General features: G+C 45.0%; 6 protein-coding genes and 2 long non-coding RNA genes across 8 annotated transcripts; 7 read left to right on the top strand and 1 right to left on the bottom strand.

Moving 5' to 3' along the window:
• The first annotated feature begins 2575 nt into the window (after positions 1–2575).
• LOC114794202 (uncharacterized) lies at positions 2576–3343 on the top strand. The gene is made up of 4 exons (XR_003750319.1): positions 2576–2705; positions 2792–2894; positions 3024–3058; positions 3135–3343. It is a non-coding gene; the product is annotated as an uncharacterized LOC114794202 (long non-coding RNA).
• A 31312-nt stretch (positions 3344–34655) lies between these two features.
• LOC114786613 (uncharacterized) lies at positions 34656–36355 on the top strand. The gene is made up of 7 exons (XM_028973890.1): positions 34656–34731; positions 34804–34865; positions 34945–35289; positions 35367–35711; positions 35786–35902; positions 36104–36150; positions 36248–36355. Exons 2-7 carry the CDS (start codon positions 34817–34819, stop codon positions 36353–36355), a joined length of 1011 nt encoding a protein of 336 aa, XP_028829723.1. The 5' UTR covers positions 34656–34731; positions 34804–34816.
• A 2676-nt stretch (positions 36356–39031) lies between these two features.
• Positions 39032–41187, top strand: LOC114786538 (uncharacterized). The gene is made up of 5 exons (XM_028973767.1): positions 39032–39077; positions 39200–39544; positions 40506–40622; positions 40762–40808; positions 40915–41187. Exons 1-5 carry the CDS (start codon positions 39032–39034, stop codon positions 41020–41022), a joined length of 663 nt encoding a protein of 220 aa, XP_028829600.1. The 3' UTR covers positions 41023–41187.
• Positions 41188–49948: 8761 nt separating this feature from the next.
• Positions 49949–50767, top strand: LOC114794226 (uncharacterized). Its single transcript, XR_003750324.1, has 3 exons — positions 49949–50177; positions 50269–50306; positions 50573–50767. It is a non-coding gene; the product is annotated as an uncharacterized LOC114794226 (long non-coding RNA).
• Positions 50768–53597: 2830 nt separating this feature from the next.
• On the top strand, positions 53598–55550 carry LOC114786461 (uncharacterized). Its single transcript, XM_028973643.1, has 6 exons — positions 53598–53704; positions 53794–54105; positions 54623–54943; positions 55037–55150; positions 55283–55317; positions 55395–55550. The coding sequence occupies exons 1-6, from the start codon at positions 53665–53667 to the stop codon at positions 55548–55550; spliced, it is 978 nt and encodes a 325-aa protein (XP_028829476.1). The 5' UTR covers positions 53598–53664.
• Positions 55551–68655: 13105 nt separating this feature from the next.
• pde5ab (phosphodiesterase 5A, cGMP-specific, b) lies at positions 68656–89994 on the top strand. Its single transcript, XM_028984964.1, is given in 22 exon segments — positions 68656–68852; positions 71285–71858; positions 74401–74490; positions 74567–74597; positions 74600–74637; positions 74773–74862; positions 75178–75315; positions 78271–78338; positions 80230–80338; positions 80415–80487; positions 81846–82021; positions 82437–82496; positions 83512–83658; positions 84253–84378; positions 85180–85274; positions 85354–85441; positions 85779–85879; positions 86044–86121; positions 86210–86273; positions 88412–88486; positions 88578–88661; positions 88963–89994. Coding segments are annotated over 22 exon segments (2523 nt in total). The 5' UTR covers positions 68656–68757; the 3' UTR covers positions 89086–89994.
• A 1239-nt stretch (positions 89995–91233) lies between these two features.
• Positions 91234–95440, bottom strand: mad2l1 (MAD2 mitotic arrest deficient-like 1 (yeast)). The gene is made up of 5 exons (XM_028986302.1): positions 95314–95440; positions 94609–94755; positions 93264–93384; positions 93075–93178; positions 91234–91710 (listed from the first exon to the last, which is right to left on the bottom strand). Exons 1-5 carry the CDS (start codon positions 95375–95377, stop codon positions 91538–91540), a joined length of 609 nt encoding a protein of 202 aa, XP_028842135.1. The 5' UTR covers positions 95378–95440; the 3' UTR covers positions 91234–91537.
• A 3541-nt stretch (positions 95441–98981) lies between these two features.
• LOC114793792 (uncharacterized) lies at positions 98982–100999 on the top strand. The gene is made up of 3 exons (XM_028985926.1): positions 98982–99156; positions 99413–99496; positions 99591–100999. Exons 1-3 carry the CDS (start codon positions 98986–98988, stop codon positions 100416–100418), a joined length of 1083 nt encoding a protein of 360 aa, XP_028841759.1. The 5' UTR covers positions 98982–98985; the 3' UTR covers positions 100419–100999.
• The last annotated feature ends 5363 nt before the right edge of the window (positions 101000–106362 follow it).

The following is a 106362-nucleotide window of genomic DNA, read 5'->3' as shown; positions in this document are numbered from 1 at the left end:
GATAAATCAGATACTGAGACTTTAAATCCCAGGAAACCTTCTGGCCTAAGGAAGCGGCCCCATAATCAGAAGGCTGCCAGTTTGAATCCCTATCCGCCAAGGTGCTACTTAGCAAAGCACCGTCCCCACACACTGCACCCCAGGCGCCTGTCATTGCTGCCCACTGCTCACCAAGGGTGATGATTCAACACCCCCTTTTCCATATCTTTTCCACGGGGGCAGGACAAGACAGAAACAACACATTCTTATTGGTCTGTGACAACTTCCTGTAGGCCAAATGTATAAAGGAATGTTCACTTGTGGTCAGGGACTTTCACTTTTCTTTTCTTTCGGAAGCTGAGGGAAATTTTCCCATCAGCAACTGAGTCTTTCCTATTTTACCTATTTTTCTCATGGCTTCTCTCTCTGTCCCTTTACTCTTTCTTTTCATCTTGGTTTTCTCTGTAACATTGGTACTTTTTTTACATACAATATTTACATGTAACTGTTATATTATTAACTGGTGTTAATAAATCAGAGACTGTTCATCCTTTTAACCTCTATCGCGCCATGCCTCTTTCTGCCAGGTAACATCAAGTTGGAGTGGTTTGAATTCAGTGCTTTTGTGTGTAGAGAGAGAGACGTTTTTACTCTACTCTCCCCGTTTTTTACAACACATATCACTGTGTCACTGTCTGGCCAAGGGGGGTAGTAGCCTAGTGGGTAATACACTCAGCTATGAACCAGAATACCAGGTTCAAATCTCACTTTCTACTATCGTGTCCCTGAGCAAGACACTCAACCTAAGTTGCTCCAGAAATGTGTGCTGTTTTACTTCACTTTCACTTCAAATGCCTTTTCTGAAAATTGGAATGAGAGCGTAAAATACTACTACTTGCTACTAGCTTGCTAACCAATTAGCCAATTAACAAATTACTAACAAAAAAAGTCTTGCAAATTCTGCAAATTACCACAGAATAATAAAAAATATGCATTTCTTTTAACTTGACAGACTTGACACGTCTGCAGCAAACATGCACCTGAAAGAGGTATTACAAATGAGGATGGGTTGCTGCTAGCTGATTAGCATGCTAACTATGTTCAGGTACGAGGAGAGTATCAGGGACCAAGGGATTCCCGTTTGTCACGATGGCTGGACATGGCGAGGAAGGAGGACGCATTCGCACAACATCATGAGACAGGGATTTAACACATAGTAGACAGGACAGGGGAAACATCACCACACAATGACCCGGCGGCGAACAGACACAAACAGGGCAGCTTTATACACTCAAATAATTATACAACAGGTGAACACGATCAGGAAATATTACACAGGACCAAAATGAAACTCCGGACCTGGAGTAACCCCCGCCGGACCGGATCATGACAGCGTTAGATAATAACCATCACTTCTCCTCTTTATGCTTTTTTTTCTCTTAGAAATGCAGTTGTCCTCCCCATTAATCTGTGAACACAGTTGAAGCTGAGTCCTCTGCTGGCCAGAGGAAGCTGGGTAGATGGCCTCTGTGGCGTATCTGTGCCATTACTCTTTTGTTCATGTGGGTTTTCCACTCTATGGTTGATTTTTTTATTTCCTGTTTTCGGTTGGTTCATATGTGGCCGTTTTTGCCGCCCCTCGCTTGTCGTCGCCTGCCCCCTATTTCTTCTCTTATATATACACCATTGTCGTCCCCTCCTTAAAAAAGATCTGCTTTTTTCTGGTTTTCTGTTTCTCGTGCTTTTTTCCCCTATTCTGAATCCCTCCTGTTTAATTTCATCTTTTTATTTGAATAAAAACTTCTGTTCTAATCCGTAAATTGAAAAGTGTATGTTACTTATAATTGTTCTTCTGCACTAGATTGTCAGAAGATGATGTCTCTTTTCCGAATAATTCTGATTGGACACTTATCATGTAAGTGCGGTTTACCGGGATCTTGTCTTCGATGCAGTTGTTCATACAGCGTTATGGTGCGTTTCAGGTGTAATGTCCAGCAGGAGGGTTTACCAGGGGCAGCGGTCGGTCTCCTCTCGTCTGGGTGGCTCTGCTACTCTAACATGCTTCTCAAATGAAGATTCACTGGCTCTCTGGATTTGGCACAAGCAGACGCCTGGACAGCCGATGAAACCTGTTTCAGCGTTCTCTAATCTTGAAGCATTTGAAGACGGGGTAGACAAAGATCATTATGAGGTCCAATCAAGTAAAAAGAGTTTTAATTTGACCATAAAGAACATTGCAGCTGCTGATGAAGGATTGTATTACTGTGGATTGTTCTTCTTGAATCATATTTCATATGGAGATGGAGTCTTTCTCTTTATTATTGGTAAGTTAACCGACCCATAATACTTTTAGTATTTACTATTGTTATTGTTATTATAAATCTAATTTCCTTTCAGACTCTCCCACAGTTCAGGTTCAGCAGCATTATCTACTAGATCCAGCGTCTGAAGGACACGACGTGACTCTAAACTGCACAGTCGTCTCTGGAGGCTGTGCAGGAGAACACAGTGTGTACTGGTTCAGACACGGAACATCAGGATCCCATCCTGGAATCATCTAAACCCATGGAGGCAGTAGTGCTGGGTGTGAGAAGAACTCTGAGGCTGGTTCTTCTACCATCTCCCCAAGAGGAACCTCAGCACCACCGACACTGGAACCTACTACTGTGCCGTGGCGGCGTGTGGACAAATAGCGATCGGCAATGGAACTAAACTGGAAATATCAAGTAAGAAAAATTTATTAATTAAGTAAGACTAATTAGTTTACATTTTGGCTTGGAAAAACATTAATTAATGTTCTTTATTAAAATAGGTTCTAAAGGTTACAGCATGACGTTACGCAATTCCTGCCCTGGTCATTGTCATCATCATCTCTGTAGCAGCAAACATTTTTTTGCTTATGTGGAGAAAGGCAGGTAAAGAAAATAACACTCATTATATCATAATATCATTATATAATCATTTGAAATGCCTCAAAATACCTCAATTAATTTAATTTTGTGCAAATCTGAAAAATTTGTTTCTTGATTTACTCTTTTACAAAGAATATATTCAAGTCCCCACTGAGTCAAGTCCACACGTAAGTTTTCTCTTTTAGACTAAATGTGCTCATTTTTCCATACAGTGAACGTTTTTAATCTCAGTGTCGCTTACAGAGCTCCAGAGGAAAAGGCAGCATCGATTCCACGTTGTACTCTGAGGTCGTGTACCAGCATCTGAAGGGAGTTTACTGACATCACGCTACCTGCATGGGACTCTATTAATACTGCAGCGAGAATAGAATTAAACTCACATGGTCTCTGTGTTGCTTTTGTAGGAATTGTGAGCTTTTTATGGCTTTGAATATAAATGGGATTTATGGAAAGGAAGGTTGAGACAAAAAAAGATGTTAAATTCTATTTGAAGCCAGGATGTTCCACATTTATTTGTCTAGTAAGAAATATATGTTTGTTTACAACTGTATAAAATCATGATTCCTGGATTTTGTGCATGATTTTTGTACATCTTGTCTGGTGAGATTTTATTATCACTTTCCCATGAAATCTGTACCTGAAATAATAATCTGTTTTCAGTAAACCTGACTTCATGTTGTCAAGTTCTGACTGTCAATTTTGCTTTTTCAAATAAAAAAAATACTGGATACAGATATAAAAGAAATGCCCGAACATCACTGGTAAGAAAATACAATGCAGCATAGAGTCCAGTAATTATAGAGTAATAGGCACAGTAGTTCATTGATAATAATGAAAACCATGACTTCTTGTCCAATTTAAATAGTTTGTAGTGAGCCATGGCAGCGGTAGCTGTGGTGGCCTTCATAGGCCACGCTCTCTGGAGGATCCTGCCCCCGAACTATAAAAGATGTTTGCGGGGCCAGTGAGGTCACTTCCTGTAGAGCGGCAGGCAGCAGAGAACATCTTTGTTCCGAGTGAAGCCTGATGGCTTGAAGCTTTTGAACTTGTTAGATTAAATGATTATGAGTTCTGTATATCGTATCTATTTATACTGACTGGACACGTGTACGCTGCTCAGTGATGATCTATATGACTTGATCAGAAAACGTGGAACGGTGTCTGTTTTATCACTAGTATTCACCACTACGTTTTAACGAATGAAAACTAATTTGAAAGGAAGAATAATAACTCGAAGAAAGGAAAGAAGGAAGGAAGAAAAAGAAGGTGAGAAAAAGAATACATTATCGGTTAAAAGTTTCTGTTTGCAAAGACAAGAATGTTCAAGAATATAGTCCTTCAGGATAATTACTGGACCCAAAGGTAGCGAAGTGTACAAGCATGTAGACTTCATGCACCTTGAAGGGACCACTGCAGTGAAAAGCAGAAGAAAGTATAAGAAGGTAACTCATATTAATTTATCAGCTGCTTCTGCCTGGTTCTGGCCCATCACCTTCTCCTGATTGGTAAGGAGTAATTAATTCATCCACAATAGAGATACAAAGATCAGCCATCACATAATGAAGGTGATATATTAGACTTTTTTGTTACAGTGGGTGAGGTATATGAGACATCAACCGTACATTTTGCTGAAAGCCGATCTTCTCAACTTCAGCCAGGTAAAATTGAATTGCTAGACAGCATCTCCTTGTGGATTAGTCCTGGTCTGGAGCAGTCAGGACACACTGTGGAACTAGAGACAGGCTCATGGGTGGCCAAGGCTCATTGATAAATGTGGGGACTGGTGGCTTGGCACCACCATTCCTTCTAGTGGTCTAGTGGAGCCCAGTTCTCAGTGGGTCAGGGTTACTTTAGTTGCAAATGAAGGACGTAATCAATATTAGACATAATGTTATGGATGCTGTGTGTTTGCAGCAATCATCCAAAACTCTCTCAAACATTACAACAAAGTGTTAAATTGATGGATTTGTCTGTACTTGCTTCTTCTCTGATAGCACCGCTTCTGAAGGCCACATGACCTTGATGTATCATCGCCAAGATGACTGCAGAGACCTTAAACATGTTTTCTTCAATAGTGTCACATCCCGGGCGTTAGAGGCGGGACTTCGTGGTAAAATGGACTTATTAAACCTGGCAAGATGGCTGAAAAAGGAATCAGAACATGCAAAAGGTGTGTGTCAATCTGACAGAAAAGGAAACAAACAGAAGGTAAGAAGTCCACATGCACATTAATGCAGCCACCAGGTTCTGTGGCTGCTTTGCTCTTTTTATGAAGCCCTGGTCAGCCGGACTGATCTCAGCTTTGACTGATCAGGGTCCCAAGCAGCGTCCAGCCTTCACACACAGCAAGAGATTAGAAGGTTAATTTCAGTGACCAATGTGCATGAAATGCAGCAGGCAGTGACTAAAAGGAAGATTAAGTGGATTTTTTTATGAAGTTTCAGTATTAACATATTCCCAGCCTGTTTCCCAATTTCATCTACTGTAAAATATAACCCAGACATGTTCTCAATGCTAATTGAAATTTTTTTTTTATTTATTTTTCCCTTAAATAAAAAACCTGATCCGGACAACCCCCTGTCTCATAATTAAAACATATTTAAAGTACAACGAAAAGCTGCTGTAATACATGCATGTAGCACATCATTCTGAGCATTTGCTGTCTGGTGCCCCTCATGGGTGTAGAAGCTGTCTGACCAATCAGGTTGACTTCTTGCTGAGTGTTGGAGATGAAAGTTCAGCCTTTCTGGTTCACAGTCAGACTATCAAGCTCAGCGGCAGAGATGATCTTCCTGGTTGGACTGATTCTGATCTGGCAATCATCATGTAAGTGTGATTTAAATGTAAAGATATTAAATAAAAATATATGTTTTGACAATTTATTCCTGATCAGCACACGGTCTTTACTGCATTTCAGACATCTCGTCTGATACCAGGGTCCATCAGGGGCAGCGTACTGTTTCCTCTCTTCTAGGAGGTTCTGTTACTCTGCCGTGCTACTTCAACTTGAAGTCGCCATTGAGAATGTTTTGGTTCAAACACGTCCCGGGACATGAGATTAAACTTATTGTCTCATCATTCTACAATCGAGTCTCATTTGAAGAAGAAGTCAACAAATCCAAACTGGATGCTGAAACAAGTGACAAGAGCTTTAATTTGACCTTAAAGAGCATTGAAGCTTCTGATGAAGGATCATATCTCTGTGGTGTCAACTGGAACAGCAAGTATTACTTTGGAAATGGAGTCTTCCTCTTTATCAAAGGTCAGTAAAATCTGTAGTAACAGACATTTACTGATCCAGCTTCACTGAAGATCTCCTTCCCCTTTTTTAGACTCCTGCACAGTTCAGGTTCAGCAGCATTATCTTCTAGATCCAGCGTCTGAAGGACACAACGTGACTCTAAACTGCACAGTCGTCTGTGGAGGCTGTGCAGGAGAACACAGTGTGTACTGGTTCAGACACGGAACACCAGGATCCCATCCTGGAATCATCTACACCCATGGAGACAGGAGTGCTGGGTGTGAGAAGAACCCTGAGGCTGGTTCTTCTACCCAGAGCTGCGTCTACCATCTCCCCAAGAGGAACCTCAGCACCACCGACGCTGGAACCTACCACTGTGCCGTGGCGGCATGCGGACAAATAACGATCGGCAATGGAACTAAACTGGAAATATCAAGTAAGAAGTTATAAATGTCTCAATAAATAACATGGAGTGCTGAGATCCATATGGGTAAGTGACATTTTGGGTGATCTAAAGATCAAAAGGATATGAAGAAATCCTTAATTATTTTTCCTTAAGAAAATATTAATAATTTGTCCCTCACGCACGTATGGTTCTCACTTCTTGACATATTCTTTGCATCAATAAATAAAATGAAGCCTTTAAACTAGTAAACGAGTAATCCTGATTCTGTATTATAACAGGTTCTAATGGCAGCGGCGTCACGGCTCTCATCGTTACTGTTATCATCTCGGTCACTGCAAACATCGCTCTTGTGCTTCTGTGGAGAAAAGCCCTGCGAGCAGGTTTACACTTTATCTTATTTTTGGACGATTTGCTTCAAATGTTCTCACACTTCACTAAAGAGAAACAGATTATTAGTAGAATCTGTGATGAACAGACCTGCTGGGTTTTCACTTTTCTCCATTTTATATATATTTTTTAAGATAAAAGTTCAAACACCCACGTGCCCACTGCAACAAACCAGCAAGTAAGTTGTAACACATTTTCCGAGTTCTTGTAAAAGTTGGTACGGTGCTTCAGCTTTGAATGAGGAAGTGAACCTCTTTTTCATCTGTTTTTCAGTGTGGTGACGCAGACTCATTAAATTACGCCGCCCTGAGCTTCACATCTCACAAAAAAGCAAAGGGAAAGAGAAGGAAAAGAGAGGAGCCCGACGTTCTCTACGCACGTGTTGGATGCAGCACCGTGAAATAATAAGAACCTGCTCAGAACACAACGTTACTCAGACTCCACTTTTAGAGAATTTAAAATACCCAAAATGTGGTTTTCCCTTTCTAATAAATGCTTGGCTTGTTAATCTGTTAAATGTTGCATCAGGAACATTTTATTAAGGCTGAGAATTACAGTAATACTGTAAAATCTGTGTACAATTAGCTCTGGAACCTTCTGGAAAAAAACAGCTTTCTGCTCAAAATCTTAAGAACCTCTTTAATATCAATTTGTTAAATGAATCCAGTTTTTAATAAATTTGACCTTCTTGCTCCTGTGCTGGAATCTGTGCACATACTCTAAAATCAGTATAAAACGGGCAGTTGTAAAATATATGTTCGTGATTAGTGTACGTATCACAATCAATAACTGTTATAAGTACAAAAGCTTTCCCTGCAGATACTGTACAGTTTTCATGTAATAATAACTTAACACACATATATAGCGTGGTATTTACAGTTTCATTCCATACACTTAACAACGCAGTATACAGCAATTTTTGCAAATGATTGCTGTTAGGCTCTTTACTATCCTTATGTGGCAAGCTTTTATGTTCAAAATGGAGTTTGTGCACGGCAATCATTTCAGTTGGGACAGATGCCTTATATTTAGAGCCTGGTGGGTGGAGTCAACAGACCTGCACACCCACTCTGGTTTACTAAACCGCCTATGTACACTAATCTGTGTTTAACTACCATGTAACACACAGCTGAACATGCAACTACTAACATCCAACCCGCTAATTTACTTTCCCTTTTAGTCTAGCACTTGCAGTGCACGCAAAACACGCTGGTACTATTATTACGGTAGTGCATTGAATAAATTATGCATGAATGATATTTTAAGGATTGTAAAATTCCAAATGGTAATATAACTGGTATAAAACTGTTTACCAAATTAACGTTTTTTGAGTAAGTTATACAATATAATACGTGTAAATAATTTAAGGTTTTGTTACTGTAGATTGTTTTAGATTCTTTTACTGCATGTGCAACAGCCTCATTCTGTAAGTAATATGTAGACTTACCATTTAGCAAATAACGGTAATTTCACGACCGGTGCGGGGAAGGAAGGATTTGAACCGGCAACTTTCTGATTGCGGGTTTGCTTCATTAATTGCTAGGCTACCACTGCTCCTTATGGTACTCACGAAGGACACAGAACATCGGGATAACCTGACCCGGAGCACCAGGCTCAGTCCGGGCCATAACAAGAAATGTTTGCAGTGGTTCAGAACATGTTTTTACTGCACAAGAGGTTATCGATGCACAGATTAATTTTTTTTTCATTGTGTTTTCACCATCACATAGAAGTGAAACAAATCTAATAATAAAATAAAAAAGGCCAATAGCCATTAAAATACCTTTCAAGTACAATTGTAGTGAAGTGATTGTCACTGTGATACAAGCTGTCACGTTGGCGAGCTAACAAGGGAAGAAAGTGTAGAGACGGAACATCCTGGAAACAATGATTTATTTAAACAATAAAGAAACACGGCGCGATGGCTGAAAACAGGGGAAATAAAAAGGGGAGAACTGAAACTACCCCGCAGGCGTGTGACGATTGCCAAAACTCAATACACGACACACATAAATGTTAGGGTGCACAAACAGCTCAACAGCGCCTTTTAACTGCACCCTGATTGGGCATAGATGATGTCTTCAGCTACAGCCAATCCTGGTGGACTCGGTCCCTCCAACCTACACACAACGTCCCTGGTGCCAGTGTAGGAGCTTCTCCAGACCAACCGGCCAGTCCCTTCTGCATCTGTTGGGACAAGCAGGCCCTCTTCCTACCTGTCCCAGCTGGGTACTCATGCCTTCCAGGGGGCTATGTGGCGGTCCGCCCCTCTGGAGGCGGATGCAGGCCCATGCCTGGCCCGCCCTACCTAACCGGCTACCGGAGGACCCAGGTCCGTCGCTTCCCCACCCACACTCCCCTCAGGAGGACCCACTGACCTGAACTGCACCCCCTCAAAGGCGGTTCCTTGGGGCTCATCCACCTCATCCAGGACCAGCGCAGTCGGGTCAGGAACTTCCTCCCTGGGGTTCGACTCCGCTGCTGGGTCACCATCTGGTTGACACAAAGAGGTGAAGTGGGGGCAACATATGGACACAAGAGACACGCACACACACACAGACAGAGACAGAGAGAAGACAGGGTCATCTGGTTCCCTCTATTGGCTCTCCGGGACCTCCTCAGGGGGCACAGCCAGGATCACGGGAGGTGCGACCCTCTCACCGCTCGCCAGCGCTGGGTCTTCTTGCACAGGATCCTGATAGGAAATGGGTGTGGTGGTGGGACAGGGTTCAATCGAACTTCGCCATCATTCTCTCCAGGAAGTCCTGAATACGCATTCTGTCTGTCTCTCCCCGCTGTCTCTGCGCCCCATGCTGACCCAATCAGACACGTGAGGATGATGGTGACCTTGTCCGCATCTGAGAGGGAGGAAGACCAGCAAAGTACACGCAACATGATGTTAAAAAGGGCGGCATCGCCGTCTTCCTCCTCGCTGTCCGGGTCCGACATGGGTCATCACGGACCTTGCGACGATCGCGGACAGGCGCAGTGGGCGGAGCCATCCCAGGCCCCGATTGCCCACCAATACACGTCATAATTGCTCTCGTCCTCGTCCGTGTCCTCCCACCACCGGAAGTGACGTGGGTCCCCGACGGACCTTGTGACGATTGTGGACGGGCATGATGGGTGGAGCCATCCCAGCACCGACTGCCAAACTCGCGTCTCTGTCACTCTCGTTGACGTCCAGGTCTTACCAGTCCACCTTCCTCTTTAGAGAATATTTAGATTAACTTGTAACCTTCTTATTGTCTGATTTAAGTATAGAAACTACAACATAGTTGGGGGTCCTAATGAACCAGAATTGATGGTAACCGATGGTAACGTGAAAGCACTTTGTAAGTCGCTCTGGATAAAGGCGTCTGCCAAATGCCTTAAATGTAAATGAAATATTGATATTATATATTTATGTTGCCTGTGTGGTTCATCTTGGTTTTAAATACATCAAAACTGATTAACCAGTTATCAGCCCAGTCTCGTCTCCAGGTAATGTTGTGTCATGCCGCTCGGGGTAACGGAAGAGACACGGTATCGCAACATCATGAATGACGAATGGTTTTAATAAATGAATATTAAGATGGCTCAATGGCCAGAAACACACATGAACAAAACTAAAGACACACAGTATAACATACAATGCATGACATGGGGTGTGGGAGAGACAATTATATGAAGGATTAAAGGCAAAATCTGGGGGTGATTAGGAACGAGCACAAATGTGAATGGGCAGCATCAAGTTATCTTAATCTCAACAACAAAGCTTTCGTTCAAATATATAATGGTCCTAGAATTGTGCCCTGAGATACCCTACTAAGCACACATGGCTATCAGGAAATTGATTACATGTTAACTCCCTGTTGCTTTCTGTCTGATAACCAGTATTACAAACCATAACCACTGGTTCAAATTTAAACAAGATGAATTATTGTGGGACAACATTAAATGTACTTTTTACATTTTTACATTTATCAGATGCCCTTATCCAGAGGGCCTAACAATCAGTAGTTATAATGACAGTCCCCCTGGTGACACTTGAGTGTCTTGCTCAGGTACACAATGGTACTAAGTGGGGTTGGAACCAGTGGTTCATAGGTGAGTGTTCTAACCACTAGGATATTACCATCCTAATTACAGTACAGGCTCTTTGATTCCTGTCCCCTGTGGACCCTTCATCAGAAAGAAGGTACCTCTCCTTAACTCATGTTGGCTGTGCCCTCAGACTGTCATTATTGTTCAGATATGTTTTTTTTTGTAATGGCTGTTAGATTTGCATGTTCCAGGTTCCAGGAGGAGACCATACATGCAGACAGAAGTTTTTTAAACAGATAAAATCAGTCTGTACATAATGTTCCTCATCATCTTTAAAGCTGCAGGTAAGATGTCATCAAGGCCATGAGTATGAACTGTACAGTATTGGAAAAAATTACTGAATTCAAAAATGACAGGAAAACCAGTGACTTTCTTATGACAAAAAAATTAAACTGATTAGTTGTCACAAGTGCCACAGAATAGAACAGCACTCAGTGCACACAGTGAAATGTGGTTTCTGCATCTAACTCAACTCCACCTAGGGAGCACTGTGTGGGGACGGTGCTTTGCTCAGTGGCGCTTTGGTTGTTCAGGATTCAAACCTGCAACCTTCTGATTACAGGACTGTTTTCTTACCCACTAGGCCACCACTGCCTCAACAACAGTCCGCCACATAAATATATGCATTTGGTTATTGCAATCCACTTTCATGCATATTTTGGTAAACTTCAAACTTGTAAGCATCAACAACACAGAGACTTAATAAATAATAAATAAAAAAATTCTATATTTCTTGAGAAATATAACCTATGAGCTAGCAAATAAACTCCATAGTGGAATAAATTTCAGGAGTTGAGTATTTTATGACAACTCTATTTTTCAAAATATCATATGTGATTTACAGTCAGACAGGATCTACAAACAGAATAAAAGACCAACATTTTAAAGAAGGACACTAATCGACATTTACACCACACTTAACCACACACTGCCTCTTGCTGGTGGGGGGCGGAATAGGAGTCCTATTTAGAGGCTAAATAAACCATCCTGTAGTAGCTACAGGAGCATGGACGAGAACTTGCGACTTATCAATGGCATCACCCATTTGACAAAATGCGAAGCTGTGCCAATGAAAACATTGCTGCTTTTACCAAAAAATAGTGACTTTATGAAACGCCAAAGTAGATTTACTGTCACAGGAAATGTTATCAACCTGAAAATTTTTTTTTTAACTGTACAATCAAACATGTCTTTTTTAAAGTACAGCCATGAAGACTTAAACGTTGTTTAAAAGAACATGGACACACGTGTTGGCAGATGTGTGATTGGATACGACGCCCATTCTAGACGGGCGGAAAAAAAGTCTCAACACGAATACCAACAAGTCCAACACAGCAACAACAGTCACTGCGATACAGTTAGTCAGTTGTAGTCCAGGTCTGTGTCTCTGGGTTTAGTGTCATGGCTGATTGGTTGATTTCTGGGTACAGACGCCGCCTGCTTCTATCTAAGGGAGTTGACTCTTGTCCACCAAAGAGCAGCCAATCAGAGAGAATGTTACGCTTTTCCTGCTTGCTGCTTCTTGGAAAGAACCTTTCTGCTTCACGGTCAGAGGTTGAAGTGGAGCTATGAAGATGTTTACTCTGCTCGGGCTGATTATGACCTGTCGTATATCATGTAAGTGTCCTTCTATATGATCTTTCCAGTAAATCCAGCAGTAACAATATGAAATAATTGACATTTTAGCAAAGAAACATCCAAACACAAGTGTGTTCATGTATTTCAGATGTTACAGCCGACTTCACAGTGGACCAAGGAGAGAGATTTGTTTCTTCTCAACTGCATGGTTCTGTTACTCTGCCATGCAGTTATTCCTTAACTTCAGTGGAGAGCTGGGTTTGGCTCAAATACGCCCCTGGACAAGGACTCCAGCCAATCATGTCATCATACTACCAAGATGTACAACACAGAAAAGGCATCGACAAAAGCCGCTTTAGTTACCAAAAAACTGAAACCACTTTTAATCTTATCATAAATCAGATTGAAGCCTCTGATGAAGGTTCATATTATTGTGCTGTCTACACGTTCCGCACATTGTGGTTTGGAGACGGAGTCTTTCTTTATGTCAACGGTAAGAAAATTACAGCATTTACTTTCACAAATGTAACATCACACAAAATCGAATTTCTCTCCTTTCAGACTCTCCCATGGTTCAGGTTCAGCAGCATTTTCTTCTAGATCCAGCGTCTGAAGGAGACGACGTGACTCTAAACTGCACAGTCGTCTCTGGAGGCTGTGCAGGAGAACACAGTGTGTACTGGTTCAGACACGGAACACCAGGATCCCCTCCAGGTATCATCTACTCCCATGGAGACAGGAGTGCTGGGTGTGAGAAGAACCCTGAGGCTGGTTCATCTACCCAGAGCTGCATCTACCATCTCCCCAAGAGGAGCCTCAGCACCACTGAAGCTGGAACCTACTACTGTGCCGTGGCGGCATGTGGACGGATTGTGTTTGGCAATGGAACTAAACTGGAAATTTCTAGTAAGTTTTATTAATAAAATTTCAGAGTGTAAGTTTCCTGCATTAGGCAAGTTCTAGACTAAAAATATATTTAAATGTTCATCTTCTGTGAATTTTTCTTTTAATTTAGATCAATGCATGAATGTGAAACTGAGTCTATAAAAGTCATTTTGTGTTTGATATATATCTTTTAAATCCTATAAATCAATTAAAAATAAAAATGTAATAAAGAATGTATTAAAAGTATGTCTTTATATGATTTTTTTTAGGACATAACTCTTTCATACTGAGAGTTTATGCTGCTGCCACGTCTCCTGTTTTAATCATGTCTCTAACAATAAATGTTGTCTTTGTGATTCTGTGGAAAAAAAGGCTTTATGCAGGTATTTATTTATTTAAACATTTTTTAATTAAATGTACTAGAAACTGTCTTTAAATCATGACTTTATCTTTCAGATCGTAACAAAAACAAGACAAACACACCCACTGAGCAAGTACGCATTGCATGTTTTACCATTTATTACCATATGGATGATTGTTGTGCCATTATTATTTATTTATTTATTTATTTATTTTTACATATGAATATAAACTAACATAAAATTTGTATGAAAAACAAATGTAAATTTTTGCTAGTTACACCAGAAAAGATTACGGTTCATTTTCACTTTTTTTCACTTCGTTCACTTCACTTAATTTCTTGTTCGTTCTAGCCTGACGACTCATTAAATTACGCTGCTCTGAGCTTCACGTCCCATGAGAAGCAGAAGCGAAAGAGAAGAAGGAGAGACGAGCACCATGTCCTCTACACAACTGTTGCTCAGTCTCAGCGAACGTGACCAGGAACTCGGTGCCGGCGGCATGGAGTTCATTCGTCCGGCATTGCAGATGCTTCTCAGGTGTTTACAGCCAGATATGGTCTCACATGCCCTGATGTCAGAGTTTACTGGCATCATGTCTCCTGCTTACATTTTAACATTCTGGTTGCTGCCATGTTGGTGACTTTGTTTTACGAATTTCTGAAGTTTGGTGTAGAAATATGATATTGAGGAAGAAAATAAACAATATTTGTTGATCCAAAATCATGCAATTGTAATTATTTCAGAATTTTGTGTACTCTGTTGTACATTAAATTACATGAACTGGTGAGATTTCCTGCTGTTTTACTGGTTTCGTTGGACGTGTGAAAACATCACACTTGTACTGTAATGCCCCCCATGCTGTGGTAACTACAAGGTAGCTCTGGTGTAGGAGGAGCCGCTCCACTTCCTGTGGAGTGACTGACAGAAGATAGCGGCTGAGCGATGAGTGAACCACAGGCCTCAGATGATCAGAAAACTGTGTCAATATGACAGCCTAACACTGAGAAGATGAAAACAGACAATAGCCCTGAAGGCTTGGACACTACTTGACCTCTGAAGGTATGTTACCAGAATATCCCACAGATGATAGACACCAAGTTATGGACAGCAAGTCAACACTTCAAACACGTCGATGTGTTCCTCAAACACTTCTTCAACATTTTTTGCAGTATTTCAGATACTATCATTCGGGCAAAATGTGTCTTCCTCTTACAAACAAACCACCTGCCTGTCTTCTCTCACCATATCCATAAATCTTCTGCTAGGCCTTTTCTCTTTTTGATTGGAATCTCCATCTTTACAATCCTTCTCCCAACATGCACAGCGTAGAGCAAATAACTAACAAATAAAGTCAAAGTGAATAAGTTTAAAGCTGCCGTGAGAATGGAGAAGCAGATAAATCAGACATTTTTTTTTACATCCCAGGAAACCTTCTGGCCTAGCGGTTAAAGAAGGCGGCCCTGTAATCTGAAGGTTGCCGGTTCGAATCCTGATTCGCCAAAGTGCCACTGAGCAAAGCACCGTCCCCACACACTGCTCCTCGGGCGCCTGTCATGGTGCCCACTGCTCATCAAGGGTGATGGTTAAAAGCAGAGGACACATATCACCGTGTCACCGTCTGGCACAAGGGGGGTAGTAGCCTAGTGGGTAACACACTCAGCTATAAACCAGAAGACCCAGGTTCAAATCCCACTTAGCGTGTCCCTGAGCAAGACACTCAACTTAAGTTGCTCCAGAAATGTGTGCTGTTTTACTTCACTTTCACTTCAAATGCCTTTTCAGAAAATTGAAATGAGGAAGTAGAAACCTGCAGCTACTAGCTTGCTAGCCAATTAACAAATTACTAACGAAAAAAGGTCATGCTTTTGCAAATTACCACAGAATAATAAAAAATATGCATTTCTTTCAACTGGACAGACTTGACACGACTGCAGCAAACATGCACCTGAAAGAGGTATTACAAGACAGGATGGGTTTCTGCTAGCTGGGTAGCATGCTAACTATGTTCAGGTACGAGGAGAGTATCAGGGACCAAGGGAATCCCGTTTGTCACGATGGCTGGACATGGCGAGGAAGGAGGACGCATACGCCGATGTCATATGTCATGAGACAGGAGGAGACATAGTAGACAGGACAGGGGAAACATCACCAGACAACGACCCGGCGGCGAACAGACACAAACTGGGCAGCTTTATACACTCAAATAATTATACAACAGGTGAACACGATCAGGAAATATTACACAGGACCAAAATGAAACTCCGGACCTGGAGTAACCCCCGCCGGACCGGATCATGACAGCGTTAGATAATAACCATCACTTCTCCTCTTTATGCTGTTTTTTCTATTGTTAAAGTAGAAATGCAGTTGTCCTCCCCATTAATCTGTGAACACAGTTGAAGCTGAGTCCTCTGCTGGCCAGAGGAAGCTGGGTAGATGGCCTCTGTGGCGTATCTGTGCCATTACTCTTTTGCTTGTGTGGTTGATTTTTTTATTTTCTGTTTTAGGTTGGTTCATATGTGGCCGTTTTTGCCGCCCCTCGCTTGTCGTCGCCTGGCCCCTGTTTCTTCTCTTATATATAAACCAAAAGTTCAGTTTTATTCTGGTTTTCTGTTTCTCGCTGCTTTTTTTCGCTTTTTGACTCCCTCCTGTTTAATTTCACCTTTTTATTTGAATGAAATTTTGCATTTCAGTCATTTTAGAATTTCTTCTCTCAGATGCCAGAGTCTTCGGTAAGAAACGTACTCCTGTTCCAATCCGTAAATTGAAAAGTGTATGTTACTTATAATTGTTCTTCTGCACTAGATTATCAGAGGGGATGAAGATGATGTCCCTTTTCTGAATAATTCTGACTGGACACTTATCATGTAAGGGCGGTTTACCGGGAACTTGTCTTCGATGCAGTTGTTCTACCAGCAGTTCATACAGCGTTATGGTGTGTTTCAGGTGTAATGTCCAGCAGGAGGGTTTACCAGGGGCAGCGGTCGGTCTCCTCTCGTCTGGGTGGCTCTGCTACTCTAACATGCTTCTCGAATGAAGATTCACTGGCTCTCTGGATTTGGAACAAGCAGACGCCTGGACAGCCGATGAAACCTGTTGTTTCAGCGTTCTCTAATCGTGCCACATTTGAAGACGGGGTAGACAAAGATCATTATGAGGTCGAATCAAGTAAAAAGAGTTTTAATTTGACCATAAAGAACATTGCAGCTGCTGATGAAGGCTTGAATTACTGTGGATTGTTCTTCTTGAATCATATTTCATATGGAGATGGAGTCTTTCTCTTTATTATTGGTAAGTTAACCGACCCATAATACTTTTAGTATTTACTATTGATATTGTTAATATTTACTATTGTTATTGTTATTATAAATCAAATTTCCTTTCAGACTCTCCCACGGTTCAGGTTCAGCAGCATTATCTACTAGATCCAGCGTCTGAAGGACACGACGTGACTCTAAACTGTACAGTCGTCTCTGGAGGCTGTGCAGGAGAACACAGTGTGTACTGGTTCAGACACGGAACACCAGGATCATGTCATCATCATCTCTGTAGCAGCAAACATTTTTTTGCTTATGTGGAGAAAGGCGGGTAAAGAAATTAACACTCATATTAATATCATTATATAATCATTTGCCTCAAAATGCCCCAATCAATTTAATTTTGTACAAATCTGGAAAAATGTTAAAAAATTTGACTTACTTACTTTACTTTACTGACAGATTTGTGATACTTGGAACTAGAAAAAATGAAAAACTGATTTCTTGATTTATTATTTTATCAGTTGTCTACAAAGAATATATTCAAGTCCCCACTGAGTCAAGTCTGCACGTAAGTTTTCTCTTTTAAACTAAATGTGTTCATTTTTCCAGACAGTGAACGTTTTTTTATCTCAGTGTCGCTTACAGAGCTCCAGAGGAAAAGGCAGCATCGATTCCACGTTGTACTCTGAGGTCGTGTACCAGCATCTGAAGGGAGTTTACTGACATCACGCTACCTGCATGGGACTCTATTAATACTGCAGCAAGAATAGAATTAAACTCACATGGTCTCCGTGTTGCTTTTGTAAGAATTTTGAGCTTTCTATGGCTTTTAATAGAAATGGGATTTATGGAAATGCAGGTTGAGCCATTCTGAGATAAAAGCATGTTAAAGTCTATTTGAACCCCAGTGTGCCAGGATGTTGCACATTTATTTGTCTAGTAACAAATATGTTTGTTTACAACTGTATAAAATCATGATTCCTGGATTTTGTGCATGATTTTCAAACATCTAGTCTGCGTGATGTTTACTGGTGAGATTTTATTATCACTTTCCCATGAAATCTGTACCTGAAATAATAATCTGTTTTTAAAGGTTTTCAGTAAACCTGTCTTCATGTTGTCAAGTTCTGACACTCAATTTTGCTTTTTCAAATAAAAAAATATATATTGGATACAGATATAAAAGAAATGCCCGAACATCACTGGTAAGAAAATACAATGCAGCATAGAGTCCAGTAATTATACAGTATTGATAATTGATAATCACAGTAGTTCATTGATAATAATGAAAACCATGACTTCTTGTCCAATTTAAATAGTTTGTAGTGAGCCATGGCAGCGGCAGATGTGGTGGCCTTCATAGGCCACGTTCTCTGGAGGATCCTGACCCCGAACTATAAAAGATGTTGCCGGGGCCAGTGAGGTCACTTCCTGTAGAGCGGCAGGCAGCAGAGAACATCTTTGTTCTGAGTGAAGCCTGATGGCTTGAAGCTTTTGAACTTGTTAGATTAAATGATTATGAGTTCTGTATATCGTATCTATTTATACTGACTGGACACGTGTACGCTGCTCAGTGATGATCTATATGACTTGATCAGAAAACGTGGAACGGTGTCTGTTTTCTCACTAGTATTCACCACTACGTTTTAACAAATGAAAACTAATTTGAAAGGAAGAATAATAACTCGAAGAAAGGAAAGAAGGAAGGAAGAAAAAGAAGGTGAGAAAAAGAATACATTATCGGTTAATAAGAACATTTCTGTTTGCAAAGACAAGAATGTACAAGAACGTAGTCCTTCAGGATAATTACTGGACCCAAAGGTAGCGAAGTGTCAGGATTGCCTGCAGCTGGGCTCCACACCGGAATCCAATCCTGACGCCCCATAAATGCCGGAAGTTTCCGCCCGTTCGGGGTCGCTGGCATTTTCGTGAACTTCAGTTGGTAACACTGTTTGTAATTTGAGTTCTGGCAATCGCCACACGCCTACGGGTTAGTTTTAGTTTATCTGTATTTAAGTTAAATCGTTTTCGGCCACCGCGCCATTGTTTATTTGTAGTTCTTTATTGTTTGTTATAATAAAAACCCGTTCCCAGTATGTCAGACCTCTGCGCTTCCTTCCCCCGTAAGTCCGTAGTCGTGACAGAATGCCAGAGACCCCCCCAAAAGCGCAGAGGTGGAAAGCAGAGGAGAAGAAACGCCGCGAAGGACACAGCGCGGCGCGGCGAACGCGGACGGCAGGGGAGAGACGCGCCACCCGTTCTGGTGGAGCGTTTTCTCCCCGAGAAGCCGTGGTACGCGGCGCCGCGTGATGACGTCACCCCCGGGAAACGCCGCGAAACCCGGAAGCGACAACGTCGGCGGGTGAGTGGGCGGAGCGAGGACGTTGGCGTCGGCAGCAGCGAGGAAGTGACGTGGGCAGCGAGCGCAGAAGATGCGACCCCCACGATCTTCGCCATGTCGAGCCAAGAACTCTGCGCTCTGCTGGCAAGGCTCCCCGTGGACTGGGACGACACTGACGGCGACGAGAGCACGGGAGACGAGAGTTGGACTCCGCCCATCGCGCCAGTCTGCGATCGTCGCAAGGTCCGTGGGGACCCACGTCACTTCCAGGGGGGTGAGAAGCGGCAACAACAACGGCGCCGTTCCTCCAGCGAGGAGGTGGGCAGCCTCCAGCCCGAATGGCCGGAGTACTGCCCATGGGAGCTTATCGCGCCATGGGTCCAGGATGTCCGCAGGGTGGACGACCCTTGGAGTCACCGGTGGGAGGACACGGATGACGAAAGCGATGATGACGTGGATTTTCGGTGGGCGGTCGGTGCCGGGATGGCTCCGCCCAGCGTGCGCGTCCGAGATCATCGTGGCGTCCGTGATGACCCATGTGACTTCCGGGGGTACGAGGTGGACACGGACGACGACCAGGATGACGCCGTTTGGGCAGTCGTTGCCGGGATGGCTCCGCCCATCGCGCCCATCCAGGATCGTCACGAGGTCCGTGGAGACCCACGTCCCTCCCAGCAGTGTGAGGAAAGCTGGTGGAAGAGGGCGACGGGAGGTCGCCAGCCAGCAACTGCGCTGCCGGGACTGCCTCGCAGGGAATCCTCCATTCCTGCTCCAGTCGCCGACCCGCCTTCCCTCTGCCCGGACGTTCCCCAGCGAAATGGCAGCGCAGCACCAGCGTCCACACCTGCTGGAGAAGACGTCCACCCCCCTCCACACCACACACCTACCACCATCTCCAGCGACGTGCCCAGCCCCGTGTGGGACAGCCCAATTGTCCCGGGACCCTTCAGTGGGGCAGCAGACACAGACGAGATCACTACCATCCTCACGTGTCTGACTGGATCAGCATGGGGCTGGAGCACAACCCTCTGGCAGCAGGGAGAGACAGACAGGAGTTTTCGGGACTTCCAACAGAGACTGAGGGCGGAGTTTGATCGGCCTGAGCCAGGGATCGAACTCTGCCTCTCCACCACATCCAGTGCCAGTCAGGATCCGGGGCAAGAAGACCCAGCACTGGTGGGCGACGAGAAGGTCGCTCCTCCCGAGATCCTGGCTGTGCCCCCTGAGGAGGTCCCGGAGAGCCCAGAGAGGGAGCCAGACGACCTGTCTGTCTCTGTCTGTGTGTGTCTGTGTGGCATATGTGTCCGTATGTCGCCCCCACTTCCCCTCTTTGTGTCCACCAGATGGCGACCCAGCCGCGGAGCCGAACCCCAGGGAGGAGGTTCCTGACCCGAATGTGCTGGTCCAAGGCGAGGTGGACAAGCCCCAAGGTACCCCTAAGTCCAGCCGGGGGGGGTGCTCCCCCAAAGAATTTTTTGGGGGGGTGCAGTTCGGGTTGGGGACTCCTCCTGAGGGGAGGGGAGGTGGGGAAGCGATGGAGCTGGGTCCTCCGGTAGCCAGTGAGGAGGGCGGGCCAGGCATGGGCCTGCGTCTGCCTCCAGAGGGGTGGAGCGCCATAGAGCCCCCGGGTAGGCATGAGGACCCAGCTGGGACAGGCAGGAAGAGGGCCTGCTTGTCCCAACGGACGCAGAAGAGGCTAGCCGGATGGTCTGGCAATGCCCCCCCCTTGGCACCAGGGCCGTGCAGCGAGAGGGGCTGCATAGTCCCAGAAGGCACCAGCCTGGGGTGCCTGGAACAGTCGCCGGAGGCTCTGGGACAATCTCCCTGCGCGGTGCAGGGGGTGACACAAGACGTGTCAGAGGGGACATGTGGAGACAGGGCCCACACGTACCCAGATGGATCGGCCCTGATTATTGTGTGCAGGTACGGGAGTCCGGGGCCGCCATGCGGGACCACGCCGGGGAGCCAGGCCGAGGGTCCGGGGCCGCCATGCGGGACCACGCCGGGGAGCCAGGCCGAGGGTCCGGGGCCGCCAAGCGGGACCACGCCGGGGAGCCAGGCCGAGGGTCCGGGGCCGCCAAGCGGGACCCACGCCGGGGAGCCAGGCCGAGGGTCCGGGGCCGCCAAGCGGGACCACGCCGGGGAGCCAGGCCGAGGGTCCGGGGCCGCCAAGCGGGACCACGCCGGGGAGCCAGGCCGAGGGTCCGGGGCCGCCAAGCGGGACCACGCCGGGGAGCCAGGCCGAGGGTCCGGGGCCGCCACGCCTGACCACGCCGGGGAGCCAGGCCGAGGGTCCGGGGCCGCCAAGCGGGACCACGCCGGGGAGCCAGGCCGAGGGTCCGGGGCCGCCACGCCTGACCACGCCGGGGAGCCAGCCCGAGGGACCGGGGCCGCCACGCCTGACCACGCCGGGGAGCCAGCCCGAGGGACCGGGGCCGCCACGCCTGACCACGCCGGGGAGCCAGCCCGAGGGACCGGGGCCGCCACGCCTGACCACGCCGGGGAGCCAGCCCGAGGGACCGGGGCCGCCACGCCTGACCACGCCGGGGAGCCAGCCCGAGGGACCGGGGCCGCCACGCCGGGGAGCCAGCCCGAGGGACCGGGTCCTCCAAGGGGAGGATGCAGCAGGGCAGGAGCCCTGTGGTTGCCGCCGTCCGCCCCGCCGCGTCCACTGATGGTACTGTTGGGGCTCCGAGGACGTAGCCCTTGGAGGAGGGGCTCTGTCAGGATTGCCTGCAGCTGGGCTCCACACCGGAATCCAATCCTGACGCCCCATAAATGCCGGAAGTTTCCGCCCGTTCGGGGTCGCTGGCATTTTCGTGAACTTCAGTTGGTAACACTGTTTGTAATTTGAGTTCTGGCAATCGCCACACGCCTACGGGTTAGTTTTAGTTTATCTGTATTTAAGTTAAATCGTTTTCGGCCACCGTGCCATTGTTTATTTGTATTTTTTTGGTTATTGTATAATAAAACCCCCTTCCCAGTATGTCAGACCTCTGCGCTTCCTTCCCCCGTAAGTCCATAGTCGTGACACGAAGTGTACAAGCATGTAGACTTCATGCACCTTGAAGGGACCACTGCAGTGAAAAGCAGAAGAAAGTATAAGAAGGTAACTCATATTAATTTATTAGCTGCTTCTGCCTGGTTCTGGCCCATCACCTTCTCCTGATTGGTAATGAGTAATTAATTCATCCACAATAGAGATACAAAGATCAGCCATCACATAATGAAGGTGATATATTAGACTTTTTTTATTACAGTGGGTGAGGTATATGTGATGACATCAACCGTACATTTTGCTGAAAGCCGATCTTCTCAACTTCAGCCAGGTAAAATTGAATTGCTAGACAGCATCTCCTTGTGGATTAGTCCTGGTCTGGAGCAGTCAGGACACACTGTGGAACTAGAGACAGGCTCATGGGTGGCCAAGGCTCATTGATAAATGTGGGGAGGAAACACCAACTTGGGACTGGTGGCTTGGCACCACCATTCCTTCTAGTGGTCTAGTGGAGCCCAGTTCTCAGTGGGTCAGGGTTACTTTGCTTGCAAATGAAGGACGTAATCAATATTAGACATAATGTTATGGATGCTGTGTGTTTGCAGCAATCATCCAAAACTCTCTCAAACATTACAACAAAGTGTTAAATTGATGGATTTGTCTGTACTTGCTTCTTCTCTGATAGCACCGCTTCTGAAGACCACATGACCTTGATGTATCATCGCCAAGATGACTGCAGAGACCTTAAACATGTTTTCTTCAATAGTGTCACATCCCGGGCGTTAGAGGCGGGACATCGTGGTAAAATGGACTTATTAAACCTGGCAAGATGGCTGAAAAAATGATCAGAACATGCAAAAGGCGTGTGTCAATCTGACAGAAAAGGAAACAAACAGAAGGTAAGAAGTCCACATGCACATTAATGCAGCCGCCAGGTTCTGTGGCTGCTTTGCTCTTTTATGAAGCCCTCGTCAGCCGGACTGATCTCAGCTTTGACTGATCAGGGTCCCAAGCAGCGTCCAGCCTTCACACACAGCAAGAGATTAGAAGGTTAATTTCAGTGACCAAGTTTCAGTATTAACATATTCCCAGCCTGTTTCCCAATTTCATCTACTGTAAAATATAACCCAGACATGTTCTCAATGCTAATTGAAATTTTTTTTTTATTTATTTTTCCCTTAAATAAAAAACCTGATCCGGACAACCCCCTGTCTCATAATTAAAACATATTTAAAGTACAACGAAAAGCTGCTGTAATACATGCATGTAGCACATCATTCTGAGCATTTGCTGTCTGGTGCCCCTCATGGGTGTAGAAGCTGTCTGACCAATCAGGTTGAAGTGAACTTTTTCCTTCTTGCTGAGTGTTGGAAATGAAAGTTCAGCCTTTCTGGTTCGCAGTCAGACTATCAAGTGCAGCTGCAGAGATGATCTTCCTGGTTGGACTGATTCTGATCTGGCAATCGTCATGTAAGTGTGATTTAAATGTAACGATATTAAATAAAAATATATGTTTTGACACTTTATTCCTGATCAGCACACGGTCTTTACTGCATTTCAGACATCTCCTCTGATACCAGGGTCCATCAGGGGCAGCGTACTGTTTCCTCTCTTCTAGGAGGTTCTGTTACTCTGCCGTGCTACTTTAACATGGAGTCACCGTTGAGAATGTTTTGGTTCAAACACGTCCCGGGACATGAGATTAAACCTATTGTCTCATCATACTACAATCAAGTCTCATTTGAAGAAGAAGTCAACAAATCCAAACTGGATGCTGAAACAAGTGACAAGAGCTTTAATTTGACCTTAAAGAGCATTGAAGCTTCTGATGAAGGATCTTATCTCTGTGGTGTCAACTGGTACAGCAAATTTTACTTTGGAAATGGAGTCTTCCTCTTTATCAAAGGTCAGTAAAATCTGTAGTAACAGAAATTTACTGATCCAGCTTCACTGAAGATCTCCTTCCCCTTTTTTAGACTCCTGCACAGTTCAGATTCAGCAGCATTATCTACTAGATCCAGCGTCTGAAGGTCACGACTTGACTCTAAACTGCACAGTCGTCTCTGGAGGCTGTGCAGGAGAACACAGTGTGTACTGGTTCAGACACGGAACACCAGGATCCCATCCTGGAATCATCTACACCCATGGAGACAGGAGTGCTGGGTGTGAGAAGAACCCTGAGGCTGGTTCTTCTACCCAGAGCTGCGTCTACCATCTCCCCAAGAGGAACCTCAGCACCACCGACGCTGGAACCTACTATTGTGCCGTGGTGGCGTGTGGACAAATAACGATCGGCAATGGAACTAAACTGGAAATATCAAGTAAGAAGTTATAAATGTCGCAATAAATAACATGGAGTGCTGAGACCCAAATGGGTAAGTGACATTTTGGGTGATCTAAAGATCAAAAGGATATGAAGAAATCCTTAAAAGTTATTTAACCAAATTTTAATAATTTGTTCCTCACGCCCGTATGGTTCTCACTCCTTGACATATTTTATGCATCAATAAATAAAATGAAGCCTTTAAACTAGTAAACGAGTAATCCTGATTCTGTATTATAACAGGTTCTAATGGCAGCGGCGCCACGGCTCTCATCGTTACTGTTATCATCTCGGTCACTGCAAACATCGCTCTTGTGCTTCTGTGGAGAAAAGCCCTGCGAGCAGGTTTACACTTTATCTTATTTTTGGACGATTTGCTTCAAATGTTCTCACACTTCACTAAAAAGAAACAGATTATTAGTAGAATCTGTGATGAACAGACCTGCTGGTTTTGACTTTTCCATTTTATATATTTTTTAAGATAAAAGTTCCAACACCCACGTGCCCACTGCAACAAACCAGCAAGTAAGTTTTAACACATTTTCCGAGTTCTTGTACGAGTGGTACGGTGCTTCAGCGTTTCCATCCTCTTTTTTAACCTCTTTTTCATCTGTTTTTCAGTGTGGCGACGCAGACTCGTTAAATTACGCCGCCCTGAGCTTCACATCTCACCAAAAGCCAAAGGCAAAGAGAAGGGAAAGAGAGGAGCCCGACGTTCTCTACGCACGTGTTGGATGCAGCACCGTGAAATAATAAGAACCTGCTCAGAACACGACGTTACCCAGACTCAACTTTTAAAGAATTTAAAATACCCAAAATGTGGTTTTCTCTTTCTAATAAATGCTTGGCTTGTTAATCTGTTAAATGTTGCATCAGGAACATTTTATTAAGGCTGAAAATTACAGTAATACTGTAAAAACTGTGTACAATTAGCTCTGGAACCTTCTGGAAAAAAACAGCTTTCTGCTCAAAATCTTAAGAACCTCTTTAATATCAATTTGTTAAATTACTCCAGTTTTTAATAAATTTGGCCTTCTTGCTCCTGTGCTGGAATCTGTGCACATACAAGTTTTGATGGATGGAAAAAATGAACATTGTAAAATACGCGGTGAGGAATATAATCGGTTAAAGGTTTATTTTACAGTATAAAACCGGCAGTTGTAAAATATATGTTCGTGATTAGTGTACGTATCACAATCAATAACTGTTATAAGTACAAAAGCTTTCCCTGCAGATACTGTACAGTTTTCATGTAATAATAACTTAACACACATATATAGCGTGGTATTTACAGTTTCATTCCATACACCTAACAACGCAGTATACAGCAATTTTTGCAAATGATTGCTGTTAGGCTCTTTACTGTCCTTATGTGGCAAGCTTTTACGTTCAAAATGGAGTTTGTGCACGGCAGCCATTACAGTTGGGACAGATGCCTTATATTTAGAGCCTGGTGGGTGGAGTCAGCAGACCTGCACACCCACTCTGGTTTACTAAACCGCCTATGTACACTAATCTGTGTTTAACTACCATGTAACACACAGCTGAACATGCAACTACTAACATCCAACCCGCTAATTTACTTTCCCTTTTAGTCTAGCACTTGCAGTGCACGCAAAACATGCTGGTACTATTATTACGGTAGTGCAATGAATAAATTATGCATGAATGATATTTTAAGGATTGTAAAATTCCAAATGTTAATATTTATACACGGTATAATACTGTTTACCAAATTAATGTTTTTTGAGTAAGTTATACAATATAATACGTGTAAATAATTTAAGGTTTTGTTACTGTAGATTGTTTTAGATTCTTTTACTGCATGTGCAACAGCCTCGTTCTGTAAGTAATATGTAGACTTACCATTTAGCAAATAACGGTAATTTCACGACCGGTGCGGGGAAGGAAGGATTTGAACCGGCAACTTTCTGATTGCGGGTTTGCTTCATTAATCGCTAGGCTACCACTGCTCCTTATGGTACTCACGAAGGACACAGAACATCGGGATAACCTGACCCGGAGCACCAGGCTCAGTCCGGGCCATAACAAGTAATGTTTGCAGTGGTTCAGAACATGTTTTTACTGCACAGGAGGTTTTCGATGCACAGATTACATTTTTTTTTCATTGTGTTTTCACCATCACATAGAAGTGAAACAAATCTAATAATAAAATAAAAAAGGCCAATAGCCATTAAAATACCTTTCAAGTACAATTGTAGTGAAGTGATTGTCACTGTGATACAAGTTGTCACGTTGGCGAGCTAATAAGGGAAGAAAGTGTAGACACGGGACATCCTGGAAACAATGATTTATTTAAACAATAAAGAAACACGGCGCGATGGCCGAAAACAGGGGAGATAAAAAGGGGAGAACTGAAACTACCCCGCAGGCGTGTGCCGATTGCCAAAACTCAATACACGACACACATAAATGTTAGGGTGCACAAACAGCTCAACAGCGCCTTTTAACTGCACCCTGATTGGGCACAGATGATGTCTTCAGCTACAGCCAATCCTGGTGGACTCGGTCCCTCCAACCTACACACAACGTCCCTGGTGCCAGTGTAGGGGCTTCTCCAGACCAACCGGCCAGTCCCTTCTGCATCTGTTGGGACAAGCAGGCCCTCTTCCTACCTGTCCCAGCTGGGTACTCATGCCTTCCAGGGGGCTATGTGGCGGTCTGCCCCTCTGGAGGCGGATGCAGGCCCATGCCTGGCCAGCCCTACCTAACCGGCTAACGGAGGACCCTGGTCCGTCGCTTCCCCACCCACACTCCCCTCAGGAGGACCCACTGACCTGAACTGCACACCCTCAAAAGAGGTTCCTTGGGGCTCATCCACCTCATCCAGGACCAGCGCAGTCGGGTCAGGAACTTCCTCCCTGGGGTTCGACTCCGCTGCTGGGTCACCATCTGGTTGACACAAAGAGGTGAAGTGGGGGCAACATATGGACACAAGAGACACGCACACACAGACAGAGACAGAGAGAAGACAGGGTCATCTGGTTCCCTCTATTGGCTCTCCGGGACCTCCTCAGGGGGCACAGCCAGGATCACGGGAGGTGCGACCCTCTCACCGCTCGCCAGCGCTGGGTCTTCTTGCACAGGATCCTGATAGGAAATGGGTGTGGTGGTGGGACAGGGTTCAATCGAACTTCGCCATCATTCTCTCCAGGAAGTCCTGAATACGCATTCTGTCTGTCTCTCCCCGCTGTCTCTGCGCCCCATGCTGACCTAATCAGACACGTGAGGATGATGGTGATCTTGTCCGCGTCTGAGACGGAGGGAAGACCAGCAAAGTACACGCAACATGATGTTAAAAAGGGCGGCATCGCCGTCTTCCTCCTCGCTGTCCGGGTCCGACATGGGTCATCACGGACCTTGCGACGATCGCGGACAGGCGCAGTGGGCGGAGCCATCCCAGGCCCCGATTGCCCACCAATACACGTCATAATTGCTCTCGTCCTCGTCCGTGTCCTCCCACCACCGGAAGTGACGTGGGTCCCCGACGGACCTTGTGACGATTGTGGACGGGCATGATGGGTGGAGCCATCCTGGCACCGACTGCCAAACTCGCGTCTCTGTCACTCTCGTCGTCGTCCGGGTCTTCCCAGTCCACCTTCCTCTTTATAGAATATTTAGATTAACTTGTAACCTTCTTATTGTCTGATTTAAGGATAGAAACTACAACATAGTTGGGGGTCCTAATGAACCAGAATTGATGGTAACCGATGGTAACGTGAAAGCACTTTGTAAGTCGCTCTGGATAAAGGCGTCTGCCAAATGCCTTAAATGTAAATGAAATATTGATATTATATATTTATGTTGCCTGTGTGGTTCATCTTGGTTTTAAATACATCAAAACTGATTAACCAGTTATCAGCCCAGTCTCGTCTCCCAGTTATGTTGTGTCAGTCCGCTCGGGGTAACGGAAGAGACACAGTATCGCAACATCATGAATGACGAATGGTTTTAATAAATGAATATTAAGATGGCTCGATGGCCAGAAACACACATGAACAAAACTAAAGACACACAGTATAACATACAATGCATGACATGGGGTGTGGGAGAGACAATTATATGAAGGATTAAAGGCAAAATCTGGGGGTGATTAGGAACGAGCACAAATGTGAATGGGCAGCAAGTTATCTTAGTCTCAACGACAAAGCTTTCGTTCAAATATATAATGGTCCTAGAATTGTGCCCTGAGTTACCCTACTATACACACATGGCTATCAGGAAATTGATTACATGTTAACTCCCTGTTGCTTTCTGTCTGATAAACAGTATTACAAACCATAACCACTGGTTCAAATTTAAACAAGATGAATTATTGTGGGACAACATTAAATGTACTTTTTATATTTTTACAATTATCAGATGCCCTTATCCAACAGTCAGTAGTTACAATGACAGTCCCCCTGGTGACACTTGAGTGTCTTGCTCAGGTACACAATGGTACTAAGTGGGGTTGGAACCAGTGGTTCATAGGTGAGTGTTCTAACCACTAGGATATTACCATCCTAATTACAACACATGCTCTTTGATTCCTGTCCCCTGTGGACCCTTCATCAGAAAAAAAGTACCTCTCCTTAACTCATGTTGGCTGTGCCCTCAGACTGTCATTATTGTTCAGATTTTTTATTTTTTTTGTAATGGCTGTTAGATTTGCATGTTCCAGGTTCCAGGAGGAGACCATACATGCAGACAGAAGTTTTTTAAACAGATAAAATCAGTCTGTACATAATGTTCTTCATCATCTTTAAAGCTGCAGGTAAGATGTCATCAAGGCCATGAGTATGAACTGTACAGTATTGGAAAAAATTACTGAATTCAAAAATGACAGGAAAACCAGTGACTTTCTTATGACAAAAAAATTTAACTGATTAGTTGTCACAAGTGCCACAGAATAGAACAGCACTCAGTGCACACAGTGAAATGTGGTTTCTGCATCTAACTAAACTCCTAACTCAAACCTGCAACCTTCTGATTACAGGACTGTTTTCTTACCCACTAGGCCACCACTGCCTCAACAACAGTCCGCCACATAAATATATGCATTTGGTTATTGCAATCCACTTTCATGCATATTTTGGTAAACTTCAAACTTGTAAGCATCAACAACACAGAGAAATTAAAAAAATTCTATATTTCTTGAGAAATATAACCTATGAGCTAGCAAATAAACTCCATAGTGGAATAAATTTCAGGAGTTGAGTATTTTATGACAACTCTATTTTTCAAAATATCATATGTGATTTACAGTCAAGTCAGACAGGATCTACAAACAGAATAAAAGACCAACATTTTAAAGAAGGTCACTAATCCACGCTTACACCACACTTAACCACACACTGCCTCTTGCTGGTGGGGAGCGGAATATCAGTCCTATTTAGAGGCTAAATAAACCATCCTGTATTAGCTACATCAGAGCATGGATGAGAACTTACGACTTATCAATGGCATCACCCATTTGACAAAATGCGATGCTGTGCCAATGAAAACTTTGGTGCTTTTACCAAAAAATAGTGACTTTATGAAACGCCAAAGTAGGTTCACTGTCACAGGAAATTTTATCAACCTGAAAAAAAAAAATTTAACTGTACAATCAAACATGTCTTTTAAAGTACAGCCATGAAGACTTAAACGTTGTTTAAAAGAACATGGACACACGTGTTGGCAGATGTGTGATTTGGTACGACGCCCATTCTAGGCGGGCGGAAAAAAAGTCAACGCGAATACCAACAAGTCCAACACAGCAACAACAGTCACTGCGATACAGTTAGTCAGTTGTAGTCCAGGTCTTTGTCTCTGGGTTTAGTGTCATGGCTGATTGGTTGATTTCTGGGTACAGACGCCGCCTGCTTCTATCTAAGGGAGTTGACTCTTGTCCACCAAAGAGCAGCCAATCAGAGAGAATGTTACGCTTTTCCTGCTTGCTGCTTCTTGGAAAGAACCTTTCTGCTTCACGGTCAGAGGTTGAAGTGGAGCTATGAAGATGTTTACTCTGCTCGGGCTGATTATGACCTGCCGAATATCATGTAAGTGTCCTTCTGTGTGATCTTTCCAGTAAATCCAGCAGCAACAATATGAAATAATTGACATTTTAGCAAAGAAACATCCAAACACAAGTGTCTTCATGTATTTCAGATGTTACAGCCGACTTCACAGTGGACCAAGGAGAGAGATTTGTTTCTTCTCATCTGCATGGTTCTGTTACTCTGCCATGCAGTTATTCCTTAACTTCAGTGGAGAGCTGGGTTTGGCTCAAATACGCCCCTGGACAAGGACTCCAGCCAATCATGTCATCATACTACCAAGATGTAGAACACAGAAAAGGCACCGACAAAAGCCGCTTTAGTTACCAAAAAACTGAAACCACTTTTAATCTGCACATTGACTTTTGGAGACGGAGTCTTTCTTTATGTCAATGGTAAGAAAATTACGGCATTTACTTTCACTAATTTAACATCACACAAAATCTAATTTCTCTCCTTTCAGACTCTCCCACAATTCAGGTTCAGCAGCATTATCTTCTAGATCCAGCGTCTGAAGGACACAACGTGACTCTAAACTGTACAGTCATCTCTGGAGGCTGTGCAGGAGAACACAGTGTGTACTGGTTCAGACACGGAGCACCAGGATCCCATCCTGGAATCATCTACACCCATGGAGACAGGAGTGCTGGGTGTGAGAAGAACCCTGAGGCTGGTTCTTCCACCCAGAGCTGCGTCTACCATCTCCCCAAGAGGAACCTCAGCACCACTGAAGCTGGAACCTACTACTGTGCCGTGGCGGCATGTGGACGGATCGTGTTTGGCAATGGAACTAAACTGGAAATTTCTAGTAAGTTTTATTAATAAAATTTCAGAGTGTAAGTTTCCTGCATTAGGCAAGTTCTAGACTAAAAATATATTTAAATGTTCATCTTCTGTGAATTTTTCTTTTAATTTAGATCAATGCATGAATGTGAAACTGAGTCTATAAAAGTCATTTTGTGTTTGATATATTTCTTTTAAATCCTATATATCAATTAAAAATAAAAAATGTAATAAAGAATGTCTTTATATGATTTTTTTAAGGACATAACTCTTTCATACTGAGAGTTTATGCTGCTGCCACGTCTCCTGTTTTAATCATGTCTCTAACAATAAATGTGGTCTTTGTGATTCTGTGGAAAAAAAGGCTTTATACAGGTATTTATTTATTTAAATTTTTTTTAATTAAATGTTCGACTGTAAAGATGCTAGAAACTGTCTTTAAATCATGACTCCATCTTTCAGATCGTAACAAAAACAAGACAAACACACCCACTGAGCAAGTACGCATTGCATGTTTTACCATTTATCACCATACGAATGATTGTTGTGCCATTATTTTATTATTTTTTTTTTAGAAATAAATATAAACTTACATAAAATCTGTATAAAATACACATGTACATTTTTGCTAGTTACATTAGAAAAGATTACGGTTCTTTTTCACATCTCCATTTTTTCTTCTTGGTTCTAGCCTGACGACTCATTAAATTACGCTGCTCTGGGCTTCACGTCCCATCAGAAGCAGAAGCGAAAGAGAAGAAGGAGAGACGAGCACCATGTCCTCTACACAACTGTTGCTCAGTCTCAGCGAACGTGACCAGGAACTCGGTGCCGGCGGCATGGAGTTCATTCGTCCGGCATTGCAGATGCTTCTCAGGTGTTTACAGCCAGATATGGTCTCACATGCCCTGATGTCAGAGTTTACTGGCATCATGTCTCCTGCTTACATTTTAACATTCTGGTTGCTGCCATGTTGGTTATCCGGGAGTTTGTTTTACGAATTTCCGAAGATTGGTGTAGAAATATGAAATTGAGGAAGAAAATAAACAATATTTGTTGATCCAAAATCATGCAATTGTAATTATTTCAGAATTTTGTCTACTCTGTTGTAAACCAAATGACATGAACTGGTGAGTTTTCCTGCTACTTTACTGGTTTTGTTGGACGTGTGAAAACATCACACTTGTACTGTAATGCCACCCATGCTGTGGTAACTACAAGGTAGTTCTGGTGTAGGAGGAGCCGCTCCACTTCCTGTGGAGTGACTGACAGAAGATAGCGGCTGTGTGATGAGTGACCCACAGGCCTCAGATGATCAGATAACTGTTGGTTTAGAGCATCAGAAAACCATGTCACTATGACAGCCTAACACTGAGAAGATGAAAACAGTTCTTACCAGAAAACAGTTCTTACCATGTTACCAGAACATCCCACATATGATGGTCACCAAGTTATGGACGGCAAGTCAACACTTCAAACTCGTCGATGTGTTCCTCAAACACTTCTTCAACATTTTTTGCAGTATCTCAGATACTATAATTTGGGCAAAATGTCTCCTATTAAAATTTTGAAGCGTCCACCCTGTGTTGAGTCATCCTTTGAATTACTTGAATATTCCTAATTGTTCATTGTTCAAACCTGACGTGGTGCTCCGCAGAGGATCTACTGTCTCCATCCCTTTTCTTTTTGATTGGAATCTCCATCCTTAGGATCCTTCTCCCAACATGCACAGCGTAGAGCAAATTACTAACATAAAAAGTCAAAGTGAATACATTTAAGGCTGCCGTGAGAATGGAGAAGCAGATGAATCCCTGATCATTTACATCCCAGAAAACCTTCTGGCCTGACGGTTAAGGAAGCGGCCCCATAATCAGATGGTTGCCGGTTTGAATCCTGATCCGCCGAGGTGCCTCTGAGCAAAGCACCGTCCCCACACACTGCTCCTCGGGTGCCTGTCATGGTGCCCACTGCTCACCAAGGGTGATGGGTAAATACAGAGGACACGTTTCATTGTGTCACCATGTGACACAAGGGGGGTAGTAGCCTAGTGGGTAACACACTCGCCTGTGAACCAGAAGAGCCAGGTTCAAATCCCACTTACTACCATTGTGTCCCTGAGCAAGACACTTTACCCTGAGTGTGTCCAGGGGGGGACTGTCCCTGTAAATGTGTGCTGTGCTGCAGTGTTTCATTTCACTTGCAGCTACTAGTTTGCTAGCCAATTAGCAAATGACTAACCAAAAAAAGTCATGCTTCTGCAAATTAACATAGAATAATAAAAATATGCATTTCTTTCAACTTGATAGACTTGACACGTCTGCAGAAAACATGCACCTGAAAGAGGTATTACGAGACAGGACTGGTCACTGCTAGCTGGTTAGCATGCTAACTATGTTCAGGTACGAGGAGAGTATCAGGGACCAATGGATTCCCGTTTGTCACGATGGCTGGAAGGAGGAAGGAGGACGCATACGCATGACGTCACAAGACAGGGGTTTAAGACATAGTAGACAGGACAGGGGAGACATCACCAGACAACGACCCAACAGCGAACAGACACAAACAGGGCAGCTTTATACACTCAAATAATTATACAACAGGTGAACACGATCAGGAAATATTACACAGGACCAAAATGAAACTCCGGACCTGGAGTAACCCCTGCCGGACCGGATCATGACAGCGTTAGATAATAACCATCACTTCTCCTCTTTATGCTGTTTTTTCTCTTGTTAAAGTAGAAATGCAGTTGTCCTCCCCATTAATCTGTGGACACAGTTGAAGCGGAGTCCTCTGCTGGCCAGAGGAAGCTGGGTAGATGGCCTCTGTGGCGTATCTGTGGCAGTACTCTTTTGTTCGTGTGGGTTTTCCACTCCATGGTTAATTTTTTTTATTTCCTGTTTTCAGTTGGTTCATATGTGGCCATTTTTGCCGCCCCTCGCTTGTCGTCGCCTGCCCCGTTTCTTCTCTTATATATAAAGCATTTTTGTCCCCTCCTTATAAAAGTTCAGCTTTTTTCTGGTTTTCTGTTTCTCGCTGCTTTTTTTTCCCTTTTTGACTCCCTCCTGTTTAATTTCACCCTTTTATTTGAATAAAATTTTGCATTTCAGTAATTTTAGAAGTTCTTCTCTCAGATGCCAGAGTCTTCGGTAAGAAACGTACTCCTGTTCCAATCCGTAAATTGTAAAAAGTATATTACTTATATTGTTCTTCTGCACTAGATTGTCAGAGGGGATGAAGATGATGTCCCTTTTCCGAATAATTCTGACTGGACACTTATCATGTAAGGGCGGTTTACCGGGATCTTGTCTTCGATGCAGTTGTTCTACCAGCAGTTCATACAGCGTTATGGTGCGTTTCAGGTGTAATGTCCAGCAGGAGGGTTTACCAGGGGCAGCGGTCGGTCTCCTCTCGTCTGGGTGGCTCTGTTACTCTAACATGCTTCTCGAATGAAGATTCACTGGCTCTCTGGATTTGGCACAAGCAGACGCCTGGACAGCCGATGAAACCTGTTGTTTCAGCGTTCTCTAATCGTGCCACATTTGAAGACGGGGTAGACAAAGATCATTATGAGGTTGAATCAAGTAAAAAGAGTTTTAATTTGACCATAAAGGACATTGTAGCTGCTGATGAAGGATTGTATTACTGTGGAATGTCCTCACTGACTCGTATTTCATATGGAGATGGAGTCTTTCTCTTTATTATTGGTAAGTTAACCGACCCATAATACTTAAGTTTAATATTTAATATTGCTTTTGTTATTATAAATCAAATTTCCTTTCAGACTCTCCCACGGTTCAAGTTAAGCAGCATTATCTTCTAGATCCAGCATCTGAAGGAGACGACGTGACTCTAAACTGTACAGTCATCTCTGGAGGCTGTGCAGGAGAACACAGTGTGTACTGGTTCAGACACGGAACACCAGGATCCCATCCTGGAATCATCTACACCCATGGAGACAGGAGTGCTGGGTGTGAGAAGAACCCTGAGGCTGGTTCTTCTACCCAGAGCTGCGTCTACCATCTCCCCAAGAGGAACCTCAGCACCACCGACGCTGGAACCTACTACTGTGCCGTTGCAGCATGCGGACAAATAATGATCGGCATTGGAACTAAACTGGATGTCGTTGGTATGAAATTTAACTCTCTAAATCCTGTCCAAAAATAAATAAATAATTAAAGAATCTAACATGTATTTTTGTAGGTTCCGACCCTCCCTGCATGATGGGATACACAGTCGCTGCCCTGACTGTTGCTGTTATCCTCTCTGTCACCGCAAATGCGGTTCTTCTGCTTCTGTTGAACAGAACACATCGAGCAGGTAAAAAAAATGTGCAAAAACTAGTGATAATAAAACAGAATGACATCCTTTAATTGTTTTTAACTCGTGCACATGGCATGAACAGAATCTGAATTTGTTTTTCAGAATGTGTAAAATGATTTGTTATTACGGTCGGTGGGATCTTGTAGGTTTTATAGCTTTTAGCTGTTTGTATGCTGATTACATTTTTTTATTGTTAAGCGCCCGACAACGCAAGGACACGTGATTCCACTGAGACGCATTCAAACGTATGTTTTACAGTTTTAAATCCGTGGACCGTTTTTTTACGAAGCTTATTAAATTGAAGATTTGCCGATTAACATCTCCAACACTTGTCTCTTGCAGCATGACGATGCATTAAACTACGCCGCTCTGAGCTTTTCATCGAACAAGAGGCGCAAGATGAAGAAAAGGGAAGAAACCAGTGTTGTCTACTCTGGTCTCGTTTCATAACCGAGGCATAATTAACTAGCCGATAAATGTCTCCACGCAATCGCAGAGGACAACATCCATTTCACCTCCTCAGCGGCCATTTTTTTTACATCTCTCTTGCGATAATTAAAACGCCTGATCAACTGATGACTATGGCCGAGAATTGTGTAAAAAGCGTGGTGGGTGTAAAAAAGAGTGTAAAACAACTCCTTCTCCCTCCACACAAAAGCACTGCATTCAAACCACTCCAACTTGTTGTTACCTGGCAGAAGGAGGCATGGCACAATAGAGGTTAACAGTTGAACAGTTTCTAATTTATTAACACCGGTAATTAATTATTGCAGTTACATGTGAATATTGTAAAAAGGTACCAATGTTACAGAGAAAACAAAATGGAGAAGAAAGAGTAAAGAGAGAGAGAGAGAGAGAGAGAGAGAGAGAAGAGAAAGAGACTCGGAAGCCAGAAGGTTTCCGATGGAAAACCCCTTAGCAAGGAAGCCCAGTCCCTTTTCCACATGTGAAGAGATCTTTTAAACCCCTGGCCGACAGGAAGTTGTCACAGACCAATCAGAACCTGTTGTTTCTGACGTCACGCCCCCGGTGCCTCCCATCTGGGGAAGACAAAGAGAATGGGTGGTCCCAACGGCCGACACCTCACACGTTTGGCTCGGGAGCCTCCCGTCTGGGCAAGACAAAGAGGGTAGGCGGTCCCGACGGCCGGCAGCTCACACGTTTGGCTCGGGGGAGGCAAATGTTGCACTGCCGTCCCACAAAAGACATGTAAAACCGAGGTGTTGAATCTTCATGCACAACAAAGGCACAGGAATGTCACATTTCTTCTTACAGACGGCCGCTATGCAACAACAAAAGCATGGTCCTGCGACGCCCCATCTTACAATTGCAAAATTGTAATTTAATTGTGACATGTTAATAGTACATTTTTACAAATGTAAAAATATAGAAAAGACTTTTACCAATAACCGAGACAATTTTACGAGCAGCGGACAATTTTACGAGATAGGTACTTTAGACCGGAAGTTGGTGTCTGCTGACCGCGTATTTACTGCGACTCGACCCGGGCCCGACTACATTGACAGAAATCTGGGTTCAGGTCAAGGTCTACGGGTCTAGCCTCTGCTCTCCTGCCTGACCGCCATCTCATACCCCAGATGTTTTCCTCATGTCCTTCAAACTGTGTTAATTTGTGTTTTGTTGTGTTTAAGCTTCCTTTTTGTTCTCCTTTTTCCTTCAAAGTTGTCCTTCATTTATTTAAATTCAGTATTCAGTTTTGTTTTTAGAATAAAAAACTGTATATAATGTTGCTTCATTTTTTGACACAATGAATTCTGAGTTTGAGTTTTTTTTCTCCAAATTCTCAAAATTTCTCCAGTACAACTGCAGTTAAAATCATACAAATACATCCTGGAAAATGTACAGATCACAATTTATCAATTAGATACCAACACTATACTAGGTCAGTATAAGACATGATAAAAATCATGAAAATGACCACTGAGCAGCTAACCCTCACGTCAGGAAGAATGGAAGAAAGTGTCCTGGTCTGATGAATCTTTTCTTTCTTTAGATTACGTGAATGGCTGCGTAAATGTGTGTCACTTAGGGGATGACATGGCACTAGGATGTGACAAGCAGGGACAGGGTCTGCGAGTTCCCCAGTCTGCCAGAAAGGACAAGGGCCAACATGTGTGCTGGGTCCAAATTCGAATCCGAATCCGCCAAGGTGCCACTGAGCAAAGCACCGTCCCCACACACTGCTCCCCGGGCGCCTGTCATGGTTGCCCACTGCTCACCAAGGGTGATGGTTAAATACAGAGGGCACGTTTCACCGGTGCTGTGCTGTAGTGTCTCACAATGACAATCGCGTCACTTTCACTTTTTGTTTCTGACCCATTTTGGTTATTAAAACTTTCACAACATGTCGAGTGCCTGTGCTTCACCTAACTTCTCTCTCTAAATGTAAATCATGGTTAAAATTGCTTAAATTATCTTAAATAAAACTGTAAACTGTCACATATGCAACTATGAGGGAGAAGCTTTTTTACTCTAACATTTTATTAACATAAACACTTAATAATTTAATGGAAAAAGAAAAGGTTAGAATGCTATTTACAACTAAGACCATTTTGCACCATAACTTCACAGAAATTGTGATGGCCGTTTATGTCTTATGGTTTAGAAAACCTCGTCTGGATCTGAAGTCTCATAAAGAGGAAGTGGAAAGAGCTGACAGTGAACAGCTGACAGTTCAACCTTCATGCTTCTACTGTCAGATGTTTCACGAGGACCTGCAAGAATGATCTTCTCCTTTCAATTAATTTTAATTTGCCATTTTTCATGTAAGTGAAAACAACCAGAATAAAAAAATTTACAGGACTGAAATTTGCGAAAGTTTAATTTGGACTCGTAATTTTGCAGGTTTTAGCTCTGGCAGCCGGGTTTACCAGGGTCAGGGTTCTGTTTCTTCTCGTCTGGGAGGTTCTGTTACTCTGCCGTGTCTCTCCGCTGAGAGTGGGGTGGTGATCTGGGTTTGGTACAAGCAGGTCCCAGGGCAGCAGCTGCAACCTGTGGTATCATCATTCGCCGCTGATGTTAAATACGGAGAAGGAATCGAAGAAAGAAGAAAAACCCAATTCAAGGTCAATCAAACTGACAGAAGCATTAATCTGACCATAAACAATGTTGAAGCTTCTGATGAAGGATTATATCACTGTGGTATTTTCTGGTACCGTCAGTTCTATTTTGGAGACGGTGTCTTTCTCTACATTAATGGTGAGTTAAAGACAATTTTAGATATCAGATTTTTTCAAAAAAATGTTAATGAAGACCTGTTTCTTCTCGTTTCAGATGCTCCTACGGTTCAAGTTAAGCAGCATTATCTACTAGATCCAGCGTCTGAAGGAGACGACGTGACTCTAAACTGCACAGTCGTCTCTGGAGGCTGTGCAGGAGAACACAGTGTGTACTGGTTCAGACACGGAACACCAGGATCCCATCCTGGAATCATCTACACCCATGGAGACAGGAGTGCTGGGTGTGAGAAGGACCCTGAGGCTGGTTCTTCTACCCAGAGCTGCGTCCACCATCTCCCCAAGAGGAACCTCAGCACCACCGACGCTGGAACCTACTACTGTGCCGTGGCGGCATGTGGACAGATAGTTTTCGGGAATGGAAATAAACTGGACGTTGTTGGTGAGACATTTAACATTTTTTATTTAACAAGTGAAAAGTACGTTCAGAAAAACATTACAGTACGGCTAATGCAACCCAGATTTTTTTGTGTAGCTTGTTCAGTCACTTCTTTTCATCTTGATTAGCTGATGGTGTCATATTAAATGTGTAACAAATGTCGCAGCAGTATTTAAGCTAGTATTCAAAAGTTTAGGATAATTTTAAAAATAGTTTTCCATGAAGGACAGAAAATATTACAGATTGAAATTGACAATGTAAAGGCCGGGAGTGGCTGACTTTCTGCGTTACTGACAGTTGTGAAGCGCACGGGGCTGAGATCATTAGAGTACAAGAAAACTGAATTTTTACGCCGTCCTTGGTAATAAAAAAAAAGAGTTCATTACTGCGCTTTCACACAAAATTCTGTGGGGCAGGGCACATGGTTTAATTTCCTATATCAGCAGCCACTGTGCTCATTTGTGAGTTAAGACAAATTATATGATTTATGCTTGCTATAAAATGAAGAAAATGCAGGAATTTTGCACCAATTGTTTGGATACTTTTCTGATTTTTGCTTTATTTTCTCTTTTTATTTGTAATGTTTGAGTTGGACAATATAATACAGGAGCGCAAATGTATTTTTAGTTCCATCACACGAGACTTCCTGTCTGTGCCAAGCATTGTGGTCTGTGCCTCCTCGTCCCGCCTCTCTCCTCCTCATTAGCATTTAAAGCTACAGACAGTGAAACGGCGCGTCCTGCGAAAATCTCAATGTGGGACTGGATTAAAGTGGCTGTAATTCTGCACCAAGGCTGAATTTCAGAAAGAGACTTCAAATGCAGCATTAGCACTATATAAGACTTTTATAAAAGCAAAAAAAAAATTATACCGTCGTCGGACCTGATAACCACCGTATTCTTAACTTATTAGTTACAGTCCTGTTTATTTAATTTTTTTTTATTTTTTACATGTATTTTTGTAGGTACCAACCCTCCCTGCGTGATGGGATACACAGTCGCTGCCCTGACCGTTACTGTCATCATCTCTGTAACCGCAAATGCGGTTCTTCTGCTTCTGTTGAATAGAGCACATCGAGCAGGTAAAATCCTTAAATTGTCTTTCACTCAGACACATGGACTAAATTTGAAGCAGATTTTCTTTCAGAATGTGTTAAATGCTTTGTTGTTTTTTGTTGGTTTTATAGTTTTTTTAATAGATTTTTTTTTATCATTGTGAAGGGCCTGACAACGCAAAGACACGTGATTCCACTGAGCCACATTCAAACGTATGTTTCATGTTCTCTATGCAATTTCAGATCTGTGGACCATTTCTTTGAAACAGAGTTAACTGAGGATTTTCCGATTAACATCTTCAACACTTGTCTCTTGCAGCATGACGACTCATTAAATTATGCTGCTCTGAACTTTTCATCAAGAACGAAACACAAGATTAGGAGAAGGGAAGAAACTGGTGTTGTCTATTCTGGTTTGGCTTCATAACTGAGGCATAATTAACTAAGTGATGTCATAAATGTCTTCTCACTGTGTCTATCAGTATAGGTAGAGGCAACCACCACAAACCTTTTTAGAGCCCTTCATTGCGTCACAGACTCCACTGTCCTGTCCGACCTCCATCCTTTACTCCAGGCCAGGTTTTTGGAATGAGCCCATTGAGACATATTTAAGCCCATTGAGACATATTGTATGTGATTATGGGCTACAGAAGAAATATGTGTTGTTGTTGTTGTTTAGTTCCTTGTGGTCCTCTTCAGTTGTCTGTAAATGCTGAACTCCTGTCAGGTTTGCTGCACTTTTATTAAGTTTATGGTTGAATCACTGTGCTGTGCATTCACATTTGTTTTTAGAATAAATATATAATGTCGCCATGATTTTCTGCCTTGCCTCATGTTTTGGACACAATGCGCTGAGTTTGAGTTGTTTTTTTATTGATAAGTTATAGATCAGTATTTAATCAACAGATGCCAAGACTGTACGAGGTCAGTATAAGACATAAGAAGAATCATGGAAATGATCATTGAGCGGTAAACCAACTCAGGAAGAATGTGTAACGCCAAACGCCACTGTGGATGCTCCAAATGGGCAAGCATGGTCTAGGGGGGTGTGAATGAGGACGCCATAATGCGGGAGCTGGTGACATAGACCCTTCCACAACCTGATCCCACTAGTCATCTTCATTGGAATCATTCTCCTCCTCCAATCTCTGCCATGGTCTTCTTCCTTGTCCTCATCCGACCAGCTGAGTTGTTCTTCCTCACCTCGCTGATGAAAAAGTGAAGTGAAAGTGAAGGGATTGTCATTGTGATACATTGCAGGACAGCACACGGTGACACAACGAAATGTGTCCTCTGCTTTGTACCATCACCCTTGGTGAGCAGTGGGTGGCCATGACAGGCACCCGGGGAGCAGCGTGTGAGGATGGTGCCTGGCTCAGTGGCACCTCAGTGGCACCTTGGCGGGATCCACTTCTTTACCCGCTAGGCCACCACTGTCCCCTACTGATTGACTTTCCCCAGGTAACAAAACCATAAAGCCAAGGAGCGGCAAACCTCGTCTTACCTGTCGCTCTCAGTCTCGCCCAACGAATCTGGTCGAGTATGGGTCATAGGGTGCAGAAGTAGTGGGGAGGGCCAGTGGTGGCCTAGTGGTTAAGGAAGCGGCCCCGTAATCAGAAGGTTGCTGGTTCGAATCACGATCCGCCAAGGTGCCACTGAGGTGCCACCGAGCAAAGCACCGTCCCCACACACTGCTCCCCGGGCGCCTGTCATGGCTGCCCACCGCTTACTCAGGGTGATGGGTTAAATGGAGAGGACAAATTTCACTGTGTGCACCGTGTGCTGTGCTGCTGTGCATCACATATGACAATCAGTTCACTTTAGTCGGTACAAGAGAAGATGCAGGTCTGGAGTCTCATTCCTCCAGACTTACCTGAAAGCCTGGGAGGTATAAAACATCTACCGAGTCGCTTCCAGGTGACTAAAGAATACACACAAGAATATTTGTATTCGAAATTGGGAAAGTTTCTATCTCATCTGTCCTTGCGTCCACATGGAGACGCCATTTAAGGGGACCCAGAATGGTTATTTTGTGAAATGGGTTCCAGAGTGAATTTCTCTTTTCCCGTCGTGTCCGTTTGGATGGCGAAGCGGCTTTTCTTGTGAAAACGTTGATGTAAAAGCCCAACCTCCAACCTGACCTATAACCTCAAATGCATCAGACATGCATGCAATGGTGGATAACACATTCATGGTTGTGCCACAGCAGCTGCAGAACCTCACGAAGTCCTCTCTATGGTGCATGTTTCTAATGAAACGTCGAGGCTGGAGAACAACAAGGTGTTTAACTCACCGCAGAGGAGAACTAGATACCCAAACTTTGGGTGAGAGAAGGGAAGTTACAGCGCCACTTACAGGTGTGGCGGGCGGTTAAAACAGAAAGGCGGGGCCTAAGTAAGGTTGTGCATTCTGTTAGAAATGAAGGTTGGAACGCAATCGCTCGACACAATAACAAAACCTGAACATGACAATAGCGCGATGGTCCGGATGAACAGAAAATGCACAGCAGAGAAGTTGGACTATTCACACAAAGAACAAACAGTACCAAGCGTAAGGGTTTTAAAAGGTCCTATTCACCCGCACCAAACGAGCAGCAAATGTGAGTGAAGTGATGAAAGTGAAGAGATTGTCACTTGTGATACACAGCAGCACAGCACACGGTGCACACAGTGAAATTTGTCCTCTGTATTTAACCCATGAGCAGTGGGCAGCCATGACAGGCGCCCGGGGAGCAGTGTGTGGGGACGTCGCTTTGCTCAGTGGCACTTCAGCACTGTGGGTGTTTATGACCCAATGGGTGTCAGCTGAGTAGTCCAGTGATACCCTAGCATCACAGAATGGAAGAAGGTGTCCTGGCATGATGAATCTTTTTCAGTGGACGGCGGGGTGCATGTGCGTCACTGAGTTGGCAAGGACATGGCACTAGGATGCACTACGGCAAAACGGCAGGCCGGCGGAGGCAGTTTGATGCCTTGAACCTTGAGTTCTGTGTTCATGTGGACTTTGCTTTGACACGTACCCCCTGCCTAAATATTGTTGCTACAAGTACACTACAAGTTCACAGGAATGGTGTTCCATGATGGCAGTGTCCTCTTTCAGCAGGATCATGCAAAACGAAAAAACCCAAGGTGCTGCCTTGTCGTCCTAAATTTTTAGGTCTGTGGGATGTGCTGGAAAAACCAGGACAATCTGCACCTGTCGCTTTAACACCAGAGAGAAACAGTGCCTGTGCTTCACCTTACTTCAGCCGTGGCACAACAAAAGGTGCCTAAATCTAACTCATGGTAAAAATCACCTAAATTATGTGTTAATATGTTTTGCAGCTTTGACAGGAAAGACAAATTATGACAGGAAAGACCATTTTACACCATCATTTCAAAGCAACTGTTTAGTAAGCAACTTGTGGCTTTTGGCTTTGAAAAACCTCGTCTGGATTTGAAGTCTCATAAAGAGGAAGTAGAATCGAAAAAAAAGGAGCCGAGACTTAAAGCGTGACGGCTCAGTGAAATGTTACCGACCATGATTTACTGTTTAATATGCATGTTTACAGAAATTGATAAATACTGACACCGTCATGTGGGCTCAATAGGCGTCAACCTGTTGCCACCCATCAACCAATCGGAGAGGACTGCGCGCTGGCCCCTTTCCTGAGCTTTGGAGCTGACAGTTCAGAACTTCATGCTTCTCTGTCAGATGTTCAGGAGGACCTGCAAGAATGAACCTCTCCTTTCAAATCATTGTAATTTGCCATTTTTCCTGTAAGTGAACACAGCCTCTGCTTTCGGAAATGAAAACGTATTTTTTGATCATTTTTGCATAAGTTTATTTTGGACTCGTGATCTTTCAGATGTTTCCTCTGGCAGCCGGGTTTACCAGGGTCAGGGTTCTGCTTCTACTCGTCTGGGAGGTTCTGTTACTCTGCCGTGTCTCTCTGCTGAGAGTGGGGTGGTGATCTGGGTTTGGTACAAGCAGGTCCCGGGGCAGCAGCTGCAACCTGTGGTATCATCATTCTACACTGATGTTAAACACGGAGAAGGAATCGAAGAAAGAAGAAAAGCGCAATTCACAGTCGACAAAAGTGACACAAGTTTTAATCTGACCATAAACAAGGTGGAAGCTTCTGATGAAGGATTATATCACTGTGGGATTTTCTGGTTCAGTCAGTTCTATTTCGGAGACGGAGTCTTTCTCTACATTAATGGTGAGTTATAGACCATCACTGCGTTTATTTGGATATCAGATTCTTTGATATCTGCTCTCAGAGAAAATCTCTTTCTTCTCGTTTCAGACTCTGCCACGGTTCAGGTTCAGCAGCATTATCTACTAGATCCAGCGTCTGAAGGACACAACGTGACTCTAAACTGCACAGTCGTCTCTGGAGGCTGTGCAGGAGAACACAGTGTGTACTGGTTCAGACACGGAACACCAGGATCCCATCCTGGAATCATCTACGCCCATGGAGACAGGAGTGCTGGGTGTGAGAAGAACCCTGAGGCTGGTTCTTCTACCCAGAGCTGCGTCTACCATCTCCCCAAGAGGAACCTCAGCACCACCGACGCTGGAACCTACTACTGTGCCGCGGCGGCATGCGGACAAATAACGATCGGCAATGGAACTAAACTGGAAATATCAAGTAAGAAATTCTGCCACTAATCAATGTGTTATCAATACTTAATTTAAATCCGTGCAATATGGATTCAAATATATAATGAAAAAGCGTTCAACAGATTTTGTAACATCTAAAAGTATGATTCTGGTTGTGACAAAAATATATATAAATATGCATAATTGTTCCTAATTTTTAGGTGTTCACAACGCTGACATGTTAGTATACACCGTTGCAGCTCTCGGCTTTATTACTATCATCACCATAATGGTGGTCGTGGTGCTTCTTTGGAGGAAATGCTGTCACACTGGTAAGGAAACCTTTTTGGTTTCTTAAAAAAACTCTGGAAAATGCCAGTTTTGTTGTATTTGAATATATATTTTAAAAAGATGCAGATGTATTTTTTGAATGTTGCAGTGCACTCACAGACTTGAATTTACTCGTATGCCGCACCATTCTAAAGATTCAATTATATTAGAAACTGACCTGTGATCATGATTCCATTTTTGTTTTGAAGGATCTGATTCCAGAAGTCTTGGGACCAATGAGCCACATTCATACGTACGTTTTACTCTTTACATCCCATTTATTAAGAAGTAAAGTCAGTTGCCACCTCAGGACATAAGGGTGGACCAAACACTGACTGTAGACGGGCTGTAGGCAGCATCTTACATCTTCTTTTCATTTGTTTCTGGAGCTGCTGAGAACTTTGCAGGCCATTTTGTAACCCAAATACTTACAACCACCAACACCTATGAATCTGGAAGCTGCTATTGCTGATAAACATGATATCTACACATTGTGCAAAGTAATAAACTTTTGTTCAGTTCTTCTTCTGAATTTAATTATATACAGTAATGATATACAGTATACAGTGTGTGTTTGGACACAGCTTCTCATTCAATTAGTTTTCTTTATCTTCATGACCATTTACGTTGGTAGATTCTCACTGAAGGCATCAAAACTATGAATGAACACATGTGGAGTTATGTACTTAACAAAAAGTGGAGACCTGACCTCCACAGTCACCGGACCTGAACCCAATCCAGATGGTTTGGGGTGAGCTGGACGAACAAGTGCTAAACACCTCTGGGAACTCCTTCAAGACTGTTGGAGAACCATTTCAGGTGACGACCTCTTGAAGCTCATGGAGAGAATGCCAAGAGTGTGCAAAGCAGTAATCAGAGCAAAGAAACTAGAATATAAAACATGTTTTCACTTATTTCACCTTTTTTCCACGTGTGTTCATTCATAGTTTTGATGCCTTCAGTGAGAATCTACCAACGTAAATGGTCATGAAAATAAAGAAATGGCCTGTACTGTGTGTGTGCGTGTGTGTATGTGTGTGTGTGTGTGTGTGTGTGTGTGTGTGTGTATTTATTTGTTTGTTTGTTTGTTTATTTCAGTGCGACGACCAGACCTCCTTAAACTATGCCGCTCTAAACCTCAAATCAGCCAGAAAAATACCGCAGGGAAGAAGAAAATGGAGAGAGGAAGCCAACGTGGTCTACACAAGAGTTGCTTCAAATGCACAAATAAAATAATCCTACGTCTATGAAAGCATCATTTTTGGGGATGCCAGCAAGGGAAAATGTTCCTTAATCCAAGAACCGTTGAAATTTTTAGAATTTTAGAATTTGTTACACAAAACACAAGCACCGATTAGATTTAAATCTTCCATTACTCTGTAGACTCTGTAGAAGATGTTCAAATTTCCACCAAACACAGTGGCTTGAAAAAAAAAAGTTATTATTTTACACCGGGCGCGTTTTTTTTTTTACATTTACATTTACAGTGTTTACCAGACGCCCTTATCCAGAGCGACTTACAATCAAGGTTACGTGTCTTGCTCAAGATTTGAACCTGGGTTTTCTGGTTCATAGGCGAGTGTGTTACCCACTACGCTACTACCGCCCTTTTTTTCACTAGATTGATGGAAGAAAAGACGACACTTGTTCAATGAAGAAAAAAACGATCCTGTCCATACGTCATGTCAACCAAGGATCCAGAATGTTTTGGTTGTTAAGATACTCGGTTCGACTGTCCACACTTGAATCGTGAGATCTCATAACGTTCCAGGGAAATGCTTGCATACTCCACTTTTTGTGAATGCGCTTCCATTTGTTCAACCTGTCCAGCCTCTCATGGGACAAGTCTGCTCATTTGTCACTAGAACCTCTTGCGTACGTGACAACAGAAGTGGTTTGGTTGTGTACCAGTGCCGGGCTGCTTTGTAGATCTGATAAGCGCTACAAGAAGACCACATGAGGGTCTTAGCTCGCACCTTTACGGCTTTAAACTTCCTGTTGACCACATTTGTTTAGCTCGTCTCTCTTTTTTTTTATGTCTGTTCAGGCTTATTTCCAGGAAATGTAAAATGTGGATTTTGGAATAAATGTATGATTATGTTGCACTTCTCGTCTCCTCACATTCCCAACTTCCAGAGACGGGAACGTCTCACAGGTCCAGCACCTCACGTCCTCCTGATGTTTCCTTTAACATGCCGAGGGCATCTAACAGACCCAGGCATGACGGGGAGGGACTGAAGCAGCATGGTAATGGTGTGCAGGTACCGCGGCCTGGGTAAGTTTCCCCTGAGCCTTCGTGTGCAGAAACCACCAGCACAGAAATAGACTTGCAGGGCAGACTGCCGCCCGACCCCCGGCCAACGCACAGTTCACACCTCCTGAGAATGAAAACCGCCGACCCCGGCAACCAGCCGCCCCGTTCCGGTCTCTTCACGGGGTGAGAGAGGACAGCGCGTCAACACGTCAAGTGAGAGGTAGTGCACTATCAGTCTAATCATCAGCAAGTGAACTGCTGGAGGTTCTGACACTTCCCTTGTGGGACCTGACGACGACCTCACATTGCCTCCTACTGGTGGCTGTGGAAAATGCGGCCCAGGGACTACTGTGTGCCAGCAGAGGCCTTAGCCGTACCGTACTGCGCGTTAACAAAGTTGCCGGGGGAGGTAACAAAAATGAGATAAAAATTAAGTGTAGAAAAAAGCAGATTGCACTCTTGCATCGTGAGAATCAGAGTGGGGAAGTATCATGTGACAAAATGTCAGTGGATCTGAGAAGGTCGCCGGTAGATAAAGTTTTACCGAAAACCGCTGTGACATTTTAACCCCTCCAGCACATCTCCAGCGATCAGCACCACAGACAGCTCCTCTCATTATTCACCCATCGCTTGATGAACAGCAACGGCGCGTGAACAACGTTCAACTGGAGGACGGCTCCACCCCGAGCCTGGACTTTCTCAGGCTGAATGTACAGCAGCGTAGTGATAAAACCATCGGAAAAGAATCTCTGGGGACCATGCAAAAAAATTCAATGCTCCCTCTCAATTGGTCTGATCGCTCAGTGTCACAACCATGCTGGCGTGACTAGGTAGGTGAACAGAGGTGATGACTAGGAGGTGATGAGAAGACGAGGAAGGAAGGACAGGTCAACGTGGAACATAACTTCAAAGCACTGACGGCGAACAGAAACAAACAGGGCAGCTTTATACATTAGACACAGGTGAACACGACTAGGGAACATTTCACAGGACAACAGTGAAACTCCGGTCCGGACCCTGGACCGGAGTAACCCCTTTCGGACCGGATCATGACACTCAGGGTTAAAACTGTCAATTGGAAAAGAAACAGCAGGAATCCGTGGTACACGAATGTTAAATACGTGATTCTAGCATGAAAGTGTGGCACATCCAGTTATAAAATTTGGGGGGTCAAATGCATGTTGTGTTCACTCGGCTACTCTCTCTAGCATTGAAACGTGTTTGATGATGTCAAACGTTCATGTGTTGACAGCATGACAAAAAAACGAGAATCAAGAATTCACAGAATGCCGAATGTCTACTTTCCGTTCACAGAGGACACCTGCGTAATCTTCCAGACCCATCAGCCCTTGTGCTACTTAACTTCACAGCCTGCGTTCGTCCGTCGGGGTCATACGACCTGATTCGGTTCTAAGGCTCTGAAGGGCCTTTGGGGAGATGCAACGATGATGAACACAGCCAAGCGATGTCCTACTTGTCACCAGTCAAGAGGCAGCAGAAGAACATCCTGCAGAACGCTCCTCCTCTCCATCTCAGAAGACCTCAACACCTCCTCAGCCCGCGCACATCAATTCCTCACCAGGTTCTGAAAGGTGAACATGACGGGACTCTTCTTCCTGTTGCTTGTCTCATGTGAGTAGTTCGACTCCGGAAGCATCTTTGGTCTACAGACACGAGCCGCGATGTTTAGAGTGCGTGTTGTTTTGCTGTCCCTTTTTATGAAGGTGTGTCCCTGTTAGGAGGCGTCATGCAGCCGTCGTCTTCTTTGACAGTTCGTCCCGGCCAGCCGGCCACAATGGTGTGCCACGGTTCTAACGAGGGGATGTACGAAATGATGTGGCTCCGGTTCGCCTCCAGAGGCGTCCCTGTGTGCGTAGTGACCGCTTCGTCCAACCTGGAACGTCCCCGGTTGTGCGGAGACTTTTCCGGCCGCCCCAGCATGAACGCGTCGTGGGAGGAACTCGCGCTCCGCATCTCCTTCTCTGCCGTGCGGCAGTCGGACGCCGCGAGGTACTACTGTGCCGTGTACATCTTCAAGGCGCTCACCTTTCTGAAAGAAGTGGAGCTGGTTGTCATGGAGACGACCAACGGTAAGCACACAAAAAAACATCGTAAAAATCCGAACAGAACATGGCGCGTCGTTGCATCTAATGTCTGACTGCAGGCTCTGGGCCTGCCGAGGAAGACCACAAAACAGACAGAAAAGGTACCATCTCCCTCCGCCGCACTCGCATCTCCGCAGAACCAACGTGCACGAGGTTGTCGGATGGAACAGGAACCCGTTGCGCTTTTTTCCGCTGACAAAGGTCGCGAGCCGCCGCCTGGATACCTTGTGCCCACGTTGGCTGCCACGAATGCGGCGACCATCCTGGCCGCCGTGCTACTCTGCTGCAAAACCAGAAGGAACGTAGCCGGTGAGCATCTGATTGCAATCTTACAACTATTCCACATCAGCGTTGCCGCCACGTCTAGTTTGTGTTAACACTTCATCATCGCACCTTGAAGGTCGTGGTGAGGCTTCAGCAGAGGTGAAGGATGACCAGGTCAGTACAAATGTGGATTATAAACTGACGCGTTACATCAGAGTAATTCTGCTGAAAGGCCTTCAAAATCTACATTTAAACACAGAACTTAAAACTTAAATTGCTTGGATAGTATTCGTTTAGATTCAGGGCTAAATGGTAGGTTGATATTGGTGAATATGTTGATCAATATTTGTAATTTATTGTAACTTTTTATTGAGAAACTAAAAGCTGATTTATGGCCAAAAATATTGCATTAATTCAAACTCTACATTTTTCTTGAACAGAATATGGATGAAATGAGCTATGCCACGCTACATTTTAAGCAGAAAAAGCCCAGAGCCCGAGCCAAAGACCAAGATTTACACAAGTCTGTCGTATATGGAGCTGTCAGGCATCAACAGAATGAATAAAAATGGCATGTTTCTTAGTAACCTGAAGTCTGTTTTGATAGAAACGTATTATTTTAAATATACACCCATCGTAACATTATGACTAGCCGCATGATTTGGGGGGGTAGCTCCCCCTTTCACCAAAAAAAAATTATCCATGCATGGACTCCACTAGACCTCTGAAGATATCTGCTGGAGTGCCTTAAAGTCCTTTAGAGATCCTTAAAGTCCTGTAAATATGTGAGGTTTGGTTGGACGGAGATCTGGAGGCCATGGCCACGTCTCGAATTTCTTTTTTTTTTTTATTCCTCAAACACATTTTATTGTTAGCATTGATGAACAGCGTTTATAAAATGTATATAAAATCTACAGTGACAAATAGAGCAAAAGTGTGTTTCTTGGGACCCTTTCAGCAGTTATCACTTCCTGTCTTAACAGGTTAGATGGGGAAAGTGTGACTTGGAAACGAAACCAACTTTATTCGGTTCAGAATCTGAACGTTGGTTTTTTTCTACACTACCAGGCTGGACTTGTGTGCAATAGAACATTTCCGAAAATTAATCAGCTTTGAAACTAGGCCTGACGTGCAGGTATATATTTAATCTGGAAATCACTGGTAAGCGAGTGACCAGGCCACTGATGTCTAATGCCAGCGCCAGTTTGTTCACCTTCACCGCACATCTGGGTTCTTTCTACCTCAGCTTTGTCGGCCGTGGCTTCGACCTGTTTTTGCTATATAAGGTAAGAAAGACGGGAGCCCTGGCGAAGGAGGAGTCGACGAGTTCAGCATCACTTCCTGTGAGGTGAGTGACAGCGTGACAGCAGCTCAGTGCTGAGCGAGATTTGGTGAGGTGAACAACCACGGGCCATCGCTCGTAAAGTTGCTCGTTCTCAACCGCTAACAATGTAAAATGCTCACATTAAAATAAAAATTTTAATTTATATATATTATAAAATTATATATATATATATATATGTGTCTGTGTGTGTGTGTGTGTGTGTGTGTGTGTGTGTATATATAACTATTTATATATGTATATTTATTATAAAATAACTATAAATGCATTTACTATTCATAAACCTGTACAATATGTAAATAATATTTGTGGTTCGCTTCAAATGTTTCATCCATGTCTGCTAACAAATCATATAAAAAATATAGAAATATATATATTTTTTTTTTTTACTTAATGTTGTTGAGTTTGTGAACTAATAAAGTTCCCTGCGGCCTGACTAGGGCAGCCATGCAAGTCAGGGGCCTGAACATTATTTAGTAGGGTTGGTGGTCATTGTGGCCCACACCAGCACTTTCATCCCATCCACCTAATCCATAATCTGCTCATGAGAAGCGTTCTCAGATGTTGGCTGAAGTTGCTTTTCTGGAGTCGTGGCGGCCGACCTCGCGTGTTGTTAAAGGCGCGGCTCTGCAGGCGCAGACCACGCTTCTGCATCGGCTTGCAGGCGCAGGAAGACCTTCCCACAGCCACGCCTCTCACACCTTCAGCAGCGCTGAAACCACACGAAACCATCTCGCAGCCAGCAGGCCAGCAGGCCCCACTTTCATCTTGTTCCATGACGCCACGTGTGGCCGGTGCTGCTTGTTTTGTTGGTGTTATGGGGCGGGCAGCGTTGTTTTCCGTGTCAGACACGGTAAAAACTGTCTGGAACCTGGTGGCTGTTTGAGGGACGAGAGTACAGCCCAATCAGATATTTCCTACTGAATAATATATGAAGTGATGAAAGACAAGATCAGCCATTAATAAAATATTTAGCTATGCGTCTGGATATGGGAGCACGTGCATAGAAAATTGAATATAAAAGGTGTCATGTGTGAACCCAACTCTCAAAAACTCTTATTGTCACCGCTGTCCCATCAGGGTCTTTTTCAGGGGGTTTGGTGTCCTCATTAGTGAAGGAACGTACAAAGATAATTACATTTATGTTTACAGAATTTATCAGACCCCCTTATTAAGAGTGACTTACAATCAGTAGTAACCGAAGGGTTGCGGGTTCCAAGGGTTGCGGGCAGTGGTGGCCTAGCGGTTAAGGAAGCGGCCCTGTAATCAGAAGGTTGCCGGTTCGAATCCCGATCTGCCAAGGTACCACTGAGGTGCCACTGAGGTGCCACTGAGCAAAAGCACCGTCCCCACACACTGCTCCCCGGGCGCCTGTCATGGCTGCCCACTGCTCACTCAGGGTGATGGGTTAAATGCAGAGGACAAATTTCACTGTGTGCATTGTGTGCTGACAATCTTGTTGACGCAATAATGGACTTTTACTGGATTGCCATCCAAAATGGACACTTATTTAAATGATTGATGAACACGAGCTCATACTCACCCACCCACACACTTTCCATAACCACGTAGTACTACTCAGGGTCAGGGCATGCATGCATACATACATACATGTGTGTGTCTGTGTGTGTCTGTGTGTGTCTGTGTGTGTGTGTGTGTGTGTGTGTATATATATATATATATATAATAATTCTGTATAATATATATAGAATAATTCTGTAACAAAAAAATGTGTAAAAATTTAACGCGCTGTGAATACTTTCCGGGTGCGCTGGACATGTGCGTCTGTGCTAATGCTCAGCTAATATGTGTTTATGGACAGTAGGACTATGGGCAGGGTGTGACATGCACACACGCAGCCCATGTCCCTCACCTTGCCCTCCACCCTCCACGTGGATTCAAAAGATTGGGTGCAGACGTAGATGCTGTCCTTTTCATTCCTTCTCAAGATTAACACGCAGAACCTTTATATAAAACGCACTGCCTTGGTAGTCACGTACTAATTAGGTTCTGTGTCACCCGTCTGGCTCAAACAAAAGGCTGCTGAGAAGGAAGGGTGGGGCCAATCACGTTAAGTCTCCTGCTAAATTTCTGTGCAGCGAATCAGAACCGTAGAGCGCAGGAAAGAACAAAAAAAAAGTCTACCCATAACCCTGCTAGTGAGCAGGGGATGGTAGTGTCGGTGAAACCATGATGAGATATCTGCTGCTTGTTCTTCTGCTGAAAACAGGTAGGACTTTTTTTTTTCAAAAAATAACCATACTTTTGAAACAGTGACCTGGACTCATTTTCTTGTGCCGCCTTTTTACGCCCCTCTAGTCCAGAATGAGCTCTTGAAGACCTTCACTCCAGGACATGTTGCGTCCTTGCGCTGCGTCCTTTCACCGGGTCCGGAGAACTACCTGTTCTGGTTCAAACACACAAGCGGACATGCGCCGGTGTGCATCGTCTCGTACTATCCCAGCACCAACCAGTTCTTTGCTGAGGAACGTTTTAATGCGACGAAGGAAAGAGAGGACTTCATCCTGACCATCTCCAACGCGACGCCGTCTGACGCTGGCTGGTATTACTGCGGGTTTCGTCACAGCGACCTCATTGCGTTCAGTCACGGAGTTTATCTGTCAGAAGAACGTGAGTTGAAGTGTATAATACACGTTTAAGTAAGGGTATTTATTAAGTTAAGGGTATTTATGGGTCATGTAGGGTGGCAGTAGCCAAGTGGGTAACACACTCGCCTGTGAACCAGAAGACCCAGGTTCAAACCCCATTTACTACCATCGTGTCCCTGAGCAAGACACTTAACCCTGAGTGTCTCCAGGGGGGGACTGTCCCTGTAACTACTGATTGTAAGTCGCTCTGGATAAGGCCGCCTGGTAAATGATGTAAATGTAAATGTCCTGGACCTCATTAATAACATTTGAAAATTGAGTTGAGTACTTAAGTTTGACGGTGCTGTGAAAGTGAAGCGATTGTCATTGTGAAACACACGGTGACACAACGATATGTGTCCTCTGCATTTAACCATCACCCTTGGTGAGCAGTGGGCAGCCATGACGGAGCGTGTGGGGACGGTTTGGGATTCGAACCGGCCACCTTCTCATTACGGAGCCGCTTCCTTAACCGCCAGGCCACATCTGCCTGTGCACAGGAGCAGAAATGGTGAGCCGGTATGAGGTGAAGCAGACGATGGAGGATTCTGAGACCAGCCTGCCGCTGCGGTGCACCCAGCCAGGAGGCTGCGATGGAGAGCGCGGGGTGCACTGGTTCAGGCCCGGGTCGGCCGGATCCCGCCCGGGATTCCTCTACAGCCGGTGCGGGAGAGGCCCGGAGGCCGTCTCCGGTCCTCCGTCTGGCAGCTGCGCCTTCCACCTCCCCCGGAGGAACCTCTCCACCTCCCGGCGCGAGCTCTGCGCCGTGGCCGCGTGTGGGGAGATCCTCATTAAACAGGACCCGGCGCCAAATGCTACAGGTTACTTTCGTAACCATTAAAATAACATATTTTCAACGTTTTTTGCTTAATGTTAAACTCTATTGACATAAAAATGTTTAATTTAATCGACAGATTCCTTCGAGTTCAACAAAGAGTTGGTTGCCTTGACAACATCTAATATTTTGTGCTTTATAATCGCTGTCTCCCTCTTCTGCACGAGGAGAAGGAATAAACCTCCTCTGTCCGGTGAGCCACAGAGTGCGTTTACTCCACATTTACACACATGAAAGTTATCATTTACAAAACAATAAGCTGCTTCATGAGTTACGCGCCCTGTATTTCCTCCGCCCATTCAATTTTCCTTCATTTCATTCTTAGATGGACCCCCACTATCTCCTCAGCTTCATAACGAGGTACGCCACTGGCCATGTTAAGGCTGCTCACGTTCGGTTTGTTACTTTAGATGTTTTCCTGCTTCTGTTGGACTCAGGAGCTGAATTACGCAACTATGAGCTTCTCCAAGAGGAGGACGAAGAGAAGGGGAGCGAAAAGCGAGGCGGACCAGCGTGTCATTTATTCCTCCGTACAAAGGCACGGGCAAAGAGGGGCCATCTCCAGCACCTCTGGAACGGGGCACTTAACCTAAATTCTGCACAGTGCTTTTAAAACTTGGAAAGCACAAATTCTATAGGAAAATATAATATAAAAAACCAAGTGGTTTCCAATTCATCTGCAAAAAAGGTAAATCTCAGGTTTTTCAAAAAAGGAATTTATTTTAATTATGATATATCATGATCAGTTTCTCTGAAGAGCAGGCACATTTCTGATGCTTTGTTTCCATCTGCTGGTGCATTTCAGGTTTGAAAGACACTATTAATATTCATTAGTTAAAAAAACTGGAAATATTTGTTTATGATAAATGTATTCAACTTAAAAAAAAAAGAACAGAACATTACAGGATTATAATGAAGTTCTTCTTTAATTCCGAGCACTTCAACAGACCAGTGTAATGACAGTCCTGGCCAGAGGAGGGCAGAAGAAAAGCAAATCACGGCCCTTCAGATGATTCATTCTTTCTCGTCACCTCTATAATCCTTTTTTATAAAGGGTTGAGATTCACTGCACAGAACATAAATGTTGTTAATAATGATGACGAGGCCTAAAATGATTGTTGTGAACCCATATTTAGCTATTTGAATAAGCAATTTAAGATTAGAATCAAGCCTTTGTCTTGCCTTAGGTAAGTATCTCTCAATCATGTTCCCATACTAGGCCTTCCCAGAATGTTTTCACCTTGCGCCAATTAATATTTATTGTTAAAAAATGAAGGTTCTGAGATGGTTCCTTCAGGATCAATGATTTAACATTGCTACGTTTGGTAGTTATATAACATATGGTTTATTTAGGTATATCTGGATCATCATCAAATTTCTCCGTCTTTCACTGCGTGGTACTGACATGAGACCACCAAATATATCACACAGAATGCAGAATTCAGAACTAACAGTAGTTATCTGACTTGCATGCTATGCAATGGTCAGCTAATGATCTGAAGGGATGTGACATTCGAAACAAATAGCTTTTTTGCTACAGAGGCTTCTGCACTTGAACATTTTAAATGCATTTTAAAACATTCAATTTTATAATGCATTTAGTTACACCATGCTGCCCATATAGTAACAAAACATAATTTGTTCTAACATCTATACGTCGCAGCAGAGCATCAGCCTGCATTTCACACACTTCGCTGGGGATTTTAATGCCCTGTGGCACTGTGGTGATCATGGATTCTATTTTTGCGTTTCGCCCCATTGTCGCTGATTGCTGAATTATATAACGTAAGATCAGCAGACAGCAATCAGGTCCAGTCTCCACAGAAGAAGTGCATTATGGGGCCTCTCTGTTGACGCTGGGCGAGGAAGCCATGGGGCGCTAGCTGTCCTGGGCCTTGGCCAGTGTTTGCTTTGGCTCCCTGACTTGAGCCGTTAGAATGTCTTGCAGGAAATGCAAGACACTTTTCTTTCGCTAGTCACAGGCCATTTATTCAGTCCTCAAAAAGGAAACTGATTGTATATTTTATCAATATTTTCATACCTGTTATAGGTCCTATTCAAATGCCTTGCAGAGTTCATTGAACTCAACATATAATGCAGTAGTACAAAGTAAATAAAGAAGTCACGTTGAGCAGTAATAAGTGAAAGTGAAGTGATTGTGAAACACAGCAGCACAGCACACGGTGACATGGTGAAATTTGTCCTCTGCATTTAACCCATCACCCTTGGTGAGCAGTGGGCAGCCATGACAGGTGCCCGGGGAGCAGTGTGTGGGGACGGTTCATTGCTCTGTGGCACCTCATTAGCACCTTGGGGGTTTGGTATTCAAACCGGCAACCTTCTGATTATGGGGCCGCTTCCTTCAGGCCTCTTCTGACCCACCATAAACATTGCAAGCACAGAAATAACCTTACCTGCAGGCAACTCATAAGAGTGACAATATTATAAACAGACGCATGAACACACATCTCCCACATCTACAACATAAATGAATAAATTCAATCACGATAAGGTCGACAGAAGCTGATAGTAACACAATCATCCATGAACAAAGGCGGCAGGAAACAGAAAATTGCTACTGCTGTAGTGAGCGTACATACAAAACTATATCTTGAGAAGAGCGGCCAGTACGTAAGTCTATCAAAAACTATATGAAGAACCTGAAAAAAAAAAAAATAATAATAATTCATAGCAACCCTGAAAGTGCTAGCATAACTACATAACATTTAGAACATTACTCAAGTTGACATGAGAAACAGCTTTGCTAATCTAATGCCATTTGACTAAGATTATAAGGTTAATGGCACATTTTTTCCAACCCTCCCTCTGTATACTGATTTCTGGATGGCTTAATGCTAATGTTAATGCTGGTGTATAAAACCCCTTCAAACAATTTACTTTGCTAATGCTAATCTCAGATATCAAACATTATAAAATATCTGTGGAAAAAAGTAACAGCACTAGCTGACTAACACAGTTACACTCACTCTTGCCAATAATGTCCTACAGGATGTAACCCAACTTTACCTAGAAATTCAGGCAGCGGTCACGTTCTGTCATGCCGCTTATTCATGCCGCTTTCACTATGTCACGTCCATGCGGGCATGACGCGGCGGGTGAACAGAGAGGAGGACGAAGAGTGACGAGGAATGAAGGACGCTTTCACCTGACATCACGAAACCGGGGTTTAATTGGTGAAGCACAAGACAGGGGAGACATCCGAGACGTAGACACTGGTGAACACGGAACATAACGTTAAAGACCTGACAGCGGACAGAAACGAACAAGGCAGCTTTATACAATTAACACAGGTGAAAACGATTAGGGAACATTACACGGGACAACAATGAAACACCGGATCGTGACACACTAGGTTATTCGCTACATGCTAATAGGTTTCTGAAACGTTGCTAAATCTCGCGACAAAGTCACTACCTTGGTGGTTACAACTAGTGGTCAACTACGGCGCGTGTTAAACTAGCTAACTAATCGCATTTCCTAGCTAACCAGGTATTTTGTAGACTAGAAAATTGCAGTGCAGTGACATGAAAAGCCACTTACATAACGGAAATTCTTAATACATTCCATTTTACGTTTACCAGACGCCCTTATCCAGAGCGACTGACAATCAGTAGTTACAGGGACAGTCCAACCCTGGAGACACTCAGGGTAAAGTGTCTTGCACAGGGACACGATGGCAGTAAGTGGGATTTGAACCTGGGTCTTCTGGTTCACAGGCGAGTGTGTTACCCCACTAGGCTACTACTACCACCCCTACTACCTAATGCCAGGCTTTCATTTTGAAAGTAGTTACATACAGACGACTACATTCACTTGTTGCATCATTATCCACAAAACTATTGTTGCAATACCAATAAAGCATGCATATACTGGATTGTTAAAAACATCTCATCAAGCAGCATATCTGAGGACTACGGGAACTGAGACAGGTCCTATCTCCGGGACGGATGTACAGATGATTTGTTATGTAGACACGTCACTTGGTATTAAGCAGTGCCAGGGCCGGCTCCTTCCGCAGGAACTGAGTTCCCTCGGCTCTAATGTTTGCTTAAAATAAGGCCCCTACTACCCGGGAACAGGACTGTCCTCTCGACAGACTAATCCCCTCGGCCGGCCGGCCTCACGAGTCTTGTTAGCGAACGAGTGGACCTATTTAGTTCAGATGTAAACGTGCAGCGGTTCGAGCGTAAACATCCACGCACAAATATGTACGTGCATTAGAGCTCGCTTCCTGAACTGGGATTACGTCCTGCACCCGTGTCGAAAGCCTCCACCCAATCCCGTAAATATCTCCACTCGATGCTGACGGTGGTGAAAAGGACCGCAATGCAAGCGCACATCGGACACAAAAGTGGAACATGAACCCTACCCTCTGTCCTGCACCCACTGGGACTGTGGAGGTTGGGGGGGGTGATTACGGTGGGCCACCGCACAATTATGAAACCCTGCAGATCTCCCAAAAAAGGCTTGACATACCGCCGGCCCGCCAGGAGCCAGCGTCAAGCATCGGGCCATGTTTAAAGAGGACACCGAGGGTGGGGAAGAAAAGCGAGGGGGGGGGGGGGGGGGGACGAAAGGAGTCGTAGAGGGGCGAGGAGGGAGAGGACGGCGGGAGACGACACTCGGTCCCGTGCCTGGAGATACGGTGCACCGTTCCTCCGTCATGGGGTAAGTACCTGTGAGGCGTGTTGCTGTTACTGTCGGGTGGGGTCCGTTGGGTTCTTTCGAGGCGCCTCTTCCGTCCCGCTGTCGCAGGTCACAATGCGGCAAAGCCAAAAAGGTGCGGGAGGGAATGATTAATCACCGCACGTGTGGCCGAGTAGACGCGTTACTAGAATGCGGTGCTAGAACGTTCGCATAGCTCTGGATACGGAACCGCCGGCCGGCCGAGGCACGTGTCCTCGTAAAAAGTCTCTCAGTGCAACAACGTGAGGGAGGAGGCCGAAGGCCGTGGGAGCCTTGCAGACTGACCCCTCTCTCCCTCCGAACAGACGGCCCATTAGCTCTCTCTGGATGACCTGTCAGGCTACTTCAGCGCAGTGGCGCGCCTGCTTACCGTCAGCCGCCACTGATGCTTTAATACGCTGGTCCCCGTAATCCCGCTTTCCCTAAATGTGTGTGTGTGTGTGTGAGCACCATCTTTCCCTGATGGTTCCTCTGAGCCCTTGTAGATAACTTTTGGCACGGTTGGCCGGGCTAAATCTTCCGTCTGGATGTGTTCTTACTTTTGTATTTTTTCCCTGCCGTGTGGGTGGATGAATTGCTCACATTTTTGCGATTATTGCCTCCACCGGCAGGCTTTTCTCCGGCTTAACTGTGATGTCGGCGCGTCCACTCCGAGTCCCGGCCTCCAGAATTACCTGGTTTGATATGACCATATATGGATTTTTCATCTTGGGCAGTTTAAAGGAGCATTCCAGTCAGAATCCCCTCCCTGAAAACCGATCGCAAACCGTCGAAATACGAACGGCCTAGGCCTCGAACCTACTTGTCACATGACCAACCGAAGAAAGACGGCAGGTTCCCATACAGAAATTTATCAGCATCGAATCAATAAATGAAGGTCTTAAAAATGGACGCCTGTATTCACACTCATTCATGCAAGACTTTGTGGTTTCCTTATTAGCCCTATAATTTTGGTCCATCAGCTCGGTGTGAAGGCATCTGTAACACAGCTTTTACCACGGTATAATGCATGATTAAAATAAACAACCACAACAACAGCAGAAGTAGGCTTTAGACTTTCCCAGTAGCGAAAGTTTGGAACCCATTCAAGAGGAATATTTCTACTTGGAAGCTTAAAAAAAAAAAGAATCTCAACATGGTTTACAGTAATTTAGGCAAAGGAACACGGTCGTGTTTACTTTACTTTACTTTACTTTACTTTACTTTACTTTACTAGTCAGACACTTGTATCCAAAGCGACTTACAAGAGGAAGACACCAGCAATTCTCATTCGGTTTCTATGTATTTTGAGTTACAAAACGAAGAGCCCTGATAAGGCCGAACTTGTCAGGAATAGAACATGCTGGGAAATTGTTAAGACAAATGTTATTTTTTATTTTGTGTGTGTGTGTAAGTGTTAGATTTGTCTGAAACTTTTTAAACAAGTGGGTTTTCAGCTGCTTCTTAAAGGTGGTAGTAGTCTCGGCTAGTCGAATGGAGCCAGGCAAGTTGTCCCACCAGCCAGGGACAACATAGGAGACCAGAGTGGATTGGGATTGGAGACCCCGTGAAGAGGGGATTTTTAGTCTCGTGTTTCCCGTCACCGGACAGCGGAGACGAGGCGGGATGGCTGTTATCTCCCGGAGGCGGCCAGACCAAGGCTTTCCTGTCCATGTGGGGGCTGCTGGGCATTTTACGACTTCTCGTTTCGTTTTGCTTAGAGCTTTTACAAGCCATTAATTTCCTCGCGGGGGAATGCTAACAGGGCCAAGTTCTCATTGTGTCTTGGTCTTAAATTTCCATTTCAGGACTCGAGTTATTCCTGGTTGTCCGCTGCTAAGAATAACCGAAGCGCTGCGCCAAGTTGTGTGCGAGTGGCAAGCCTCGGCCGCGGCGGGCTTTAATCGCCTTTAATCGCTCATCTCATAATGGTTTAGATTCAGACGCGAGTGCGTCTGCAGAGCGCCGGCGGTCTCTGATGTCCAATGCGGCCTCCGTTCATCAACGCAACCCCGGGCTTGGCAGGCCGACGCGGTGATGCTGCCGATTACTGCGTATCTGCAGGATAACCTCTCACGTGGCTTCACCCAACCACCCGAATCGAAGCAGCAATAATCTGCACGTTTGTGCGTGGTTCTGAAATGTCCGAATGGCACGAGGGAGAGGGGGCACAATGTCTGGTGTGAAGAAGCAGGGTACTTTCATTAAGAGTGTAAATTCCTGGGACGTAACAATGTACACGAATCAGCTTCTTTTTTTTTTTTTAATTTGTACCTTTGGTTTGGACATTTTCTGCAGAAAGTTAACTAATGCATGAAAAGTTAAACTTTGAATAGTTTTACATTTCATTAAATCCAGCTATCTTTTTTTATACAGCTGCAATAAACTGCAAAATGATCCACATCTGTCATCCAGACTTGGCTGTAGTTAGGCTCTTGTTGTTCTGAACGTATCTACCAATGGCTGTGCCTGATGTTTTAACTCTGTGCAAGATGTTTAAATCCATAGACCTGAAATGAAGTTGTTCCTGTGAAGTTTTGAACACATATACAGTACAGGCCGAAAGTATGGACACACCTTCTCATTCAATGTGTTGTCTTTATTTTCATGACCATTTACCTTGGTAGATTCACACTGAAGGCATCAAAACTATGAATGAACACATGTGGAGTTATGTACATGTTTTATATTCTAGTTTCTTTGCTCTGATTACTTAACAAAAAGTGGAGACCTGACCTCCACAGTCACCGGACCTGAACCATCTGGATTGGGTTCAGGTTCGGTGACTGTGGAGGTCAGGTCTCCACTTTTTGTTAAGTACATAACTCCACATGTGTTCATTCATAGTTTTGATGCCTTCAGTGAGAATCTACCAACGTAAATGGTCATGAAAATAAAGAAAAAAACATTGAATAATAAGGTGTGTCCAAACCTTTGTCCTGTACTGTATATCCTCATTATTAACAACTTTTTTAATTCTCTTTGGTTTACAATCCATGAAAATTAGACGTTAACGTGTTTTATGTGTGTTAAAAATACACTGAAAGCATCTCTTGCCACTGTCACGTGCCGCATACAAAGTCTCTCCAATTGAAAGGTCTTGTCACCTTCCCGCTGTTGCCAGGTAACAAAACAACTTTACAATTTATAACTCACCCATCCAGCGCTTTGGAGGTGGAACACATGTTACCGCCTTAAAAGCTCTGTTTGGGCCAGGTCGTAAAAAGACTATTAAATGCCCCGTGGCGCAATATTTATTGATACTCTTTTTTTGTGACAAGAACGGAAAGGAGGCAACCGGAGACAGTGATCAACGTTTAGCCTAGATTCCGGCCAAAAAAACCTGGATTTTACTGGCCGACTTGCTTATCTGACAGCCACTTTTTACCATTTCGCTTCTGTATCTGTATGTGTGTGTGAGTAAGGACGTCCTCCAGCACGTCACATCGTTCCGAGCGATGTTTCGTGCCACATGCGGACTCGCCCGGGCAGCCTTCCGCCCTTAATTGGACGAAAACAGGTTGCGAAAGTCACTGGGGAAATTAAAGATCGGTGTTCCGTGCTCAAATCAGCACCCATGAGACCTGGTGTGGAGGATGACTGGGCAAAGAATCGCCAGTGGACTCTCAGCCAAGCCATGAGACGCTTTTAGATGTTTTTTTTTTCTCCAAATGCCATGATAGACAATGCACGGACAATTATCTTTTTGTGAATGAATATTGAACGAAACTTGATGAAAAGTACAGAGGACATGGACCGCGGTGGAATTGAAAGCCCCGCAACCGTACGGCCACGGTTGTAACACTTTAGGGGCAGTGTTGGACAAGCGGGTACAAAGTTGGAAGCCAAACACTGCTCCCCGGGCGCCTGTCATGGCCGCCCACTGTTCACCAAGGGTGATGGTTAAAAGCAGAGGACACGTTTCATTGTGTCACCGACTCGTTGACAGTCGTCTTTCTTTAGTCCTGAAAGTAGTCCCTCCGAAAAGATGTCCAATAATAGCAAAAATTGGTCCCAGTTCCGCGTCCAAAGTGGAACGGTTCTGCCAACGGTTATAGGGACTGTGAAACATTGCTGTTGCCTAGCAACATACCAGCGAACACCGTGAGGTGCATTTTACCGTTTACCGCTGCTTACCACTTTGACCTGTCTGGTTTTATGTCACTCTGTGACCTTTTGATTGTGACACTAGACACGACATCTGCTTTCTCCGCACTGGATAGGGCCTTCTCCGGCTGTCCCCGGTCCCGGTTAACTCGGAGGTAGAAACACCTCGCCGAGCGGCCCGGGGTTCAGGCGGAGGTGACTGATAACGCGCGCGGTAAAAATATCCAGATATATATCGCCGCGGGGCCCAACAGAGGAATTCCAGGTGGATGTTCGCGAGTTACGCCGGCACCGCGACTGCGGACGCAGCCGTAAATCCGTCGCTGATGTGGATTTTGACAAGCATGTTTCACGAGAGACAAACGTCTCGCGCCACAAACCGGACCGTGTTCCCGGACGCGGCCCGTCCATAAACCAAAGTCCATGTCGCTTGGCAAACAGTAGCGCCTGAATCGCTTGTACAACCCGCACACAGGCCAAGGGTCCTCCTCACCCTGCCATGCGTCCCGGGGCAACGCGCTTTACCAGAATTATGCATTCATATTTACGGCATTTACCAGACGCCCTTATCCAGAGCGACTTACAATCAGTAGTTACAGGGACAGTCCCCCCCCTGGAGACACTCAGGGTTAAGTGTCTTGCTCAGGGACACGATGGCAGTAAGTGGGATTCGAACCTGGGACTTCTGGTTTATAGGCGAGTGTGTTACCCACTAGGCTACTACCACCCACACCACCTCTTGTCTCTTACATTTGCATTCACATTTACCAGGCGTCCTTATCCAGAGCGACTTACAATCAGTAGTTACAGGGACAGTCCCCCCCCTGGAGACACTCAGGGTTAAGTGTCCTGCTCAGGGACACGTTGGTAGTAAGTGGGATTCGAACCTGGAACTTCTGGTTTATAGGCGAGTGTGTTACCCACTAGGCCACCACCACCCACACCACCTCTTGTCTCTTACATTTGCATTCACATTTACCAGGCGTCCTTATCCAGAGCGACTTACAATCAGTAGTTACAGGGACAGTCCCCCCCCTGGAGACACTCAGGGTTAAGTGTCCTGCTCAGGGACACGTTGGTAGTAAGTGGGATTCGAACCTGGAACTTCTGGTTTATAGGCGAGTGTGTTACCCACTAGGCTACTACCACCCACACCACCTCTTGTCTCTTACATTTGCATTCACATTTACCAGGCGTCCTTATCCAGAGCGACTTACAATCAGTAGTTACAGGGACAGTCCCCCCCCTGGAGACACTCAGGGTTAAGTGTCCTGCTCAGGGACACGTTGGTAGTAAGTGGGATTCGAACCTGGAACTTCTGGTTTATAGGCGAGTGTGTTACCCACTAGGCCACCACCACCCACACCACCTCTTGTCTCTTACATTTGCATTCACATTTACCAGGCGTCCTTATCCAGAGCGACTTACAATCAGTAGTTACAGGGACAGTCCCCCCCTGGAGACACTCAGGGTTAAGTGTCCTGCGATGGTAGTAAGTGGGATTCGAACCCGGGTCTTCAGGTTCACAGGCGAGTGTGTTGCCCACTAGGCTACCGCCACCTCATATTATGCATTCCGTTGGCGGGATGTCGCACTTCCATCACCGTCTCGGCACTTTCGTATTCGTGCCGGCATCGCTGCGCTCTTCGCGTGCCCACGAGGCGCATTTGCATGAAAGAGAAATGCTGCAGGGACGGAAGGACAACTTCAAACGAGCCGGCCGCATTACCATAACGCTTCGCCGGAGATGCAAATGCATTGAAATTGGCCCCCAACGCTTTTAAAATGAACGGAGGGGGACATGCGAAGAGGCTCGAAAACGATCAAACACATCGGCGAGGGACGAGGGGACCCGGCCTCCGTCTTTATTTCGGCGAGCGCAGAGCGGGAGTCGCCAGGGCAACGGCGACCTCCCGACCCCCCCGGTGCTGTAAACACGCGACTCGGCCCGCTGAAACGTGAATAATGGCCCGGCCCTCGTCCCCTCTCGTCCCCTCTCCCCTCTCCAGATCTGTATTTATTCCAGCCCGTCCCGCGGCCCGTCCTGACATTCCGCAGGAGCGCGCCTGCCTTCGCTCAAGGGAGGGGAGACGGACGGACGGAGGGGCAGGCAGGGGGACGCCGTGCCCGTCCCCGGTGCGCGGTCCCCGATGCGCGGCTGAAGGTAACGCGTCCCCGCTCACCGCTCACGTCCAACTTCCGTGCGTGAGACACAGCGCGTGTTAGGCTCCGTTTTTTAAAACTTTTTCGCAGATACGGACCAAAAACTACGTTAATTTTCATGCTCGGTTTCAGTTCAGCCGAGAAAAGCTAGAGGGCGGCCGGAAAAGGTCAGAGGTCAGCTGTTGTAGCCACGCCGCCTTCTTCTGGTCTGTTTCGGGGCCGTATGAGCACGTTTAAAGATGGCCAGTGCACGTGCCACACACACTTACACACACACACACACACACACACACGCGCGCACATTGGTGGGTCCTGTTCTTGCCCGGGCGGAGAGGCCGAGGGTTTACATACACCGCGCTGTATAATCGGCCCGAGGAGTCATGCTGAGGAATGGAGTGTTGTTTGACGTCTGACCGACGTGGCCCCGCCCACCTCCTCTTTGTCTGGACAGTGTGTGTGTGTGTGTGTGTGTGTGTGTGTGTGTGACAGAGAGAAATTGAGACGGCAGGACTGGGAAATGTACTGGGGGAAAGAAACTCAGTTTATTACATGACATGCGGAATTAAATGGGTTTATGTGTGTAAAAATACAATATAAATAAAAAATTACAATCATTAAAATAACAATAGAATTACTATTAACATCGAAGTAAGCATGGTTACATATATACAACTATTTATATGTATAGATTTGAATATATATAAAGTTCTGATATTTAAAATGAAGGATTTATTTATGTAAATAATAATAAATTGACCATGTTAACGTCTGTATAAAGTATTCCACGCGATCATCGGCCCTTGGAATGTTCTCACATCGCGCTGAAAGAAACTAGTAGTTCAGCGAGGTCAGGGGTCAACGTGTTCACACGCATCATGGGAAACGGCGTGGACCGATGGGCTCCGATATACATTCGATCGGATTTATGAATACAGTTTGCATTTTTACGGCGGTCTGCGATCAGCAGGTCAACTGGAACTTGTTGTTTACATTGAGAGATGAACGGATTTATGTCAGAAAAGTGAGAAGCAATCCGACGTGTTCCAGGGTATTGACCACTATTCAGTCACGTGACCAGAAGCCCGGTGGGTCGGGGTGCGCGGGGGGGTGATCTGTCCCCTCAGGCCGCCCTCAGACCGCAGATGTCTCCGGCGGGGTCTTTTTTTTTCCTCAGGAGAGCACCAGGCACCATCTGCTGGTAAGGTTACACCGCGGCATGGGAGCCCCGCGCTGGAGGAGGGGCGGGGGGGACCACCTCCGTGATTCGCCAAAAATTCCTCCTCGGATCCAGGGCGCACGCTCCAGGCTTATTCATTTTATTCCTTTTATCCTTTATAAATAAACAAGTGAATGTCCCAGTTATGAATGATCATGTGAGTGACTTACTTGAGTGACATACATAAAAATAGGTCAGATGCATCAGTGTGTGACGGTCCATGTTGGTCCGGGCCTTTTTCACTCTTGCTCCCCACCTGGGTTCTGGGGTTCATATTAAGGTGGGTCTGATTTGGAGCACTTCTCTGGTACCTGTGTACCACCCATATGGGCTTGTTACCTGGGAAGGGGCGGAGTCACTGTCATTTTAAACCAATTAGTGTCAGTTATACAAATTGTAACTCTGAAATGGATTGAGGGTACAAATTCTCTAAGGCTACATAGAAATAAACAATTTATTCCACAACAATTAAATCAGAAAAAAATATGTTTACATGCAAAACAAAGCTGCAAAAGCAAAATTTATAATAAAAAGAGAAAAGCCGGCGAGGTCCACGTTGGTCCGAGTATTTTTCGTGATGGTGGGTAAATCAGGGGCGACTCTCGCTCTCCATCTGGATTCTGGGGGTTCACATTAACATGGGGCTGATATGGACCACCTGTCTGGTATTTCTAGGCATAAGGATAAAAGTTCAGTTTATATCTGTCTGGTTACACATTTATAACGCAATTGTTACATAGACACTACCCTCAGTGACCACAACGGGGCAAATAAAACTGTGTGTGAGAGACAGGGAGAGAGAGTTAGTGATTTTGTGTGAATGAGAGCAAGTGTGTATGTGCGAGAGAGAGTTTGTGTGTGTATGAGAGTGTGTGTTTGTGTGAGAAAGTGAAAGTGAAGTGATTGTTATTATTAGACACAGCAGCACAGCACATGGTGACACTACAAAACGTGCCCTCTGCTTTTAACCCATGTGAGCAGTGGGCAGCCATAACCACTCGGCCACCACTGTGTGCGTGTGTGTATGAGAGTGTGTGTGTGTGTGTGTGTGTGTGACAGAGAGGGAGAGAGAGATAAAGAGTTAGTGATTGTGTGTGTTTGAGTGAGAGAGAGAGTGTGTGTGAGAGATGGAGCGAGAGAGTTAGTGATTGTGTGTGTGTGTGTGTGTGTGTGTGTGTGTGTGTGTGTGTGTGTGAATGTGTGTTTTGTGTGTGTGTGTGTGAGGAAGAGAGAGAGGTAGAGAGTTAGTGATTGTGTGTGTTTTAGAGTGTCTGTGAGAGAAAGAGAGAGTGTGTGCGTTTGTGTGAGAGAAGGAGAGAGAGTGTGTGTGTGTGTGTGTGTGTGTGTGAGAGAGAGTGTGTTTGTGTGTGAGAGAGAGAGAGTGTGTGTGTGTGAGAGAGAGAGGGTTTGTGCGTGTGAGAGAGAGAGTGTGTGTGAGAGAGAGAGTGTTTGTGTGTGTGTGTGTGTGTGTGTGTGTGTGTGTGAGAGAGAGAGAGAGAGTGTGTGTTTGTGTGAGAGAGAGAGAGAGAGAGAAGGGGAGAGAGAGCAGTAGTTAGAACGCTCCTCAGTACAGACCGCCGCTCCTCCGTCCGCGCTGCACCGCGCCGGTGTCCGTGTGTCGCCGCAGCATGGAGGGCGACCCCCTCGAGCACGACAGGATGGAGTCGTGGCTCGACGACCACCCGGACTTCGCCCATCACTACTTCGTCCGCAGGGCGACTAGGTGAGTCGCCTTATAACCAGAGCCAGGTACGCGGCGCTCCGCGTTCAAACAAACCGCTCGTCTCTTATAATTATGTCTTTAGATTCATTAAAAGTCATTAATTGAGGGTCTCAAAAACCGCGACTGGACCGCAAAACAGACTGAAACGAGCGATTTGTGGAAGAGCGCAGCGCTGCGTGATATTGGCGTGATGTGGCAACCCGGGCGTAGAGTCGTACGGAGACGGGGCACCCAGAGTTAACTAGTACCATAACCAGGACTAGTACCCTCCGGTATAATGTGCTGCGCGCGGTGTTAATTATCTTATCCACGCCGAAGTCGGAGTTAAATTGAACATTTTCGGTGTGAAGTCCGTAAAAAGTGACAATCTTTACTGTTAAATGACGGTGACTCCGCCCCTTCCCAGGTAACACGCCCACATGGGTGGTACGCAGGTACCAGACCCACCTTAATATGAACCCCAGAACCCAGAGTCGCCCCTGATTTACCCGACGTCATGAAGAAGTCTCGGACCAACATGGACCTCGCCGGCTTTCCACTGGTTATATTGAAGTTGTGTGTTGGTGTGTCTGTTCTGCTTGTAGGAACATTGTCCTGTCTGGAGTTGGACCAACTCTTACTGACTCTCCTTTTACTTCTTCCTGAAGCGGCTGGAGACCGTATGTTGAACTCAGCCCTCTTAAAGTGTTAAAGTTTGACGCTGTGAATGACGGAGTAGGATGCGAAACGCTACAAAAAGACCGTCGTGGTAGTCCGTTCTCTAACTCGAGCCCTAAAAGTAAGAGTAACAAGGAACCATTTTCAGTTCAGGTCATGAGGATAAAACCGATAAACCAGCTTTACATCTTAAAACAGGTGACCTGTGTTACCTGGGAAGGGGCGGAGTCACTGTTGTTTAACACTACTTTACTTTACTTTACTTTACTTTATTTTGCAGACGCTTTTATCCAAAGCGACTTACAAGAGGAAGACGGCAGCAATTCTCGTTCGATTTGTATAGATTTTGAGTTACAAAACTAAGAGCCCTGATAAGGCCCAACTTGTCAGGAAAGGGCAGTGGTGGCCTAGCGGTTAAGGAAGTGGCCCCGTAATCAGAAGGTTGCCGGTTCGAATCCCGATCTGCCACTGAGCAAAGCACCGTCCCCACACACTGCTCCCCGGGCACCTGTCATGGCTGCCCACTGCTCACCAAGGGTGATGGGTTAAATGCAGAGGACGCATTTCACTGTGTGCACCGTGTGCTGTGTTGCTGTGTATCACATGTGACAATCACTTCACTTTAAGGAAAAGAACATGCTGGGGAACTGTTAAGAGTTTCTTTATTTTTGTGATTTTGAGTGTGTGTGTGTCTGTGTGTGTGTGTGTGTGTGTGTTAGTAATACTTTTTAAACGAGTGGTCAGTTAGCGTCAGTTTTACAGACTTCACACCGGAAGTGTTAAATTGAACGCTGACTTTGGCAGTGCTGTTTCGCTGTGCCTGTTCCACGAAAAGAAAAGTACCGAGTTTCATTACGATTCCAGACATTGATTGGATTATTGATTATTTCCATGCAGCCAGGCCATCCGATCCGCACGGAATTGATTGTAAAGATCTGGACGTTCTGAAAACCGCATGGCAGTAAACTGTATGTGAAGAACAACAGCCGGGAGGTGCATCAGCCCCGCCTTGCGTGGGAATCTGCACCAGCTTGTCTGGCCCCGTACCGGAAAAGCGGATCCCGGCAGGAGTGGACGTCGGAGTGGACGAACGCTGCATCTGCGTTGACGCCACGCGGCATCGTTCGCTCGAACCGTCGGCTCGCCGGGGTCATTCGGGCCGGCGGCGGCCTGGCGGTTAAAGAAGCGGTTCAAATCCCGAGGCGCCACTGAGCCTGTCATGGCCGCCCACTGCTCACCCAGGGTGATGGTTAAATGCAGAGGACGCATTTCACTGTGTGCACCGTGTGCTTTTTTAAACCGGCGGCCAATGTGAGTGTTCTCGGAGGGTGGTAGTAGCCTAGTGGGGTAACACACTCGCCTATGAACCAGAAGACCCGGGTTCAAACCCCACTTACTACCATTGTGTCCCTGAGCAAGACACTTAACCCTGGGTGTCTCCAGGGGGGACTGTCCCTGTAAGTCGCTCTGGATAAGGGCGCCCGGTAAATGCGGGTAAGTAACTCGAGGGGAGTAACAGGCCGGCCCGCCCCGCGTTAAGTTTGTGGCCTCTCGCCCGGATCCGCCGAAACGCCTTTTACGGCCTGCGGGCTCGGCGGCGGCTTTTCATGGGCCTCTCCGAGCTCGTAACCTGCCGTTTTAATGCCCGGCGATGCGCGGCCTGCCCTGTTATTCCGGTTTCATGCGGACCGGGGGCCTCGTTTGATGTGGACGCTTGCGCAACGCCCTCCGGCTGCCGCGGTGACCGGCGCTCACTTGTCGTCTGCTGTTCGCAGGGAGATGGTAAACGGCTGGTTCGCTGAGCGCGTTCACTCCATCCAGCGACCCCCGATCGACCCCTGCCCCGACGCGCCCTGCCCCAGCCCGGCGCCCGGCACGCCCACGCGGAAGATCTCGGCGTCGGAGTTCGACCGGCCGCTGCGGCCCATCGTGGTGAAGGACGCCGAGGGCTCGCTGACGTTCCTCAGCGACTCCGGGCCGGTGCAGATGCCTCGGGCCTCCCTGCGGGGGGACGAGGGGGTGGACGGGGCGGGCCGGGGGGACGGGGACCGGTGCGCGCGGCTGCTGGAGCTGGTGCGCGACGTCTCCAGCCACCTGGACCTCACCACGCTCTGCCACCGCATCTTCCTGCACATCAACGAGCTGATCGCCGCCGACCGCTACTCGCTGTTCCTGGTGGGCGAGGACAGCTCCAACCAGAAGTTCCTGGTCAGCCGCCTCTTCGACGTGGCCGAGGGCTCCACGCTGGAGGAGGTGTCCAGCCGGTGCATACGGCTGGAGTGGAACAAGGGCATCGTGGGACACGTGGCCGCCACGGGCCAGCCGCTGAACATCAGGAGCGCCTACCAGGTGAGTCTTCATCTTTCTCCAGTTGTCTGTACGCCTTCTGGGCCGACGTACGGTACGGAACTTTAAGAACGTTCGATCTACCCGCAGCTCCCCCTGCTGGTCGGTGGCGGTAGAGACACAGTTCAGACACAGCAAGTACGGATCGTACGGGGATTCTGTATCGAACGAGTCGCTGATTAAAGCGTTTACATCCCGTGGGCGATTGAAGCCCGTAACTCAGCATGACGACGCCCTGTTTACGATGAAGTGATAACTTTGTGGGCTTTTAAAAAAAAGGATGTATTTATAGCAGGTAATTGGAAGTTCTTTCCATCGCGTCTAGAGGGAGACGAACCGAGGTGAGCGCCGTCTTCCTTCTGGAGGGACACCTGCGTCTAATTAGCAAGATCATCTGGGAGTCTAGAAGTTTCCATAACAGGGAAAAGCCCTACTGAGTATAGCATATACTCCAGAGATTGTTCTAGTTAATATCAATATAGCCTTATATATAAAACAGTAGACAAAAAAAATCTAATTAATAATGTTTATCGGTTTTTATCAATTAATGTCGGTAAATCTAGACGCTCATCTGGACTCTTCTCCGTCTTGGCCCCTCGGTGGTGGAATGAACTTCCCCTCGAGGTCAGAACAGCTCAGTCACTGAGTTTTGTCAAACAGCAGCTCAAGACCTTCCTCTTTAGAGAATATTTAGATGAACTTGTAACCTTCTTATTGTCTGACTTCTGTATAGAAACTATATCAGAGTGAATAAAAAGATTGTATTCATAGTGATCACTGATCACTTCATCGATGGTACGTTGGACGTCGCTCTGGATAAGGGCGTCTGCCAAATGCCGTAAAATGTAAATGCAAACGGTTATGAATCGTTTTTGCCTTTAATTATTGTCTGGAAACGCCTAGTCAGTAATGTCTCGAATTTGTCTGCAACGTTTACATGCATTTTATGCTTTTATAAAAAACTGCCTGTGGATTGAAGGCGTAAGTGAGGGGTGTTTTATGTGGTAACATCTAACCTGGACCGGCCGTTTGGTGGCGCATCTGTGGTGGTGGGCTGACTCCACCCTCACGTTTTCTTACTCATTTCTTTCTCATTTTATTAAAATTCCGTAATGAAGGGGCCGATGCATTTCTCATGCTGGTTTTCCGGGATCCCTCAGATCTGCAGTCATTGTGACAGAGGGTCGGCCTGTGCGCGCAGCGGGGTAATTAATTCTCCCCTCGATAGCCGTCAAGGGGTGGCGCGCCAGGAGAAAAGCATACGGGCAAAAAAGGAAAATCAGGCGCGGAGATGCCGTTTGCCGACGCGTTGAAATATGAGCGGACAGACGTGCGTCAGTGGGTCGGCCTTTGCTTATTTTGCACCTTTCCGGCACTGATCAGAGGCTTTTTTATGTCAAGTATGGCCAAAAACGGCTTCGTAATAAGCATCATTTATACCAAAAGAAAACACACGTACTACACACCATCAAACGTGCTGAAAAAAGCAGGACACTCCATTCATATCACATATCAATATTACATCTTCTTTCAGTTCATATGTCTAGATTTAGATCAATAGGCGATTTTAATTGATTTATTACTCTATGCAGGAACATGAAGCTAATTTACGTAATTTAACAAAATAAAAACTTAGATGCGGTTTCCCAGAGGGACAATGGGAACATTCATTAATATTTAAAAAGCCTGAGATGATATTCAGGCGCAAATGAGCTTGTCGGCGTCACGATACAGGAAGTTGGAGGACCTGCCTGGACTCTACCTGGGGACAGGGGACTTGGAGACAGAGAAACACACAAACAGTACATACGACTCCACCCAAGACCATGACCAGATCTAAGACTAGTTTCAAAATAGCCAAAGGACGTCTAATGCTGCAGGAAAGCCCTAAATAGGAGGGGCTTCAGGTGTGTGGAATCACGGGGGCGTGGCCTGCAACCTGTGTTCCGGGGAAGCCTCGCGGGATTCGTCGTGACAGTCATGGTAAACGATCTTGAGTTGTAAAGAGATGGGGTGTCACCGTACCGAGATCCGAAGGGATCACTGGGGACCCGCAGGAAGAACACTGTAGATGCTGATGAGTCTGGGAAGAAATATGAAAGGACCTCAGGAGGGTTTGGAATCAGCCATTTCACTCTCTGGAGAATAATTAACAAACAGAGAATGGTCAGAACAGTCTTTGCTTGCAAGTTAAACGCAAGAGCAAATCCTAAAATCCACCACAGGCCATACAGGAAGGTTGGGAAGGTTGATGACAAAGAATATACACGTACCAAGGAAAAAGTTTGGGTCAAAGCCTGGATCTGAACCATGTTGAAATGCTGTGGGGCAACTTTAAACTCAATTTCCTCTGATAAATGATTGTAGGAAACATCCCATTGAGGTTATTTCCACCAAAGATGGAAAATCGAGCTATTGGGGACAGCTTCCCTGCCATTCCCAGCGCCCCGGGGCATGCTGGGAAATGCTAACGAGCGGAGGAGGAGAAGAACCCAGATCTTGTTCTGAGGCCTGACTTGCCGCTTTGCTATGTCTGTGTCCACAGGACCCCAGATTCAACGCCGAGGTCGATCACATCACAGGATACAAGACCCAGAGCATCCTGTGCATGCCCATCAAAAACCAGAGGGACGAGGTGAGGCCCGGGAATCTCGCCAGGTCCGCGCGGCTCCGTCGGCCTTCACGTTGCCTTCTGTGATCTCTCTGTCCAGGTAGTTGGGGTGGCACAAGCCATTAATAAAAGTGTGGAGAGAACAGTGCCTTCACAGAGCAGGATGAAAAGGTAAGGAGAAAATAATAAAAATAATATTTATGACTGCAGAAGCTAAAATCGGGAGAATTAACATAATGTAGCTGAAGACCACGTGAGGTTGGGCTACGCTGCTCTGCAAATGTCGGTTTCTCCTGCCTCTGACAGGACTTTTCAGCCTACTTGGCCTTTTCCGGAATCGTCTTGCACAACGCTCAGCTGTACGAGACATCACAGTTGGAGAACCGGAGGAATCAGGTAGGCACTCGACCTTTTTGTCCTCGTGAAGTTGGTTCGGGGGGAAAAAAGCCATCACGGGAACGCAATGTCTCCCACGGGGATCAGTCAAACGTCACCGAGGTCTCCTGGATTCTTCTGGGCCGATGAATTTTACCAAAAAAAACCAGCAATTTGTTCCTTTTCCTTTTGAGTTGTTCTATCCCCTGCTGACCTGGCATCATTAGTTCCGGTGGGAACTGTATTTCTGGGTTGAGACAGATGATGGTGTCCCCAATCAGCTCGTATAAAGTCCTGAACGTCGCTCATCCTGTCTGTCTGTCCATCTATGATTAGGTGCTGCTTGACCTGGCTAGTTTGATCTTCGAGGAGCAGCAGTCTTTGGAGGTCTTGTTGAGGAAGATCGCCGCCACCGTCCTCTCCTTCATGCAGGCCCAGTGCTGCACCATCTTCATCGCTGATGAGGAGTCCATGGTGAGCTGGTCTTGGAAGTGGAAGTCTGCACTCCTGTGCACGAAACACGACCTGGGGCTGTGCAGCTGTGGCTAGACCGCAGAGGACTCGACACCAAGTCTGTGGTCGGAAGGCCTGAGTGAGGTTCAGAGCGAGTCGCGTTTGGCTCTAGACAACGGAGCCTTCATGATCTGAGAAGAACAATATGTCATGTGTGGCCTTCTGGTTGTGGTCGTAGCCTAGTGGGTAATACACTATGAACCTATGAAACAGATGACCCAGGTTCAAACCCCACTTACTACCATCATGTCCCTGAGCAAGACACTTGTCCCTGAGTGTCTCCAGGGGGGGGACTGTCCCTGTAACTACTGATTGTAAGTCGCTCTGGTTAAGGGCGAACCTCGTTGGTGGAATGAGACGGTACGCAGTCCATCCTGCATGGAGAACGCTCCACGCAAGCCAACATGTGACGTTCCCGCGGTGGATCCGGGGTAACGCGGGTTTCCGGCAGTGTGTGGTGTGGGCGTCCTGAAATTTGGGGAGACACTGGCCTCTTTTATTGCCCTCGCCTCGGCTCCGTTGAATTCCCTCATTATTCCTCCCTCGCTGCGAGGCAACTTTTCCCATCCGAAGAGAGGAAGAACAGATTCCTGTGTATCTATCCCGAAAATATGTGACTGATAGAGCGAGGGAGAGAGAGAGAGAGAGAGAGAGAAAGACTGTGTGTTTTGGATGGGGCACATCCTCTCTATATTCCACCCAGAGGACCCTGTAATGTTTGCCTTCAAGAATGACCCAGAAACGGCACGTTATTTTTGGCTCTCCGGGAGTGCCGTGTAGAAGTTTAAGCAGATATTCGTCTTTTTTCGGTTAATAGTTAACGTGAAAGAAGTGAGAAATGAGCCGATACCACAGCCTGCCGGGGGTTAGACGCTGCAGTGAAAAGGATCGTGGATCAATCAATGTGTGTTGTAAGGTGGGGCGGGGGGGTGGTCTCCATCTGTCTCATTTTTTTTATATATTGTTCTGGGGAGCCCCTGCAAACCCCAAATTTAATGATATAATGCTTAGTGGTGGACCCACCAGGGTGGTGGGTGGTCACTTTTTGCAGAGTAAAATGAGAATACTACTACTTATAAGTCTGTCGGGTCGTCTAGCACTTAACAATTTCCCAGCATGTTCTATTCCTGACTTAGTTTTGTAACTCAAGATCTATAGAAACCGAATGAGAATTGCTGGTGTCGTCCTCCTGTAAGTGGCTTTGGATAAAAGTGTCTTCTAAATAAAGTAAAGTAAAGTTTAGTAAAGTGTCGGGTCAGGTCAGGTCGGTAAATGATCAGTCAGCAAACACAAACCGCCGGTATATAGTACCTATCTTTTCCATATGACTCGCCGCATGTGAACTTGTGTTGGTGATTTGGTAAATCGTCGGATTTTAAAGATGCGAAAATGCCTCCATAGTGTCATTTTTGGTGTAGAAACAAATTGCAGAAACACAGTACAGGGTAGGGCTGAAAAAAAAAAATATATATTTCTTCAGTCGATTTTTACTGATATTGCCAGACCAAAAGCAAAGACACCCGAGATAATAAACAATTGATTGCAATTTGCCAGCTTTGCCACTCGTGAAAATGCCCAAAGATTATCATCCAGGTCGAGCGGAATTTTAGATCAATCATCAATCGTTTTACTCTCACAGCATCGAGATCGTACAATCCCCCAGCCCTTCATCGGGGAAGTTTAGCGATAGGGTAATACACGAACCCCGTTCTTGTAAGATCTATTGATTGGATGCAGAGTGATGGAAGTCTTAATGAAGCTCATACAATAATGCAATAAACAAGAGACACCCGGGGCACTAACTGTCACCCCACATGACCCAACGTGGCTGTATAACAAGGCCACGCCCCTGGAGCAACCAGACTATGCCCCTCAGGGGTCGGTTGGGGACCTGGTTGGCCCAGCCTATTCAAAATGCATCCCGTGGTCTATTTTGTGAGGGGGGAAGGTCACCTGAGAACATATCAGGTTGGTATGGCTAGGTTTCGAGGTGGGACCTGCTGCTGAAGCTCCGCTGGTGCAGTTCGGGTGTGTGTCTGAGGAGCTCTGACCTTTGCCACTCTGGTAGGAGGTCTGCTTGCTGGGCTGTGGTGATGGATCTCAGTGATCCTCGAGGTCAGGCCTTGGCGGCGCACCCGCCCAGAGTACTCAGAGCCTGCGTGGACTCAACCCAGCGAAGGTCTGGTCTTAATCTGCCTGACATTTGTTTTTTTTTTTTCCTCCGTAAGGTATCGGGGCGAGTCGGTGTTAATGTGCCTCTAAAATCGGAGTCGTCTGCTTACGTTCAGGCCGGTCCATCCGTCTTACAGTTTGGGTGAACCTCGGTGACAAATGAACAGAGACGAATTTGACAGGGGGCTTGTTAATGTCCCCGTGCAAGACAGACTCTTCCTCCCCGTGTCCTTACATCCTGTTTCTTTTCGCCCGATTTGGAAAACGGACGAGGGCGGGGGGTAGGGGGCGTGTTCAAGGTACGGGAGGACAGGTCGGATCGGTCCTGACAAGGGGTTAAGCTGCGTGGCCTGGAACGTGCACGTAAACGGCAGTTCTTTGGCCGTAGAGCAACATGTACCGTTGCGGCCCGGGGCCTCCGAGCGGGGAACTCGATCCGCACAGGAGCGCTCCGACGGAGGGCCGGAGCTCGGGCGGGACTAACGTCATTAGCGAGCCACCTCGGGGCCCGCCACAGCTCCACACCTGATCTGTCTGTGGATGGCCCAGGTTTCTGCACGATCGGTGGCCGTTTGGAATTAACCTTCTCGAATGACATTTAAGAAACGACATCTTTTTTTTTGACAGATCATCAATTACATAAAATAACGTAAAAGACATAACAAGTGAAAATGTGTTTTGCTGCTAAATGCTGTTTTTATGCATACAGGCGAGTTTAAAGATGATTGAACCTGTGTTTTCCAGAACTCGTTTTCCAGCGTATTTCACATGGAGTACGAGGAACTTGGGGGGTCAATGGAGTTCACCAGCAGGTACGAGACAAAGAAACCTTTCCGGACATGAAGGTGGGCTCTTTTTCACTCGGATAGGTTTATTGGAGTCCAGTTTCAATCGGTCTAAATGCCAATCATCAGTTGTAGGATTTTTTATTTTTTCTTGGTCAGATGATTGTTATCCAAGTGCATATAGCTACAGGGTCTAGGTTGCAAAGGTTGCATTCCATCAATAGAATAACATTGTCGCTGTAGCAGGGACACATCTCGCGGGAAGTAGGCGGGTGCATTTTTGAAAATCCACTCTGACAGTAAGTAATGCGCGGGATCGTGGGTTCAGTTCTCGGCCTCCGTTAAAAGCCCCTCCACACAACCTCCACACAGACCCTTCATCACGGCACTGTTTAGGCTGACCTGTCAGACTAGGAGATTTTTTTTCTGCACCTCTGGAGATCCTGCAGCTTTCAAAGTCATACGCCACAAAACATCTCCCATCATGCTGTTGTGATGTGGGGGCGCGTTACAGCCATAACTTCACTTTTGAAAGATGAGGTATATTACTTGCCCAATTGGGGGCGGGAAATCAAGCGGAAATGGATAACCAGGCCATACGCTCGACCTCGATGAGGACCATGTCACCAAATAGACATTTCAGAATTGATTCCTCCAAACACATAATCAGCAGGTTGCCAGTTCGAGTCCCGAACCGCCGAGGTGCCACTGAGCAAAGCGCCGTCCCCACACACTGCTCCCTGGGCGCCTGTCATGGTGCCCACTGCTCACCAAGGGTGATGGGTTAAATACAGAGGACACGTTTCACTGTGTCACCGCTTGCTGTGCTGCAGTGTATCACAATGGCTTCATATGACTTTAAGACTGATCCCCCGAGAAGGTAGCTATATGCTATGTTTATGGAATTATTCAGTACATCGTACCTCCAGGGTTGTGAGTTCACATACTCTCCCCGTGTCAGGTGCCGGTTTTCCTCCAGCCAACCAAAGTAGTGAACAGTAATGGTGGTGGTAGTAGCCTAGTGGGGTCACACACTCACCTATGAACCAGAAGACCCAGGTTCAAACCCCACTTACTACCATTGTGTCCCTGAGCAAGACACTAAACCCTGAGTATCTCCAGGGGGGGGACTGTCCCTATAACTACTGCTCGCTCTGGATAAGGGTGTCTGATAAACCCTACATTGACTGTAGGAGTGAATGGTGTGTGTGTGTGTGTGTGTGTGTGTGTGTGTGTGAGCATCCAGTGCCCCAGGATGGAATTGAGGGAGTTTGCTTTTTTTTTTTAAAGATTGCCAGTTTCTCCAAAATATAATTGAGGGGCATATTTCCCCCCCCCCAAAAAAAACTATGCATTCCTAATGAGTACTTGTTCAAACAGGGTAGGCTGCATTATCAAGGCAGCCTGGTTAGATTGCATTGAATGAATGCATTCCCTCGCCAGGAAAAACATTGTGGAATTTTTTTTAGGGGTGCTCGCAAGACCCCTCCATGGACGACCTGCCTCATATATTTCATCGCTCCACCGGTCACTGTACCCTTACCCTGAAACTACAGTAATATAGGATCACTGTACAAAAACAGACGTTGCAGATATTTGCACCCAAAAGAACCTCATTCCTTTACATTTTTTGTCCAAACATCTACAGGGATGTTATCTGGACCATGTTAATTTTTTATAGGGTGTATATATACACACACACAATCACACACACACACACACACACACAATGATTTTTACAGATTCCAGAGATGATTGAGAGAGAAGTGGCAAAAAAAGACAGACTGTGGAGATCTTCCTTGCATCTCTTCACAGTCTGACCTGACGGATTTGCTACTGGGAGAAATGAATGTTTCCACGTAAAGTCACCTAAGATCCTCTAACGTTTTGCACTTGCTTCCCTTTTTTGCCTCCATAGAGAGTACGACGCCAGTAAGATAAACTACATGTACGCCCAGTACGTGAAGAACGCCATGGAGCCTCTGAACATCAGCGATGTCACAAAAGACCAGCGCTTCCCCTGGACCGTGAGATCATTTCATCCAAATCAAAAGCTGGACTTGATGGGCGTCTCGGCGTAACCACCTCTTTCTTTTTCTTTAGAGTGAAACTCCAGAACCGGTTAAGAGTTTGCTTTGCACGCCCATTCGGAACGGCAAAAAAGATAAAGTAATAGGTATTTCTCTTTGGTACCTAAATACCTTTTCCACCGCGTGAAGCCCGCTTATTTGGTACCAACACCGCAGTATCAGTGGAGGTTATCAAACGTCTTCATGTCTGGTTTTAACCAATTGTCAAAAACGCCATTTAACTAAATAAATGAATTAATATAATACATGCATTTTTTCTATTGCCATTTAATAGTCTAGTTTTCAAGCCAAAGCAGAACCATATGTGACTTTTGTTCCGGGAACACTTTACATCACGCATGCCTCATTACAGCATGTGTTGGCCTGTTTATGCTTGTGTACGGCAAATGAGCGCTGTCCCCAGATGCCCTCACCAGAATTAAGAGATCATTCAAACTGATCTTGACAATCATTTGCATTTTGTGGGTCTTTTGAATATTTTATTAGATTTTTTCTGCAGTCTGGCCGGTTTCATTCATTTAATTATTCTGCTGTAAGAATCAGACGGCTCTTTTATTCAGAGGCTGATTGCTGGCAGTGCCAGAGTCAGATTATTCATTCAGCAGGTGAAGCATCAAACAAACACAACAGATGCGCTGGTCAGGGTCAGAAAAGAGCCTGAATCCGAGAATTAACATGCCCTTTATACACTGTATACACCACAGGTCAAAAGTCTGGACACACCTTCTCATTCGATGTGTTTTCTATATTTTCATGACCATTTACGTTGGTAGATTCTCACTGAAGGCATCAAAACTATGAATGAACACATGTGGAGTTATGTACTTAACAAAAAAAAGGTGAAATAAGTGAAAACATGTTTTATATTCTAGTTTCTTTGCTCTGATTGCTGCTTTACACACTCTTGGCATTCTCTCGATGAGCTTCAAGAGGTCGTCACCTGAAATGCTTCTCCAACAGTCTTGAAGGAGTTCCCAGAGGTGTTTAGCACTTGTTGGTCCAGCTCACCCCAAACCATCTGGATTGGGTTCAGGTCCGGTGACTGTGGAGGTCAGGTCTCCACTTTTTGTTAAGTACAGAACTCCACATGTGTTCATTCATAGTTTTGATGCCTTCAGTGAGAATCTACCAACGTAAATGGTCATGAAAATAAAGAAAACACGTTGAATGAGAAGGTGTGTCTAAACTTTTGGCCTGTACTGTATATAAATGTGTAATTTTTTTCACCTTAGCACATAAAAGCATATATAATTAAAACGTTCTAAATGGAAAGTACAGTGAAAGTACATTTGTTCCCACACATATTGGAGTACGAGCACCTCACCTCACGGGGAAGTGACCTTCTCTAGAATGGCTAATGCTAATTAGCATAGCAATAAAGTGGTTCTCTGTGTGTGTGTGTGTGTGTGTGTGTGTGTGTGTGTGTGTGTGTGTGTGTGTGTAGGTGTCTGCCAGCTGGTCAACAAGATGGACGAGGCCTCAGGCACCGTGAAGACGTTCAACAGAAACGACGAGCAGTTCCTGGAGGCCTTCGCCATCTTCTGCGGCCTGGGCATCCAGAACACGCAAATGTACGAGGCGGTGGAGCGGGCGATGGCTAAACAGGAAGTTACGTTGGAGGTAATACATTTACGCGCACGCTACATTCAGACTTTCTCGTTGTTTGTTTACTTCGATTATCTGTGTCGTCTGCATTTATTATCTGTATGTTGCCAGATTCCCGAGTCCAACAATTCATCAAAATTCCATCAAATTTCAGATTTCATGCACGGGAACTTCAATTTCCCGTTCAAAAGAGAGGCCGTTTCTGTTCGTCCTTGTCCTACATCTAGCCTGCCTCCCTCCGCTCCTCCTCTCGGCTCTTTTCTGAAACTGTCACAGTCAGGTGACACCCACTCACCGCCGCAGCTGACGATCAGCGGCCCACGAGCGTCCACTTCAGCGCGTGACGCACTTGCAAGACGCCCTCTGTCATGTAAACACGCAAAAAAACAACTAGGAATGACGTTCCCTCACGCGTTCCCTTGTTCTTCAGGTTCTCTCATACCACGCCTCTGCTGCAGAAGAGGAGACACGGGAGCTCCAGGTAACTGGGGTAAATGGCCATTTATTCATTTTATTGTCACCCAACGCACCTCGTGTTCAACAGCGTACCGCATGAGAGGGGTTTTTCAGCTGTGAGATGAAGGTCTTTCTCGAGCATCTGTACCCCAAAAAAAAATCCACTGATTATTGGAATAGAAAGACCAGAATGTGTTGGTAGGAAGAACACAATTTATTTATTTGCATTTTAGGTTTTTATTGCATCCTGAAATGCATATCATCGCTCTAAATGAGATATTTTAGGCTACCTTTAAGCGTAAAGCAACAGATTACAGCGACAGAAAAAAAAACTCCAAAATTTAGCTTGATGCATGTAGGCTTTTCTTATATTTGGGTCAGCTTGGTCATTTAAATGTGAACTAGTTCCACTACATGAATGCAAAATAATGTGCCATAATGATACATTTCCATATTTTTTAATTGATGCTGCAAGGCCAAAGCTGTTACGCTAGGGTGGTAGTAGCCTAGTGGGTAACACACTCGCCTATGAACCAGAAGACCCAGGTTCAAATCCTGCTTACTACCATTGTGTCCCTGAGCAAGACACTTAACCCTAAGTTGCTCCTGGGGGACTGTCCCCTGAAACTACTGACTGTAAGTCGCTCTGGATAAGGGCGTCTGATAAATGCCGTAAATGTAAATGTAAGGCCACAGAGAGTCCCACGAGTCCCCCTTTCGTTGCTCGGGATGGTATATTCCATTGTGGGGTTTTTTTTTGGGGGGGGGGGATAATGACAGGTATTGATTTATTTGGGACTTTGCAAGCATTGCACAGAACACATTTAAAATCTTTTTGTTTCATTTTTCTTTTCTTTTCATCGCAGCATATCAGCAGTGGTGAGTCTCAAACAGAAAGAAAGAAAGAGAGGGTGGGAGGGAGGGAGGGAGAGAGAGGGATGTGAAGGCCAATACCACCGTTATGTTCCCCGCTGAGTGCAGCTCATAGATAATTCATGGAGATCCCTGACCCCATCCTCCATTCACTCATCCTCTCCTTTTCTCCAAAGGCAGCCACCATTCCCTCTGCCCAGTCCCTGCAGCTTCTCGACTTCAGGTTCAGCGACTTCGACCTGACGGATGCCGAGACCACGCAGGGCACCATCCGCATGTTCGTGGACCTCAAGCTCGTGCAGAACTTCCAGATGAAATACAAGGTGAGTCGCCGCAACACCGGTGCTTCAGACGGAACAGCCTGCCACGTTGTGGGGTGGTAGTAGTAGCCTAGCGGGTAACACACTCGCCAGAAGACCCAGGTTCGAATCCCACTTACTACCATCGTGTCCCTGAGCAAGACACTTAACCCTGGGTGTCTCCAGGGGGGGACTGTCCCTGTAACTACTGATTGTAAGTCGCTCTGGATAAGGGCGTCTGGTAAATGCTGTAAATGTAAATGTAAGGTTTATTTATGCCCGACGTTAGTGGAATGAAGTACGAGCCGCCGGCCATTCGTCTCCACCCACTGATGTGATTAGCCGGGTGGGGTTTGTTCCGATCAAATCTTATGACGGGGCAAATTGTATTAAAGTCTTGAGTTTGATGAGGTGCAGAGACGGTTTCCTGTCCGTCCCGTATCCTTCTTACGTTTCCACCTCCACCCAAACTTACCCCGTTCCTGTTCACAGCCGCTGGTATTTTAATGTAATGTCGTGTGGGACGGGGGCAGAATGTGGAAGTCTGTCCCGGTGTCGCTCGTCAGAACGTAAGAATTCTGGAAGATGTGCGTTGTTCTAACTCGAATGCGTGAACAGAGCCTGTGCCAGTGGATCCTGAGCGTGAAGAAGAACTACAGGAAGAACGTGGCCTACCACAACTGGCGGCACGCCTTCAACACCTCCCAGTGTATGTTTGCAGTCCTCAAGTCGGGAAGGTTACAGGTCAGTGGAGTCGGTCAATTTCACATCACATATTAAAGCCATAATCCACCGGGGAGGCCGCGTCATGTCCAACAGCTTTGAATTCAACTGCTATTAAAAAACATATTAAATAATATTTCATTATACAGGCTTAACGTACTGAATACTGAATGAAATATGTATCCGTGTGCAGTATTTGACAGGTATAGGTACAAAAAATGTTATTTGATGCATTGTACATCATAGGTTGTCTGAAAATAACATTGTGTCTTCATTCATTCGTATATATTGTCATGATCCAATTCACTGTACGTTTAGACATGAGAGAAGAAATATAGGTGGTAGTAGCCTAGTGGGTAACACACTCGCCTGTGAACCAGAAGACCCGGGTTCAAATCCCACTTACTACCATTGTGTCCCTGAGCAAGACACTTAACCTTAAGTTGCTCCAGGGGGGACTGTCCCTGTAAATACTGATTGTAAGTCGCTCTGGATAAGGGCGTCTGATAAATGCTGTAAATGTAAATATAGATAATGCATCTTATTTGTTGTTTGCTGCACACTGTGCCTGCATCAGGCAAGGTTTCTCTATCTGCAGCACGCGTTTTATACCGACTGGTAACATAATTCTGTGGGAATTTGGCAGATTGTGTGATATTGAACAGAGCAGTTGTTAAAAAAAACAAAAGCGTTGTGGATATAAAGTAAAACCCGGGCTTAGGGGGGGTTCCTGGTTCTGCTGGAAAGAGGACATTTACTTTAGCACTCGATCACTAGAAGTAATATAACGGTTAAAATGTGAACTGTGTTTCTGACCCACAGAGCAAGCTCAGCGACATCGAGATCTTGGCGCTGATGATTGCCTCCCTGAGTCACGATCTGGACCACCGAGGGGTCAACAACTCCTACATAAAGAGGTATTGGTGCGGGTTGTGTGGTTATGCGGGGCAGGTGAACGTGCTCTCGTGAAGACCGTATTGTGTGTGCTGTGAGCAGGAGTGAGCATCCGCTGGCCCAGCTCTACTGCCACTCGACGATGGAGCATCACCATTTCGACCACTGTCTCATGATCCTCAACAGTCCGGTGAGTTACGGCTTTCTTTTCATCCACTTTTCGGCCATCGGGCCCTATTTTTAAAACTCCTGGTGAAGACCAACAGTGGTCAAAGCATGCTGGCTATGTACTGATGTAGCTTTACTTTTCCACTCTACACCCATGGGCCATGGCTCCATTAATCCAAATATTAAGCCAAGTTACATTGAGGGTCTTAACCGTAAACTGGCCTCCAAAACCAATGCACTTTTTGTGTTGTTTGATCTCTTTATTATCTGACAAACAAGCGTTTTAACAAGGTCCTACGTTGACCCATTACTTGACTTCAGAAGTAAATATGTATATTCACATATGCATTCTGTTTCAGGGAAATCAGATTCTCAGTGGCCTGTCTCTGGAGGAGTATAAAGGCACTCTGAAGATGATAGAGAAGGCCATCCTGGCCACGGATCTGGCCCTCTACATGAAGTAGGTACCAGAGTCCGCAGCTTCTCCTGACCTCGAATGAGTTTTTTTTCTGTGATGAATAAGAATGTCGCGAAGTTTACAAGCTCTGCGTATTCAGTGTTATTTTGATGTAAATACAACGTCCTCTTAAACCATAAGACCATCATTAATGGTCTTTGTTGCAGGAAGAGAGACAAATTCTTTGAACTCTCCAAGAACAGCGGGTTTGTCTGGGAAGATGACGGCCACAGAGAATTGCTCAGGTAGCTCTGCTTTTATCAGCGGGGGCGGGTTCGGTGGTCGGGAACTCCTTCAGACATCTAAACGGACCGAGGCGTGTGCATTCTACAGGTCAATGCTGATGACGGCGTGCGACATCTCTGCCATCACGAAACCCTGGCCGGTGCAGAAGAAGGTAAGTTGAAAGTTGAACGAGCGGAAGAACCCATTTGTGTCTTGTTTTGGTCGACCGTGAAGCGTAATGGAGCCATGGAGCCTCCAAATTGGGACACCCTCCACGAAGCTCAAACACTCTTCTAACGTAGGACTAGGGTTAATCCATGAACAGACCCATAGCCACCGCAGTCTCTCTCATTCCTTTTACTGCCTATGCTCTACAGGCAAACTGCAACACTCGTACCAGCCATAAACACCGGTGTATCATTAACTAAGCCTCTTCTCACTAGGTGATGTAATGCACCTACAGCAAAATAAAGCGAGTTCGTGGCAGGTCCTTGCAATAAAAACGGGAAAAACACGTAAAAAAAAAAAACACAACTCGTAAACGCGTGAGCTTGCAAATGAAACCAGAGTGTAAAGGTCAAAAGAGGCCACGTCCATCACGGCTGAAGACCAGAGGAGCAGCCTGGTGCCTCCTGCCCTGAGCGAAGGAGGAACAGCTGGAGCTGTCAGACGTAATCGGCGTCCCAGAGGGGCCGAATGAGGGAGAGCAAGGACGGAGGGACGCAGGAGGAGCGAGATGGAGGGGTAGGATGGAGAGGCGTCACCCAGAGATCACCGAGGGGTTGGAGAATGAAACCGGAAAAAAAAAAAACGAAAGGCGCCATATTCAATAAAGTGAGCAGTTCCACATTTAAAAATGCCATTTTAGAATTTATTAGCTTGTTCCCTTAATTCCTTAATTTTTTATGATTAAATCAATTTGCAGAACATGTTTGGTGGATGATGTGGTTTAAATGTGCAGCAATTTGATGAAACCAGATTTTATGATGGACTAGCATCACATCGTTGTGAGGAACGAGGTCAGACCTTCCTCCGAACCCCTCGACCTAATTTGTCTCAGAGTTGCCGGTTTTTGAAGTGCGTTTAGAACACCCCCGCTAATTATATATTTTCAGTCAGAGATCGGACCTAATGCTAATTATCGGGCACTTTGCTTCATTCTAGAACCAAGGTGACACTGCACGCCTAACGCACAGCTAGGGCTGCACGATTTGGGGAAAAAGACATATTGCAATTATTGAGATCAATATTGCGATATGCGATTGAGATATGATAAAGGACACTTGCTTGTATATCAATGAAAAGTCGCATACAAATTACTAATAGTGAAATTTTTAGTGAAACATACAAACTACGAAATGCCCAGTGCTTTCAAAATACAATATTCTACAAAATTAAATAAATCACAAAAAACTCTTTTACATTACTGTCGAACGACAAACCCTGGTAAGGCTAAACAACTGTTTTGATTATATTTGGCCATTATAAAATCCCGTATTATAGTTTTTAATTTAACCAAAACGTTGTTTGGAGGCTGACTTGAACACAGGGATGCATAGCTTTGCTAGCTTAGCTAAGGTTAACATTTGTAAACTGAGGTGAATTTCTTTAGGAAACCTTCAAAGTTTGAAAAAAGTTAACTAAACAGCTAAGAACAGTCTAAATAGTTAATCCCTACATCTAGCCAAAACGTTGTTTGGAGGCTGACTTGAACACAGGGATGCATAGCTTTGCTAGCTTAGCCTAGCTTAGCTAAGGTTAAGACTTATTAAATGGGATTTTATAATGGCCAAATATATTCAAAACAATTGTCCAGCCTTACCTATGAAATGTAATCCCCCGGGATCTGGTTTGGAGCATACAGCGGTTTGTACAGCCCCAAGCAGCACAAGAGTGATGCATTTTTATGCACTTCTCTCCATAGACATGTATATGCTTCACGCCACAGCAGAGCCTATCGCAATATGGCGGTGACGTTGACGTACGATGCAGCTCGTCATGCAACGTCTATCCAGTCACGAATCTGAGGTCTCCATTGAACCGAATCGAAAGTCATGTGACCAAACACGTCACATCCAACTGAAGTGAGACTTCAGTCAGCTCGCAAACTTTGAGAGAATGAGAGAATGGATCGGATACGATCCATTACGATTGCGATTAGATTAATCGTGCAGCACTACGCACAGCTAAAAAAAAATGCAACGCTAGCATCATTGGATGTATTTCTAAAATATTTTAATGTTTTTTTTCATCTCAAAATGCCCTTTTCCTCAATGTGAGCACGTTTCCTTTCTTTTTCTTGTACGACAGGTAGCCGAGCTGGTGGCCACAGAGTTCTTCGAACAGGGAGACAAAGAGAGAAAAGAGCTGAACATCGAGCCCATCGTAAGTGCTCGGCATGTTTCCGATATTCGCCGCTTTCATGCACTGCAGTGAAGCGGTTTCACGAAGTCGCAGCGTCGTTTTTCTCCCTCAGGACTTGATGAACCGGGAAAAGCGGGACAAGATCCCGAGCATGCAGGTGTCTTTCATCGATGGGATTTGCATAGAGTTGTACGAGGTGAGCAAAAGCCTTCAAATGAAGTATTTCAATCACGCGCTTTTCTCTTTTGCTGAATTTAACGTATGGAATTCACGTGGTATCTACGAGAGGCCACCAACCCTGCTCCTGGAGTGCTTTCTTCTTGCATGGTTTTTGGGTTCCCTGTTACCACATAGTTCTTGAGGTGGATCAGGTGTGGTGTAACGTGGTGCCCTCCAGGACCAGGGTCTGTGACCCCTGGCCTACACCACGTTATGGTTCCTGCACAAGTGACCCTCACGTCCTCCTCTCTCTCTCTCTCTCTCTCTCTCTCTCTCAGACATTGACGGGCGTGTCTGAGCACTGCTCCCCCCTGCTGGAGGGCTGCAGAAGAAACAGGCAGAGTTGGAAGCTGTTGGCGGAGCAGGGCGAGGACGGGAGCGCGGTGAACGGAACACCGTAACCCCGCGGGAGGGGCGTGGTGTCCGTCGACCCCGCCTTCACCCCGACCTCGCGCGTGCAGAACACTTAGAGCCAGTATCCAGCAACAACGTCCCTCGGGAGGCGACGCCCTGCTGACTTGACTTTTCCGATCATTCCCACGTCCCCATAGTTCACTAATTATTATTGGCTAATTGAGGACGAAAAGAGAATCCTTTAGAGAATGGATTTCGTTCCCGTATGTACGTTTTTTTTTTAACAGGGTTTGCGATTTCCTTTAGCTAAAGGAAAGTTCAAATTAGCATGGTTCCATTATGGGGTGTAAGGAGGGTTTTTTACACCAAGTCACTAGTCACCTTTTGTAAGCTTCCAGACGGAGTTCGCATTTTCCAGAAAGCTACGTTTATTACCGAGGCTTGTTTTATTACCAACTGTGCGTTGGACGTACGGATGTAGCGGCGGCTTGTCACCCCTCACCACTGAAGCGGTTTAGTGTGACCACGGAGGCGAGCACCCATTTTTTTTTTTTTTAAAAACACCTTGTCATAAGAGTGCCACTTGTATTTTGAATATTTATTTATATAACTTTTTACAAAGTTTCATGTTGAATGTATTACTTGGGAGACTTTAAAGCATTTATTCTTGCAAAAAACTAAACCAAAAAAATGGTAACTTGTCACTGCTAAGTAGGTAGTTACAGGCAATTATATTAGGCAATTAAGCTGATAATTGATTGTTCGACATTGTAGCCAATAAAGGGGACGTAGGACATTTCAGATGGCTGGACAGCTCGAGTCAAGCTGCCGACATTGCTGCTTAGGAACATTCCTAACCTCTTCTCTGATTGGACAATTGGATTCAATGTAGGCGGAGCCTCACCAAAGTTCGAGCCTTTCAGAACAATAAACAAAAACTCGGTTCCCGGCTGGAAGTCATTCTGTTTCTTTCCGACGTGGACTGTGCCACGCCCCCTGTTGGTGACACCCCCCTGCTATAGTTCAGCTACAGCAAAATTGGTTGAGGTCTAGAACCTTAAAACCTTCTTGCAGTTTAGAGTTCTGACTAGTCTACTTGAAAGGGATGGAAAAAAAGACGAACTTCAGTACTAGCATTATTCTGGCGTGCGTACGTGCGTTCAGTGACACGTCCCGGATCTGTCCCCGGCCTGGTTCCGGAGATCACTGCGATTGGGTGCCGGTTTCCCCAGAACCTGCTAGCTGGCCGGCTAATGGAGAGACACCGCTGTGAAGGACTTTGAGCTGCCCAGCAGGCGTCCCCCTTTTCACGCGGTGGAGCCAGCCATTTGAAGTGGGAATTAATATTTCAAAGCGCTGCCCCACAATGGCCCACCCGTGGTCTGATTGAACGCAGGACGCGAGGCCATTATTTGTCTTTATCCAAAAAGTAATGAAAATATACAGGGTGGGCCATGTATATGGATAAAAATAAAATGGGAATGGTTGGTGACATTGAACACATTTTATAAGTGGTCAGAAACTTGTAAATAACTCACGAAAGAATAAAGTTACGTTAAAACCAAGAACATCATTGTTTGTCTTGTGAAATTACCAATAAATTTGATGTGTCACATGACCCTCTTTGTATTGAAAAAACAAAAGTTGGATCCAAGATGACCGACTTCAAAATGGCCACTATGGTCACCACCCATCCTGAAAGGTTTGCCCCCTCGCATATACTAATATGCCACAAACAGGACGTTAATATCACCAACCATTTTATTAAGGTGGATCCATATAAATGGACCACCCTGTACATTAAAGCGCAGCGGCTGAAGGCGTCTTGTGTAAGTGCCAGAGGGGCCTTCTGAAATGGTGGCAGCTCCTGTCACCCCTTTTATTCAGTCAAGAACATTTATTGCGTCATAGCACAACTTGAACCTGCTGAAGGAGCACAATGCAGGAGCCACCTTCTTTACCACCACCTAGGAGGAATGGAATATTGCGGCCGTCCGGGATCAGTGTGGGGAGATCACGTGATCTGCAGCAGGTTCACTTATTTCCTTCCGTAGATCTTGTACTTAAATATTCAGTTTTCCACGCTCTAGGAGCATGAGCTGGTCGAAAGGTGTGTACAACGTCTCCACCTACTGACCACAAATCGGCCACTACAAGAGAAAGGACAGGAGTGACAAAAAAAAAAAAAGAATCAATACTGGTCCACAGGTTTATTGCTCGTTATCTGGGATTTATTTCCTTTAAAAATACTTTTAAACGACTAACTTCTAAAACAGAGCTGAAGAAAGAGGACCACCATGTGAAGGCACAATCGACCCCACAGATGCTAGCCGGGTCGGTGGAGGACTATTTACACATGAAAAAGAAAGAGGGGAGACGCTGGGATATGGAGACGTGCTCGTACCTCTGTTTCGAACCAGAGGAACTTGGGAGGAGAGAAAGCACTTTAAACCCCAGCAAGACACAGACACAACACACATACATCAGGTAGAACGAGCGCTAGATGGAGTCTGTTCTCTTGTAGGCCACCATGCTGCTGACTTTGTGGATGGACGTAGTGAAGGAACGCAGGCGCACCTCCTCGGAATTGTTGATGATCTGTGGGCCAGACTCCTCCCACTTTTCAGGCACCTCCAGGTCCTTGTCTGTGTAGACCAGCAGGTCAAATGCACCTGGACCCAGAGACACAGCACAGTCGTCATACTGAGAACATCTCAATTCCACAGACAGACAGACAGACAGACAGACAGACAGACAGACAGACAGACAGACAGACAGAGAGAGACAGAGAGACACAAAAATGCTCCAAGTTGAACTATTTCAGGCAAGATGTTTGCGGAGTTTCTCCTGAGAAAACCAGAGAATGACGTGAATTTTTTCAATCTTGTTGGTCCCCTAATATCTGAAGTCTCTTGGTGCAAAATCACAGCCACTTTGATCCAGTCCCACAGTGAGATTTCCCAGGACGCACCGTTTCACCAACTGTAGCTTTAAATGATGTCTGTAGCGTCAATCAGCCGAAGCACACCCACGTCCCGCCTCTTCTCACCTCTCTCCACCGGCTCACATAGAGTTTAAATCCTTGATGCTGCCTACAGGGCTGTAAATGGAAGTGCACCCTCTTACACAAACACACTACTAGCTACAATCCTGCACGCCCTCTCAGACCTGCAGACGAAACGAGACTAAAAAAAAGGCTCTCTTCACGGGGTCCCCGATCCCAATCCACTCTGTTCTCCATGGCTGGTGGAACAACTTGTCCTGCTCCATTCAACTTGCCGAGACTACCACCATCTTTAAGAAGCAGTTGAAAACCCACTTGTTCAAATAGTATTTCAGACAAATCTAACACTTACACAGACACACATGCACAAACACTGCACAAAAAAAAAATGAATATTTTCTTCGTCTAGCACTTAATTCCCGAGCGTGTTCTCTTTCTGACAAGTTGGGCCTTATCAGGGCTCTTAGTTTTGTAACTCAAAATCTAGAGAAAGCGAATGAGAATTGCTGGTGTCTTCCTCTTGTTAGTCGCTTTGGATAAAAGCATTTGCTAAGTAAAGTTAGTGAAGTAAATGCTAATGAGGAGGAGAGCGGCCAATAGAAGTTGAGCGGGCATTCGTGGAAATGACAAATCAACACCCTCCACAATGTTTGCCGCAGATAGAATTTTTTATTTTTTTAAATTTTATTAACCCACAGGTCCTTCAGCATCTTGCGTGCTAATTTTAACATCCGATCACCGACCTACTGCAATGCTTCGCACGTTTGGAAGCCATGACGGTCAGTGGAGATAATGTTTTAGGGGAGGGAAATTCTCTGGGTGATAAAAGCATGAGAAACCGGAGGTAACTCTTTCCCCTTATGATGTCATAAGGGGACACGTTCCAGATCCGACCAAAACGATCTTTACACCTATCGCCATTTCTAGCCACAGCAGGACCATAGACAGGCTAGGGGGACTTAAGTCACATTTCCATTATAGGGGACCTTGAATAAGAAAATAATAGCAATAGCCTTTAAACTCCCTACTCACATGTATTCTCCAGTAAAGGCAGGAACGTTACAGTGGCTGTAATCTGTCTGATGACCGACCGGATCTCCTCCTGGATGGATTTAATCGACTTCTCCCTGGGGACGCTGCAACCGGATCAACAAGCCTGTAAACGCATGCAGAGACGACTACGGAACGCTGCGGACGAGGGGCGTTTCGATGAGGCCTCACCTGCTCTCCTTGGCCGTCTTGTCACACTGGATGTCAAACTGCCATCTCTCCAGCACCTCGTTGGTCTCCAGACACATGATCACCAACACCAGTTTCTGCACCGTGCACTCGGACAGCCACTCTGCAGAGACGAAGCAGCACGCAAAATCACACACCCAGTTCTTTCCAATGCAGTACCAACGTGTAAAGGAAATATCATTACATTTACCAGACGACCTTATCCAGAGCGCCTTACAATCAGTAGTTACAAGGACAGTCCCCCCCCTGAAGACACTCAGGGTTAAGTGTCTTGCTCAGGGATGGTAGTAAGTGGGATTTGAACCTGGGTCCGCTAGGCTAACACACTCGCCCATGTTACTACTACTACCACAATATCAGACTTCTAAGGAAACATAAGAATTGAATAAATATGTACACACTGCTACACTGTCATGGGTTCTGTGGCATGGTCAGGGTTTCCACTCTAAATCAGACCTAAAACTCCCTGACTCTCCCCAGACTCCAGTATAAAGAAATGTCCAATGTAACGTTTGGGTGCCGAGCAGAAAGGGGCATTTATTCTTGTCGAGTATAGGCCGAAATTCCACCTCCGCCATCCTCTACATGCATCTTTTATCTCTGTGGCTGAGCCTGTCCTCAAATTCTTCCTTTTTTAAGGTTCATATCTTGCCATTTACACTTGCCTGGCGTGTTTGGTAAGTCAGCAAGTGTGAGTATGTATGTCCACGCAGAATTCACAAAGATTTTGCGTTCTAGAAGGGACACATTTTTAAAGCACGAGAGGTTTTGAGCGAAACAAATTAATACAACACGCATTAATTTCACAAGCAAGAATACTTTTCTGTGTCCTGTGAATCACATGGCAAGTTTTCAAACTGCTTCGATCATATCTTTATATAGAAGTGACGAAATGTCCCCCCCTGCTTTTCTCCCTAGGTGAGCAGTGGGCAGCCAGGTGCCCGGGGAGCAGTGTGTGGGGACGGTCCGCATTGTCCATGTTACATGAGGAAGTGGTGGCCTAGCGGTTAAGGAAGCGGCCACGTAATCAGAAGGTTGCCGGTTCAGATGTCATGGCCGCTCACTGCTCACTCAGGCTGATGGGTTAAATGCAGAGGACAAATTTCACCGTGTGCACCGAGTGTAGTGCTGCTGTGCATCACATGTGACAATCACTTCACTTTCACCCCTTTTTTTTAAGCAGTAGTAAAGTAGAACAAGAACTACATACAAGTCACACTTGCTCATAGTTCTGACCACTAGTTATGGGGATTACACATCACATCATGGAGAGCGTGACTGAGAAACTGAATAGACCTCACCCGCTCCCCAGAGTCTTGGATCGTACCTTTCAGCTGCGTCACCACGTTGGTCAGGTAGTTCTTCAGCTTGGCGTCCGTCGTGACCTGCAGGCTCATGTCATAGTGGCTGACTCTGGTGAAGGTCTCCGGCGGGTAGATCCCTCGCTGGTACAGGATGCTATTGATGCCAAACGCTGCGTGAAAGTAGAACAGAGCGGGGATGGGCACGTTACCCTCATTCGGGGCTGAGACGCTTTAAATCATCACTTTAACGCCACCGTGATCGCATGGCGCATGCGCGCCAAGGGCCTGATTCGGCACGACCACAGAATAGAAGAGTTTGACTACAAACTACTAAAGAAAATGCATACATACATTTCATTATATATATATATATATATAAATAAACAAACACACACGTTGTTTTTTTAAGTGTTACTTGTCCATTTGCGATGCGCTCATACGTGAGACCCTGAATGAAATGTTCGCAACAGGCGAGATCAGATGCCGACTTTTCCTTTTAAACTGACCGAGCAGGGTGGTTCACAGGCTGAAGACACGTTCGGGAAAGCTTAGTTTGATTGTCCGGGAGTGGAAAACAAATAGTTAGATGAATAAAAGCTGGACCCGGCGTCGAACTATTTACATCCCTAACCGGCTGAGCGAGTTAGCATTAGCAGACTAGCCGCACGACGGCGCAGCCGAAAAGAACAAACAGGTTGGGAAAAAAAAAAACTAAAGCAAACACTCACAGAAGAAATCGGCAACGATCTCGGCGCTGCCTTTCAGGGTAATGCCTTTCAGCGTGCTGGACATCTTTCTGCCTCGGAGCGAACCCGGGTGACGCCCGTCTTTACCCGCCACGCAGTTTGAAATCGGCCCGCGTCAGAGGCGATGTGCGCAGGCGCGCTGCTCCTGGGCACCGCGCATGCGCAAGTGACGCCATCTGTTGGGCTAGGCTCGCTAGGTTAGTAGATTAAATGTAAATATGGCGCCAAATCAATTTTTAATAATGATCAAAAACAATAGATAGGTAAAAAATATATATTAATGTCAATGGAAATTCTTTTGTCCTAAATGCATGCTCAAAGCAACAAGAGAAAATAAGAACAGAACAGTAGTAATAGTGCAGAAAAAAAGTAATAAATAGCACTGTGACAGTTAACATAACATAGTGACGTTAATTAGATAAGAGATTTGAAATAAGTGAAATAGTGTTGTGCCAGAGAGAGAGATGTAGCAGCATCATTCTGTATCGTACATTCCTATGAAAAATCATGAGATCATGAGAAGATCGCCTACACTCCCATTGCCACTGTAACAAGGACTGTTAACCAATGTTTAATTCATAGATTTATATTTAGTGATAATCCTAAAAATAACCCGTTGTGATCAATTTATACTCCAATGTGCCAATAGGTCAGACACAGAAAGAGAAAATAAATCTGATAGTACAGGATCATATCTAAAAAAAAATGCTAACAATGCTAAAAACTACTAAAGAAATTAAGTTATCATTTGAACTTTAGCTCATTGCCTTTGTGTGTGTGTGTATGTAGCTATATGTGTGCGTGTGTGTGTGTGTGTGTGTGTGTGTGTGTGTATATATATATATATATATATATATATATATTATCACAAATATCCAATGAACTATCCAAATGTTTTTCACTGATTCGAAACCAAACAAGGATGATTATGGCTGTGTTCACACTGCAGGCTTTCTGAATAGAAGCTTAAGCCCATGTTGTGACCCGATCTCAGGTCAGAAGTGCATGTAGCACAACGTATGACCTGCTATTTGAACATTCCGGAGAGTGAAGACTAAACAGCCAATCCCTGCGTGATAGCCAGAGGGGTGGGGTTCTCTGCACACCATTTAAAAAAAAAAACTTAAACCACAAACTACATTAACAATCTTTGAGAGAGCAGTGGCTCGGTAAATGACTGTCATTTTCTGACAGGCAGACGTGATTCATTAAAAAGCATCTTCTGGGAACTCTGGTGAGTGAAATCATTTACAAATCCAGGCAGAACATACAATACAGGCCAAGAGTTTGGACATCTTCTCATTCATCGTGTTGTCTTTATTTTCCTGACCGTTTACGTTGGTAGATTCTCACTGAAGGCATCAAAACTATGAATGAACACATGTGGAGTTATGTACTTAACAAAAAAAGGTGAAATAAGTGAAAACATGTTTTATATTCTAGTTTCTTTGCTCTGATTGCTGCTTTGCACACTCTTGGCATTCTCTCGATGAGCTTCAAGAGGTCGTCACCTGAAATGCTTCTCCAACAGTCTTGAAGGAGTTCCCAGAGGTGTTTAGCACTTGTTGGTCCAGCTCACCCCAAACCATCTGGATTGGGTTCAGGTCCAGTGACTGTGGAGGCCAGGTCATCTGCCACAGCACTCCATCACTCTCCTTCTTGGTGAAATAGCCCTTACACAGCCTGGAGGTTTTGAACCTGAAGCAGATGTTACTCTTGGTTGTCCTTTCCTGGGTGGGTCCTCATGTGTGCCAGTTTCATTGTAGTGCTTGATGGTTTTTGAGACTCCACTTGTGTACACAATTAAAGTTTTTGCAATTTTCCGGACTGACTGACCTTCATTTCATAAAGTAATGATGGCCACTAGTTTTTCTTTAGTTAGCTGATTGGTTCTTGCCATAATATGAATTTTAACAGTTGTCCAATAGGGCTGTCGGCTGTGTAGTAACCTGACCTCTGATGGTCCGAACTTTATTGATAAAGCAAGAAAGCAGTAATCAGAGCAAAGAAACTAGTATATAAAACATGTTTTAAATTATTTCACCTTTTTTTGTTAAGTCCATAACTCCACATGTGTTCATTCATAGTTTTGATGCCTTCAGTGAGAATCTACCAACGTAAATGGTCCTGAAAATAAAGAAAACACATTGAATGAGAAGGTGTCCAAACTTTTGGCTCATACTGTATGTTGTATAATAATGTTGTATAATTAAGTTGCATTTACCAAGGTTATAAACACCAATAATTTGTGACTAAGTGGTAAAAACCATTGTCCCTCATAACAAGACTTAAAATTTTCCATGCAGGTGTATTCCATGGTCCAGTTTAGAGCAACTTTTAATGGCTTAATTGTAATTTTGTTTTAAAAAGGATCCCTTACTGACGGGACAAAAGTAAAGTGTAGTGATTGTCACATGTGATACACAGCAGCACAGCACACGGTGCACACAGTGAAATTTGTCCTCTGCATTTAACCCATCACCCTTGGTGAGCAGTGGGCGGCCATGACAGGTGCCCGGGGAGCAGTGTGTGGGGACGGTGCTTTGCTCAGTGGCACCTTGGCGGATCGGGATTCGAACCGGCAACCTTCTGATTACGGGACCGCTTCCTTAACCGCTAGGCCACCACTGCCCCCAAAATGGGCAACACAGCAAGTGTGCTGGAACCGCATGGATTTAAACGCGTAAACCAAGATGATCCAACAAAGAAGAGTGTTCTGGTCAAATCCAAGGAGGGATACATGTAGACTGTTATTGAAGTTAAACTCTTTCCTGAATATGAATGTTATATAAGAACATTATTGCTGTGGAGGGGATTCTCAAAAAACTTGATTGTCCTCACATTTCTGGACATGATCGGACATTTAAAGGTAAAATCATGAAACTGTAACTGCTAATTTTCGCAGGTAAAGACTATAAACATTTCAAATTGATGCATTGCAATGCCCACGTTTAATTAACAAGGACAAATCTATTTAATAAACTGTCCACACAGCTAAACAATATAAACTGCAGACCAAACCATCAACAGGTGTTGACCAGGAGGATGGACTCAGCTCACATTTACTAGCTAGTTAACATTGCTCAGGCCAAGACATCAGAGGTGAGACAAGGGGAGACAAAAAAAACAGAACCAAGTTTTTCACAGAAATCACAGGTTTTTACAAATACCCTGCAAATACGGTGTCATATTTAAGTTAACAGTCAGTGCTGAACAAGCCAAATGCTCCAATACGCAGAGGAGGTGCAGCATAACGAAGGGGCCGATTCTTCTCAAGAGACCTGGGGTGGCAAACAAGGACAGACGAGTTGAGGGTGAAGTGAAAGTGAACTTATCCCCACAAACTCTTGCTGGGAGTGTGTGGACATGGCAGCAGCGAAGGGGCCTTGTGTCTACGTCCATTCTCGGTGCGCTCCACAGCGCAAGTTGTTCTGAGTTGGAACCTTCTCCACTCGTGACAGAAGCTGCGACTTGCAGCAGCAGCAGAATTACTGTTCCTCTGGTCAGTGTGGTCAAGATTTCCTGCATTTGGGCTGACAGGAACACTATTTTTACCCACTGGTAGAGTCTCCATTTTCAAAAGAGAAAACAGATACATTAATACTGTCTATAAACATCATTTCTTTATGTCCTCAATGCGCTGAAGACGGAACGATGAGCAAAAGTCGCTCCTGTTTTGTCCATCGTCATGGAAAAGATTTTTGTAGAAATACAGAGTGGGACGAAGAGGAAGCTCCAGATTCATGTACTGCAGCTTCTTCCTGTTCTTCACGCTCTGCTGCTCACCCTCCAACAGTATCAGACACCAGGACTCTGCTGCTGAAGGTAAGATGGCATCTTCATTCAGATGCTGCCGGGACATTTTATAAGTACATGCAGCATGGTCTCCTGATGCAGTCAAATTTAATAATTACTTTGTGTTAAAAGATTTCAGGTCTTAATTATCCTGCAGTTTTCTTGTAAATTAGTCATATTGTCTGGATAATGGACCTGCTGTTTACACCTGGATTAATAAAGATCTTAAATATAAAATGTCCTAAAAGTATTACTAATTTCGATGTTTTTTTGTTTTGTTTTACAGTTTTGTGGAACGTTGTTGAGAGGAGCACGAACTATGGATGATTTTGGTGATGAAAATGTTTCTAGCAACTACTATGATTATGAGGTGGTTTATAAAGATTTAATCCAATTGTAGCAGATTGTTGAGTCTGTATTATAGACCTGAATTTGATATCGTTCCATTGTATGTTTTTTGACAGTTTTCTGGAATATTACCCACAAGGAAAGGAACACAAACTATGGACAATGTCCCTGATGATGATGTGACTGATGCCCATGATATTTCATATCGATCAACAATATTCCTCATCACTGGACTGTGTGTGGGTCTGCCTCTTCTGGTCTGGGTTCTCCGTTCTCTCTACCTTCATGTGAGGCAGGGTGGTCGAGTCTCAGTCTTCATCATCTCACTGGTCCTCACCGACCTGCTGGACCTGGTCCTGAGTCCTGTCCTGATAGCAGCGTTTTGGGCTCCATTCACGCATCTCACTGATGTCGTGTATTTGCTGTTAGTTTGCTCAAAAGTCTGTGGTCTCCACTTCCATCTGCTGGTGACTCTGGAGGCGACCATATCTGAGGCGCATCCACTCTGGGTGTCCCATGTGGCTTTTCTTCTCTGTTCGGTGATGGCTGCACTTGCAGAGTGGACCTTCTTCATATTTTTAGTTGTTTTCTTGTTGAATAATTACATAAAAACCTGGGTGCTGTTCAGGCTCCTGTTGGAACTTGGGATCCTGATTGTCACGTGCGTGTTCACTTTCACACCACGCGCACCCCCTCAACCCCACACTGACAAGAGAGCAGGTGGAATGGTGCTGGGTGTTGCCACAGTCAGCCTTGCTTTTCTGTACGGCCCGTTCTTGGTGCTCATCTTCTTAGATTTACCTTTTGGTCCTTCTGTCCATGTAATCATAGCTGATGTGCTCTTCTCTCCTGTTTGTTTACGTGTGATTGCTGATCTCCTTCTGTGTTCGGTCGTCATTCAGATGATCCCTCAGAGACAGACGGACACTGACATCCAGATCTGACCAGTAGGGTGTGTTTGCACTGCCATGTGTTGGTTGGTTATAGACGTGGGACATTTTCAGCTCTAATACTGATGCGCTGAACTCATCAATCCAGTCATCTTTCATAGGATAGACAAGAAAAAGCGCGTCAAAATTCAAAATTGTAAAATAATTTTATTTCAGATTAAAAAAAAAATAAAGTTTAACCATTATTGACAGTTTCATGTATGTATCTGTTGACTGAGTGATCCACACTCCATGATGATCTACTTATGTTTGAGCCACTTTTACTCATATTAGACCAGAACTGGTTGTCACATATCCTCGTAAAGGACAACGTCAAACAAGAATGAAAAATTATACAGCTTGGTGTATTTCTGTATCGATGTCATGATCCGTGTTCTGTGCTCCCCGGTACCGTGTTTATTGTGAGTAAATCCCTGTTATTTCTTGGTTGTGCAATTCACGTCCATTTCTTCCTGCCCTGAACAGAACCACGACAATCTTACATTTCATTTTGTTTTTTATGCTCTTTTAAACTTCAACTGTTACTATTAGATTCCATTCTTGCAGCCATGACAGTAAAAATGTGCTTTTTGGTGTAAAATAAAAAAAAAAAATTGTGTGAAATAGTGGTTTTATCCAACAGGCTCCAGGTTGTACAAGAAACGGTTCAAGAATTACACGTCCTCTCTGGGATTTTCTTTATAAAACTGACTTCTGGCAACTCATCTAAATGTATGTTTTTTTTAAATAAAGTAATGTTGTAACTTTTATTTAATTGTCAGATTTATGAACTTAACTTAGAGCACAAACTAGGGATTCTTCTCAAGAGACCTGGAGTGGCAAACAAGGACAGACAAGTTGAGGGTGAAGTGAAAGTGAACTTATCCCCACAAACTCTTGCTGGGAGTGTGTGGACTTGGCAGCAGTGAAGAGGTCTTGTGTAAAGGAGCTGCGCCGTACTTCTATTCTCAGTTGTTCTGAGTTGGAACCTTCTCCACTCGTGACAGAAGCTGCGACTTGCAGCAGCAGCAGCAGCAGAATAACTGTTCCTCTGGTCAGTGTGGTCAAGATTTCCTGCATTTGAGCTCACAGGAACACTGTGTGTTTCACCACAGCGCTGAGGTCTGTGCTGCTGGTATCTATTTTCACTCACCGGTAGAGCCGCTGAAGCTTCTCCATAAAACTGACACATTAATACTGTCAATAAACATCATTTTTTTATGTCCTCTTAAAAAAAAACATGTTCAATGCGCTGAAGACAGAACGAGGAGCAAAAGTCGCTCCAGTTTTGTCCACCATCATAGAAAAGATTTTTGTAGAAATACAGAGTGGGACGAACAGGAAGCTCCAGATTCATGTACTGCAGCTTCTTAAAGCACAAACTAGGCACACATAAAATACACTCAGTGCTTCTTCCAACCTGAACCAAAAGGCAAAGTTCAAATATGAAGAGAGAAAAAACAGTGAGGTCCATTCTGTCTTATATCATCGGTGGTCAGTTTAATTAATAAAAAAAAAGCGGTTTTACTAACTAACACTAAACCAAACACATTTTACATTACGCATTTATTAAATTAAATCAAGTCTGTGAATACAGAAGTAAATTGACTAGAAACCAACCTACTGCAACGTGCCAGTTTATTGAAATAACCTCTACAGGGAGTGCAGAATTATTAGGCAAGTTGTATTTTTGAGGAATAATTTTTATTATTGAACAACCATGTTCTCAATGAACCCAAAAAACTCAAAGCTGAATGTTTTTGGAAGTAGTTTTTAGTTTGTTTTTATTTTTAGCTATTTTAGGGGGATATCTGTGTGTGCAGGTGACTATTACTGTGCATAATTATTAGGCAACTTAACAAAAAAACAAATATATACCCATTTCAATTACTTATTTTTACCAGTGAAATCAATATAACATCTCCACATTCACAAATATACATTTCTGACATTCAAAAACAAAACAAAAACAAATCAGCCACCTTTCTTTGCAAGGACACTCAAAAGCCTGCCATCCATGGATTCTGTCAGTGTTTTGATCTGTTCACCATCAACATTGCGTGCAGCAGCAACCACAGCCTCCCAGACACTGTTCAGAGAGGTGTACTGTTTTCCCTCCTTGTAAATCTCACATTTGATGATGGACCACAGGTTCTCAATGGGGTTCAGATCAGGTGAACAAGGAGGCCATGTCATTAGTTTTTCTTCTTTTATACCCTTTCTTGCCAGCCACGCTGTGGAGTACTTGGACACGTGTGATGGCGCATTGTCCTGCATGAAAATCATGTTTTTCTTGAAGGATGCAGACTTCTTCCTGTACCACTGCTTGAAGAAGGTGTCTTCCAGAAACTGGCAGTAGGACTGGGAGTTGAGCTTGACTCCATCCTCAACCCGAAAAGGCCCCACAAGCTCATCTTTGATGATACCAGCCCAAACCAGTACTCCACCTCCACCTTGCTGGCGTCTGAGTCGGACTGGAGCTCTCTGCCCTTTACCAATCCAGCCACGGGCCCATCCATCTGGCCCATCAAGACTCACTCTCATTTCATCAGTCCATAAAACCTTAGAAAAATCAGTCTTGAGATATTTCTTGGCCCAGTCTTGACGTTTCAGCTTGTGTGTCTTGTTCAGTGGTGGTCGTCTTTCAGCCTTTCTTACCTTGGCCATGTCTCTGAGTATTGCACACCTTGTGCTTTTGGGCACTCCAGTGATGTTGCAGCTCTGAAATATGGCCAAACTGGTGGCAAGTGGCATCTTGGCAGCTGCACGCTTGACTTTTCTCAGTTCATGGGCAGTTATTTTGCGCCTTGGTTTTTCCACACGCTTCTTGCGACCCTGTTGACTATTTTGAATGAAACGCTTGATCGTTCGATGATCACGCTTAAGAAGCTTTGCAATTTTAAGAGTGCTGCATCCCTCTGCAAGATATCTCACTATTTTTGACTTTTCTGAGCCTGTCAAGTCCTTCTTTTGACTCATTTTACCAAAGGAAAGGAAGTTGCCTAATAATTATGCACACCTGATATAGGGTGTTGATGTCATTAGACCACACCCCTTCTCATTACAGAGATGCACATCACCTAATATGCTTAATTGGTAGTAGGCTTTCGAGCCTATACAGCTTGGAGTAAGACAACATGCATGAAGAGGATGATGTGGACAAAATACTAACTTGCCTAATAATTCTGCATTCCCTGTATTTTTAAGTGAGTAATCTGAACAGACTCTACATTCCTTTTTCAGTGTGCCAGGCAATTCTTGTTCAGTTAATGCTTATTCTGATTCAGACCAGGATATTGCTGTACATGTAAACAAAGTTTACTGCTGGGTGGACCTTTGCCCTGGTGACCATCTAAATACCCACCCAACACGTTCATGTTTTCCTCCAGCACATCTCTGCACATTGCTGCAGTCATCTTTCCCTCTATCCTGACCAGAGGCGAGCAATCCAGGTTCAAACAGTAAAAACCCTCACCAGGATTTATTACCAACCTTGCATGCAAAAACTTTGCCATTAAGATTTAGTTCAATTCATGTCACATTTCAATTTCTTGTTTAAACCTGAACAAAACACTACATTTCGGCAGGTTGTTAAAAAAATCCTGGTGAGGGTTTTTACTCTTTGGACCTGGACCCGCTTCTAATCGTTCTATGTTGCAATGGACCCAACCAGGATACCATCTGTGGGTGTGGCCAACATGCTCAGAGTGAATGTGCAAAAATATTCCTTTATTGATGTAGAGGGTGGTAGTAGCCTAGTGGGTAACACACTTGCCTAAGAACCAGAAGACTACGGAGTCACAGGTTCAAATCCCACTTCCTTCCATTGTGTCTCTGAGCAAGACACTTAACCCTAAGTTGCTCCAGGGGGATAAGAGCGTCTGATAAATGCCATAAATGTAAATGTATAATGTCTTGATGGAGTAAAGCATCCCCATTCCCCACGAGTGTAACAAAAATGGAAAAGTGGAAAAATGGAATTGGTCATAATTAACAAAGTCCTGCTAGACAAATATCAGAAAAAAAAAAATTACATTCAATATGTACATGTAATTATTGAAGCCTGGCTAATCGGTGCACAGCATTATAACAGGGAAATAAACACCATTTGCTTTATTACAGATAGAACCGTTGAATCTTTTCGACTTGGCCACAATGCAGTCTTTTTTCCATTTTTAAAGTGTAAGGTTTTAACATTTTTGAACAGAACTTCTCAGTTGATGTGATCTTCGGCCCTGATCAGCGTGTAGCTGCTGGACAGAGGGCAGGGGAGCTTCACAAGAAAGACGAGCTTCACAAGGAAGATGAGCTTCATGCATCTTCAGGCGAGAAAATGAAAGCTGAAGAGAAGAAATAAATGAGGCTGTTTAATGCAGCACACACAACACAATCAACTATGTCCGGAGATTATTTCTAGTAAATGAAATTAATCCAAAAATGCTCACATGCAAATATACAAAATTAAGAGGCCTGTTTACAAATTCAACATTATAAAAATGAATTAAGCAAAACAAACTTGCTTTCATAGACCATACTTTCATGGACCATACCAGTACAATCACTTGATGGACAATCACTTGATTGTGCTAAGAAATTCACTTTCACTTTCAAATTACAGGACGCAAACACACAACTAATAATAACACGAACATGGTACGGGGACCCTCACACAGAAACACAGGTTCAAACCCCACTTACTACCATTGTGTCCCTGAGCAAGACACGTAACCATGAGTGTCTCCAGGGGGGGACTGTCCCTGTAACTACTGATTGTAAGTCGCTCTGGATAAGGGCGTCTGGTAAATGCTGTAAGTGTACATTTATACTAATATGAACAGATGGAAACAATCAGGGCAATCTGGAAATACAAGACAAAGCAAAGATGAAATCCCGGTCCGGAGTCCTGGGAAAAGTCAGGATCATGACAAAGAAACCGTCACATTTTTTCATCCACAATGAAACATGAGCTTATTAATGTATACTGAGGTCATTTAAATAAACTGAGTTTATATGTTATACATTGGTACACTATGTAATTAAGGTTGTAAATGTCTTACCTCGAGCTCTGTAGCACTTTACACCAAGCACCGCGGTGACGAGCGCATAAACAGCAACAACCGCAAGAGCAGACCACAGTTTTGGTCCAGAACTGTGGTAACATTCACCTCTGATGTTTACCCAGACTGCATTGCTGTAGTTTGTGTGATAGACTGGGGTTCCTCTCCCGGCGCTGCACCAGTACTGTCCTCCATCAGAAACCTGTGCAGAGCTGATGGTGTAGGAGGAGTTCACATCAATCTGACCCACAGAGAGTCTTTGTACCAGTAAAACTGGTACACCTCACAGCTCAGTGTCACGGATGATCCTGTGAAGACGTGGCCGCTTCTGTCTGATGACAATTTGGGTTTTGGCTTTGGTCCTTTAATCAAATTAAAATTCAAATTTTAATTGTCACATACACAGTCATACACGGTATGATATGCAGTGAAATGCTTTTAGCGACTGCTAAAATATTGCAAGTATACAATGTGCAAATATTGCAAACATAACCAAATATTACACTTTTATGTCTTTAACATAAAACATTAAATATGTGTAACAGGTAGGGGGAATGTGTGCAAATGAGTGAAGTCAAAGTATACATTTGTGCAAGAGTAAAAAGATTAAAGAGTTTGTGCAAGGATTCAGGGGGGTTTGAGTCCAGAAGTGATTGAAATCTTTGAATTGTAAGTGCATTGTATATGAATAGAAACAAGAGAGTTTCTACTGTACGTAATGTGCTCGATGGTGGTGGATTTGCCGATGAAGGGTTGTTGAAAATACGTTTAAAAGACAAAAACAAACTAAACGGGGTCGGAGCAGTCGCGAGGCAGTGTGGCTTTGGTTAAACAATCCTTTATTATAATTATGTATCATCTACATGAACTGCTATGTTAAAATGAAAGCAAAACTGAGTTCA

The sequence above is a fragment of the Denticeps clupeoides genome, chromosome 1 (assembly GCF_900700375.1).
Source record: "Denticeps clupeoides chromosome 1, fDenClu1.1, whole genome shotgun sequence".
In the NCBI taxonomy this organism is placed as follows: Eukaryota; Metazoa; Chordata; class Actinopteri; order Clupeiformes; family Denticipitidae; genus Denticeps; species Denticeps clupeoides.
The sequence above is the reverse complement of the archived record's forward strand: the minus strand, read 5'-3'. Positions and strand labels throughout refer to the sequence as shown.

Excerpts from the sequence above, each read along its gene's own strand:
- LOC114786613 (XM_028973890.1), top strand. The coding sequence starts at position 34,817 with ATGAAGATGATGTCCCTTTTCCGAATAATTCTGACTGGACACTTATCA. Across the intron at positions 34,866-34,944 it reads TCTGACTGGACACTTATCAT|GTGTAATGTCCAGCAGGAGG; the intron begins GTAAGGGCGGTT and ends GGTGCGTTTCAG. Across the intron at positions 35,290-35,366 it reads AGTCTTTCTCTTTATTATTG|ACTCTCCCACGGTTCAAGTT; the intron begins GTAAGTTAACCG and ends ATTTCCTTTCAG.
- LOC114786538 (XM_028973767.1), top strand. The coding sequence starts at position 39,032 with ATGTTGAAGCTTCTGATGAAGGATTATATCACTGTGGTATTTTCTG. Across the intron at positions 39,545-40,505 it reads AAATAAACTGGACGTTGTTG|GTACCAACCCTCCCTGCGTG; the intron begins GTGAGACATTTA and ends GTATTTTTGTAG. Across the intron at positions 40,623-40,761 it reads GAATAGAGCACATCGAGCAG|GGCCTGACAACGCAAAGACA; the intron begins GTAAAATCCTTA and ends ATCATTGTGAAG.
- LOC114786461 (XM_028973643.1), top strand. The coding sequence starts at position 53,665 with ATGATGAGATATCTGCTGCTTGTTCTTCTGCTGAAAACAG. Across the intron at positions 54,106-54,622 it reads AGTTTATCTGTCAGAAGAAC|GAGCAGAAATGGTGAGCCGG; the intron begins GTGAGTTGAAGT and ends GCCTGTGCACAG. Across the intron at positions 55,151-55,282 it reads GAATAAACCTCCTCTGTCCG|ATGGACCCCCACTATCTCCT; the intron begins GTGAGCCACAGA and ends TTTCATTCTTAG.
- mad2l1 (XM_028986302.1), bottom strand. The coding sequence starts at position 95,377 with ATGTCCAGCACGCTGAAAGGCATTACCCTGAAAGGCAGCGCCGAGATC. Across the intron at positions 94,756-95,313 it reads GATCGTTGCCGATTTCTTCT|CGTTTGGCATCAATAGCATC; the intron begins GTGAGTGTTTGC and ends ACTTTCACGCAG. Across the intron at positions 93,179-93,263 it reads AAGACGGCCAAGGAGAGCAG|CGTCCCCAGGGAGAAGTCGA; the intron begins GTGAGGCCTCAT and ends ATCCGGTTGCAG.
- LOC114793792 (XM_028985926.1), top strand. The coding sequence starts at position 98,986 with ATGAGCAAAAGTCGCTCCTGTTTTGTCCATCGTCATGGAAAAGATTTT. Across the intron at positions 99,157-99,412 it reads CCAGGACTCTGCTGCTGAAG|TTTTGTGGAACGTTGTTGAG; the intron begins GTAAGATGGCAT and ends TTTGTTTTACAG. Across the intron at positions 99,497-99,590 it reads GCAACTACTATGATTATGAG|TTTTCTGGAATATTACCCAC; the intron begins GTGGTTTATAAA and ends GTTTTTTGACAG.